Genomic DNA, 144,179 nt, shown 5'->3' with positions numbered 1-144,179 from the left:
GACAGGGAGTGAGGGGGTGACAGGGAGTGAGGGGGGTGACAGGGAGTGAGGGGGGTTGACAGGTAGTAGTGGGGGGTGACAGGGAGTGAGGGGGGGGGTTGACAGGGCCAGATCCTACCTCCATCACCGCATCCCGGCCTGGATCTCTGCAGACACACGCTCTCTCCGTCTGTGTGTGATCCTGTCACTGGGCGCGCTCCCCCTCACCTTCATATAGCAAAGCTGCAGCATCTCGCGGGAACACGCTCCGACGCTCATCTCAGCAGCTGCGAGCAGCCAGGTGGGCGGGGACACCTTCCAGCGAGAACAAGCCCTGGCGGGCGCCAACCCCACGGTACGCCCCTGCCTAGAAGCCTCAGGGCTACTCAGCACTTCTTGGGCTACACAAACTATTACACTGGACAACACATTTTCTCAAAAAAATTAGTTGGTGATTATTATAATAGTCTCTTTCAAACTGAATACAAATAAAATTTCAGAATGACTGTATCATGTAAGAAACTTGAGAAATATGAAATTAACTTTTTTTGCCTATAAAGTATTTAATTGCAAAATGTTTCTACCATGCTGCATGAGGTCAACAGAGTTAAAAGTTTTGTGTTGCTGATTTTCATTTGTAATGCCAGGGCATCTCGCTGCAGTGTCCAGTAAGCTGGAATTGATGGGTTCTATATGCCCTGATACTGGTTTTCCATTGTTGCAGTGTCTTGGTGAAAGCTTTCACATTGTTTATTCACAGACATCATCTACTTTTTCAGGAATTAACTCAAAGTGTGAATGCAGAAAATCAATCTTCAGTGACATGTTGCACTTCATGGTCTTGTATGCTGTAAGCAGTTTGTCAATCAGCTGAATGTAGTTTGGTGCTCTGCAGTTGCAAAGGAAATTCTCAACAAAATCCTTGAGGCTACCTTCACATCTTGGCGTTGCTATTACAGGCGTTTTTATGGGCGTTTTTTCAGGCATTTTTATGGGCGTTTTTGCAGGCGTTGTACAGGCGTTTTTAGATTGACTAGAGACCAATAGAAAACGCCTGTAATCTGCCCAAGAAGAAGCTCATGTACTTTTTTGAGTGTTGGGCGTTTTGCTCACAGCGTCAAAACGCTCAGATGTGAACAGGGGCCATTGAAATGAATAGGATTTGTCTTGTTGGGCGTTTTGAGAGCTGATCCTAGAGCAGAAAAACGCCCCCAAAACGCCCACATGTAAACGTAGCCTTAATGCTTTCCAGGCAATTTTCTATGGCCCCACGAACAGATCTGTGGACAAGAAAAAAAATGCCTTCCTTAAATAGTTCCCATCTAGCCTATAGACAAATGATGGCCAGGCGGGACATTCATCATTCCGGGTGGACGTCATATGACGTCCACCCGGAACATGCCGGGACACAGCCAATGACAGATTACTGTACCGGGCCGCAGCCTGATACATGACAATTGTAATCAATGGATGACTTCCATCCATGCCATTCATTGTATACAATTGTGTTGCTAGCTGTAATTGGTCACAGTGATCACATGGTACAGACAGGGCAAATCCCAGATAATAAATTACCTACATTCAGTACAAATGGCTGCTTATAACAGTGAAAGTCACTGGTATAAGCAATCATAATGAGAAAAAAAAAATCCTGATCACTTCCACAGAGTAGTACAATGTTAATATGGTAATACTGTATTGCTCTGGTCACAGTGTATTAAACAAAATTGTAAAAAAAAAAAAATGTTTTTACAAAAATGAAAAAAAAAGTTTTTTTTATTTTTGTTACATTCAGTGTTCCTGATTACTGCCACACCAGCTATATGATGACACTGTACTGCACTGGTGACAATATGTAAAAAAAAATGGTGACAAAAACACTTTTTTTTTAATTTCTTTATTTCCCAAAAAATTGTGACAAAAAATTATGTAAAACAAATAGCCATGCCTCCTTCTAAATACCTTAGACTGTCTACTTTCCAAAAAGGGGTAATTTGGGGGATATTTGTTCCTGATGGCCTAACTCATATCTTTTGGCCTCAAGAAATGAGTTAGGCCAGTCTTTTTCAACCAGGGCAACCAGGCACCCTGGGGTGCCTTGAGGTTTTGTCAGGGGTGCCTTGGCAAAATGCCTAAAGATTAATCAAAAATTAATCAAAAATTGTATGCAAGCTAGCAGGTGGATCAAGCCTGACTTTCATTTACACAAAGCCACAGGATTTCCTTATGCACCATTATTACTTTATTGCATCCTAACAAACATTACATCATCGGTTAATAAGGAGGATGTCTGTTGCCTCCACAGCATCCTTGTTTGAGTCTCCTGTGCCCCCATTAACTGACTGTTGGAGAGAAATTGAGGAAGAAGAGAAACATTGGAATACTAGTCAGTACCAGTGTGCAAAAATGTAGTTGTTTTGGAAGAATATATCACCTCTGACCTTGGGTGTCTTGCATGTGGATGTTGCTTCATTATGTAAAGCTATTAGAATAGTTTTTTACATTTTAGAATGGGGTTCCTTGAGACTTTCCATAATTTTAAAGGGTGCCTTGACTGAAAAATGGTTGAGAAACACTGAGTTAGGTTAGGCCATCAGTACATTAGGGTTGATCAGTTTTCAGACATTTATACCATAGTTTGTGCACTCTATACCTTTCCTACAGACTAAATAATAAACACTAATTTGGGTTATTTTCACCGAAGAAATGTAGCAGAATACAGTTTTGACTAAATGTATGAAGAATGATTATTTTTGTTTGCAAAATGTTATAACAAAAAACAAAGAAAAAATGTTTTTGTTTGTTAATTGAGCAAAAAAAAAACCAAAACCAAAAAAACCCAGTGTTGATTAAATACCACCTAAAGAAAGCTTTATATGTGTGAAAAAAAATGATAAAAATGGGTACAGTGTTGCATGGGTACAGTGTTGCATGACTGCACAATTGTCAGTGCAGCCTTATCAGTGTCCATCAATGCAGCATATCAGTGCCCATCAGTGGAGCCTCATCAATGCATCCTATCAGTGTCCATCAATGAAGCCTCATCAGCGCACATCAGTGAAGAAGAAAAACTTATTTGCAAAAATTTATAACAGAAACGAAGAAAGCTTTTTTTATTTTTATTTTTTCAACATTTTCAGTCTTTTTTTGTTTAGCAAAATAGTAAAAACCCAGTGGTGATTAAATACCACTAAAAGAAAGCTCTGTCTGTCTATTTAAAAATTGTAAAAATTTAATTTGGGTACAATCTTGCATGACCATGCAATTGTCAATGAAAGTGCAACAGCGCTAAAAGGTGAAAAATGTCCTGAGCAGGAAGCGGGTGAAAGTGCCTGGTATTGAAGCAGTTACATCTGTCTCAAATATCAAAAATCTTCAACTTTCTTATTAATGGCTTTCACTAAATTTTCCATCAGTCTGATTATTATAGGAAGTGGAGGCAAAAACACCTTCTGTCAGGTCAGCAAGTGGTTCACGTGCCATGTTTTTCTGTCCTGGAATGTCTGTCCTATTCACATACGTAACAACAGTACTTTGTATTTCTAAGCTGCATTCCAAGTGGCAGAGGCTCTACTTTTAGATCTCCACAAAAATTCCAGTTGCACTTGGTGTACTTTAACAACATTTCCATGTTTTCCAATGTTTCTTTCATATTTGCAGCATTGTCAACAGGTATTGCAAACTGCAAAAACAGATTTCTATAAAATGATACGTGATCGGTTAAATTACAATTTTTAGCACCCAAAAATCTAAAAGATAAACCAAAAAGTGTTCCGCAAGCAAAATCTTTGATGTCCAGTGTTATCAACAAATTATTCACAACTACTCTGTGCTTGTTGCCCCAATTACTTCTCAGAAGAATGCAGATCTCAGGAACGTGTCCCCTGAAGCAGTTGGATGTATCACACTCTAAATCAAGCCTTCCTTTCCAGTCTTGCTCTCTTGAGCCCAGACTCTACCAAGCCTTTCTCCACTGAGGTCAATGCCTCTGTCACGGTCAGGGGCAGGCTCAGAGACATAGGTGTGCCAGGTGTGCCTGGACACTCCCTAATCATTAAGCGTGGTGCCATTTCCCCCTACTGCCCAGGCCCCTCCCCCATTGTTGGCCCTCCGCCTTGCAGTGCTGCTGGCTTCCCTGCTCTCCTCTCCCCCCAGCTGCTGTGGGGGATGTTTCAGGATAGAGAGTGGGGGAAGGGGATAGTAAATATGTAATTTACCGGCCCCTTCCTTTTCTAAATGAACACAGTGAACACATTTGTTCACTGAGTCCATTCATAACTGAAGCAAAGTAAACTGTGTTTACTATGCTTCAGACTGTGAATGAACAGGAAGCCGCTCAGCACAGAACACTTCCCATTCATTCACTGTCCAGTGCAGTAGTACCAGGTCGTGGCCTTCAGCATTGCCCCACCAGGAGAGGAACAAGTTGAGGTCCGATAGCAGGTATAGCAAATAGGGATTAAGCAGAAGCATTATCAGTAAACAAGCCAAAAGTCAGTAACAAATGGTTGCAGGTTGGGATCAAGCGGTATCATAGTCGAGGAACAAGCCAAGAATGAATAGTGAATGGTAGTGAGGATGAGGACAGCTGAATGCATGCAAAGGAGCAAGATAATGGCTGGAATAATCTGGCAAACAGGAAGTGCAGAGGCATGGTTTAAATCAGGAAGTTCATAGGAGGGCATAGAGTTCAGGGTTCAGCAGAGACAAGACACAAGGCAAGATTGCCCTAAGAGTCCTGACTAGCAGAGAAGCACGTGCAGTGTTGCCAACCGCCCGTAGATTTACGGGCAGCCCGTGAATTTTAGCCCATTTTCGGGCTGCCCGTAAATGCTCGTTACGGGCAGCGGCACCCGTAATAAAGATGTCAGAACGGGCCGACACGCAACGGCGCATGCGCCATTCCGAAGCCTGTCGGGCTCGGAAAAGCTCGCCTATTTCCGGCTGGACGGGCGGATGCACAGTAAAGGACTGGCGACGGTTGGCGCCATTTTTAAAAGACAGTGACACTGTCTTGCTGGCTGCGGCTAGAGAAGAAGAAGAGGACGGGGCTCTCCGCCGTCCTGGGAGAACCCTCCGCCGCCCCCCCCCCCGGTCGGTCCCCCCTCCTCCAATGGCGGGACACGAGTGGGATGATTGGTTCCAAATCAGCGACATCAGAGTGCAGAACCTGCAAGGTACGAGCAACCCCCTCCCCATCTACTACATACCGGGGGGCAGACACGCCCCCTGCTCTGTTACTGGGGGTCTCAGCATTATGGGGATCCTAAAATCCTGGAGGTTTCATCATTATGGGGGAGTCATCATTATGGTGGAGTCATCATTATGGGGGTCATATCATCCGGGGGTGTCATCGTAATGGGGGAGTCATCAGTTTGGGGATCAAATCATCCTGGGGTTCTTATCATTCTGGGGGTCTCATTGTTCTGGGGGTCATATAATCCTGGAGGTCCCATCAATATGGGGATTATATCATGAGGGGGGTCCCATCATCCTGGGGGTCTCATCATACTGGGGATCTCATCATACTGGGGGTCTCATCATTCTGGGGGTCCCATCATCCTGGGGGAGTCATCATACTGGGGGTCTCATCATTCTGGGGTCTCATCATCTTGGGGTAGTTATCATGCTGGGGGTCCCATCATTCTGGGGTCTCATCATCTTGGGGGAGTTATCATTCTGGGGGCAGAGAAGGACACTGTGCTATGGGGGCTAAAGGCAGGGGGCAGAGAAGGACACTGTGCTATGGGGGCTAAAGGCAGGGGGCAGAGAAGGACACTGTGCTATGGGGGCTAAAGGCAGGGGGCAGAGAAGGACACTGTGCTGTGGGGGGCCAAAGGCAGGGGGCAGAGGACGACAGTAATGTGGGGGGCTAAAGGCAGGGGGCAGAGAAGGACATGTAAATGGAGAAATATGGTTTATGACTTTTGTTTAACTTAAACACATTGCTAATAGCACTATCTACATGTTTATAGTTTAATTATTCATATTTGCACGGTTTAGCACTGAAAACGGCTATTTTATGTACATTTTTGCAGTGCCAGTAAAAAATTGGCATTCTGCCAGTAAATTTTACTCCGGGGGGTTGGCAACACTGAGCACGTGCCACTTCGTTCCAAACATTCCCAGTCTTTCCTTCCTCCTTTCTTTAATTCTCTGATCAATTCAGATACATAATTGGAGGAAGGCCTCAGGATCTTTAGGAGTCTCTACTCTTGCGGGCTCATCTTTTACCTGTTCAGAAAGCCCTTGGCAGAACTGACTTTTTGCGCTGCTGGGCTCCAAGTGGTATCTGAGATCCAACGTCAGAATTCAGTTGAGTACTCAGCAACAGAGCGTCTACCCTGAAGCAAAATAAGCAACTTTGCTTTGACAGAAGCACAGTGGTTGCGATCATGAAAAACCTAATTCATCGTGGTCACAGCAGTCTCCAAAATTATTTAGAATTGCATTGTCTTATTCTAAATAAGGGGAGTCCATAGGCTGCACACAGGGTGTGCCAGGTGTCACTTGGCACACCCTAATCACCCAGAATTTTTCTTGGTAAGTAACAAAGAAGTCTTGCAGCTCTGCAATTTGCTGCCTGAAGTGAGCCACATCAGTTGCTGTAACAGCCTCCATGTTTGGGCCAGATTATTCTGTCACAGTTAGGGATCAGGCTCAGAGACCTGTAGCTATAGAAGTAGAGAGGCTTGCACCAACCAATAGGATAAGTATGTCTCCCCCAGGTGGATGGCATTCGGTCTAAGTACTAACTGGTATTCACCAGAGCTGCTGCTGATGGAGATGGATTTTTCTGCTTGTTAGTACCAGTTTGTGGCCTTAGGATTGCCCCACCAGCAAATGAGTAAGCCAGGGTCCAGTAGCAGATATAGCAGGTAGGGATCAAGCAGAAGCGTGGTCAGTAAACAAGCCAAAGGTCTCCAGAACAATTTGAACAATTTCACTTAGGGGTGCACTCACTTTTGTTGTCAGCAGTTTAGACATTAATGGCTGTGTGTTGAGTTATTTTGAGGGTACAGCAAATTTACACTGTTATACAAGCTGTACACTCACTACTTTACATTGTAGCAAAGTGTAATTTCTTCAGTGTTGTCACATGAAAAGATAGAATAAAATATTTACAAAAATGCGAGGGGTGTACTCACTTTTGTGAGATACTGTAGATGAAGAAGACTGACGCGTTTTTCGAGGACTCTTCTTCTGAGGTGCCTGTAGCAGGAAAACACTGCCTAACAAGGTTTTATATGAAGTGATTGGTATCCTTTCATATATCTGCAAAGGATAATTGCTGATGCCACCACCATGAACAATTCTACTAACAGTGGGAGCCACAGGGGCTCACCTGCTGAGATCTCCCATCAAGGCCAAAAACTAAAAGCTTAATTGATGATGGTGTAGTGTAGTGTAATACAATTGATGTTATACTTACCTGCTCTGTGCAATGGTTTTGCACAGAGCAGCCCTCATCCTCTTCTTCTGGGGTCCCCGCTAGCACTCCTGGCTGTTCTTCCATGAGGGCCCCTATTGGAAGCGGTTTCCTATGGGGATACTCATGTGGGCTCGCTCATGAGCTGCCTTGTCTGCGTCCAATGATACAGAAAGGGTGGTTTGGCCCCAACCCCCCGCTCCCTCACAGAGTTTGATTGACAGCAGCAAGCCAATGGCTCCCGCTGATCTGTCCAGTGAGGAGGGACAGAGCCAGGAGAGCCGTTGCTCTCATGCACATCACTGGATCGAGAAGGTATAAGGGGGGTGTCAGGGACGTGCTGGCCATAGCACGGCCAAAGCTCCAAGTCAAAGGCCAATGCATATTGGCGTGCCTCTGCCCCGCAAGACGGGCTCCTGCATGAATGCACTTGCACATGCGCCCTAACATTCGCAAGCCTATGCACATGTGCGCGTGTGTTAGCCATTAACACTGGCGCCAAATACCCTTGATAAGGGCAGTAGCTAAACAAGTTCTTTGCTGTCTGATCTGCAGCTTTACCCATATACCTGTTCCTGTGATCTCTGCTTAATTCCTGTGTTTGACCCGGCTTATCCTGACCACGCTTGCTCTCCAACTATCCTGACCTTGGCTTGTCTTAAGACATTGTTATATCTTTCATATGTCTGATGACCTGTTGCCAACGTCTGCCTGCACCTTGACCATTCCCTGCCAGTTGTTTACATCTGATCATCCGTTGCTGACCTGGCTTGTCTGACCCCGCAGCCAGGTATCTGTCCTGCTCTGCATAGTGCCTGGTGACGCCTGTCCTCCACAGGCTGTGGGTCTGCATCTACTGTTCCTGCTGCCATCCACTGCTTTAGCTATCCAGCTCAGCTCTGGTGATGCATCTGCCACACACCTCTGCAACCAACGGAAGATCTTGCAAGCAGAGATGCTAATGATGTAATGCTTGTTTCCAGTTCCCTTGTGTTCAGCCTCTATTTTGAGCACATTGAGATTTTGTAGCTTTTGTAGCAGAGAGTTAGTCATTCTGTGCATGCTTACACTCTTGCATAGGTCATAAATGCTCATTGTGGCAGCTGGTCCTTGGGTGCCATGCTGGGGCTGTGCATGTTCAGTGTGGCTGGGGGTCCCTTTTGTGGTTAGGGTGTGCAAGCACAGTGTGGTCGATCAGGTTCTGTGCTGGGGCCTTGCATGTGCAGTGTGGTTGCACAGTAATACATCATAATCATGGCAAAGTGTGATTCCCAAAGGGAACTTTGGGTAAAGTGCAGGGGAGTGTAACATAAAAGACGCAAATTAGGGGGAAGACCTTTATTTAGGAGTTATTTACATGGAGCTAGGGCTTAAACATTAGTTTTCACTTAGGGGTTTTTACTTCTTTAATGTACAGATGTGCAGGATAAGGAATGTGAGAGGTTAAAGTGGAAGTAAACTCTCCCTGAGTAATTTCCATTTCCATTTAAATAATTAAAATATGCTCAACAGATCGCTGTCTTTAGATCTCTTATAACCTTGTTAGTTTACTTGCAATTCTTCTCTGTTCACTTCTATGGCATCGTCGGCGCATGCACATAATGTCCTGTGTTCACATTTATCATGCCGTTAGTCTATTCAGTATTACGCAACGGCTCTGTCATGTCCTTGCTGCTGCATTGCTCTGCATTCCCGCGAGACTACAGGCCCATTCACGGTTTATACTTGCAACATCACAGGGGGTGTAAACATTGTGCATAGCACGGTACAGGTTGCTGGTGTTTTGACAGATTGCTATACCTTGTCAGAATGCTATACCCACGTCACTTCTGGTGCGGCCGCGTCATTCAACAGATGGTGCCGTGTCAGTGTGCATGCCCAGAAGATGCTCTCGGGTCCACGAAAATGTAACTGCAGATCGGAGAGCCGAGTGAGAGGAGGTGGGGCAGAGTGCTGACTGACAGGAGACGGGGCTGTATGCCAAAAATTCAGGGCTTCCAGCGGCTCCTTCTGATCACAGCAGTGTGTGCAATGGCTATACATCCCTATGCATATACAGTTATACCAATGAAGGGCTGTTCTCCTGATTAAAAAAAATAAATATATATATATATATATATATATCTGGAAGAATTTAAAATATATATATATATATATATATATATATATATATATATATATATATATTGTGACAGGTCAAGACTCTGTCATGGTGAAAGTGGTCATTTAAAGGACACAGAGTGTGCATATTGGCTCTGTGCAGGACTACAGAGTGTAGATGCGCAGTGGAGTAAACTGCTTTTGCAGCTCTCTCCAGATTTTGGTATACCCGGATGGGGCTCTGTAGTTTGGAGGTTTCCTAGTGTCTTGGGAGAGATGGAATCTCCGCTCACGTGTTCATGTTTTGTGGATGACCAGGAGGGTGTGTGCTCAGGTTCACACAGCCCTTATAATGAAGGTCTAGGAAGACCTCAGAGCTCCCAGTTGGAGACAGCTCCACCCAAGAGAGACAGGAGGTCTCTAAGAGTCAGAGGCTGCAGGTGGCAGCCAGAGCACATGTGTGTCTGCATGAGACATGTGACGGACGTAGGACTAAGGCCAGAGTGAAGTAGAAATATCCCGAACTGTTCGCCGGCGGACAGTTCCCGGCGAACATCGCTTGTTCGTGTCCGCCGCTGCGGGCGAACATATGCGATGTTCGGTCCTCCCCCTATACTTCATCATTGAGGAAAACTTTGACCCTGTATCTCACAGTCAGCAGACACATTCCAGCCAATCAGGATATACCCTCCCTCCCACACCCTATAAAAAAGCAAGGGCAGCATCCATCTTAGATCATTCTGAAGCAGTGTGTTAGTGAGAGCAGGGAGAGTGCTGCTGCTGCTGCTGTTAATAGGGACAGTTGTTAGTCTTGTTAGATAGTGTTCTCGGTCCACTCCTGCTATAAGGACAGCATCCTGACAGCACCCCAAAAAGCCCTTTTTAGGGCTGGTATTTCAGTCATTTATATATATCTCTATTGTGCACTGCAGTTGCTCCTTCAAAATGTGCCTGAAAATGGAGTCAAAAGTACTGTTTATATATACAGTATACATATATATATATATATATATATATATATATATATATATATACATATATATATATATATACACAGTATGTGTGTGTGTGTGTGTATATATATATATATATATATATATATATATATATATATATATATATTATACCCACTACTGTCAAAAAAGTTTTAGGCAGGTGTGAAAAACTTCTGTAAATTAAGGGGGCTTTCAGAAATAGAAGTGCTAATAGTTTACTTTTATCAATTAACAAAATGGAGAGAGTAAATGAACAGAAGGGAACTCAGCAGGTTGGTTGTTCTAAGCATCTTGGAGAACTAACCACAGATCTTCTGTGGATGATGGGTCCCTCAGATCATTCTGTCTCTTTGTATAATCCTAGGCAGACTTGATGATGTTGAGATCAGGGTACTGTATGTGCTAAACCATCACTTCCAGGACGCCTTGTTCTTCTTTAGGCTGAAGATAGTTCCTAATGAAATTGGCTGTATGTTATGGATTGTTTTCGGGCTGCTGAATAAATTTGGGGCCAATTACATGCCTCCCTGATGGCATAAAGAAGCCAAGGAAAGATGAAAAAATCTCCAAAAGGCATCAAATTACAGATTAGACATTCTTATAATATGTCAACAAAAGTTAGATGTTATTTCCATCATTGACACTTTCAGAATTACAGAAAACAAAAAAATGGCGTCTGCAAAAGTTTGGGCACCCTGCAGAATTTATAGCATGCACTGCCCCCTTTGCAAGGCTGAGACCTGCCAGTGTCATGGATTGTTCTCAATCATCGTCTGGGAAGAACAGGTGATGTCAATCTCAAAGGTTTTAAATGCCCAGACTCATCTGACCTTGCCCCAACAATCAGCACCATGTGATCTTCTAAGCAGTTGTCTAGAAAACTGAAAATAGTTGACGCTCACAAAGCTGGAGCAGGCTATAAGAAGATAGCAAAGCGTTTTCAGATGTCAATATCCTCTGTTCAGAATGTAATTAAGAAATTGCAGTCATCAGTAAAAGTGGAAGTTAAAGCAAGATCTGGAAGACCAAGAAAAATATCAGACAGAACAGCTCGCATGATTGTGAGAAAAACAATTCAAAACCCACATTTGACTGCACGATCCCTCCAGATAGATCTGGCAGACACTGGAGTTGTGGTATACTATTCCACTACAAAGAGATACTTGAACAAATATGGTCTTCATGGAAGAGTCATCAGAAGAAAACCTCTTCTACGTCCTCACCACAAAAATCAGCGTTTGAACTTTGCAAATGAACATATAGACAAGCCTGATGCATTTTGGAAACAAGTTCTGTGGACCGATGAGGTTAAAATTGAACTTTTTGGCCGGAATGAGCAAAGGTACGTTTGGAGAAGAAGGGGCACAGAATTTAATGAAAAGAACCTCTGTCCAACTGTTAAGCATGGGGGTGGATCAATCATGCTTTGGGGTTGTATTGCAGCCAGTGGCACAGGGAACATCTCACGAGTAGAAGGAAAAATGGATTCAATAAAATTTCAGCAAATTTTGGATGGTAACTTGATGCCATCTGTGAAAAAGCTGAAGTTAAAGAGAGGATGGCTTCTACAAATGGATAATGATCCTAAACACACCTCGAAATCCACGGGGGATTACATCAAGAGGTGTAAACTGAAGGTTTTGCCATGGCCTTCACAATCTCCTGACCTCAACATCGGAGCTGGGGAGTTGGCGAGCCGAACTCACTCGCAGCATACACAGATAGCACAACAGAGACTGGATTACAACTGCTTGTTTATACTGCCTAAGGCCCCTTTCACGCATGCTGTCCGTTTGTCCGTTTTTCATCCATCCGTTGACGGATGAAAAATGGACATCAATGTATCTCTATGTAAAAACGGATGACAACCGATGATCATCAGTTAACATCCGTTTTCATCCGCTTCCGTCAATGTCCGTCTTTTTGAACGGATGAATGCCCTATTTTTCATCCGTCAAAAAAAACGATCGGACGAAAAACGGATGACAACGGATGAAAAACAGATAACAACTGATGAAAAACGGATAACAACTGACGAAAAGTGGATGACAACTGACAAAAAACGGATGAAAAACCGATACATTTTGATGTGCCTGAACTGATGAACTAAACGGACCGTATGTGTGAAAGGGGCCTTAGGCCCTTTTCACACAGGCGGACCGTTCAGATCCACTGGTCCATTTTTTTGGCGGATCTGAACGGTCCCCCCATGCATCTCTATGGGGCATCAGATGTCAGCGGAGACATGTCCGCTGACACCTGATCCGATTCGTCAAATCTGGACGGATGGAAACCCTATTTTCCATCCGTCCAGCGGATCGGATGAGAATGGACCGACGGTCCGTTACCATCCGATTCCCCCATAGAAATCTATGTGGCTGTGACAGCTGTGTCTCCGCACACAGTGCGGAGAACAGCTTTCATTCTCCTGCTCAGCGGGGGATCGGCGGATCGATCCCCCGCTGAGAAAAGCGGAGTCCGTTTGATGGACTTACTGTGTGAAAGGAGCCTAATGCCTCGTACACACGTAACGATTATCGGCCGATCGATCGTCCGACTTTTGTCCAGAGTGGTGTTTTGTTGGTTGGAATGTGCCTAGACTGCACACGAATTTTCTCGGCCAACAAAAATCTACTTCAGAAGTGATGTCATGTGCTGGTTTACTTTCTGTGTGTTTTTTCTTCTCTGAGCATGCCCAGTCTTGCTCATCAGATTTTTGTCTGCCGAAATCTGTACTGACTGACGGAAAATCAGCCGTTGTGTTGACGGCCAACAAAAATTTTATAGCCTGCACACCAGATTTTTTTCGGCCGAAAAGTCGGAGTCGGTTGTCGGAAGCATCATACTAACAAGCCGAAAATCGTCCGATTGGACGTTGGCCGAAAATTCACGGCCAATAATCGATGCGTGTGTACGAGGCATTAGTCAGAAGAGGATTATAAAGAGAGCTGAGAAGTCCCACACGTGGACGGATTTATATCATATTGCACAAACTCTTTGTGCCTCAGGTGCTCATTGCACATAGAGATGCACAGCAGGTAAATAGATTGGGCAAAGTAAACACAATTATTTGTGGTTGAAGAAGCACTGCACAAAGAGTCACAAATCTCTCTCTTGAGATTGTAAAGAAGATGCACTGCATGTGTTGGAATTTCACAGGAAAAATTGGATTTTTGACTTACCGTAAAATTCTTTTCTCTTAAGCTCATTGACAGACGCAGACTTCTTGATTAATATCAGTAGGGATATACTGCCCTCTACAGGAGTAGGACACTAGGCAGGAAAAAAGTTCTGGCCACACCTTATGGGCAGTCCCAGGGGTATATCCTCTCTCTCCCTGCTACAGGATGTCAGTTATGTAACAAAGCAGTGTCAGAGAATTCAACCCAAACCAACTCAAAAATAGAGGGGCGGATCCTGCGTCTGTCAATGAGCTTAAGAGAAAAGGATTTTACGGTAAGTCAAAAATCCAATTTTCTCTGTCGCTCATTGACAGACGCAGACTTCTTGATTAATATCAGTAGGGACGTCCCAAAGCAGTGCCACAAATGAGGGGTGGGATAACAGAAATAAAAATCCAATCCAGAAGGCCCAACCGGAGCCAACCAGAAGCATCAAGGACTCATCGAACAAAAGGATGAGACCCAACTGAAAAAAACAAAAAACCCCCGAGGTAGACCAACGGTCCCCTCAAACAGCAGCCTGCAGAACCTTGCGGCCAAAAGAGGCATTCGCCGATGCCAGCACATCAACTTTATAAAATTTTGTAAAGGTATGAACCGACGACCAGGTAGCCGCCTTGCAAACTTGAAGCACCGACGCCTGATGGTGGAAGGCCCAGGAAGCACTAAGAGCCCGAGTGGAGTGCGCCTTAGCAGGGAAAGGAGGAACCCGACCCTTAATAGAATAAGCCTGCACCACCGTCTGTCTGATCCATCTGGAGATAGTCACGGCAGACGCAGGCAACCCCTTTCTAGGGCCATCCGTGATCACAAAAAGCGAATCAGCCTTACAAAAAGAGTCAGTAGTAGCCAAGTACACCCTGATCGCCCGAACCACATCCAAGGAGTGTAATGCAAACTCCCGAGGATGACTGGGCTTAGGACACAGGGAAGGCAATACAATATCTTCATTCAAATGAAACTCTGAAACCACCTTAGGAAGTAAGGATGGATTCGGACAGAGAACCACCTTATCCCTATGAACCACCAGATATGGGGAACGACAGGACAATGCGGCCAGTTCCGACACCCTGCGCCCTGCGTGCAGAAGTGATAGCCACCAAAAAAGCCACCTTCTGGGATAAGGTAAGCAAGGGAATCTCCCTAATATTTTCAAAGGGAGGTTTCTGGAGAACCGACAACACCAAATTAAGATCCCAGGGCGGCAAGGGCGTGCGCACCGGAGGAGCCAGGTGACGCACCCCCTGGATGAAATTCCGCACCAAAGAATGAGTAGCCAGTGGCCTCTGGAAGAAGATCGCCAATGCTGAAACCTGACCCTTGATAGTGCTCAAGGCCAGCTTCAGCTCAATCCCCTGTTGCAGGAAGGCCAATATCCGAGCCACCGAGTAAGTACGTGGAGGAACCCCGAGGGACTCACACCACGCGATATAAGACTTCCATGTGCGATAATAGATCTTTCTGGAAGTCGCTTTCCTTGCTTTAATCAGAGTAGGAATAACAGACAGACAAACCCCTGTCCTTCAGCACCTGGCTCTCAACAGCCAAGCCGTCAAAGCCAGCGATCGTAAAGCAGGATGGAAGATCGGTCCCTAAAATGGCAGATCCTGCCTGAGAGGAAGTCGCCAAGGAGCGTCTGCGACCAGCCTAACCACGACGGCATATCAGGCCCGATGAGGCCAATCTGGAGTCACAAGGATGACTGGAATTCACTCCGCCTCTATCTTGTGAAGAAGTTTCGGTGACAACTTGAGAGGAGGAAAGGCATACAGCAGCTGGTACTGCACCCACAGAGTATTCAGTGCGTCTGCGGCGTCCGCCCGAGGATCGCGGGCGCGGGCTACAACCCTCTGCACCTTTCTGTTGCGCCAAGATGCCAACAGATCCACGTCCGGGGTGCCCCAATGAAGGCACAACTGGTGAAACAGGTAAAGAAATCAGGTGCGCTGCCCTAGTGCATATGTGCAACATACAAAATGATGTAAACAAATAAACCAAAAATGCAATAATAATGCAAAAAAATGAAAACGTATGCAAATCGTGTAAAACAAAAAATGTCCAGAAGGTGACTAGTGATACACCAATGTGCAATAAACGTCCATATTATAAGTCCATAAATAAAGTGCAAAAAATGGTGACAAAAACTTCCAGCTTGGGGAAAGGTGAACTGTGATTGGAAGGTGCAAAGTCCCACCACCAGCTTGGCCTCTTACCAGAAGTTAAACGTTAAGGGCATATATGAATATGACCGCTCCAAAGGTCATGCAGCCAGGTAGAAAAGTTCCCAGAAATACAGAAGGCACTCTGACACACTCGTGCTCCCTAGACTCTTACCGGACAAAAGCCAAACAAGAAGCCTGGTTCTATGGTGATGAGTGGTCCTGCCGGGGGTTACTGGACTCTAGGATGGCTGATGTAGTTGCTTGTGTCCAAGAGGAACAGACCCAGTCAGAAAGCCTGACGAAAGAAGATCCTGCCAAAGGTGGCTAGACTCTGATTGGCTGCTGTAACTCCTTAGTCTGGTCGACCTCAATAATAGGGGACACAACAGAGGGGACCGCAATGGTGCATTACCAACAGTAGATTTTTATTAAAACAAGTGGTTGCACTTACAGTTGTGAAGACAATAATAGCGAGTTCCCTCACGGAGGAGCTGTATGGCGGGGTCCGCCTGCAGTGCAGACCGCTGCCTGGTCTAGATGTGATGACGCGGCGCCTCCTCTCTGACGCGTTTCTCCCGATAGGGCATCCACTTAGATATATCGGGAGAAACGCGTCAGAGAGGAGGCGCCGCGTCATCACATCTAGACCAGGCAGCGGTCTGCACTGCAGGCGGACCCCGCCATACAGCTCCTCCGTGAGGGAACTCGCTATTATTGTCTTCACAACTGTAAGTGCAACCACTTGTTTTAATAAAAATCTACTGTTGGTAATGCACCATTGCGGTCCCCTCTGTTGTGTCCCCTATTATTGAGGTCGACCAGACTAAGGAGTTACAGCAGCCAATCAGAGTCTAGCCACCTTTGGCAGGATCTTCTTTCGTCAGGCTTTCTGACTGGGTCTGTTCCTCTTGGACACAAGCAACTACATCAGCCATCCTAGAGTCCAGTAACCCCCGGCAGGACCACTCATCACCATAGAACCAGGCTTCTTGTTTGGCTTTTGTCCGGTAAGAGTCTAGGGAGCACGAGTGTGTCAGAGTGCCTTCTGTATTTCTGGGAACTTTTCTACCTGGCTGCATGACCTTTGGAGCGGTCATATTCATATATGCCCTTAACGTTTAACTTCTGGTAAGAGGCCAAGCTGGTGGTGGGACTTTGCACCTTCCAATCACAGTTCACCTTTCCCCAAGCTGGAAGTTTTTGTCACCATTTTTTGCACTTTATTTATGGACTTATAATATGGACGTTTATTGCACATTGGTGTATCACTAGTCACCTTCTGGACATTTTTTGTTTTACACGATTTGCATACGTTTTCATTTTTTTGCATTATTATTGCATTTTTGGTTTATTTGTTTACATCATTTTGTATGTTGCACATATGCACTAGGGCAGCGCACCTGATTTCTTTACCTATTCTACAACATACACTCTAAGGTAGCAGCACACCCTATATTGAATCAGCGCACTTTCCTACCCACCACACAACTGGTGAAACACCTCTGTCTGAAGAGGCCATTCCCCTTGATCCAGGGTCTGACGGCTGAGAAAGTCCGCCTGTTAATTTTCCACACGCAGAACGTAAACTGCAGAAAGAGCCAGAACAAACTGTTCCGCCCAAAACCTGCCGGCAACTTCCACGGCCGCCAGAACACTCTTGGTGTCCCCTTGATGATTGACATAGGCCACGGCCGTGGCATTGTCCGACTGAATCCGAACCGAGCAGCCCTGAAGATGCTCGGTCCGGTGAACCAGGCAAAACCTGATCGCTTTCAGTTCCAACACATTTATCGATAACCTGGATACTTTCGGAAAAAAGGGCTTCCCCTGACTGAGCATCGGAGACCGAGGCCCCCAAACCAGAAACGACCTGGTCCGCTCGCTCAGCCGGATCCGATTGTCCAGGGAATCGGAATTTCAGTTCCATTTGAGAAGAATCTCCTTTTGGAGAGTCCGCGTATGACACTGAGCCTGCGGAGACTCCGCACAGAAGAGGAGGTCGTCCAGGTAGCCCAGGACCGATATGCCCCGCTGCCGCAACAACGGCAGGACTAGGGCCCAAACTTTTGTGAAGACCCGGAAAGCAGAGGCGAGACCAAAGGGTAACTCCACAAACTGATAATGGTCCGCTCCCACAGCAAAGCGCAGATACCGCTGGTGTCCCAAGTAAATGGGAACGTGAAGATAGGCACCCTCTATGGGCGCCCTTTGCATCCAGTGCTGCACTGCCCCCAACAGAGCCATTAGGCGATTCGGGGACAGTCGCATATTGGAAGGGAAGAACCGCACCGGTAGAAGCGATCGCAACTCAATCTTGTGTTCCGACCGCATGACCTTGTGAACCCATTTGTCTTGAATACTGAAGAGCCACGGGTCCGGGAACCGGCGAAGACATCCCCCCACCCTTGATCTGGGTGGGGGCGCACCTTCAGTCTGAAGCGGTCTTATCCTCAGGTCTGGAAGGACCGGATTTTTGCTTACCAGACCAGGGTCTCTTGAAACCGCCCGGGGGGGCTTTGGAGGACTTTGCCTTATCGCCCGCCCCGGAGGAGCGAAAACATTTCTTGTGAGCTGTAAAGGAAGGTCCCTGTCTGCGACGAGGTTCCTTACCTTTATTAGCCTGTGGTAGAAAGGTGCTCTTGCCCCCAGTGAGATCCTTAATAATCTCATCCAAGGTAGCACCAAACAGGCGATCCCCCTGAAAGGGGAGATCAGTCAATGCTTTTTTGGAAGCCTGATCCGCCGACCAGCACTTTAACCATAGCATGCGCCAGAGGAGCATCGCCGAGATCGACACACGCCCCAGCAATGGGGCAGCGTCCAGTGCGGCGTCACAAACAAACTATAGCCCCTGCACTATTTGCTCCAGCAACTCCGGCACGGCAGGAGGGAGACTTCTCCCCTCCAGGTCATGGCGTAATAGCTTGGCCTATTCCGTCAATGTCTGTGAAACCAGAGCAATGGTAAACACTGGCCTTAGGGCCGATCCTGCCAGGGAGAATATGGAACGGGACACAGATTCCGCCCTACGGTCAACTGGATCCCGAAAGGACGGGGAATCCTCCACCGGGATAACTGTGGCTTTATTTAGTCTGGAAACCGGTGGATCCACCACAGGTGGCAGCGTTCATTTTTTAAGGAGGCACTCTTCAAACGGGTAGCGCCTAGCAATCCGTTTAGGCATCCCAGGGGGTCGTTTTGGATGAGCCCACTCGTCTTTAATAATATCATCAAAGCATTTGGGAAAGGGAAACACCTTTTCCACCTTAGAGGGCTTGCGAGTGCCAAAGGCAACTTCCGTCTGAACTGCCTCCACTGGTGCAACCTCCAGTTTTAGGGTCTCCCGGACTGACATAATCAGTGCTTCCACCAGTGCTTTGTCCTGCGCTATGGCAGAGGCAGGAAGATCATCCTCACTGTCAGAGGGACGCGGGACATCAACCCTGAAGGAGGAACCCGGGCAGCAGCGACCGGCTCAGGATCAGAGTCTGAGGTATCGGACGAGACAGGGGTGGGCGGGGGTCGTTTTTTAGCCCCCCGTCCCTGACAGGCCACCTCCACCCGGGACACAAATGACTCCAGGACCGCTGAAAGCGAATCAATGGTGAGTGGAGAATCGGAGGGCCCTGTGGCCACCTCGAGGGGATCAGATGGGGACTCATGTGCAGCAGGGTCCATGGCAATGCCAGGGAAACCTGTCAGCAAAAAATGACAAAATGAAAAAAAAAAAAAAATTTTTTTTAAAAAGAATCCCCCAGCGCTAAAGCGCCCCCAGTGGTCACGTGCTCGAGACCCCCGCAGAGAGAGAGAAGAGAGACCCCCAAAAGGCTCACCACTTGATGCACCAGAGTTCAAACTAGGACTGCTCTCAGCGCTGTCTATCTGACAGGAAGTCTTTTGTGGAGTGATTTTCCCGGGTCTAGGGAGGGGCCACACCCTTGGTGGTTACTACAGCTGCTCAGCTCTCAAGCAGGACGAGCTGGGTGTACCAAGATGGCCGCCTCCATGCAGAGCACATGTATGGTACAATAAAATGGCGGCCCCGCGCGGTCCGCGGAAAAATGGCGGCCCCGTGCGGTCCGCAGTGCCAAAAAGGGGACCCCCGTGTGCCTACCCACGGATCGATCGGTGGATGGACCTGAAGGCAGAGGTAGTAACCCCCCCGCACGATCGTTTAGGGCAACACCGGCGGCGCACCCCACCGCCCCATATGCGGTCTGTAACCCAGATTGAAGGAGGGGGCAAATAGGTGGGGGGTGCATAACAGGACAGAGGGGAACCCGGGATCATGAGGGTCCGACCATCCCAGGGAGGGGCCCGCGTCCACCCCAAAACCCATGAGGGGGAGAGGGGGAACAGTCCACTCACTATACCGGAACAGGCGGGCGCCAACTCCTGACAGAACCCCTCTCCACCGAGGTGGGGGGGGGGGCTGTCGGCCAACACGGACACCGCGACTCAGATTCAGACTGGTCGTAGGCGACCTGGTGAGACGTTTAACTCGCGGGGCCAGTCCCCGTCCAGCGCGACTATGTCGCGGCCGACCCAGCGCGGAGCTAGGGCCTGCACGCGCTCGTAGGCCGGCTGGGGTGACCACCGGATCTCAACATCCAGCCCGTCGCCCAGATCCAGCATAATTGCTTGAAGATCTCACAGGAACAAACTGGAGAAAAAAAGCTAACTAAAAAAGATTTATCTAAAAAAAGCTTGCCAGGACCAGAGATCCCAGCAAGGAACTTAGGTCCTTACTCCTGACTAGGCAGAAAAAAACGGACATCCTGTAGCAGGGAGAGAGAGAGGATATACCCCCTGGGACTGCCCATAAGGTGTGGCCAGAACTTTTTTCCTGCCTAGTGTCCTACTCCTGTAGGGGGCAGTATATCCCTACTGATATTAATCAAGAAGTCTGCGTCTGTCAATGAGCGACAGAGAAAACAATTTTATATCACATTTTTTTCCACAAAATTCCACTGTGTATTGTTTGGATATTTGTTACTGAGGTGCCGATTAGGCACTCATATATGCATAGTAGTAATATATGGTATTCCATTGATTGATTTCTGCATTACCTAATATTGTAATGAATAGCGCACCACTATCACATTCACATTAAGATAATTTACAAAATGCTTAGAGAACACTAGACAGCACACAGCTAAACTGACTAAATCTCTCTAATAGATCACAAAAATACAAAAAGAGAATTTAGAAAAATACTACATCCCTATGCACTCCTCCGAAAATTATAGAAGTTGAAAAATGTATATAATTGGTAAACATGGTTTCCAGGTCCGCTATTAGGTAATTAAACCAATTTGGGTTCCGTTACCTGTTAATAGTCTATCTACCACTAGATGGTGGTATTGTATTGAAAACAGGATACCTTTCTTTCAGTAATATAGGACTTCTTACTGACCTGCATTGTTTATGCAAGTGGTTATCAGACTATATAACATTCCAGGTAAACTGCAGATTACTCTATGTGTAATTCTCATTTTCCTTTGTTCTTTACTATATCATTATTTATGTTCTATTTGTATCAGACAGGGTTATTTAAAGTGTCAGTAAATCCAATTTTTTTTGTTTCCTTACATATTGGAGTAGAGTCTCTCCCTGGCTGCATAACCTTTCCATGACGCATGTTTGAAACACCTGGTTGATTCTGCCGTTTAAATTTGAATTCCCTATTCTGAATGGCAGTGTACTAGAAGCAGTGGCACTGGGCGGCCATGGGAAATCAAAGTAGACTTCCTCCGGCAATGTCTGCAGATGGTATCAAAGGTTTTGGGCCTGCTCCGCTCATAGATCTCACAGTGAGAAGAGTAAGTGCCAGAATGTCTCGTGAACGTGGAATAAGGCAAAAGAAATACAATATTTGGACATAATGTAGCATGGGATGAGTTTGTAGCATTTAATTCTAGTGAGCACACTTTTTGGTTAAAGAGTATAAATCTGTACTGTGACAGGTAAGGGGTTTTGTAGCTCATTGGTAGTGCAAAACAGTAAGTTTACTCCACGCCAGAGATGTCTTTTCAGGGCTTTTTCTGCCCACTTTTATTTAAAACAAAGCAGAAATTAGTACAAGAAAGTCTCTCAGTGCATCCTTGTAATCACTGACCCCCTCAGAAGGGTGGGGCCCTTAGCTCCAACTCTGGCTCTAAGATGAATGCAGAACACACCTGCATCATTAGTTTGCCTGCCCTGCTTCCTAGAAAATCTGTCCCAGACTGCCATATTAAAAACAGTGGCACGGGCTCGTCCTGCCAAAGTATAGAGAAGCCCAGAGATGGCTAGAGTATAGAGATATGGGGCTCCATTCACTAAAGCATATTGCATGCAGTATTTGGGTCACGTGACACATTTCCCCCAAATATCGCATGCAATACTGAAAATGTCAATTCCCAGTTCCTTTTTGAGGTAGTCACTATCAGTTCCCTGAAGAAAGTAGATAAATGAATGCATGCATTAAATAGAAAGTAGTCCATGCATGCATTAACCAGTTGGCGACCAACCGAATCTACGTAACTGTATGCTGGTCGTGTGGGGGGCACGCCCCTGCCATCTCCGCGATGATCTGATTCGGTTCAGAACCGATCAATCATCAGGTCCAGGCCAATGATTTATGGCCTGGAACTGGAGATTGGTTCTGACCAATGGCAGAACCGCGCGTGTGTGTGATGTAAACACAGGCACAGGAAATTATGCAATCTCCTCTCCTGGAGTCCTTTTCAGTTCCAGCGTGAGAGGAGAGAGCATCAACAAAATTCCACACTGACACCAGTACACATAGGCCCATATTTAACCCCCTGAACACCCCCCAGCTAACCCTTTCACTCCCTGTCACAGTGTCACTATATACAGTATACAGATAATTTACTGATCATTGTATTAGTGTCACTGGTAATGCCAGTTAGTGTGAGCAGCAGTTAGCGGCAGTTGGTGTCTGTCCCAGATAGGTTTAGGTACCCGCCATATATCCCCGAATAAAGATTTATCCCCCTGATCACCGCCAGTTAACCCCTTCCCTGACCTGTCCCAGTGTCACTATTATAGTGTAAAGTACCTTTTTCCTGATCACTGTTGGCGTCAATCTAGGATAGCGTCAGATTGCCCACCACATATTTAGTAATAAATTTTAACCCTTTGATTGTGACACACACACACACACCTCCATTATAGTGTCTGAATGGATCAATATCTTTGATCATATCAGAACTATACTAGTGTCCTCAATAGTATTTTATAGTTTTCCCAAAAGGCAGCGTTAGCAGGATCAGCCCCGACACCTGCCAGCACCTGCGTTTAGCCCCTCCGCCCAGCCCCCAAGAAGTGCAGTATCAGCAGATTACTGTTACTTCCGATACACAGCACACAAAACCGCAGTGTTAGCAGAGTCAGATCTGATCTCTGCTAGCGCTAGCAGTTTCATTTTTTGGTAGTGTTTCAAACAGTACTTGACAACCGGATGCTTTTTTACCTGTGAGTCACCTAGTGTCACCTTAACATTTATTGGCCAAAATGTCCAAACAGAGGTACACTAGTGAAGAGGACTACAAGGACTACACGATGCTGAGCATGACAGATTCGAGCGATGGCAAAGCCTCACTGTCAGAACCAGGCTCAGTATTCAAACCTGTAGAGAGCAGTGGCACCCTGACAGATGGCTCTGACAACGGAGTAGTGGTCCCTGCTAAGGTCAGGTGTACCCGACCCTGTTCTTCTGTTACTAAGGTGCAACAATCACATGGTTCTCGTATGCAACAGAGTGTCAGTACTAGTGCTGCTCAACCTTCTGGTGAACTGGCAAGCACCAGCGGCCTAGTACTTCCTGGTCGTAGACAAACCAGCACTGCAGTATCACTTGCGACGTGGCGAGTCCCATAAGTGCAGCTGGTGCAGTGGTTAGCATAACTAGTGTCCCCCAGCCACCAATAATTCAAACACTGGCCCGTAGAGCCCATAGTGTCCTTCCTGATGAGGTTGCAGATCCTGATTGGGAGTCCACCACTTCTGCAGCGCCCCTACTTCCCCCATTCACTGGCCAAACTGGAATTCAGGTGGAAACAGACGTTTTTACTCCCTTTGGTTTTTATGAGCCGTTTTTCACAAAATATCTGTACAGATCTATTGTGGACCAGAGCAATTTATCACCACAAATACAAATGTGACCCTTGTCAGAGAATTTGCAGGGAAACGTATCACTGTTTCTGAATTTATAACCTTTCTGGGCCTATTGCTCATCTTGGGCATCACTATAAAGAGTGAGCTGCGGTCATATTGATCCACTGCCCCAATTCATCATATGCCCGTGTTCTCTGCTGTTCCCCCGGCCAGGACTAGATATGAGTAAATATTGCGGTTCATGCATTTCAATGACAGTCAACTCTTGTCATCCTCAGGGTGACCCTGGATATAACCGGATCCACAAAATTCAGCCCCTCATAAATCACTTCAACCAAAAATTTGCAGCCTTGTGTATGTCCCAACAAGCTGTCTGGGTTGATGAGTCCCTGATTACATTTTTTGGCCTCCTTGTTTTCAAACAGTTTCTCTCCAGCAAGCGTACCAGATTTGGAGTCAAAATGTATAAGCTCTGTGACCGGGCAACAGGCTATACATCTAGTTTCCGGAGGGAATAGCAGCAAAATTGTTTGGGACTTGGTGTCATCCTTATTTGGAAAGGGGTACCATTTATATGTGGACAATTATTACATAAGCGTGCCACTTTTTAGTCACCTTTTTGATTCTGAAATTGGCGCATATGGCAACGTGCGACCTAATCGTTGCGACTTCCTCTCAATGGCTTGTAGATTACCGACTTAGACGTGGAGAGAGCCTGCCTGAGGTGTAATAATTTGCTTGCAGTGAAGTGGAGGGATACACGGATTGTTTTTGTTCTGTCCTCCATTCACGCAGATACGACAGTCCAAATTGCAACAGCGACTAGTGTTGTTGAGAAGCTCTTCTGTGTCCACAAATACAACCTTAACATGGGAGGGGTGGACTTTAATGACCAGATGATCGGGCCGTACTTAATTGCCCATAAGGCCAGACACTGGTACAAGAAAGTGTCTGTATACTTATTCCAATTGACTCTGCTGAACGCTTCTGTGCTATACAAAGCGTTAGGAACAAGTGGATCCTTACTAAAATTTCAGGAAGAGATCATCACAGCCCTTCTGTATCCAGAAGGTGCTGTGGCCCAAATGTATTCAATCCAGATGCAGTGAGCCGGCCGCATGAGTCATTTTCCGGATTTCCTCCCAGGTACCTCTACCCAAAGAGCACCCCCAAAGAAGATGTTGTGTCTATAGAAAACGCAGATATAGGCATGACACACACTTTTTTGTCCCTCCTGTCCTGGCTAACCTGGTCTCTGCATCGGGGACTGTTTCCGTCACTACCACACACTAGTGGAGTATTAGTATAGGGTACAGTATGGCACAGTCTAGGGCACACTTTCACACAGGGTCTCGAAAGATGTTAGATGGCTATTGTATTTTGAGAGACTCTAGCGTGGAACGTTTAAAGTTTTATTACAATTACAAAAAAAAAATGGAAAAAAAAAGTTACAAAAAAAATAAATAAAATAGCCAGAAATAGTTGTCATTTTATTGAGTTAATTTTCTGTTCTTACTGTTTTAATGTACTTTATAATATACGGTTGTACTGTAATGTTTTATTGTTACTGTTTTTCATTGTTAACCATAGTTTGCTTTGCAGATACTGCCATTCTACTGTTTTACTGTACTGTATGCTATTATAATGTAATGTTTTATTGTTGCTGTGTTTTTCATTGTTAACCATAGTTTGCTTTGCAGATACCGCCATTCTACTGTTTTACTACACTGTATTCTATTATATTGTAATGTATTATTGTTTCTGTGTTTTATGGTTAACTATTGTTTGCTTTGCAGGTATGCCCATCAGCTGCAGCACTGATTTGTTTATCCTGACAGCAACAGCGTTTTCTCTCAGTATATACGTAAATCAATGATTGCAGCACTGTAGGAAGTGATTTCACCACCGAAGAGCATATATGGCGAAGCATAGGGGATGGGGTGGACACAGAGGGAAGATCTCAGCTATGCTTCACCATATATTTTTTTAACACTTTTCTTGGCAGAGATTTCTTCATCCACAATTGATCAATGTGAATGGAGGAATTTGTCATGTTCTTTTTTTTTTTTTTTTTTTCAGCCCATGGGCTGAATGGAAAAAAAAAAAAAAGGAACATTGCATGTATGTCCATCACTAGAAGTGGGTGGATGGTGGGGAGGTCTAATAATGTTTATTTACAGCCAGCAGTCAGCTTTCATGTAAAAGCAATCCTATCAGCTAATTATCCACTAGACTCCCCCCCCCCTCCCGCCGCCTTTTACGGTTTTCTCAGGCTCTCTCTTGTCCCACCAGGTAACCCGAGACTGCAGCCAGGGGTTCCCTCAGCTGACCATATAGCTGATTGGAGACCAGAACGGCTCCAATCATCTCTATGGCCTAAGATACAGGAAACTACGAGCATTTCATGACTTTGTTTTGCCAGATATAAACAGCGCAATTGGGAAATTGGGAAAACATCTTATCACACCAATCTTGGTGTGTTCAGATGCTTTAGGGCAGAGGAGAGATCTAGAGTCTAATAGACCCCGTTTTTTAAAAAAAGAATACCTGTCACTATTTGCTATCATAGTGGATATTTGCATTCTCTGTGATAACAATAAAAATGATTAAAAAAAACAAGAAAAAAAAAAACAAATGAAAGGGAAGATGTCAAAATAAAATAAAAAAGCAAAATAAATAATAAAAAAAAAATTCAAGCACCCCTGTCCCCCCGTGTTTACACACAAAGGCGAACGCAAGCATCGGTCTTGGGTCATATGTAAATGCAATTGCACCATGCATGTGAGGTATTGAGGGCAGTAAATCTATGTACTCAGCATAAGATCATCTTTTATATTTTACCAAACAATTGGGCAATATATAGTGTATTTGTGCATTACATTAAAAAAAAAAGTGTTTATTTCCCAAAAAATTCAGTTTGGAAAATCTCTGCGCAAATACCGTGTGAGGAAAAAAATTGCAACACTCACCATTTTATTTTGGAGGGCCAATTGCATTCTATGCATGAAGGTAAAAAAACCTGTGTGCAGCAGCTTCCCCAGCCCCCTCTAATACTTACCTGAGCCCCCTTCTTAATCCAGCGATGTGCATGAGAGCATCCGCTTTCCGAGTACTCTCCCTCCTCATTGGCTGAGACAGTAGTAAGAGCCAATGCCTACAGCTGTTGTCAATCACAGCCAATGAAGAGAGAGGGGGGCAGGGCCGAGCCGTGGCTCCATGTCTGAATGGACATGCAGAGCAGCGGCTCAGGAGCATGCCTGCTTGGGTCTCCCCACTGCGATCTGCTTGCTCTGGTGGCACTTGACAGGAAGGAGGGGCCAGGAGCGCCGGCGGGGGACCCGGGAAGAGGACGGGGGCTGCTCTGTGCAAAACTACAGCACAGAGCAAGTATAACATGTTGGTTATTTAAAAAAAAAAAACATTGGCCTTTAATTTTTATTTAAAAAAATGCTGGAGTATTTGAGACCTGGGTATACATGTAACTCCAAATGACCATGCTCTTACAGGGCACTTGAAGCTTACTGGAAATATTGACATTTAGTGCCCATGCATTCCATATACAGCCATATTGGTGTAGCGTCATACTGCAAGGAGAGAGATTATTTTTTTCTCTGGACAACAGTTCTGAAACCTTTAAGGCTTCAGCACACATGATTACAGGATGTTTTTTTTCAGCAACACCAAAATGAACCACAAGTTATCCTTGGGTTCTCTGCACTAGACGCATGAAACAGTTTCACACAACAGTGTATACAAAGATTTATTTAATTCCAGTAAATAAAAGCAGACACATAGTACTACGTCTTTTAAAACCAGGTCTACTATTACCTTCAATTAGTGGAAAAATCTGTGTAAAAAAATCATCAAATCAGTAAAATGCAGGCTGACTGCAGGTGTCCTTTAACAAACATTGGGGAGGTTCTTGTCATGCTTAGCAGATAAAACATTTTAACTTGAGTGTAAAAAAAACAGACACCTAAAGGGACAATAGTTAGGAGAAAGTCAAAGGCTTTCATTGCTGACATCTCCCTTAAAAAATACACCATTTTACCAAAAGTATTGGGACACCTGCTTTTACACACACATGAACTTTAATGGCATCCCAGTCTTAGTTGGTAAGGTTCAATTTTGAGTTGGTCCACCCTTTGCAGCTATAACAGCTTAAACTCTGCTGGGAAGCAGTGTTAATTTCGTCGACTAAAACCGACTAAAACGTTTTCGTCGACTAACATAATTCAGATGACTAAAATACGACTAAAACTAAAAGGGCATTTTAGTCTTAAGACTAAAATATGACTAAAACTAAAATGGCATTTTAGTCAAAAGACTTAACTAAAACTAAACTATTTTTCACTCCAGGACCAGCAGTAGTATATAATAAGTTTGGAAATTGTAGAGAAATGCTTAAATAATGCATTACAAATTACAATTGAACTACACCCATTAGATTATAGATGACTAAAATGAGCTTTAGTCGACTAAAATGTAAGACATTTAGTCGACTAAAATATATTGGAGTTTGAGTCGACTAAATAGGACTAAAACTAAAACACTTGCAGAAGACTAAAATGGGACTAAAACTAAAATGCCATTTTAGTCCTAAGACTAAGACTAAAACTAAATTGAAATTTGCTGCCAAAATTAACACTGCTGGGAAGCCTGTCAATAAGGTTTAGGAGCGGGTTTATGGGAATGTTTGGCCATTCTTCCAGAAGCGCTTTTGTGAGGTCAGGCAGCAATGTTGGACAAGAAGGCCTGGCTCGCAGTCTCCGTTCTAATTCAACCTAAAGGTGTCCTATTGGGTTGAGGTCAGGACTCTGTGCAGGCCAGTCAAGTTCCTCCACCCCAATCTTGCTCATTCATGTCTTTATGCACCTTGCTTTGTGTACTGAAAACATTCCCATAGACACACTCCTAAACCTTGTGGACAGCCTTCCCAGAAGAGTTGAAGCTGTTATAGCTGCAAAGGGTGGGCCAACGCAATATTGAACCCTATGGACTAGGCGTCCCAATACTTTTGGTATTATCTTTTAATACTTTGGATCGGTGACTGATTGATACTTGTTGAGGAACAGTAATGAATATACTGTTAAAGCCAGTGAGTCTGCATAATAGCCAGATAATTATTTTTAGAAGGAGGTAATCAATGGGAGCCTGTTTATTGCTCACAAGGCAGCAGTCACATTGGTATAACATGTGCCATCATGCAATTTTTTTAAAAATGCATGCTGTGCTTGTGGAGCCAGTAATTTTTAATGGCACCCTAAAAACAGTAAAAACATTGAAAGCTCAAAAAAGTGCATTAGCTTCTTTGGCGCACTTGTCACACATAAGTTAGGCCATTGAGATGAAAAAACCTGCACATGTGCAACGCCTGACATCCCGCAACACATAGTATTGTAAATGGGAGGGTTAGACAGATTCACTTTTAAGGTGAATGTAGACAAATACAAAGCTCTGATCTCGGAGGTAGTTATTTGCACCCTATAGTTGAGGGACAGTGCCTGGGGTAACACAGTAGGCAAGACAAACCGTCAGATTTCAGGTAACCTCTCACCCTGACACTTACAGAAAAAAACAAAACCACTGATTTAACAGTCATTTTTGCTACATTTCTATTTCAAGTCTGCCAAGTAGTGCATGCGCAGTGTATGCTACCTTCAGGGCATGCCTGTGGGGGATAACAGTCACAGCTGCCAGAGTGCCTTAATCATCTTTAAACTGATCTTTCAAGCCCTCAAATAGCCAGTGTCAAAAATGATCACATGTGCAGCACCATGACAATTGCATATCTACACAGGGGCCAAGATGGCACCATCCATGGCATTAACCTTGCTCTACTTTAAGGTAAACGGTCAAGCTGAGACAAAAAAAGGTCTTGTACACATAGGTTTCAGCTTGTACAAGAGCAGTCTGTACAGCAAAAGTCTAAAAAGATTTCAGCAAGCTTCCAGTCGCTTTCTTGAAGTTTTCAAAGCAACCTTTAAATTTAGTAATGTGAAGCACAAAACCTAATGGAACTGCTGGCTGTTACAAACAAAAAGGCTGTTAGCAGTCGTTCAGGAAGATTAAAGTAAGTGCTGATTCTTCTATCAGCTTGTCTGGGTAGTTAAGGACTCAAAAATACCCAATACATTTGATTATTCCTTGCCTGCTGAGTACAAAATTTATGGACCCAGCTGCAGGGACCTTCCATCAGTTGGACAGCTGCGCTCCTGATCTGTGGTAGCAGAGCTCTCTTTAGCAGCCTACTAGCATTGCAAGGAGCTCAGTGCTTTGTCAGAATGTAAACAGATCTTGATATTCTGAATTCTGCTGCACCTCTTCAGAGCAACAAACTACATACAATTTATTTATTTTTTAACACAGAAATTGCTGTAGAGACTCTAAAAATGGTTTTTATTTTTAATTAAAAAACAAAACTTTTGTATTTTACCCTTTATTGAACCCTTAATATCCCAACCAGCCATAATACCCATCTTCTTTCCCCACTTACATTAGTATTTTTTCCCATAGTGTTGGTTTTAGTAGCAAAAGTATTAAAAAAAAAAAAAAAAAAAGGTAAAAAGGATAAAGTTCACCTTTGGAACATGTCTTTACATGTTCCACTCATTTTTAAAGGGGGAACATGTAACATGTTTTAGCATCTGCACCCTCATCCCCCATCCCCCTCCTCCTACGACAGCAGGCAAGCTTTCTGCACCCATTGTCACAATATAAAAAACAGCGTGGCCGTGCAACTCTGTACACACACCCATGTCACTCATTTACAGTTTCCTGTGAATGAATAGACCATAAGTACCATCAGCCATTGCGGGCGACGGCTATTAGTTCTCAATGAACTGCGAGGGCATTGGTGAGAGCTCTCATAGTTCTTGATCTTTCTGCTCTCAAGTAACTGCCCGTATGTATTGGAGGTACGGGCAGGCAGCTATTCTGAGAGTCTGCAGGATCCATAAGTTGCACCTGCAATCTACTGATCACGGGTGCAATTCTCTGCAGGCTCCTTAGAAAAATTAAATGCACATTTTCTACCTGAGAAAAATTTGCATTCATTATTATTTTTTCAAAAGGTGATGTTCGTCTTAAATGTAGTTTTTAATAATGTTGACACATACTTTTGGTGACATGATACTGGTTATAAAATGACCACTAGTCAAACCGCAACAACATTTTGTACTGCTTTTATAGAAAATTCAACTACACGTGGATGACAATGCCACCAAAAGAAAGATGAATTTGTCCCTCCCCCCAAAAATAATATACGGAAATGAAGCATATTTTAAGTAAAAATGATTGCCAAATTTATAAGCCCATAGCCAAAACATGAATAAAGCTCTGAAGCTTATGTAATTAAACTCTGAAGCTTATGTAATTAAACTAACAGTCAGCACATTTACTATGTTTGTATTTAACATCCACAAACAGGAACTGAAGCCCGTGTCAAGGAGGAAAATAATTTTTGCATAAATATGCCCACATATTTATAATAATTTAAGAATGAATGACCAATTTTTAGTAATTTATTTAAATACCCTTTACACTCAGCTGTGCATCACAAGCTTTCCATTGCACTCCATAATTGGTCTATTTTTCACAATGTCCTCTGCTGTTTGAGAAATTGGTGCAGGGAATCTGCAAGTCATTTGCAATATGACGCAAACAGCTCAAGTCATATGCTATTTGTGTACACCATTTGACTATTATCATTTGTAAAAAAAAAAAAAAAAAAAAGCTACATGATGTAATATGGGTTATAAGTATGGTATGGTAGTATGGTATCCCTTGCATCAATTACAATCAGCCAAATGTTTTTTCTCATCTATTGTAATAATGAGTGACAGGGGTGAGGAATAATGTCCTAGAACACACTATATGACCCATCCACAAATTACAGCAGTAGTCACAAATTGCCATCTGTCTTGGGACTTGTGCAATTCTGTAGCGGACTTGTGAGGGGTCATATCTTTTTATCAATGGTTTAGCAATGAGACCCTTGCGATATACCAGACCAGGGTTTAAAAGAAAGGCAGCACTGATTACACTTTCATTCCATCTGCAGAAACAGCCCTTACCCCATTGTCACCATCATACATCCCCAATGCCTGGTTCCTGCAGGTAGAAGAGCTATCTCACTGCAGTTTTGAGATAAATAAGAGTGAGTGGTAAAGAGGACCATGAACAACAACGTTCAGGCACTTTTCAACACGCTTTCAATCTAATATAAAAACAAATAGATCAACAAAACCTATCACCAACAGTTTCAATCTTTTTATAATAGGGGTAGAAATGTTTGGTGGTGGGTTTTGTTGATTTTGCAGTCTAAACCTAATTAGAAATATTGTGTTTATACCCAGCCTCATATTGCATCTTGAACACCATTTCTATTTATTAGGTCCATAATTTGTTGTAGGCGTTCAATAAATTTGTAATTGGGGATTCAGGCAGCACATGGGGTAAAGAACCACATAAGGCTGTATGCAAGGAATGTCAGCAAGTGGTATTTAGCATTGCGTGTCCTTGTTTTCTACAAAGGTATAGGATGTGCAGCCTTCACTTATTGCTTATATTCCCATGATTATTGGTGCCTTTATATTTACTTTGCCTGGTTAATAGTATAAAAGTTGTTTTGTACCAAAAAAGTGTAGAAAAGCCACCTGCAGAAATATTCCATCCAATTTACTGACAGGCACTTACACCAGAAACTAAATTGGTGCTAACAGCACGCAAAGTTTCCACTACTTATTCTATCTAAGATTACTGTAAATGAGACAAGTATAGCGGTGTAATACAGTGCAAAGTAAAATAGCATTAAATTGGCAGTTTTTGCATAAATAGATCCCTACATTTGAAACACAAGTAGTCCAATTAAGGAAAAACATGTAAAGAAAAATGTACAGGTTGCCATAGTGTGAAAGGATTCATACACTGTGGTAACTTTCATTTGTGGAGCCAAATCCCAATAATATATAGCTGGACATTCCACCACAAGGCCTCTTGCACACTGCAGCTTGAAAAAGCTTAGTACAGATTTTTTTTCTTTACTAAGCTAAAATACAGCTTATTCATTCTAATGTGCCTATGCACACAGGCGCGTAAACAAGCGCCACGCATTCTTCAGTAAAAACAAAATAGAAAAATCTGCATTTTTGGTCAGTAATTTACGCCTCATGCGCACAAATGTGTGCAAATGGGCAATTACATAATGCACTAAACAAGAACATGAGAATAAGTTTCCGCGCATTTGCGCAAAAATGCATGCATGCGTGCGAAAATACACGCAAATACATAAAAAAAACAAACACAGATGAAAGTGGATGCTCAAACAGGAGTATCGTGTGCAAGAGGCCTAACAATGCTATCTGCCATCTGATACCAGACAAGGCAGAGCACCAGAGATCTTTCCACACACTCCCAGAGTACAGGTCAAATGGGCCTGGTTCAGACTGATAAATACTTTGTAGAAATATTGAACTACATGATCCCAACGAGGGTGAGAAGATCAATATATTTCACATCTTCGGTATACAAATGATTTAATGCTAACAGTAAAAATATTTTATTTTAAATGTGTTTGTGTTCACACTTGTGAATAAGAGATCTATATAAACATACATCACTCTCACACTGCTGACATACAAACCAGTCCTCACTGTTACTTTGTTCAGAAATATTCAGTTTTGACCTGAACAATACTCTGTGCTTACATGTGAGGAATAAAACTGCTTTCATCAAAAATAACACCACTCCCCAGCAGTTTATTATATGTCTGTACAGGGCCTCTCTCTAGCCAGTCATTTTATCAATGACCTCTCAGTATACAATTGGTTTTCACTCATTAAATTACTGCCATTGTTTACATTCCAAACATTCAGTGCACTCACATCTGCACAGCTCAGCTCCACCCAGTGCTTTACTATGTCTTCCCACAATTGCTCCCAGTGCATTTATGTCACTTACATGTCCACATATACAGTTGGTCTTTAAAAGCAAACATTTACATTCTGCCATACGTAACAGTAAAATATACTAAAATATCCCAAAACTGGTGTTGCAGATTTTGGGCTATATGACCTTGTGCTACTGTCTTAAGACACGTGGAAGAGGATCTTCGTTTAATAATAAAAATAATAAACTGTATAAAATCCTGTGATTCACATATAAAATGATGCAGTTTTGTGGCGCAGCCAGAGATGCAGTGATGTCACAGAGTCTGCATATACATGATATCCGTATCTCCATGAAAAGAGGCATCTAAATAACCTGTGAATTAAATAAGAATAAAGTGTCAGGACAGAGTATAATTTGGAATATTCTACTGTACACCCTACTTTCAGTTACACAAAGCCAGCATATTATGTTACCCAGGCTGATATTAAGTATAAACTATTCTTACCGCTATTCTCCTACACTGTTCCGTAGTGCAGCCTTTTCACGCAGCGCTGCCATGGCGAGCCGCAAATGTTCCTTTAGCTGGTCAATCTCACGCTCTGACCGGGACTTGATATTATTGAGCTCCACATAAATGTCTTTGTATTTCTCCGATGCATACCTTTTGTCCTTGAAAAAGATGGAATAAAAGCACAATATAAGTATATGTTTTTATTAATTTATTTAGAGTAAGCTGCCCCTACAATAGCTATTGGAGAACATGAATGTCTTGAGTTTTAAAATGAACATTAATACTCAGGAAAGGAAAATCTTTAAAATTCTCACTGGATTTGGCATGGGGACACATTGGACCTTGGCTCCCTCCAGGCATACCAGCCCTTAATTTATCTACTGTTATATATGCTCTAATTTGGAGACTCTCGAGTTAAAGAGTTAGGACCACACTTTACAGAGGAGCCTTGGCAAGGCAGTGCGGCTTCCACATATATTTGCATATGTGTGCAACTAAAACCTCTGTTTTTAACATTAAATTGTTAGACAGTTCTCATTTGTTTTTGGCAGGCTAGCAGGTAAGTGTGCTGGGAAATTTTCTGTTTGTTTATACTGTGCAATGCCTTTTTATGTGCACCTTATTTCAAAAGCTAGATATAAATTGAAGAGGTTGCCTTTTTTGTATAGCTTGCTCGCTGGATTTGGCATGGGGACATATTCGACACCTTGAGCTGCTATTGTGCTCTTACTGGGCTTCTAATGTATCCCTGTGCCTTTAGGGAGAAATAGACTCCCTCCAGGCAAGCCTTCACTTAATTTATGCACTGCTATATATGCTCCAGTTTGGAAACTCTCACAATTAAGAGTTAGGACCACGGAGGAGCCTTGGCGAGGCAGTGTGGTCTCCACATATAATGCTCTGGAATCAACACCACAAAGCTTATACACAGTTTGGACTTTTGGCTTAGTTGCAGCAGGGAAGCGTGAAAAAGGTGAGTATCATAGATGGTTGTTCTTACAAGGGAACATGTCACTATGCCTTGAATAGCAACAGTCTCTTTAAAGTTGAACACCAGCCAAATTTGTGGAAAACACTTTGAGTAGGTAAAAGGTTAAGGATTCTCTGAGGAGAATTTTCCTCTCACATGAAGGGAGATTTTATCTTACTTTATAGCATGCCATTTTGGGTAAGGGAGGGGAAACTGACAGCAGATAATAAGGGATATAAGGGATAGTGATAACCTGACCGGTTATTACTATCTAACAAAACATGAACTTTTGGCTCAAGTTTAAAGTGTGAGCTAGTTCTCATTTACAGTTGTAGTTTGAACCCTTATCATCTCATTCGATATCATCCATTCGAAATACCTAGAGTAGTCTCATGGACCCCTAATTTACACATTGATTGACAAGGGGGTGATTCCTGTTTTTTTGCACTCTGTAGTTGTAATTTAGTGTCATGTAGAAATTACATTTCTTGTCAAATCATGTCACTGCTATATAAAACTTTAAAGTCTGAACGAGAGAATTGTTTTCCATGGTGAATGGGATCGGTTTTCAAAATCTTAAGTAAAGAAATTGAAATGGAATATAAATAGGTGTCACATATATGTGGTACTGAGAATGGGTAGAGTGACAAGGGGGGGTGGGATGCTGTGCACAGTATCTCTGTCTGTTGAACATCCCAGAATTTGACCAGCATGCTAGCAAATCATTGCAAGAGCCCCAAGTTCCCCAATCAGGGCACAAGTAACAACTGTAAACTTAACATGCACACTAATATCTAGGCTGCCACCACCCACATTCTACTACAGGCTCGTGGGAAACATTGTAAGACAGTTATCACAGCCTGAAATACTACTGGTCTCCACCGGAGGGCAAATCTCAAATACAATCCGGTGTATTATAATGGTTGTGTGGCAGTCTAAATGTAAATGAAATTTACCAAGCTAATCCTGTGAGCCAGAATCCTATGTGGTCACCTTTCCCACTGTTCCCCTTCCCATTTTAGTCAAGTATTTTAATATTTACTGTATGAAGTATTGAATTGTGAATGTTTAACTCAGAAAAAAAGTGCCATCTATTGCTCTCAGTCTTCTCCAAGTTCTTTTTTTTTTTGCTTTGAACTGGCTCTGTGTTCTTGAGGGTGGCTGTGTTCCTGCAATATGATGTCACTCTAAGTAGGAATATAGCCACCCTCTCTTGCTTGCTTCCAGGATGGACTAGGGACTGAATATGGATTATGGGATGTGTAGTGTGCATAGAGTAGTGCACATGACCGCAAGGAGAGATTGGGGAGCTCCCAGAGGACTTTACAAGGTGGCAGAAAAATACAGAATACAGAAATGATTTAATAAAAATAGATTACAGAGCTCTTAAGTAGTTGATATGTAAGGATTTTTGCAGAATTGGGATATGGTTTAGTGTCACTTGAGCGATGCTTCATTGTTGAGTACATACAGATTGGACATTTAGCTGCTCTTTCATACTGTAAAAATTAAAATGCTTTTAACTATTGGACATGACTCCTGAATCACCCGTAGTTCTGTATCTGTAGTTAAAGTATAGCTAAAAGGCAAAACATTTTTTTTTTTTTTTTAGTTTTGGATGGAGTGGAGAGGGATTAGAATACCGGTCAGGTTTTTATCCAAGAGATTTATACTCTCTAGTTGTCCTGTTAATTGTTATCGAATGTAAAAGTAAGGAAAGTCACAAATTTTGGGTTGTCACCAGAACAAAAATAGAGGGAAATCTTCCTATCGGGACACTAGTGACCCTGGTGACAACCAGAAATTCCCTCATTTTGAAGAGATTTCCTCTCACTTCCCATTCTGGCAGTGGGAAAGGAAGTGAAAAGAAATCTTCATAATGGTAGGCAGATGGCAAGAAAAAAAAAAACCTGAGATGAGTATAGCCTTCACTTACTCTATCCAAAATTTAAAAAAGTTTTTTTTTTATAAACTTTTGCCTTGCTAAATTGGGGAAAACATGATTTATGACAATAAGCAAACATTATTAGACACAATGGTGAGGACAGCAGATGGGAAAGAAAGAGTAACATATAAAAAGCATCAGTTAGGGTTCCCTGGAGCTCCAGGATGTAGCAGGTCATTATGGAATTTATAAGCATGGTTTTAATACTCATCTAATTCATCTACTGATTTTCTGTAGTTCACTTGGTTTGTAGTCAATTTTCAAAAAGTTCTTTGAAAACACCACCACTACAACAGAAAAGTGGAATACACTTCAAAGAATAGATTACCTTCTGCATGTTCTGGAGATCCTCACGTAAACAGGAGACCTCTTTTCGTAAATACTGCAGCTCGTTTTCTTTAACTCGTAGTAAAACCTGAGCAGAATAGATTATTACCACCAAAGTAAAATGTGCACAAAAATATATAATAAAAATTACTATAATAAATTCAGTTTTTAGGTATCCTTTAATTTAACATTTTAAATTATGTTATGTTGCATTTAAATGTGCTCACATAAGAGACATTTTCTCAGGCACTATACCTATATTGTAATAGTTCTTGTTTGTACAGCTGCCAATCCTGATTGCCTGGTTTCAGTAACCTGAAAACATCCTTTCATTATAAGTATGACTGTATGAAAAAGGGCACTAGCAAAAAAAACAAAAATTGGGATGCACCCCTATAGCACAGTCCTAGTGCCAAAATATATATTTTTTTCTTTTTCGCCTTTACCTAGCTACTCACAACAGTCTAATACTGGCCACAGGTGTATAGATTTTCTTTCGGACATTTTTTGTTTTAAGAAAAATTAGTTTGATTTTCGAATCATTAGTGGGGTCAAATCAATGTCCATTTTTGACTGCAGTGACGGGAAAATTTGAAGGGGCAGGAAGGAAAACTTTTCTCGATCAAATGGATTTTCAGGCAGTGTATGTGGTTATTGCTCAGAAATTACATTAATTTTAAAATTGAATGTTAAAAGCAAAAAAGAATTTTCGAACAACATTTGTCTATTCATTGAATGATCAAAGAATTTTCGTACAAATGTTCCTAGGAACATTCTCATCCAAAAATATACGTGTATGGCCAGCATAACTTTTTATGCCAGCACAAACACCAAAGAGAAGAACATTATTAGATAAAGGAAGTTGATGAAGTTTTTTTAAAAAGCATGTTATTTTGTGAAGCTAGATAGAAGAAATCCAGATTGCATAAATCTCCCAAGACATACAGTGTTTGGAATATATATCGCCTGCTTGTAAACAGAAATCTATGATCTTCACAAAGTAAATATTTTCTGCACAATATGCTGTTTTTTTTGTACTTGTTTAATGAATACATTTTGGGTCCATGAACATATATTGTGTTGTGCAGCCATTTATGTTGAAGGGCACACAGCTGGAGATCAAGCCAGTAACTTGCTATGGGGGCTCTCTGCAGGAGACAGAAGAGAGGAGCGCTGGCAGGGGACTCCAGAAGGGAAGGATCTGGGCGGCTCTGTGCAAAACCATTGCACAAAGCAGGCAAGCATAGCCTGTTTATTATTTTAAAAAATAAATTAAAAAATGTATTGTTTACAATCGTTTTCACTGGGTTTGGAGGAGAAAATGTATTGCAGTTTATGTGATATTTATTGAGTTGTATGTGGTCATTTGATGCTAAACTATTTTAAACTATCATCTAGAGAAGGATTTTTGATCTTCACTTGCATTGTTTTTTTAAAAAATATGGGTGATGTATATGATTTGCTTCATGAAAGTGGAACTTTAGTCAGAAAAGGAAGTCTTGCTAGACCACTTCAGGCTGGCCCATTATGCAGGGATGGTTATGTAAAACATTACAAAAATGTCTATATTGTTTAACCACTTCAGCCCCAGAAGATTTTACCCCATTCCTGACCAGGCCCTATTTTGCTATTCGGCACTGCATTAATTTAACTGACAATTGCACGTCGTGCGACACTTTACCCAAACAAAATTTACGTTCTTTTTTTACCACAAATAGAGTTTTCTTTTGGTGGTATTTGATCACCTGTGCGATTTTTATTTTTTGCGCTATAAATTTTTTATTTTTAAAAAAAAAAAAAAAAAACAATATTTTTCACATTCTGCTATAGGACATTCCCAAAAAAAAAATTTAAAAATCAAATTTTTTTTAACATTTTAGGCCAATTTGTTTTCTGCTACATTTTTTTTTTTAACCAAAAATATCGCAATAAGCGTATTTTGATTGGCTTGCACAAAAGTTATTGCGTCTACTAACTACAGGAAAGATTTAGGTCTTCTGCGATTTTTTGTGGGACTGCGACATTGCAGCGGACAGATCGGACCCTTAACTGACATTTTTGACACTTTTGGGGGTACCAGTGCACTGTTACTGTAATAATGCCATTGGCAGGGAAGGGGTTAACCCTGTGGGCGATCAAGGGGTTAAATGTGAGTATAGGGGAGTGATTCTAACATGTGGGGGGGGGGGGGGGGTGGCTTCTGGCTTCTATATAGAAGGATCACATGGGCTCTATGATCATCCCGGGGAGAAGGACGGTCGGCTGTGTTTACAAGAGCCGACCGTCCTTCTCTCTCAGTGGGGAACGATCGCGGGTGTCAGGCGGCAATCGGAGCTGCCTGCCCGCTGCATCGGCTTCCCCGCTGAGAAACGGGGGTGGGAGTGTGCCGCCGACTCCCGAGAGCGAGTGCCGTACAGGTACGGCGATTTGCCTGGGAGTGGCTGCCTGCGGCTGGGGGTCGTAAACCGGTTAAAGAACATACTGTGTAAAATGCAGTAATACAAACCGGAGTAGTGTCATGCCAAGCTGAACAAGCTGTGTCCTTACTCGCGAGTGTACTTAAAGTGAGTGTACTTAAGCGGGGTATGCCTGTACACGGTTTCACCCTGCTTTGCAAATTGTCAGTTGCTCTCTATTTCAGGCATTTTTAGGTACTGCTGAGTTTGTAGAGGCCCATCTGCTGACAGCCTTAATGCAGAATTAAACCCATCTTTTACAGCCAAGGACGCTGCTTCTGTTTAAACTGCAATTGCCATGGTGTTGCAAATGTAAACAGTTATGACACCAGCCATTTGATGGTTTGACAGATTGGTTAAGGACACAAGCAAATGTGACCCGCTAGCAATCCAAACACAAGCAAATGCAACAGCTAGCAATAACTGTTTTGAATCAATGGTTTTAGTTCCACGTTAAGATTTTCTGTTTGGAGGCTCTGGGCTTTAGCAAAATGGCAGCCTTGAGGAAGAAGCAAGTTTTTATGGGATGTTCCACTTTAAATACCTCTAGCTCAGGACTGCTTTTCTCTCCCGCTTGTAATCGTCCATCGCTTGGGCCATTACCAGACATGAACGTTCGCAATTTTGAAATCTCTTCTGATAAACGACTATTCAATTCCTGGAAAAAGCAAGCCTCATACAGTTAGGATATGTTAAACAAATGAAACGCTAGCAAGCAGTGACTACACAGAAGTGGCATAAACTGCAGGTATAAATAACCTGTATAATACTCCATTGTATGCTCAGCCTTGTTTTTACCTACCTTGATAGGACGGGACATGCTTTATAGCACCCAAAAGATGTAAAATGTTAATACAACCAATTTGAGAATCTGCAGTTTGGCTTTGACATAACCTCTGAAAGGAAACAACTTAAACAAAATATTTGTGCAAATTTTAATCACAGTTACTATTCATTTTCTGAAATTAAAAAGAGGTTTTAAAAGGCAGAAGGTTTTTTTTTTTTACCTTAATGCATTTCTCACCCCTTGTTCCCTCCCCCCAGTCATTCTTATACTTACCGGAGCCAGATCTCGATGCAGGAATATGCACAAGAGCAGAGGCTTTCTTTGGTCTCTCCCCTCCTTATTGGCTCAGAGACAGCAACGGGAGCCATTTGTTCCTGCTGCTGTCAATAACAGCCAGTGAGGGAGTGGGCGGAGCCGAGCTGTGTGTGTCAATAACACACGGAGCAGAGCATGAGAGCGTGCAGTGTGCTATGGGGGAACTCGGCGCGGGGGAGCTAGGAGTACCAATGGGGACCTGAGAAGAGGAGAATCAGGGCTGCGCTGTGCTTAACCATTGTAAAGAGTGGATAAATAGAACATGTTTGTTATTTTAATTTATATATAAAAAAAATGAAGCATTTACAATCACTTTAACAGACTGAAAAAAAAAATGTTATAAAGGTGTAAAAGTCTGGTAACCCTGTCAGTAACACCCCTTTTCAGAAATCACAGCTTGTTTATTACAGCCAGCTAATAGTCTTACAGTTTCGACATTAGGGATTTAATATTCCAAACAGAACAATAGCTGAATCTTTCGCAGGATTGTCCTTGATGCACTGCATGTTTTCATCCACCCACAGATTTTCATTAATTTTTAAGTACTAACATAACCGATACATAGTAATTTCACGCCAAAGTGTGAAGAAACCTGTAGCACAACATTAACGTTTGAGAAAATCAACGAAATAGGTTACTGGAAGCTGGACACCTAAACTTTAGAATAAGATTACTCTATTCCTGATCACCTGGCTTCAGAGTTTTTATTGTATTTTTTTAATTTTTTTTGCAATGTCAAACTACTGCCACAAATCATTTGTGACATGACATTACTCAAATCTTCCCCAAGCTATCGGTCTGCCTGAAAAACACTTATCTTAAATTTCCATCGATTTCATGTCTTTCAACCACTAGTAGGTATATAAAATATGTAAACTTATGTTTCCGGCATGTCAAAGCAACAGAATGTGAAATGAATAACCAAATAAGTGGAGAAACTGCAATATTATGAAGGTGTAGTGGAAAACTAGACTTAAAAAAAAATACAAGAAAAAAAGTGCAATTCAGGACAACACACATTCCGTTTAACAAATGTCTTAGCAGCCAATCAGTGTTCATCATGAGTTAAATGTAAATACTGTACAATACAAGGTGAATGAAGTCATTTCCATTACAAACTAAACCAAAAATCAATATAGTTGCATAGTAACTATGATTCCTTTGTTCCACTTGCCTGATTCTGCCTCAGCAATTGCTGTGCTTCCTGCTGGCACCTCTGTAGCTCTCTCTCCCGCTCTGCCGCAGCTTGATTCAGTGCTCCAATCTCCAGACACTTCTGTGAGTAACGTTCAGACAGGGTCTGCAGCTCCCGTCTTAGAGCTTCCGTATCAGATCTAGCAACAGAAGGTGCAACCCAAACATTTAATAACAAAATACAGCCAATATACAAGTCAATAAGCAGCATGAATAACACATGTACAGATGATCTGTCCTTAAAGCTCAACTGAAGTCACAGAAAGAGATGTTTAGCTACTGTATAACATACATCACTGCCACTTTTCTGTTATGGCATTTTCTCAGTGTGTCGAAATAGGGCTGAAATGTCCAACAGGCACCAGCGATAGACTGCTCTGACCAGAACATGTTTCAGTCTAACAAGCGTGGTCAGACATGCCCACACCCAACAGTTTAACAAAATGCACCTCAAGGAATGAAAACACATGCATTGTGACAATGTGAACAGCGTGAACAAGTCCTAACAACTCAATTTTTATATTTCTTTTAATAAATTTAATTTAAAAAGTATTGAGTTTGAGTTAAATGCACCAAAAGCTGTATCTAATGCAGTGTACAGTGTTAGACTAGAGTTGTCCTCTTTTGGATAGCAGAAGGGAGGGCAGTGAACTGGTTGCTCGGTTGGTAAAAGAGCTTTGACAAGTGAAGGCTATAAGACTCCTGTTATGCAGTCAGGGAGTCAGCTATGGACAGACTGTAAGGCAAAAGGACAGTGTGAGATGGTTAAAAAAAAACAAAAAAACAAAATTAGAGCTTTAAAAAGTGATACTATAAAAGGCAACATTTTTGTTTAACCACCTGAAGACTGGGCATTTTCTGGCACTTTGTTTCCATGTGAAAAACTAGATTTTTGTTTTTCCGTAAAATCCCTCTCTCTGATGTTCATTGACGGACACGGCTTCATATCATCTTTGACAGATGGGTTATGCTGCTCTTCCTAGGAGTAGGACACTAGGCAGAAAAGGGATAACAAAGCTTAACTACACCTATAGGGCAGTCTCAGGTGGTATACTTCCACTTCCTGCTCTAGGATCTCAGTTTTGTAATAAACAGTGTCAGAAGAATACACAATCCAACTCCACAGCGGAGTGTGTGCTGTGTCCGACAATGAACATCAGATCAGAGAAAAGGATTTTATGGTAGGACAAAAATCCAATTTTCCCTTTCGTTCATAGGACGAAGCAGCTCCGTATCTTCTTTGACAGATGGGCCGTCTCAAAGCAGTATCAGCATGAGGGGTGGGAAAAAAAAAAGCAATAAACAAAATTCCCAAAAAGGGCTAAACCTTACCAACCAGGTAAACCAGGAGCTCAACCAGGAACAACTGGAGCTCACCTACTAGAAAAAAAAACACCCTCAGGAGGCAAAAGTCTCTGCCACAGCGGCCTGCAAAACTTTGCGGCCCAAGGCAGCATCTGCAGATGCGAAAATATCCACCTTGTAGAACTTGGTGAATGTGTGTACAGACGCCCAGGTGGCCGCTTTGCAAACCTGGACCACTGACGCCTGATGACGGAAGGCCCAGGAGGCACTAAGCACCCCGTGGAAGGTGCCTTATCAGGGAAAGGAAGAACCTGACCCTTAATTGAATAGGCCTGCACAACCGTCTGCCTGATCCATTTGGAAATGGTCGCAGCAGATGCAGCCTGCCCCTTACGTGGACCATCCATAAGAATAAACAAGGAATCCAATTTTCGAATAGGCTCAGTCACCATCAAGTACACCCTGATGGCCCGGACCACATCCAAAGAATGCAAAGCAACTTCTTTTGGATGGTTTGGCTTAGGCAACACAATGTCTTCATTTAAGTGGAACCCCGAAACGACCTTAGGAAGGAATGACTGACAGGGACGGAGCACCACTTTGTCCCTGTAAACCACCAGGTAAGGCGACCAACAGGACAACACAGCCAGCTTCGAGACCCTGCCTGCAGAAGTGATGCCACCAAGAAAGCCACTTTCTGTGACAAGGTAAGCAGAGAAATTTCACGAATATTCTCAAAAGGTGGTCTTTGAAGAACCGACAGTACCAGATTAAGATCAAACGCACCAGGGACCATACCGGAGGAGAGCCCGGTGGCGAACTCCCTGCACGAAGGTGTGAACCAAGGAATTTGTGGCCAACGGTCTTTGGAAGAAAATTGCCAAGGCTGAAATCCGGCCCTTAATGGCCCACAGATTCAAAATGCTGATCTACACGCCTTTGTAGAAACACCAGCAGACTTGATACCAAAAAGGAATGGGGGAAACCAACGAGACTCACAATAATAATATACGACTTCCAAACTTGATTGTACATCTTCCGAGAAGTAGATTTCCTAGCTTTTAACAGAGTAGGAATCACCGAATCTGACAACCCCTTATCCTTCCGTATCTGGCTTTCATTAGCCATGCCATTAAAGCCAGTGACCGTAAAGCAGGATGGAAGATCGGTCCTTGAGACAGAAGATCTTCTATGATAGGACGCCGCCAAGGGGCATCAGCTACCAGTCTTACCAGGCCCATGTACCAGGGCCGACAAGGCCAGTCTAGGGCCTCCACAATTGCTGCAATCCCTTCTGCCTCAATTCTGCGCAGAAGTCTCAGAAAAAGTTGCAGTGGAGGAAAGGCATAAATCAGACGATAACGGCCCCAAGGGGCAACCAGAGCGTCTGCCAGAGGATCCCAAGACCTTGCAACAAACCTTGAAACCTTCCGGTTGAGACAAGAGGCCAACAGGTCCACATCGGGGGTCCCCTACCAGAGAGAGACAATTGTTTCAACACTTCCGGGTGAAGGGACCAATCGCCCGGACACAGTGCCTGTCGACTTGGCGACGCTCCTGATGACGCCGTCCTGACTAAACGTACGTAGGGCGGGATCTCCAGCGTCGTTGCGTCACTTCCGCTAGAGGTGGTTGAGGGCCGTGGAACGCACAGACCCGGATATCTGCTGCTATACCATAATACTGCTGCTAAACTGTGAATGGACATTAGTTTTAGTTAATAAATGCTTTTACATACTACACTATGGGCGTATTTTACTACTTTCTCAATACATGTGTGCGATTGTACCGTAGGAAGCCGGTAGAAGAGCTGGGATGACCAGGAAAACATCCTTACTGGAGTTAAGGCTACACACCCCTGCAGGGGTAAGGATTTGTGGTGAGTGCACAACCATAAGGGGAACAGCACCTGCACGAGCCTTGATGCACTAAGGAAGAAAGAAGCACTGTCACTTTAGGCTTTGGGTGTTTTTTTACAGCACAGGATCACAGGGAAGGCTCCCCATTGGTTTGAGCATGTATTTAAGGATAAAGGAAGCACAGGCACTTTGAGCTATTTGGAGATAGCTGCAAGCAACACAGGAAAAGAATTCATGGACTGTGGATTGCTACAATACTATCACGAACTTTGACCCAGAACGATTTTTACAATATTTATTTTTATCACTATTAGTGTTTTAAATATTGTCTTATTTATATAAGGCACGTTGTGATGTACTTGTTGGAAAGTTGGATATAGAGCACTTTAATTCAATATAATCACTTGTATAAGATCACCTATTAGTCACCTTATTTACATCATCCCTATAGAATTTATTTAATTATTTATTTTTCTGCATGTCACTGCCTCCAGTGGTTGGGAAGGGTATCACAACCCCAGCACTTGGTTGTAATCACAATAAGCACAACAGCACTTTATCATTATACGATTCATTATTTATATTGCTTATTGCATCTTATCTTGCTTCAGCACTTTATACATCATTTCATACACTCTTAGAGAAGCGCCTACCTCACATCTCTTTTTACACATTATTTAGATTTCCCTATTGGGAAATTCAGAGGTGGCAGCAAACTCCCAAGTTCCTCTTTTTAAACATCGGCACAATATAATTTTGCACATCTTAACACATTTACAGATTATTTCCAGCGCGTTTGTTTAAATAAGCCACAGCAGTGGCGTTGTCTGATAAAATCTGCACATGGGACCCCTGGAGATTTGGAAAGAAGGCAGCCAAAGCGACTGCTTTTAACTCTCTCCAGGACTTCATTGCCTCAGCTTGGGACCAAACTCCTTGTACCAGATTCTGATCCCAGTGGGCCCCCCCATCCCCACATGCTGGCATCTGTTGTCACTCTTACTTCGTTCGGAAAGGTCCATAGTAAGCCCTTTGACAAAGTTGATTGATTTCTCCACCACCAGAGGGTCCTTTTTGCCCTGGTGGGAATCTTTACTTTTGCTTCTAGGGTTTTTGGACTGTGATCCCAAACCTTCAGCAGGAAACTTTGGAGTGGCCTGAAATGGAGCCTTGCCCATTGAATGGCTGGCATAGTTGAGGTTAGGGTTCCTAGGGCTGACATAACCCCCCTGACTGACATCTCTGATTTTTCTGTAGCAAAGCTACTACATTCTGGATTTTAATGTTCTCTTCTGGAAGGAAGATTCTTTGTTCTATTGGATTTATCTGGTAACCCAGAAACTGTGCTAGCTGTGCTAGAGTAAAGTTTGACTTTTGAAGGTTTACAATCCAACCCAGGGTTTCCAAACAACTGCTGGCTTTGCCCAGGTCTTCTTGCAATCTTTCCCTGGAAGGAGCAAAGAAAAGGAGGTCATCCAGATATGGGATTACGGAGACTCCTTGAAGGCGGAAAGGAGCAAGACCTTCTGCCATTACCTTCGTAAAGATCCGAGGGGCAGATGAAAGGCCGAAATGGAGGGCTTTGAATTGCAGATTCAGGACTTCCTTCCCCATATCCACAGCCAACTTCAGGAACTTTTGGGACTGAGGGGCTATGGGAATATGTAGATGAGCATCTCTTAAACCGATCTATGCCATGAAGCATCCTTTGGTCAACAGCTAACAGACAGTGAAGATTGAATTCATACGAAATCTTTTGAACAGGACTGACCTGTTCAACAGTTTTAGGTTGAGAATGAGAAGAAAACTCCCGGATGGCTTCCTTACCAGAAAGATATGGGAATAGAATCCCTGATGTTATTCTTCTGGGGATACTTGACTCACAACCCCCTGTCACATCAGGTCATTTAACAGGTCTTTCATAGCCAGGGCTTTTGTTGTGTCCTTTGGAAGGTTTGCAAAAAAAAAAATATCTTTCTGGAGGAGGATCTGAAAACTATATTTGGTAACCCTGGGACAGTATGGCTAGAATATATTGATTTTCTGTCATAGCTGCCCAGTGGGGGAGGAATTTTTGCAGTCTTCCTCCCACAGACAACAAATCATCATTGTGAGTTGTTGGCTGACATAGGAGGATGGAAAAGGTCGCTACCTCTTCCGCTGGACCTTTGTGCCGACCAATTCTTCCTTTTCCCCTGGGGCTTGCCATCTTGGTCCTGAGCCCTTTGAGGTCGAAAAAGACGTTTAGCTGGCTGTTTTCTATTTTAATAGGGAAGGATCTCTTATTGTCGACCGTCCTATCTAAAACGGAGTCTAAATCAGGACCGAACAGCAGATCCCCCATAAACGGGATACCACAAAGCTTGCTTTTGGATGCCGCATCACGCGGCCAGGTCTTAAAACACAGGCCTCTTCTTGCTGAGTTAGCTAGGGCTGCAGATCTTTCCGTCATCCTTACAGATTCTGCTGATGCATCCACAATGTAGGCTACGGCTGTTGACAGGGTGGAAAAAGAATCAAGGATGTCTTGTTTGGGCGAATCTGAGATATGTGCTTTGAGTTGATTTATCCAGTAATTCAGATTTCTAATCGTCGCCATAGCTGGTTTGAGATTGCCCATGATGGATTGCCAAGCTTTAAGTTGCTGATCCATTCTTTTATCCATGGGATCTTTTAGAATTTCCATGTCCTCAAATGCCAAGTCAGTTGACCTGGAAACTTGGGAAAAGGCTGCATCGAGCTTGGGTACTTTATTTCAAAGCGCCTCTGGGTCTTCATCAAAAGGAAAAAGCCTTTTATGTGCCCTTGGGATAAAAGTTCTCTCTCTGGTTCTGCCCATTCTTTTTTAATGGCCTCAGAAATTACTGAATGTACAGGAAAGGTGCAACCTTTAGGCTTACCCAGACCTGCATACATCCTATCATGCAAAGATAATAATTTTTTTCTCTTCTCCCAAGCCCAAAGTAACAAGCTGCCTTTAACAAACCATCAACTTGATCTAAAGACAGCTTGTATTTTGAGTGTATATTTTTCTACCCCTTCCTCCTCTTCTTCCTCTGAATCTTCTTTACAATGAGAGGGAGAAATTCCCTCTTGGGTAAGAGGACCTATTTCCACCCCCACCGTAGGGATTAACTGTGAGCCCTGAGGGGATAGCGAGGTAGATGGCTGACTTAAGAATGGATTTGTTAGCGAAGAGCGAAAGAATTGTATGGTAGCATCCAGCTCCTTTCAAACCGATGCAATTAAATCGCTGCATGCCATAGAAGCTTCCTCTTTAAGCAGGGAGTTTACGCATGTCTGACATAGTGTTTTCTTCCAACATTCAGGTAACTGCTTTGTATGAAGGGCATTTATTTTTAACCGTCAGGTCAGAGCTCTTAGCCTGCAATAACAAGAAAAAACAAAACAAAAAACAGACAAACCATCCCAGTGAGTCAACCTATTACTCATCAGGGTCAACCAGGTGCACAGGAAGCATACATAAAACTCCATGAGCCCAGAAAGGCCCCCAACCACCAGGGGGAGGGGGGGGGGGGGAGACCCCACAGTAATCAGGGCAAGATGCACAATACACCCTCTTACCTGGGCCTTGCTGCTGCCTGTGCCTATCCCACTTACTGCGGCGACCACATCCATAGTGGTGTTGCAGCGTCTATAGATGGCTAGGGAATGCCGGTTCCACACTCTAATAGTGCCGCTGCGCCAGACCGGAATCGTATATATGCACCAGCTCGGTTCCTCCACTCTCCCCTGCACTTCTGGCGGAAGGGACGTTGCGCGCCTGCTCCACGAGTGCCGCCCCTCGCTGGATACCTCACTTCCATCCGGGCGAGTCACTACTCACAACCAAAAAGATGGTGACAGCCTTTAGACAGACCGGCGGGCGGGACTAAGAAAAAAAGGAAGAAGTACGGCGCCGGTGTCTGCCGCCGCCAAGGGGCTGCGCTTACCTGAGCAGTACAGGCTCTCCCTGAGCACAGAAGAGGGAGAGGGAGCCCATCCAAAACACTAGGTCGCGAGGTATGGGAGGAACAGACACTGCAATGAAAAGGAAGGTATGGTGGAGCAGAAAACTTAAAGAAAATAATATTGCTGCGCCAAGTCTTTCATTGGAGATAAATAAATAAATATGTTTGGTGTACAAAATGTTATCACAATAACTCTAAATCAGTCCATCAACTGTGATACTAAAGTGATAAATCAATTTCTGAGCCGCGATTATAAAATCAATAATATTAATAGTCCCAATCCTCAGTGAAAATAGTGACTGAAAGAAAATCAAAAAATCTTCATCCACAAACGTGATCAAAAGTGCTGCATGCTTCACTCCAGGTGCTCCTAGTGACTAGTGACAGATTAGCAGCTCACCTTAGGAACAGACTGCTGAGAGTCAATACACACTCTGGGATAATCACTGCAGTGTGGTTTGCCTTCCCATCACCGCCTCCTGATAGTCCCTCCAGGTTTATATGGCATTGGTGTGGAAAAAATAAAAGCAAGATCTAGTGCTCTCTGATTTTAAGGCTATTTATTAAATCATAAATGGTGAAATCGCACTTACATTTCAAAGCACTTCAGCAGTGCGGACTTATCATAGCATCAAACGCTGCCTGTGGTCTCCGGGAATCGACGGGATGACGTGCAGGCTCCTCCCCCGTACGCGTTGAGTCATAGACTTCGTCAGCGGGGTGGAGCCAATCGTCTTATATATCGCTAATGCTGCCGCAGTCACGCCCCACTCCTGGTGGGGAGACTCTACAGCGCGGCACCATATCAGGACCTTGCCCATATTCCTTTCCGATAATATACAAGAGTCCTGCCTATATCTCAAATGATCCAAAATGGCCTGCATAGACCGTCCAATCCCCTAATCGTAAATTTGCATTTTTGAAATTACTTTCAATAGGAGCCTGCTCGCATCCTGTTCCCGGAGGCATGACGTTAGCATATGCACATTCCACATCTATGCAGTGTTCAAATACTTTATACATATATGTTCTGCTGCAGAAAAAAACAACAACTTTCAAAAAAATGTATGATTAATTCCTCACCGTGAGTCTGTAGACCTCCACCAATGTGGCAATCAATCATAAATTATAAGTGGTTCAATAACCTAATATATTTAAAATAATGAACTTTAATGATTGCATAGTTAAACAAAAACAATAAAAACTTTAAATAGATGAAAACCCTGCAAAGCCCAGGGTTATGGAGGTAAATAACTTACATAACTCCAATCCAGTTATATCCCAATACTGGAAATGTACCATCCCAATGATACCTAATGCTAAATTCTATGTAAAACTAATAATCATAAATATATTGATATGTATATTATTTTACAGGATAACATTAAAATTATTTTAAAATTTTAAAATGTTAAAATATTAAGATGTTAGATATTAAAATATTCCAATCACTAAAATATAATTTTTTACATTTAATTCCAATTTAAAATTTAAAATATATAAAAAAATTATTAAAATTTATCAATCAGGGAATAAGACAGAAGGAAATCTATTTATCACTAATAAAACAATTTAAGTCGAACTCAACGTTCAAACCCCTGGGGACAAGGACCTTGGTCTCATAGATCCAGTAGGATTCTCGTTTGCTCAATTGTCTAATGAAATTCCCACCTCTCCAGTGTTTTACCACCCGTTCAATCCCCTAAAATTTGAGGGATTTAGGGTCATGGTTATGGACCATTCGGAAATGTTTGGATACATTATGGTTAACGGAACCTTTTTTGATATTTTTGACATTTTCTCCCATCCTAACACTTAAACTTCTGGAGGTACGCCCTATGTATTGAAGACCGCATCCACATTCCAGCACGTAGAATAACGAAAGCACAGTGTTTTTAGATTTAGAAATTTTTAAACATCAAGGACGTCTTTTTACTAAAAATTATTTTAAACCTACTGATAGGAACTCCTATCTTCCTATGGACAGCTGTCATCACAAAATGTGGCTCTGCAATATACCCAAGGGACAATTCGTAAGACTACGGAGGAATTGCACTAAAGGAACTGACTTCGTACTCCAGTCAGAAACGCTGGGTAAAAGATTTGTTGAAAAAGGCTATCGAACTGAAGATATAAAAATAGCCAGAACACAAGTCCAACAAATGGACAGAGATGCCTTAATAGGAAGAAATAATGTTCAAAGAAGAGAAAATCGGACCAATGGGGAATTCAGGATTATACTTGATTTCAATGTGCAATATAAGCAAGTAGAGAAGATCGTGAGGAAACATTGGAACATTTTGAGAAAGGATAGGATACTAGGACCAGTACTACCAGAAAGACCAATATTTGTGTACAAAAAAGCTCCAATTCTCAAGGATATGATTGCCTCAGGGGCCACCCATTCAGAAGAAGGGAATGTTCTCATTTATTACAGGCTTTCACGCATGTGGAAAATGTCCCACATGCAGACATGCGGTATCTAACCAGAAAAAGAAAAAAGAGTTTAGGTCAAACAGTACGAACAAAACGTACCCCATAAAAGATCTCATTACGCGTGGTACCATAGGAGTGGTCTACATGCTAGAATGTGGATGCGGTCTTCAATACATAGGGCGTACCTCCAGAAGTTTAAGTGTTAGGATGGGAGAAAATGTCAAAAATATCAAAAAAGGTTCCGTTAACCATAATGTATCCAAACATTTCCGAATGGTCCATAACCGTGACCCTAAATCCATCAAATTTTGGGGGATTGAACGAGTGGTAAAACACTGGAGAGGTGGGAATTTCATTAGACAATTGAGCAAACGAGAATCCTACTGGATCTATGAAACTAAGGTCCTTGTCCCCAGGGGTTTGAATGTTGAGTGCGAGCTAAATTGTTTTATTAGTGATAAATAGATTCCCTTCTGTCTTATTCCCTGATTGATAAAGTTTAATTAATTTTTTATACATTTTAAATTGGAATTAAATGTAAAAAATGATATTTTAGTGATTGGAATATTTTAATATCTAACATCTTAATATTTTAACATTTTAAAATAATTTTAATGTTATCCTGTAAAATAATATACATATCAATATATTTATGATCATTAGTTTTACATAGAATTTAGCATTGGGTATCATTGGGATGGTACATTTCCAGTATTGGGATAGAACTGGATTGGAGTTATGCAAGTTATTTACCTCCATAACCCTGGGCTTTGCAGGGTTTTCATCTATTTAAAGTTTTTATTGTTTTTGTTTAACTATGCAATCATTAAAGTTCATTATTTTAAATATATTAGGTTATTGAACCACTTATAGTTTATGATTGATTGCCACATTGGTGGAGGTCTACAAACTCACGGTGAGGAATTAATCATACATTTTTTTGAAAGTTGTTGTTTTTTTCTGCAGCAGAACATATATGTATAAAGTATTTGAACACTGCATAGATGTGGAATGTGCATATGCTAACGCCATGCCTCCGGGAACAGGATGCGAGCAGGCTCCTATTGAAAGTAACTTCAAAAATGCAAATTTACGATTAGGGGATTGGACGGTATATGCAGGCCGTTTTGGATCATTTGAGATATAGGCTGGGCTCTTGTATATTATTGGAAACTAATATGGGCAAGGTCCGGATATGGGGCCGCGCTGTAGAGTCTCCCCGCCAGGAGTGGGGCGTGACCGCGGCAGCATTAGCGATATATAAGACGATTGGCTCCACCCCGCTGACGAAGTCTATGACGCAACGCGTACGGGGGAGGAGCCTGCACGTCATCACGTCGATTCCCGGAGACCACAGGCAGCGTTTGATGCTATAAGTCCGCAATGCTGAAGTGCTTTGAAATGTAAGTGCGATTTCACCATTTATGATTTAATAAATAGCCTTACAATCAGAGAGCACTAGATCTTGCTTTTATTTTTTCCACACCGATGCCATATAAACCTGGAGGGACTATCAGGAGGCGGTGATGGGAAGGCAAACCAGACTGCAGTGATTATCCCAGAGTGTGTATTGACTCTCAGGAGTCTGTTCCTAAGGTGAGCTGCTAATCTGTCACTAGTCACTAGGAGCACCTGGAGTGAAGCATGCAGCACTTTTGATCACGTTTGTGGATGAAGATTTTTTTGATTTTCTTTCAGTCACTATTTTCACTGAGGATTGGGACTATTAATTTTATTGATTTTATAATCACGGCTCAGAAATTGATTTATCACTTTAGTATCACAGTTGATGGACTGATTTAGAGTTATTGTGATAACATTTTGTACACCAAACATATTTATTTATTTATCTCCAATGAAAGACTTGGCGCAGCAATATTATTTTCTTTAAGTTTTCACAGGTGTTTTTGTGTTTGGCACTGATTGTTTGCAGCCTTGTGCACAAGAATTTTGATTGATTCTTTTTTCTGTTTAATGTGGGCTTGCGCTGATTATTTTTGATTTACATATGGTGGAGCAGAAAGCCTGGTCTTTCAGGACAGCACCTAAGAGTTCCTGAATCCCCACTAGGTGATCCTCGGGCAGAGGAAACACAAAAACTGATGAGCTGTGGGGAGAAGCCTCCTTTTTAAAGTTTGGTAGAACTGGTGTCCTGTTGGCAAGTGGGAGGAGCCATCTCTCAAAGTGCTGCCCTGAAAGACTTAAAGGAAAAAAGGGATTCATTTATGTCCATAGAACGATTTATCTATCAAAATTAGTTCATTACATGATGACACGATCGTCTGCTCTCACGGCCGAGTGTTTGTTTTTTGAAAAGGAGTTTGAACAATTTTTTGTATAGTGTATTGACAGGATAATTTACGTAAACTGGAGTGTGCAAACTCTGGTGCAGCTCTGCATATAAACCAATCAGCTTCAAGGTTTTTGGGGTTTTTTTTTCAAAGCCTAATTAAACAAGCGAAAGTTAGAAGCTTATTAGTCACCATGCAAAGCTGCACCAGATTTTGCACTTTCCAGTTTTAGCAAATCAACCCCAAGAAGTCCATATTGCTGCTTTAAGGACTACCTGCCTTCATACTGCTGTAGATGCTGTGGGTGGTCCTATCGGCTCAGGGAAAAATACATTTTTTAAATAGACTTTTTAGAACAAGGTGGAAAATTGTCTGCTGAACAGTGACTGTATCCATTTATGCCCTACATCAGACCTACCAATTAAGTGAGCTAAAGTGAGAGACTAGGAGTGGGCTTACAACCCAAATAACGGTGATCCATGTACTTCCACAAACACATGCCTCTCCTATGGTGTAATGATGCATTTGTTAGCTCTGCAATCCATTAACTACCTACTGAACATGTAATGCATTCCTGTATTCATGGTTACTTTATCTGAGAAAACCAATAAAAAGATTGAAATATAAAAGTTAGTTCTAAATCATTTTAAAAATTCATCCTTCAAGACTTTCAAGAAAAAAACAGCAGGTAAATCTGTCATGAAAGACCTTCCTTGTTCAGACAACTTTTGTTATAGCTTAACAACTGTGTCACAATTGCGCTCATAAGTGTCACCCTGTCACATGAACCCTTGATGGGAGACAGGTGGTTATGCTGACACACTGCACAGACATGGCCCACCAATGTTACCATTAGGATGTCAATCCAGAAATGAATCAAAAAAGAAAAAAAAAAAAAAAACACACAAAAAACAAACAAACAGCGACTAGTTGTGACAATAAGTGCTTTCATAAACCAAAAGTCATCCAGTTAGAGCTTACAGTAGGTCAACTTTAAAGCAAACACTATCTACCACATAAATTATAAGGCTGGGAATATACATACTGGTGTTGCCGCCAAAGCATTTCATTTCCAGTAGATCCTCCATGTTGGAATGTACGAGCCTTCTCCACTTCTCTTTGCAGCTCTTCCTTGTGGGCAGCTCTGATTGCCTCAATTACTAGAGAAAAAAAAATACAACATAAAAAAAAAACATAAAAAAAAACATAACTTTAGGCATACATAAGGTGTTGAAAATACAATTAGTTATATTTTGACCCCCAGAAAGCCATAACCTTAATGAGAAACAAAAAAAAAAAAAAAAACCTGACTTCTCTAGGATGCAAGGTTTGCCCAACCCTTCCCCCATCTCATATGCCTCACTATTGGTTAAGAATGTCCATCACATTATTAATCCAATAGTAAAACACAGAATTGTGCACCAAATTCCTAGCTGGGGTTGACATTTGCATATTCGACCACCTCAGGTTTTGGGATCTGTGGGCACTCTATAAGAAAATACACAGAGCCTGCACCAAGATGTTAGTTTATAATCCTTTTTTCAAAAGTGTCAATCAACGCTAGGAAAAAAAAAAAAAAAAAAAAAAAAGACTTGAGCAATAGGCTGTTCACTTTGCCAGGGAATTTTCCCTTAGATTAATGAATTACAAAGAATACCACATGCATGGAAAGTTTGTTTACAGATGACTGGATAATGGAAATCGGCAGAGCTTCATCTCATTCACTAAGCCACAGGAAAAATCTGCCTGCAAATTGAACAGTCTATTTTCCTTTAGCAAATCAATCCCTTTGTCACCACAAAATGTGCAATTTAACCTTAAAAAGATCACCATTTAGGTTAAATACTTCAGTTGAGCCTAAAACAGTATGTAAACCAAAAATACAGCGAGTAAAATAGGTATTGAACGTTTCAGCATTTTTCTAGGGAAATAGATTTCTAAGTGCCAGTTCACACTATAGCGTTTGCGGCGATCGCATGTAATATCGGAGCGCACTGCTCCTTCATTACATGTGATCGGATGTGCAGTGCGAATTCAGCCATACACTTTGTATGGCTAAATTCGCACTGCACCTGCACAAAAGTCGCACATCACCCTTTTTTTCAGCCGCATCAGAATCGGATCGCACAGTGGTTCACTGCGATATGCGATCAAACTGGGGGTGTCGTTAACATTTAATTGACACCCCCTGCATATCGCATATGGCAGTGTGAACTGCCAGATGTGCGTTTGCGATGCGGGAACAGGCTGTGAATTTGCAGCCTTCCCGCATCGCACAAGTGTGACCCGGCACTAAAGGTGCTTTTCCACCACGTTGGTGACAACCAATGTAATCCATACATACAATAAAACCAAAACAAATAAGTTCAGAAATTAAGTTATGTGTAATAAAATAGAATGTCACAGGAAAAAGGTATTGAACACACGAACTGAAATGTATTTAATACTTCATACAAAATCCTTCGTTGGTAACGATGGCTTCAAGGCGCCTCTTGTATGAAGGAACTAGTCGCATGCATTGCTCAGGTGGGATTTTGGCCCATTCTTGCACACAGTCTTCAAATCTTGAAGGTTCCGTGGGCCTCCTCTATGAACTCTGATCTTTAGTTCTTTCCATAGATTTTCAAATTGTATTCAAGTCAGGTGATTGGCTGGGTCATTCTGGCAGTTTTATTTTCTTTCTTTGAAACCAATTGAGAGTTCCCTTGGCTTTGTGTTTGGGATTCATGTCTTGCTTAAATGTCCACCCTCGTTTCATCTTCATCACCCTGGTAGATGGCAGCAGATTTTTATCAAGAATGTATTGGTACATTTTTCCATTCATCCTTCCTTCAACAAAATGAAGTTTGCCAGTACCGTATGCTGGAAAAACGGTCCCACACCAAAATTTTCCCACCTCCAAACTTCACTGTTGGTATGGTGTTTTTGGGGTGAGGTGCAGTGCAATTTGACCTCCAACCATGGTGTGTATTATGGCATCCATAGAGTTCAATTTTGGTCTCATCTGACCAAACTATATTCTCCCAGTATTTCACAGGCTTGGCTGTTGTGCAGCAAACTTTAAAACCAGCTTCAACATGCTTTTTCCTCAGCAATGGAGCCTTGCATGGTGAGCATGCACACAGGCCATGGTGGTTGAGGGCATTACTTATTGTCTTTGAAACAACTGTACCAGCTAATTCCAGGTCTTTTTGAATCACTCCACAAGTGGTCCTTGGCTCTTGGACAACTCTTCTGATAAATATTTTAACTCCTCTGTCAGATATGTTGCGAGGAGCACCTGGTCATGGCAGATTTATAGTGAAATGATGTTCTTTCCAGTCATAGGTGTGCGCAGCCTATTGCAATAGGGTGTGCACCCCAAAGCTCAAACACACATGCCTTTCTCTGCTGCTTCAGCTGCACTGGACAGTGAATGAATGGGAAGTGCTCTGTGCTGAGCGGCTTCCTGTTCATTCACAAACTGAAGCATAGTAAACCTAGTTGTGTTCACAATGTTCATTTGGAAAAGGAAGGCACCAGTAAATTACATATTTACTAGCCCCTTTGCCCACTCTCCATCCTGCAGGGTAGTGATTAGGGTATGCCCACCTGGCACACCCCCTGCGCACACCTATGTTTCCAGTTCAGGATTATGACCCCACCAGTGCTCACTGGAACATTCAGAAGTTTAAAAATCCTTATGTAGCCAATGGCATCAGTACGTTTTGCAACAATAAACTTGCAAAGGTCTTGAGAGAGCTCTTTGCTTTTACCCAGCATGAAATGTTTCTTGTGACTTCTTAGTAATGAGACACCTTTTTATAGGCGATCAGCTGATATTAATTTGCTCTGACAAGGGGCAGGATTGCTTTCTAATTACGGATAGATTTCAGCTGGTGTCTTGGCTTTCCATGCCTTTTTGCATCCCCCTCTTCATGCGTTCAATTTTTTTTTCCTGTGCCATTCTATTTTAATCATGCATAACCTAATTTCTGAACGTATTTGTTTTGGTTTATTTGTAGGTTTCGATTGCATGGGTATTTAACTATGTAACTATGGGTTGTTCCCGACAAGAGGTAAAAATCCCTGTGCCATTCTATTTTAATCATGCATAACCTAATTATTGAACGTATTTGTTTTGGTTTATTTGTATGTATCGATTGCATGGGTATGCAACTATGTAACTATGGGTTGTTCCCGACAAGAGGTAAAAATTTCATGTCAGTAGCACCTTTAGAAATATATTTACCTAGAAAAATGCTGACATGTTTATTACCTATTTTACCTGCTGTATATTTTCAGTATGTTGGCATCATGCCTCACTCTATACATTTTTTTTTTTTTTTTGCCTGGGGATCCTACTCTTCCTGCTTCATCCTGACAACATTGAGCTACTGCTTTGCAATTAGCCACAACGTTGTCTGCTTGCAATGCACTGCTTCAGTTGGTTGTTGGGCTGTCTATTGTTTGCAAGAGGCAGACCTAATAGTCTTACCCTGAGCTATTTTCTACACCAGTCTTTTTCAACCTGGGTGCCTTGAGGTTTCTTCAGGGGTGCCTTGGCAAAATGCCTATAAATTGTATACAAGCCGGCGTGTGGATGAAGGCTGCCTTTTATTTACACCAAGTCAACAGGTTTTCATTGAGCACCGCTACAACCTTCTAGCTGTCGACATCATAACGACCAATGGCATTTTCTGTTTATAAGGAGGATGTCAAGCATCTACATAGCATCCTTGTTTGACCACCCCCCACAGTTATTGCCTTTTGTTTCACTTGACCCTCCCTTCAAGATTGTAAGCTCTAACGAGCAGGGCCCTCAAATTCCTCCTGTATTGAAACTGTATAATAATAATAATAATAATAAGAAGAAGAAAAAAAATTATATATATATATATATATATATTTATATTTATATTTATATTATACACACGCCCTCTGTACTCTCTCCTGTAGCCTCGCCCAGTTGGGCGGAGCGTCGGATGGCCGTATCGATCATTGGCCTGCAGAGATGAGGCTTGGAGTGCTCTGCACACTTCCTGGAGTGGCAGTATGCGTTCCACAGGAGTTGGCACACATACACCAGGCTGCAATGGGGGCTGTCATCTATGAATCACATTGTGGTGTGCACACAGGACCCACCTATCGCATGGCAGTATATAAAGAGAGCAGATTGTACATAGTTCACCGTGTGAAGGAACAGCTGGGGATATCTCTAGGACTGCCTAGGTGAGCCCTGTAACCATTACAACAATATATATGGCCCCCAGTGTTTATGCGGACTATTGCTCTTCCCTGCAGACTATTGCTCTTCCCTGCAGACTATTGCTGTGGTGATGTACAGGCTGGTGAGACAGGGGTCTCTACTAATAATATGATTAATCCTACTCCTGTTGGTACTGCTTGGCAGTAATATATGCACTGTGCTGATCTGGACCTAAGTGTTTTCTGCTTTGGCTTGTCACATCTTGCGGTGTGGTGCCTCCATCTCCGATTTTGTTTTCTGCCGATTTTGTTTTCTGCTGCCTTTTGCTAATTTATGTTCTGACAGTAATACTACCACTACTTCATGTTTATATCATTTTATTGAGTAACATATCATCACTTCCTTCTTGGGGGTGATATTCCATCACAATTGATGGATATTTTGTGGGCGGGGACCTCATGCACACGCCCTGGAGAGGGAGGGTCCTTATCCAATTGTATCTGGTTCTTTGAGTCATTGTCTAGTATATAAAGCATAGGCTTAGACATGCTTTTCAGGCTCTGAAGAAGAGGCGATGCCTCGAAACGCGTAAGCCTATACAGCTGTGGGGGACGATCCAATCTTGATCTCGATGCTGAGGACTCTATATTTTGTTTGCCTTTATCAAGAACTCGTTTGTGAGCATTTATATTCCATTTTTTTAATAAACCTTTTAAGGATAATGCACTAGGCCGGTGCACCCTTGTGTTTGTTTGTCATATATATATATATATATATATATATATATATATATATATTCCAATTACAACACAGATATAATTTTGCATGTGCCCCTTAAAAGGAAGATATATCAAAATATAAATAAATGCTACACAGCCTTTAATTCTACTAAAATGGCCCGCTGTACAAAGACTTACCAGATGCTGTGGCTGCCGCTTCCTCAGTTAACAGCTGGTCCTTCTCCTGTCGCAGTCTCTGAATCTCCCACTCATGATGTCTCTGAAGCTCAGACAGGAGCTGTTTGTGCGAAGACTCCATCTGAGACAGACTGTGCTCACAGGCTTCCTGTAAAACAGACAGAAGGACAGTCTAAGTCAGTAATGCAGGTCAAATGAGCTAGTATCTTCACCATTTAGAAAAGGGCATGCAATTATCTATTCTACAATACAGTTAAAGTACATTAGAGAAACTGGCATCTTATATACAGAGGAGTTTCACATTGCAGTGGTCCAAAACAATACAGCATGCTGAGATTTTAACCAGTTTTACATAGCTGAAGGACACCTGCCCTGGGAACATAAGTCAAAGTCACAGGTCAGTTACAGTGCACAGATATGAAGGAGTGTACATACTTTAAAGTTTACATATTTTCATACATGCTGTAAGAGAGATTTACAAGTCCAGTGTGACTCACTTGAGAAATAAAGCCTGCAGGAACCATGCCTTCATATCCTCCTCTCTGAGATTCTATTTCTTTCCTTGCCTTCTCAAGTTGCATCTTTAAACTCTGTATCTAAAGAAGTGTAATAAAAGTTTCACAATTTATGCTTTTAAAAAATCAATGTGAAAACAACAAAGGCCCATATAAAAACATATGTACACTGCTTAAAGAGATTAAAGGAACACTTTAAAAACACATCAGATCTCAATTGGGAAAAATATCATGCTGGATATCTACACTGATATGGACTGGGTAATGTGTTTGGAACGAAAGGATGCCACATAGTTTGATGGAAATGAAAATTATCAACCTACAGAGGGCTGAATTCAAAGCCACCCCGAAAATCAAAGTGATGGCCCTCATGTGCTTGTATGCATACCTGACAACGTCAGGGCATGCTTCTAATGAGATGACGGATGGTGTCCTGGAGTATTTCCTCCAAGATCTGGACCAGGGCATCACGGAGCTCCTGAGCAGACTGTAGTGTAATCTGGCGGCATCAAATGGACCGTAACATAATGTCCCAGAGGTGTTCTATTGGATTTAAAGCGGAGTTCCAGCCTCAAAAAATTTTTTTCGATAAAAATACCCCCGGGATCACTTACCTTTTAGAAGAAATACTTACTTTGAAATGTCTTGTCCATCGCTGCCATCTCAGGTGTGGGCAGCTGAAGCCAGAACTTCCTCTTCGGGGTCGTCGGAGTCCCAGAATGCCCTGCTCGTCACTTCCGGTGCAGGCGCATCATCCCTGCACAGCTTCTGGGCATGCCCAGAAGCTGTTCAGTAGGGAATAACGCGCCTGAATCGGAAGGGACGAGCAGGGCCGGTGCAGGCGCATTGACTTTTGGGAGCGATGACATTCGGCTCCCAGGAGACAATGCAAGCAGGAAGAGAAGGCCATGAGTTCATAAATTAAGATAAAATAAAGTCCCAGTATAAACCAAAAAGCAGCGGCAGCCGTCCCGAGATTGTGTCCAACTCTGTGTGTTACATGGTACAGTGTCCAACTCTGAAAAGACATGAAGGAAAAGAGGGGGGAGGCGCCTACACTCAGCTGGCGCCTCCCCCTCTCTTCTCCTTCACACCAGTGGAATGCTGGAGGTCATTTTGTAGGACTCTGGTAGTGCTCCTCCTGTTCCTCCTTGCACAAAGGAGCAGATACCGGTCCTGCTGATGGGTTAAGGACCTTCTACAGCTCTGTCCAGCTCTCCTAGAGTACCTGCATTTCTCCTGGAATCTTCTCCATGCTCTTCTAACTGTGCTGAGAGACACAGCAAACCTTCTGGCAATGACATGTATTGATGTGCCATCCTGGAGGAGTTGGACTGCCTGTGCAACCTCTATAGGATCCAGGTATCGCCTCATGCTACCAGTAGTGACACTGACCCTAGCCAAATGCAAAACTAGTGAAAAACATTCAGAGGTTGTCTCATTGTTGCCCATCTAGTGCACCTGGTTATTTCATTAACACCAACTGAAATTGATTAACAACCCCCTCTGCTACTTAACTGACCAGATCAATATCCCAGGAGTTTAATTGACTTAATGCTATACAATGATTAAAAAGTGTTCCTTTAATTTTTTTTGAGCAGGGTAGGTGACATTTATTCAAAGAGTAACTACAGGCAAAACAACTTTTTTTTACATTTGGGATAGAGTTAAGTAGGGTTTTAACCTGTCAGTTTTTTTTTTTTTTTTCCATCTGTGGTCAAGCCAACAAACCTACTAGTCTTACAATTACAAGGGAGAACATATATTTTCAGTTACATGTCCAAATTGTTCCAGTGTATGCATAAATGCTTTTTAGCGCAACGCGCAGCATATACTCACATTGGTTTGTTAGAACACTCCCAATTCGCTGCCTATTTACCACCTCTGTCCTGCCCAGGACATTTTTCAGTTTTCAGAGCTGTCACACTTTGAAGGACAACTAGTCATGCAACACTGTACCCAAATTAAACGGTTTTAATTTTTTTTTTTTTTTTTTTTTTTTTTTTTTTTAAGACTTAAAGAGCTTTCTTTTGGTGGTATTTTATCACCACTGATTTTTGCTATATAAATTAAAAAATACAGAAAATTATACATTTTTTTTTTAGTTTATTACATTTTGCAAATAGTCTTTCTTCAGAAATGTAGGCCAAAATGTATTCTGCTACATTTCTTTGGTACAATTAACCCATATCAGTGTATATTATGTAGTCTGTGTGAATGTTATTGAGTCTACAAACTTATGGTATATAAAGAATATTTTGAAACTGATCAATCCTGTTATACTGACTGTGTATCTCATTTCTTGAGACCCTAAAATACCAGGGTAGTACAAATACCCCCTCATTTTAGAAAGCAGTCAGTAGAAGGTATTTAGCAAGTGGCATTGTGAGTTTTTTGAAGTTGTCACAAATTTTGGAAAAACTAAGAAATTAAATAAAATTAGTTTTTGTTCCACAAAGTTGTCATTTTAACAAGTTATTTCCCACACATAGCATAAGCATAGTTTGATTCCCCCCTAAAACACATTCTGCTATGTCTCCCATATATGGGGATACCACATGTGTAAGATTTGTTTTTTGTTTATTTACAGCCTGGATGGATAGAGGGACCCAAAATCCAAGGAGCACCTTTGATCTCCCAAGGAGCATAAATTACATGTAAATTACACATCACATTTTTTTGAGGCCATGGAACACCAGGACAGTGGAAACCCATAAAATTACCACATTTTGAAAAGTAAACACACCAAGGTATGGTGAGTCAATTAAAAACTTAACTTTTCTTTGCCACAAGATTTTGGAGATGCAGAATGAAAACAGTTTTTTTTTTTTTTTATTACATAAAGTTGTCAATTTAATAAAAAAGTTCTCACATACAGCATGGGCAAACTAAGAAAACTAGAATTTACAGGCCAAAACACATTCTGCTACTCCTGAGTATGGTGATATCACATGCAAGACTTTTTCAGTGCCTGGACTGATTATGTAAGAGATATTATATCCTGTGTATCACACAAATCAACCAATTTTAATATAAATCCAATGTACTGTAATAGTTGTCTGTATGCGAGTGATCAGGGAATATTGCTTAGTGTATCGTCCCCTAAAAAACAAAAGGGTTCCTGTGGTTACAGGAGTGCAGTTGTCTGCAGGGGATGGCTGTGACTGGTGTTATGCAGGAACATAGTCAGTTGGACATGCAGAAGGGTCAGTTCATACGCAAGCCGAAACATGGTCAGCATACCATGGACAGCGGCCAGGGGTGTACACCTGCCGTGGCTGCGATGATTTGCTTTGCAGCTGTAGCAAGAATTATACCCCCTGTTCGCCCACCGATCAATCATAACCCGTTCAAGTTAATGGGATTGCTTGTGCTGGGTCTAAGAGGTTAAAGCAGGTGGGGAGAAGGCAATACTATGTCTCATTTCTGTCAAATGCTTTATCTGAAAAAGTCCTTATGGTGACACAATGACTGGTGTGGCTATGATCAGGGTCACTAACTGGTGTTGCGGTGAATGTGATTAGTGACAATATGACCGAGTATGGCGATGATTAGGGACACTACGACTGGTGCGGCAGTGATTAGGGACCTGTCCCCAGAGTAGTGCATTGTCACCATAGTGACACTGTACTACTCTGGAATAGTGATAAAGATTTTTTTATTTTTATTTTGTGATTGCTTGTTACAGTGTTTTAACTGCCATGCATGGCTTCCATTCATGATACATTCCACTATTGTGATTTCTGCGATTAGCTACAGCTGTCACATGGTGCAGGGCTACCGTGATTGGCCCTGTACCATGTGATCACTATGCCCATTTACAGAGATCACAATAGTAAGCAATGCTGTCATTATTGAAAAGCCATTCCAAACAGCTGTTTACTTGTGATCATGTGATCTCTGATTTTTCACATAAATCACATGGTACCTGGGCCAATTACAGCAGCCCAGTAATCGGTGATCTGCTGTGCCTGGTGGACACAGTGGATCACACATTGCTCCACTGAGCGTCCCAGGCAGCGAGCAGGTGGGAGGACATCACATGACGTCCTCCTTGAACTGGAGAGCACCTAACTGGCAGTATACAGGTCCTTCTCAAAAAATTAGCATATTGTGATAAAGTTCATTATTTTCTGTAATGTACTGATAAACATTAGACTTTCATATATTTTAGATTCATTACACACAACTGAAGTAGTGCAAGCCTTTTATTGTTTTAATATTGATGATTTTTGGCATACAACTCATGAAAAACCAAAATTCCCATCTCAAAAAATTAGCATATCATGAAAAGGTTCTCTAAACGAGCTATTAACCTAATCATCTGAATCAACTAATTAACTCTAAACACCTGCAAAAGATTCCTGAGGCTTTTAAAAACTCCCAGCCTGGTTCAATACTCAAAACCGCAATCATGGGTAAGACTGCCGACCTGACTGCTATCCAGAAGGCCATCATTGACACCCTCAAGCAAGAAGGTAAGACACAGAAAGAAATTTCTGAACGAATAGGCTGTTCCCAGAGTGCTGTATCAAGGCACCTCAGTGGGAAGTCTGTGGGAAGGAAAAAGTGTGGCAGAAAACGCTGCACAACGAGAAGAGGTGACCGGACCCTGAGGAAGATTGTGGAGAAGGACCGATTCTAGACCTTGGGGGACCTGCGGAAGCAGTGGGCTGAGTCTGGAGTAGAAACATCTAGAGCCACCGTGTACAGGCGTGTGCAGGAAATGGGCTACAGGTGCCGCATTCCCCAGGTCAAGCCACTTTTGAACCAGAAACAGCGGCAGAAGCGCCTGACCTGGGCTACAGAGAAGCAGCACTGGACTGTTGCTCAGTGGTCCAAAGTACTTTTTTCGGATGAAAGCAAATTTTGCATGTCATTCGGAAATCAAGGTGCCAGAGTCTGGAGGAAGACTGGGGAAAGGGAAATGCCAAAATGCCTGAAGTCCAGTGTCAAGTACCCACAGTCAGTGATGGTCTGGGGTGCCATGTCAGCTGCTGGTGTTGGTCCACTGTGTTTTATCAAGGGCAGGGTCAATGCAGCTAGCTATTAGGAGATTTTGGAGCACTTCATGCTTCCATCTGCTGAAAAGCTTTATGGAGATGAAGATTTCATTTTTCAGCATGACCTGGCACCTGCTCACAGTGCCAAAACCACTGGTAAATGGTTTACTGACCATGGTATTACTGTGCTCAATTGGCCTGCCAACTCTCCTGACCTGAACCCCATAGAGAATCTGTGGGATGTTGTGAAGAGAAAGTTGAGAGACGCAAGACCCAACACTCTGGATGAGCTCAAGGCCGCTATCGAAGCATCCTGGGCCTCCATAACACCTCAGCAGTGCCACAGGCTGATTGCCTCCATGCCACGCCGCATTGAAGCAGTCATTTCTGCAAAAGGATTCCCGACCAAGTATTGAGTGCATAACTGAACATAATTATTTGAAGGTTGACTTTTTTTGTATTAAAAACACTTTTTTTTTTTTTTGGTCGGATGAAATATGCTAATTTTTTTAGATAGGAATTTTGTTTTTTCATGAGCTGTATGCCAACAATCATCAATATTAAAACAATAAAATGCTTGCACTACTTCAGTTGTGTGTAATGAATCTAAAATATATGAAAGTCCAATGTTTATCAGTACATTACAGAAAATAATGAGCTTTATCACAATATGCTAATTTTTTGAGAAGGACCTGTATATACATTGGTCGAGCAGGAAGTGGTTAAAGAGTAAGACGTGATTCTTCATCTCAATACACTGAGGAACTTGTATCTAAGGCCAAAACTTTTTTTAGTTTTAGATCAATCAGGGATAGAGCCACGGTCATTTTTTATTGCTATCCAAGTTTGTCTTGGTGAGGTCTTCTGTGAGCTGCAGCAAAAAAAAAATAAAAAATCCCCGATGGGGACACCTTTCATTGAGAAAAGCCTGTGCCTTGATTTCACTGCATGTAACAAGAACCTGATAAATTACAACTTATTCTCTTTCCCATCTTTTTCACTGCAGTTCACAGAAGACTCAGAACAATTAAAGTATTGCTAAAGGCAATTTTTTTTAGTCTTGGATAGAGTGGAGAGGGATTAGAACACCTGCCAGTTTTTATTGTGCTATGTGTCCCCATTAGGCAGATTCACCCTCTCTATTGGTCCTGTTTACCATTTGTCATTGAAAGTGAAAATAAGAGAAATTACCCAAATCTTGGGTTGTCCCCAGAAAAGCAATAGAGGGGAAATCTTCAAATCTTCCTGTTTGGCTATGGGACAAGAAGTGAAGGAAAATCTCCGCAATGAGACACAGATGGCGAAAAATCTGGCAATGGCAATAAGACAGGGGTTATAACCCTTCCTTGCTCTATCCAAAATAAAAAAAAGGATTGCCTATAGTTCTACTTTAACTGCTGCAGCACCAGAATTTCTGCAGCACGAAGATGACAGACTTGATGGGACAAAAAGTGTGTACCCTTTTAAATAACAGATTTTAAAGAGAGATCTGGGACATCTTCGATCAAAAAGTGACACAAACACCAATAGACTTCCCCTCACTCTGAAGAGAGGACTTCTGGGAAGGCTTGGTGCGCCAGGGCTTGTGTCAAAGGTAGTACCTTGGTTTAGAGGTTTACAGCTGCATAGGACAAAATCTCTCTCTTTCTTTTTTTGAGTAGAGGAAGAAGCAGTAGGAGTAGGGGGACTTAGACTTTTCCCTAAGAGGTAGGTATACCTTTCTTCAAGTTATTTCCTTGATGGACTTTTTCAAGGGATTCCCCAAAGAGGTGCTCACCATCAAATTGCATGTGTAGAAGACGTTTCTCATAAGTATCCCGCGCATATGCACAGAGATAAGAGAAACTCCCGAAAATTGGTGAACTACATTCTCAAGGGCATCAACACAAATCAATGGGGCTGAAGGCATTAGCTGTATTTGTTCTAAGATAAAAGAACAGTATAGGTTTATTACAAATGGAAGCACAGAATATAGTAACTCACATAAGGTAAAGTATCACAGGCTTGTAGTTGCTCCGGTGGTCGGTGGAAGTAATCTGTAGAGTCCTTCCACGGACCACCGGAGCAACTACAAGCCTGTGATACTTTACCTTATGTGAGTTACTATATTCTGTGCTTCCATTTGTAATAAACCTTTACTGCACTTAGAGGCGCTCCGTTTGTCCTTTTATCTGCTCTCATCCACAGAATTGACTTCCCTGTGTCTCGGAGCCAGTCCTTATTGCAGTTTTCATGCATCTACCCTAACAGCACATTAACTTAATTTGGGACTCTATGCTCCATATTATGGACTAAAATATCTTTTACTGTTTTACGTATATGTTTAATTCCCATGTTTCATCTTCATGATTTGTATCAGCTTTTTACTATCCTTTCATTAGCGGATTATATACTGATATTGATCCCACTAGATCCCTGGATAGAGTTGTCTCTGAGCGCGTGCTTTCTCCTCTCAGTATTTGTTCTAAGAGGGAAGGGTCTTCAAAGACACTTTCCTGGTCTCTGTTCATGTATCTCAACCAGTAAGCGATATTCTAGCAAACAGAAATGGCAGCAAATTGTTGGCTTTTTAGCCAGTCCACACAATCTGGAAGTGTATTGGAAAAGTCTTTATATACATAGCCAACTTTTTAGTATCCCATATGGGTCTGTTTTGGCTGTTTAAAATCAGGTGCTGTTAAGCAAGCCAAATGCACACAGCATCAAATAGTGTGTACCTATAATCTGCAGGGGGGGAAAAAAAAAAAATCAATGTTCCCAATAGTTTTCTCCATATTTTCAAGTCAGGATCAGTTCACACTAGAACGTGGTGCAGGAAGCCTGCGTTCTGTGCACATTTCATGCACCGCATTCAAAATGCACTGCAGATGCAATCTCCATCATGTGTCAATAATAAGTTGCTGACACCGAACCTAGGTTGCAAACAGTGTTTTGTCCTGGCAGGTGGAAACAAGTCCTCTAGGAAGTGTGACACAGTTACCTCAACTTTTTGAGACCAAGTCCAAATAGGAGGGAAAACAGTTTTAAAATGTGTCTGTGCTGTTCAAAACAAAATAGCAGGCATTGCACAGTTAACTGTAGTTAACTTCACATGTTGCACATCATGACAGTGTGCAATTGTGCGCCTAACATAGGATTCATTGTCCGAAGCAAAAATTACAGGCTGGTCCTACACAATGGGGTCAGGGGAAGGTCCCCGAGGTATACTCAGAGGGTAACTGACATGGAAACTGCTAGGTAGCACAAGGTAATAAGCAGTCAGATGTTGATATGAGTTACAGAAGAACATTTTTTTTTAAAAGATTAAAAAAAAAAAAACGTCTCTCGAGAAGAACATGTTCATCACCTAAGGTCACTATCAAGAAAAATGGAGCCTTTACAGAGTTGGCAAGGTTACAGTACATGTGCACGCTCTAGGGGTAGCCTTAGCAAAAGTTTAGGCTCACAAGTGGTTGTAGTTTGTAGTGTCATAGTGGATCGACTTCCATACGCCCATATATTAATTCAGGTTGTTTGTCCCTATTTGCTCTCCCTTTGCTTTGCTCGGGTTAGATTGGCTTACATTTGGGATTGTTAAACAAAGTGAAATTAGACTAAGTGGAGAGTTTATTTTTTATTTTTTTAAAGAAGAGGCGTTTTCTAACCTGTAGGTAACATCTTACATTTCCTGTAAGTATTATTATAGCTGGGATAATGAGTGCTAGTAAGGTTGAAGGTTTGGTTCAGTGCACAATGTGCCACATGTATACAATAATGGAGCTGGAGCAGATGTGAGCAGGTTGCCATTCTGGAAGCTCACAGAGAACTGGAGGAGCAAAATCACTACACTGAGTGAAAGGGACAACATCAAAAAGGTTGCCCACTGAGCAAGTGGTTAATGGGGTTGATGTGGAGGGTGGAGGGGTAAGTCAAGATGTTCAGGTAGGAAGATGGGTTAGTGAAGTTAGAGTAAGTGGTAGGGGCTCACAGAAAATGAAGGCCAGTCCTGTGTTTGAGCACCCAAAAAAAATTGCCATGTGCCATACTGACACATTATGGCATAAATCTTGCAGGGGACACTTTTTTTTGGTGGTTTACTACCTCTTGAACTTACTGCATTGAGCATCATGTGAAATGCTAACTTACTGGAACAACATCTTCACTAGAATTTGCTGATTGCACATTGTTGGACACATATGTAAAATGCGCCTGGGACTCAGAATACAATATTTGGATTTTTTTTAAAGCACATTTATAACTACAGATATTGACATTTATTATACAGCACTTAGTCACAAGGTTATCTAATTTTTATATCGCATGCATTTTGGTACACACGTTCAGTACTGATTTTGTTTATATATATATATATATATATATATATATATATATATATATATATATATATATATATAGTGTCTTGTTTATTTATTCACTACTTAATTTATTCCCCACTTTATTACCAATTATTTGTATGCATATGACATTATACGGTTTGCACAGGTTTGATAATTGTAATATGTATACACATTTATTATGAGAATTAGCACAGTCCTCATAACTGGCTCAGTATATTGTTCTAAAAAAAGCTGGATGCATTCCTAAAAGCAGAAAATTTAACTGGATACTAACATAAGGGGTAGTTGATCCAAGGAATATTCAATTGCCTCCTGAGGGATCAGGAGGGAATTCTTTCTTCCCGCTATAGCAAATTGCATCATGCTTTATAGGGGGTTTTTTTTTTTGCCTTCATCTGGATCAACTGTGGGTATTGTGAATATGGAGGTTTTCGATTTGTTTTGTTTTTTCTCTATTGGTTGAACTACATAGTCTTCTTTTAACCCAATTATGTAACTATTCACAAAAGGAACACGACTCTTTTTCTGGGGTCACACAGGGAGATTTACTAAAACTGGTGCCCTCAGAATCTGGGGCAGCTGTGCATAGTAACCAATCAGCTTCCAGGTTTTATTGTCAAAGCTTAATTGAACAAGATGAAGTTAGAAGCGGGCTGGCTACCATACAGCTGCATCAGATTCTGTGCACTAGTTTTAGTAAAGCTCCCCACAGTTTCCAATCCATGCCTTGGCATGTCTTTGTGTGGCATCACAAATGTGAGAGTGCTAATGTGATAAACGCTGCACGGTGAGCTGTCTGTTAACTGCTCTGCCTGTTTAATTCTATTTCAGTTCCAATTACGGTTTAGCGCTAAGCTGCAGAGAACTAGACAAACACCCAGGGATTGTGGGATGTGAAGTTTTTTTCACAGGAAATGTTAGTTTTCACACCACAAACAGGGGTCATGCATTAACCAGCGCAGTGCCATGTCACCTGCCTTGTGTTTGAACGCAAACTGAAACTTCTGACACATGAATGTTGAGATCTGCTATACAATAGGCTGTGTGTCCAGGCCAGCAACTGACACCATGATCGTAAGAAAACTTTACAATGTCTTTATTGTTTTTTCATTTTGGATAGAGTAAGGATGTGTTCTAACCCTGCCAGCTTTTTGGCCATCTATGTCCCATTGGTAAAATATCCTTTCACTTCCTATCCCATAGCCAAAACAACAAGTGGGAGGAATTCCTTTAAAAGTAAGGGAAATTTGTGGTAGTCACCCAGTCATTAGAGCTAGTGTTCCCATTGGATGATTTCCCCTCACAATTTGGGATTTTTTTAAGACCCCTTTCACATGGGACGGACTCTGCCTGCTTAGTGGAGACTCGGTCCGCTGTTCCCCACTAATCAGACGGATGGCTTGTCCCTGTCCGCTCCACTGATGCAAAGCAGGACACAGACATGGCCCACTGTCCTCTATGACACCCGCTGCTCCACAGAGAGAAATGGATGGTCCAATCGGGTCCTCCTAAAAAACTAACCGGCAGACCCCATCGGTCTGTCCGTGTGAAAGGGGCCTTACTTTAAAATCCACTGAAAATGGTCACTGAGACAAAAAGAGTGGGTAATGTTCTTTAGCAGGGACGCAAACAGCAAGAGAAAAACACAATATACAACTTTCTACAATGCCCATAGATACAGAGGTGAATAGAATGTTTTAAAGTACTTTTACTTATCAGAATATGTAAATACTTTGGTGTACATAGTTTACTTTAAGAATAATCACATTAAAACAATTTACCTGTTTTTCAAGTGCTGATGTGTTCTCCCCTATAGCTTTGCTTTTGTTTCCTGCAAGCAAACAAGTAAGTGAAGTCTGTTTAGTCTCCCGCAACGGCAACCGCTCCAGCTCTTTCCATTTAGCTTCAATGTCTTCATTGAGCCGCTGCTTCTGCTCTTCAGTCAGTGCAGCAGCGGGAGCTCGACGAGTGTTCAGTGTGTCACCTCCTGGAGTAGCTTCAAACCAGCGTTTCCTCTCCTCCAATCTTTGATCCCGCTCTTCCCCAGGGGAGAGTGGTGATAGCTCTACATAGTCAAATGAACCCTGTCGTGATCCTACCAACTCTATTTTCCTTTGCCTAACTTCTGAACTCAGACGCAGCTCATCTGGCCTTGGTGTAGCACGAGGAGCCACAAATGTATTTTCTTTATTACTTTCAGACAGTCTAAAATGTAAAGATAAAAGAAACATTTTATGTTCATTGCAAGTCCTCTACTGCACAGAGACTACCAGTACATTTCAATGCCGAAATTTACATTTAAAAAGTACAAACAAGTGTATTTTGCATTTAATAAACCTCTAATAACACCACGCTGTAAAAAATGATTCTAAATCATAGAACTCAAACAATAATAGTGATAAATATGTTTTAACAAATAATCTAACAGTGAAAACAATCCTGCTGCCTCCTTTATAAGAAATATGTATATCTCTTCCATGAATTCCAAAATGGTTATAACCATTTGGTGAGTGAGACTCACACAGGGTGAGCATTTGAGATGATTGCTTGCAAAGTGAGATAATCACATCATCTTTCCTGCACAATTGGAATATGGCTATTTGCAGTTATATTACAGTATGTGTGGAACTTCTGCACTGACTTTTTAATGAATTTTTACACTTCATGCTTTGAATTTCTAGCATTGTTCTAGCACCTTCTTGATTCTATTAACATTGATTTGATTTCATGGGAGAGATGTATTTTGCATTTCCATAGACTAATGCCTCGTACACACGCAACGATTATCGGCCGACCGATCGGCCGTCTTTTGTCCAGAGTTTATGTTTTGTTGGTTGGAATGTGCCTAGACTGCACACAAATTTTTTCGGCCAACAAAAATCTACTTCAGAAGTGATGTCATATGCCGGCTTACTTTGTGTGTTTTTTCTTCTCTGAGCATGCCCAGTCTTGCTCATCAGATTTTTGTCTGCCGAAATCTGTACTGACTGACGAAAAATCGTCCGTTGTGTTGTCGGCCAACAAAAATTTTATAGCCTGCACACCAGATTTTATTAGGCCGAAAAGTCGGAGTCGGTTGTCGAAAGCATCATACTAACAAGCCGAAAATCGGCCGATCGGACGTTGGCTGAAAATTCACGGCCAACTATCGTCGCGTGAGTACGAGGCATTAGGGTACAATGTGCACATGCTAAGGGTCCTTTCACACGGGCGGTCCGATCAGATCCACCGGTCAGGTTTTTAGGCGGATCTGATCGGATGCCCCATGCATCATTATGGAGCAGCGGATGTCAGCGGAGACATGTCCGCTGACAACCGCTGCCATCTGCATCCGATCCGGTCCGTGAAATCCGGAAGGATGGAAACCCTATTTTCCATCCGTCCAGCGGATCGGATGAGAAAGGACAGGCGGTCCGCTCTCATCTGATTCCCCATAGAGAGCAGCGGGGCTCTGACACCTCCCTCTCCGCACACAGAGCAGAGACGGAGCTGTCATCTGCCGGCTCAGCAGGGATCGGCGGATCGGTCCCCGCTGAGCAGAGCACGGTCCGCGACGGAATGCGGACCATGTGAAAGGACCCTAAAAGAGTTTTTGATCCTGGCACTTATCTTAGCTAAAATGTTCTAGATGTCAGTATCCATATCTTGTGAATGGCCATAAATCTAAACAGTGAGAATGCTGAACCACCCTATCTACTGTATAACCTCCACTGCAGCCTCATTCACATATTACAGCATGAGAGAAAGGCTGCAAAGCACCGCTTAGATCTCCTCCAGAAACAGCTAAATCTACTTAAAACAATTATATTAACATTACATTAAAGAAATGTATATTATAACTGCACTACCCTCAGTACAGTATTATTAAGGTAATATACGCCCATTTATTGGCCTTTAATATATTTTCCATTAAACGGTTTCCTAATGTATGTTTCTGCTTCCTTGTAATGTCCTTCATAAGCTCCTGCCCCTCTCCTTTTCCCCCTCACTTCCTGTTTGGCTATGCACACTGCACAGTCCATAGTACAGAGCTGTCCGTTTATGAAACCAAGATGAGCTGCAATCCTGATGATGGCAGCTCATCTCAGATCATTATTGGTTTATGAAACAGAGATGATCTGGGGAGAACATGTTCTCCCCGGATCATCTCCACACACAGAGAATCTGTCATTGACTGGCACAGAAACGGCCAGTTTATAAAGCTGCAATCTCCGCACTTCACTAACAACCTGTGCAAGAACTGGGGAGAGAAGACAGAATCCTGAGGGGGAAGAAGGAAGATTATAGACTTCCTTCTTCCTCGACCAGAGATAGATAGATAGATAGATAGATAGATAGATAGATAGATAGATAGATAGATAGATGTATTTAGATTTATGTAGGGGGACTGATTATCTTATTGACATGAGGTGGGGGTCTTCTCTGAGATTGTCTATGTACTCAGCAGCAGATGGTAATTTACCGCTGCCTAATAAACAGGCACCAGAGTGTTTCAGTGATTTTCTGGTACTGTAATCTCGCTATGTCTCATGAGATTACAGACAGCCCACTCACTTTTATACTGAAATTGGCCGTTTTCAGTGGAAAATCTTCTCCATTCTCCCTCTGTGAACTGAAGTTCTCCGCTTCATAAACAGGGTGCCAGAGGAGATGATTTTCCTCTGAGAACTGCCGAGAAGTGAACCGAGAGAAAACTTCTCAGTTTCATAAACGTACATCATAGTCCCAAATCCATCTTCAGTGTGAGCAAGAGAGTGTGGTAACGTTCAGACATACAATGGGACCAGGGTAAATAAAGTCAGCCATCCTTTAACAGGAAATCAGATCACAGCATCAAAAAAAATTTGGAAGAGAATGAGGGCAACAGAAAGTAGTGCCTGGCCCACTTGCTCATCCATGTCTTTATGGACCTTGTTCGTGCACTGATTGCGCAGTTATATTGGAACAGGACAGGCAATAACCAAACTGTTTCGGCAAAGTTGGGAGCATGAAATTGTCCAAAATGTCTTTGTATGCTGATGCCTTAAGAGTTCCCTTCACTGGAACTATGGGGCCAAACCCATTTCCTAAAAAAAAAAAAAAAAAAAAAAAAAAAACACAACCCCACCATAATTCCCCCTCCACCAAATGATCCAGTGCACTAAGCAAGGTCCATAAAGACATGGATGAGTGAGTTTGGGGTGGCGGAACTTGACTGGCCTGCAGAGTCCTGACCTAAACCCCAAGTAACTAAGTCTCCATTGACGAAAAACTATGCGCAAGCCTGAGACGCCTGCAAAGCGCTCAAAAAAGCCTGTAAAAAAGACGCTCATTTGGGAAAAGCCTGTAAAATGACCTCAGTTCAACCATGAGTGTAGCCTCATTGTTACAGACCTAGAACAAGCAAATAAAGTCAGATTTATTTGAAAGGTCAGCAGTAGCAACCTTCCTAGTCCCTCTATACTAGTTTGTTTGCAATGATATGTGCATGACTAATGCTGGGCTTTTATGATGCAATGTTTACAGTTTATATTCTTGACCCAATCATCTGCTCTGCTGCACCTACAACTTCCTATCTGCTAAAAAAATTCTTAGCAAAAGACATCTTTCAAGACTAAATGCAACCGAAAATAAATAAAATAATAAAAAAAAAAGTGATATATGTAAAGTGATGTGGATGCAGGAATCTTCCCCCAGTCAAAATGCATTGGATCAGTGCTGCATCCTACCTAAAACACATGATGTTGACACGGATACTAATAAAAAAAAAAAAAAAATACGTCACGCGCCACTCCAGCAGCATCATGTGATCGCAGGTGAGCCTGAGGGGTCTGCACTGGGAGGGGGGCTTACTAAGTGGTCTGTACTAGGTGGTAGGGCTTACTGAGGGGTCTGTACTAGGTGGGAGGGCTTACTGAGGGGTCTGTACTGGGAGGGGGCTTACTGAGGGGTCTGTACTAGGTGGGAGGGCTTACTGAGGGGTCTGTACTGGGAGGGGGGAATTACTGAGGGGTCTGTACTGGGAGGGGGGGCTTACTTAGGGGTCTGTACTAGGTGGGAGGGCTTACTGAGGGGTCTGTACTGGGAGGGGGCCTACTGAGGGGTCTGTACTAGGTGGGGGGGCTTACTGAGGGTCTGTACTGGGAGGGGGCCTACTGAGGGGTCTGTACTAGGTGGGAGGGCTTACTGAGGGGTCTGTACTGGGAGGGGGCTTACTGAGGGGTCTGTACTTTTTGTTATTCAAAGGATTAAATTAGCTAATCAAAAAAAGAACACTCAATTAACCACTTTAGCCCCGCTCACATTGCTGCTACTGCGGCAATGTGGCTCGTTATCCCCTTGTGGGCGGCGTGCGCGCGCCGCCGGTGGCTTGCTCCCGCTGTTTTCAGTCGGGGAATCGAGTGTGGAGATCCGCCCGCTTGTGTAAACAAAGCGGGCGGATCTCCTAAGTGACCGGCATGGTCAGATTGCAGGGTTCAGCATAGCTGAACCTGCGATCTGTCCCTGTGTCACTCAGTCACCTCCCCCCACACGTCAGTAAGCACCAGGCAGACATTAACCCCTCCCTCTCCAATAAAATTAACCCCTTCCCTGCCAGTGTCATTTTTACAGTAACAGTGCATATTTATAGCACTGATTACTGTAGTAATGTCACTGGTACCCGCAAAAGTGTAAAAATGTCAGTCAAGAGTCTGATCTGTCTGCCGCAATGTCGCAGTCCCGCAAAAAAAAAAAAAAAAAAAATTCGCAGATCGCCGCCATTACTCGTTAAAAAAAAGAAAACACCAAAAATGACAGAAATCTTTCCCTTAGTTAGTAAACGCAATAACTTTTGCGCAAACCAATCAAAATATGCTTATTGCGATTTTTTGTACCAAAAATATGTAGTAGAAAACAAATTGGCCAAAAATGATAATAAATTTTGATTTTTTACATTTTTTGGGGGGAATTTTATATAAAAAATGTGAAAAATATTGTTATTTTTTCAAAATTTTCGCTCTTTTTTTGTTTATAGCGCAAAAAGTAAAAAAATCGCACAGGTGATCAAATACCACCAAAAGAAAGCTCTGTTTGTGGGGGAAAAAAAAAATGTAAATTTCGTTTGGGTGCGGCGTTGCATGACCACGCAATTGTCAGTTAAAATCGCAAAAAGTGGCCTGGACGTAAGACAGCAAAATCCTCCGGTGGTAAAGTGGTTAAGCAAAAAAAATAAAATAAAAATAATTGTTAGATTAGTCGACAGACAAAATAATCGTTAGTTGCAGCCCTAATATATATATATAGACACACATATATACATACATACATACATACATACACACACACACACACACAATCACACATATGTGATCATTTTAAACCAACTAAATACATTACAGGTGCATCAAAACCAAAAAAGTGTGCAAAGTCCTGGCTCACCACACCCATTACAATCTGACTGCCTAATTGTTGTACAATCTCCTTTAGATTTACCCAAAAAAAAAAAAAAAAACGAATATCAATTTCTATATAAACTGTGCATTTAGCCAGGCTCTTGTACTACAACTTTCTCTGCAAGATACTTCTGGTTTCTCTACAAAGGCACGGACCTCTTCTAGGTCAGAGCAGGGGCTTTCCATTCAGCAAAGCTTGTGCTCCCGACTGATTAGAGAGCCATAGCTCTGACTCAGCAGGGGGTGTGTCGGACCTTTCCGGACAGACCACAAAAAGTCAGGCTCATTCTCTGCAGTATGCTGTTAAAAGAAGGGCTTTTCCAGTTAAGGCTGTGTCTGCTTCCTAAAGAAAACCAACTGTAAGACTTTCCACACCTTTTGAACCTAGAAAGCATTTAAAGTTATTGTAAAGCTTTAAATATTTTTTTTCGTTGAAATAGGCATTTCATACTTACCTACTCTGTGCAATGTTTTTGCACAGAGCAGCACCAATCCACATCTTCTGCGGTCCCCCCGCAGATGCTCCTGGCCCTTACCCCTTGACAACTGCCCCCCCTAGGAGGTCGCTTTCTAGAGGTGCTGTCACGCTCGCTCAATACTGAGCCAGGCTGCTTGCATCTATTCATACACACAGCGGAGCGAAACCTCGCACCCCGCTTACAGGTTTTGACTGACAGCAGTAGGAGCCAATAGCTCTCGCTGCCTGCTACATAGTAACATAGTTAGTCAGGTTGAAAAAAGACACAAGTCCATCTGGTTCAACCAAAAAAAAAACAGTATTGAAAAACCCATCCATACAATCCCATATGCACAATCCTATACCCACAGTTGATCCAGAGGAAGGCGAAAAAAAACCCAGCAAAGCATAATCCAATTTGCTACAGCAGGGGAAAAAACTTCCTTCCTGATTCCTCGAGAGGCAATCGGATATTACCTGGATCAACTTTACCTAACAAAATTTTAGAACCCACATTAAGTACACCCAGGAAAGAATCCAGGCCTTTTTTTAAGCAATCTAGTGAGTTAGCCAGAACCACGTATTTGGAGACAAAATCTGTTCTCCTCTAGACGTAAAGAGTGCCCCCTTGTCCTCTGTGTTGACCTTAAAGTGACCAACTCAACACCAAGTTCACTATATGGACCCCTTATGTATTTATACATGTTAATCATATCCCCCCTCAATCTCCTCTTCTCAAGAGAGAATAAATTCAGTTCCTCTAATCTTTTCTCATAGCTGAGCTCCTCCATGCCTCTTATCAGTTTGGTTGCCCTTCTTTGCACTTTCTCCAGTTCCCCGATATCTTTTTTAAGAACTGGTGCCCAAAACTGAACTGCATATCTACAAACCTGTAAGAAAAGGGAGAGAGGGAGAAGGGCTGCTGCAGACAGTGCTGTGTCAAGATTGGGGGCAGGGGAGTATTTTTTTGGGGGGGGGGGGGTGTGCTACCATTAATATTTTTTTTACCTTAATAGGGAGATTGCATTAAAGTGGCTGTAAACCCTTACATACTGTGAAAGGACTAGGTGATACGCAGAGATCAAATAAATCCTCCTACAAAAGTTGTATCTGTCTATTTGCAGCCCTCTCTTATTTACATCCATTCAAAGTACAGCATTTAAAAGCTTGCCTGAGAGTTTAGAAAAAGGGGATGGAGAGCTGAAGTTACACCCCCCCCCCCCCACCCCACCCCCCATCTTCACACAGCTCACAGGAACAGAGCTGAGGCTGTCAATCTGCTGGACATCCCTCCAGTGCCACCATTTTTCTCCTGGGGTCAGGAAAAATTGTCAGAAGTGATTCATTCTGATAGCAGAGGAACAAAGCAGCAGACTGAGATTACAATTTTAATTGAGACAAATACACACTAGAAATTATATGCTTTGTTCAGATGTCATGTCTGAGGTTTATAACCACTTTAAGGTTAAGAAAATTTTTTTTTACCTTTATAACCACTTCATTTAAAATTCAAAGTTATTTGGGCTCTAAAATGCTTACAACTTACTTTGTCACATCAGGTATGCTAACTGGGTGCACATTTTTTCTTAGAGCCTCAATCCAATTCCTGCGTATGCCAGAAGTCATAGCGGAAAGTGTGAACACACCTTCATTTGTCTGAAAGGAACAGGCAAAAAGAAAAAAAATTATGAAGATCTCACAAAGTCACCACACCTTTAAAACATATTATAAACAAATAACCTGATTTCTTTTTTTTTTTTTTTTTTACTTACCTGTAAAATTCAATTCTTAGAGTTTAAAGTGTTGCTAAGCCCAGGACCCTGTATTCACTATATCTGGTCTCACACAGTACACAGAACATGCAAATATTTTGGTAAATATAAACTGCTACATACTTTTTCTCATCAGCGGTTAGAGCAGTCTTGTGACTTTTCAGTGTCCTGCCAAGCACTGGTTAAAGCTTGTAGGAGTTTTCTCAATGTCCTATGAGACTGAAAGACCCCTGGCCCTCTGTCTGGACAGTGCTGATTGGCCCTGTGTTGATCACATGCACTCTCCCAAGAAAAAGAAAAAAAACTTCTCTAGCAATACACACCAAACTGAGCATGTGCAGCCGACTCCATAGACTCTTGTTTGATCAGAAAATTATCAGGGGACAGTGGAATGAGGCTCATCCTCCATCTTTAAATTTTCACACACTGACACAATTAGTGCATCCACCAGCGCCTTTTTATGCGCGGCTAGAGGAGCAGAGGAATCATCCTCACGATCTGAGCACACAGGGTGCGTGGACGCAGACCCAGAAGGGTAACTCACATCAGTGGAGGCCGAATCAGATTCAGGATCTGAGGTGACAGGTGAGGCTGGTGAGGGCGGTGGGACACTTTTTGCTAGCCTGTTTGCCCAGGACCAAATCCACTGTGGACACTAAGGACTCCAGGACTGCCGTCAGTGCTTGTTGGGAGCCGGTGGGCCCCGCAGCCTCTGAGAGGGGAAATGTGCTTCAGCGACTTCATTAATGAACAGGGGGACCCACAAAGTGTTTAACACTTCTATGGCTGGTGGCACTACAAGGCCCAGCACAGATGCACTATTACTGCTATAGCAGAGAGAGGGAGGGAGAGAGAACCCCACAAAAGCTCACCACCACCGATCAGGCACTCACAGCACCAAACGAACTGCACACCATGCGACGATCAGGAAGAGAAAGATCCAGGAGTCAGCACTAGGGGATGAGGAGGGGCTCCCACTGCCGAATCACCACCCATACAGCTCCAAAAACATGGACGCCACTATTTCCAATGAGGAAACCACAAGAAAAGGCTGCCGAGGCTACACAAACATGGCCGCTGGGTCATAGCACAAAAAGGCTACAAAAAAATGGCGGCGACACATTGCTCCTGGGGTGACCCCAGGAGCACTGAACACGATCCAAGCAGGAAGGGGGGCCCTGGCAGGAGCCCCCACCAGGCACAGCTCCCTCCTAAAAATTGATCGTCCGGTCGCCGGCAGCGCACCCCCCCCCATCACAGCTTGACACACCAGACTAACCTAAAAAGGTATAGCCACGCCATGGGTGGGGAGGGGGGGGGGGGGGTAACAAGTCTGCAGAGGACCACCAAAAAATCTGGGGGGGGGGGGTGAGGAGAGAATGGGAGGGAGCGGAGACCGGGGATCTGACCATCCCAGGGAGGGGGTCCACGTCCACCCCAAAACCCTCCAGGGGTAGCGGGGGACAGCTACTTCCCATACCAGGAAAAGGGTGGGCACTGCTTCTGACAGACCACCGCTCTATCAAAATGTGGGTGGCTATTGGCCAGGAGGAATGCTTTGACTCTGGCCAAGGCTAGGTCGTATTCGCCCCTCTGGGCCGACCTAGCATGGAGCTGAGGCCTGCGTGTGCTCGCTGGCCAGACTGGGGGGGACCCTCTGGATCTAAATTATCCAGTCCGCTGCCCAGTCCGGCAGTTGACTGTAGCTTCTCACAGGAAACAAAAACAACAAAAGATAGAAAAAAAAATCCATGTAAAAAAGGAAAAAAATTGCCAGGACCAGAGATCCCAGCAAGGATCAAGGCAGTATACCCCAGGGACTGCCCCATAGGCGTAGTCAATTTTCTTTTTCCTGCCTAGTGTCCTACTCCTGTAAGAGGAAGCATAACCTAACAGTGAAGATAAGGAGCTGTGTCCGTCAATGAATGAAAGAGAAAGGAAGACAACACAATGTCATGATACAAATGAAAATCTGAGACCGCCTTAGACAGGAAGGAATGTGGTCTAAAAACAACCTGGTCATTGTGAAGAACAAGAAAAGGTCCCTAACAGGACAAAGTCTCAAGTTCATTTGCGTGATAAGAAGGGGAACTATCACAAATAGGTTTGAACGTTGGCTTCTGAAGGCCCAACAATACTGTGTTGGGGTTCCATGAAGTTAGTAGAAAGCTACTGGTGGAACAGCGTGAGCCATTCTTTATACAAAGGCTCTGACCAAGGAGTAAGAAACCTGACCTTTTATATAGTCTTCAGGACATAACTAGTCCTGATTAAAGGAAGGATAAAACCTCTGCTATTCCTGGAATGAAGCTTTTTTTCTTTTTTTTACACCAAGTATGCATGCTTTCCACATGCAGTGGTAAACCCTACAAGAAGAGGGCTTCCTGGCCTTCAGAAAGGTGGGAACTACAAAGTCAACGACAACCCTGCCCCTTAGAACTAGGGCTTCAACTGAAAAAGCATCAAAGCCAGCGACCGTGAAGCAGGATGGAACACAATATTGTTATGCAACATTATTATTATTGATTTTTCTCAGCCATCTTCTCTGAGCTTCCCTATGTAATGGAGGGAAGGAGGGGTTTGTAGTCCAAAAATCAGGAAAACAGCCATTCTAGGTTAAAGGATAAGTCCAGGCAAAAACTAACACTAAACCTGCTCTGTGCCACATTCTAAACCTAATCTATTTAACCCTGTAAAGCAAAAATCACTTACCTATTCTGCATCAAAACCAGTCCGACGCTGCCAGCGTCAGCTTCAGCGTGGAGGTGGGTGCAGGAGAGGCAATCGACAACGGAAGCCCCATAGTAAGTCTTTGGGTGACATCACTTGCCATTAACTTCACAGTCATTGTTGGGACTCCTCCTGCACAGAGCTTCTGTCGCTGGAGACTGGACTTGATAGAGTGCAGAAAAGGTAAGTACAGCGATTTTTGCTTTACAGGGTTAGATAGATTAGGTTTAGAATGTGACACAGAGCAGGTTTAGCGTTCGTTATGTTTGGCCTGGACTTATCCTTTAATGCTGCTGCTACCTTCTTAGATACAGTGAGTAAGCATCTTCATCCTAGGGCAGGAAGTATGTTATTTACGTAACTGCCCGGTGTAAAAGGAAAGTCTGAAAAAAGAAAAATGAATTAAGCCATCATACTTGGGGACTGATAAGTTGCAACCCATTACATTTTTGGGTTTAGATATGCTTTATAATAAAAACTTTCTGTACCGGCAAAAATGCCCTTAGCCTAAAAAATAACATTACAAAATCAAGTTCAATCTGGTTCTTGGTGGCCGCCTACAGTGCATGTTTTCCCAGACTTTCAGGTAAAACACATTTTATCTATTACTAAATTATTATTCAAGGGTACTTTCTTAAACGGATTCTATCATCTAGCACTGTTAGAAGTCTATCACTATTGCAATTCAGCACCACGAGGTCAGTCTTACAATTTTAGAATTATAAGCTAACCTGCTTGAATTTAGTAAAGATGAGTTGCAAAGACCCTGCAGTCTTAACCCTGAAGCTCTCAATGAAAATAGGTTTTCACAGTTCACCCACCCAAAAGAAAGTACTGATTATAAATGGATATCTACTGTACCTAAAATACAAGCAGACATACAAATTTTCAAAACTACTAGTCCTTCAAAATCTTCCCAGAACAAAAAAAAGTGTTCAAACCTAAACGTTACTAGACGACACAAAGTACCCATTGTCATTTCCTTTAAGAGGATTGCTAGAAATCAGTGATTTATTTGATACTGTGACAGACTCACCCAGGACAGACTTTTGGAGAGGACTAGGAGAAAGCCTCTTACCCATTGACTATGAGCCTGACTTAAGGGAACACTACTCTTAGGGAGGTGGGTGCCTGGGGGACCCTTGGAGGTGCAATATAAAAGAATAGAGAAAATTATTTAGCAGAATTGGTCTATATTGAAGCAAGACAGAATTTTGGGCCCTGTTACCTTCACGGCCCCAATTTATTTATAAAAAAGCACCCACTTTATGAGATCAACTGGCTCTAGTAGTTTTTTGGTCCACCTATACAAATCAGAAAATAGGCTTTTTTCTTTTTTTGACTGGCTTTTATGCCTGTGGGCGGTGTACCGCCTGCTGGCATTCTAAAGTTAATATCAAGAAACGTAAAGAATTCCTAGCCGTAGCGACTAACAAACAACATAAAATCCGAGATTTGATCACATGGCCACATTTAGCCATGGCCGGCTGGAGGCTGGATGTAGTGGAATCCCAAGCCTTTTTAAGGAGAGAATCTGCCCTTTTATCCATGGCGTCTTTTAATATCCCCATATCTTCAAACGCCAAGAAGTCCGTGCGGCGAGACACCTGGGAAAAAGCCGCATCCACTCTGGGCTTTTTGTTCTACAGATGTGCCTCATCCTCTTCAAAAGAGGAACCTCCTTTTTAGAGATTTAGAAAAAAATGGGGCCCTCTCAGGGTCCTTCCACTCTCTCAATGGACTCTGTAAGGACCTTATGAACAGGAAAAAAACCTTACGTTTTGTCTGCTCCAGGCCTTGGTACATCTTGTCATGGATTGACATTTGAACCTTTTCCTCTGCAATCCCTAACGTGGTATAGATTGCTCCGAATAGCTCCTCTACTTCTTCCAATGACAGTTTGTACCTAGAAGATCTAGCAGCCTCTTTTTTCCTCATCTTCTGAATCTTTGAGGGACAAGAGAGCACTTGCCCTTTCATCCTCTGAGTCACTGGTTACTGCAGACTTAGAGGTGGATGGCTGAGAGGATGCTCCTCCAGTTTGCTGGGAATCTGTGGGAGGTGGTGGTTTCCTGGACAACAGGGAACGAACCGACGACAAAGTGTCTGTAAGTTCCTTAAGTGAAGAGATGAAATCGCTATTCTGCTGAACAGTTTCTTCTTTGACCAGATCCGCAATACAAGTTTTGCAGAGAGGTTTAGGCCAAGAATCTTTGAGCGGGTTTTTACACGAAGGGCATCTCCTTCCTGATGCTGAGGCCCTGGTTTTCACTGTGGCTTTAACCTAATAAAAGAAAAAGCCACCGTGACTTAACAAGGGAGGAGCAGTGACCCACAGAAGCAAACAGTGAATAGATTCCCAGAAAACACACAGCCTGCAAGACCAAGGAAAAAACACTCAGTAACTGCAGGGGAGGCTCCCATGGGGGCAAACAAATGAAACCCCAATAAAGCCCAATAGTAAGGAATAGAGGCATCTCTGTACCTCTCCTACCTGAGCCTGGCCGGTGCTGACGGTGCCTGCTTCCACCGATGCTGCAATCCTCTCCTCCATCTGTGCAGAGAGCACAGCGCAACTGGCAGATCTCTCCCCGCACCGACTGATGCAAGTTTAAATGCTGCTTCCACCGTCCCCCACTGCGGACCGGAAGCAGAAGCACCGACCTCTGACCTGCCCCTGACTCCTGCGTTCCATACGGCCGGAAGTACGGCCGCCACGCCCCCACCGGAAGTCCTGCCTACCAGACCTGACGCCACGCGTCGCCGGGACCAGGGACCGATATGCGGGGAGTCTGGAAAACACAGGCTCCCCGCCTGACTGCCAGCCAGCCCAAGCCGCGGACCCCTGACACACGGACCGGACCCTCCGGTGAGTCTCTGCTCCCCTGAGCGAGCAAAGTCAGTTGCTCCGGAGCATCCCCTTTGCACCCAGGGAGGGGAGCTGGGATGGTCTTCTACTAAACACATCACAAAGAAGGTAGGCTCACCCTTCCTCCCCCTGGAGAGAGTGCAGCCCTTCCCAAAAGTTCCTGCAATGCTTCCACCATGGCGGAGGAAACACAATAACTGAAGCATGGTGGAAGAGGAGGAGTTTTATCTTGGCAGTGTTTCCTGTAATTTGGGTGGAGCTGCGCTCTCTCCAGGTGCTGTCCTGAAAGGCGATTTAAGAAAAAGGTCATATGGGTACAGTGTTGCATGACTGAGCAATTGTCAAAGTAAAACAGCACTAAAAGCTGAAAATTGGCCTGGGCAGGAAGGGGTTGAAAGTGCTTAGGAATTAAAATGGTACTATAAATGCAAAAAAATATATAAAAGGGATAGACCTATGCGCTACAAGTAGGTATAAGACGTAAGAAAATGAAGGAAATGGGTAAAGATGTAGTGGAACACCTAGGATCAAGCAGCTAATTCAGTAGTGTCACCACGTACCACAATATTTTGTAAGAGAGAAAATCAGCGCTCTAATCCTTAAAAGCGATGGACCACCCAATGATAAAAAAACTTAAAAAGTTGAAGTTCAAAATATGAAAAGTTAATCATGAGGTGATGTAGTAAAAACAATGTCCATAATGTGATATAAATATAAAAGAAGTGTGGATATAATCTCCAACATGTGATAAAAACACATACATACAAATAATCAATCAAATAGTCTCACACAAAATATGAAAATTCATAAAAAACAAGGCATTAATATGTGAATAAAGTGATGAGTGCAGGAGTGGTGATATGGTAAAAACACCAATAGCTAAAAGATGTGACAGTGATCCGACTACTTAAAATATTTGCCAAAATCCAAAAATAAAAAGTATGGCGAAAATGATGATATAAAAGTGAGTAATATAAGTCCAATAAAATATTTAAAACCCTGATGACAAATCCAGTATCTATATGGGTTAAGAACATATCAGTGTACTAAATCCTGATCAGCAACATAGATACAAAAAGGAGACATCTATCCGAAGATGATATATCTCCATATACATAAAAATATACATGGACAATATATTTCTTTAATCAACCAGTAATTTTTATGTATATGGAGATAGATCTTCGGATAGATGTCTCCTTTTTGTATCTATCTATGTTGCTGATCTTTTAAATCACTTGATCTATTTAATGGACAACTGAGCACTTTATTCAATGTATGGATTGTTTCAGCACTTGATTTATTCACATATAATATTTATTGAATATTTTTTGGACTTATATTACTCACTTTTATATCATCATTTTCGCCATACTTTTTTTTTGGGATTTTGGCAAATATTTTAAGTAGTCGGATCACTGTCACATCTTTTAGCTATTGGTGTTTTTACCATATCACCACTCCTGCACTCATCACTTTATTCACATATTAATGCATTGTTTTTTATGAATTTTAATATTTTGTGTGAGACTATTTGATTGATTATTTGTATGTGTTTTTATCACATGTTGGAGATTTACCGCAATTTATAAGTATTTTTATATCCACACTTCTTTTATATTTATATCACATTATAGACATTGTTTTTACTACATCACCTCATGATTAACTTTTCAGATTTTGAACTTCAGCTTAAGTTTTTTATCATTGGGTGGTCCATCGCTTTAAGGATTAGAGCGCCGATTCTCTCTATCTTGCAATATAAATGCAAAAACACCACCCCTAGACAAAGTCCTGTTGTGACCAAACGTTGTGTCGGGAGGTGTGGCTGAGGCACATACTAGTATTGACATTCTGACAGCACATTCTGGGGCACTCTAGAGCCAAGCAAAGGTGCAGCGGTACAGTGTGGGTGAAGAGACGCTAGAAACAACTATAATATATTTGTTGCTGCGGCATATAGTTTAAATCAAATTAAGCATATCTGTGAAGATTGCTGCACTTATTAAATGCGAGTAAATGTACCAGTGATGTTTTTGTGTCCGATTTCAAATAAAAAGTGTTTTCTCTATCGTTCATTGACGGACGCAGCCTCTGATCTTCATATCCGTAGGGTTATACTGCCCCCTAAAGTAGTAGGGCACTAGGCAGAAAAAAGTTCTGGCTATGCCTATGGGCAGTCCCAGGGGGTATACCCCCTCTCACTGCTATAGGATGTCAGTTTTAATCTGCCTAGTCAGGAGTAAGGACCTAGTTCCTTGCTGGGATCTCTGGTCCTGGCAAAAGTTTTTTTCTAGATAGCTTTTTCTCCGGATTTTTTTCCTGTGAGATCTACAAGCAACTAAGCCGGATCTGGGTGATGGGCTGGATATATAGATCCAGTGGTCACCCCAGCCAGCCAGGGAGCGCGCAGACCCCAGCTCCGCGCTGGGTTGGCCACCGGACAGGGACTGGCCCTGCGAGTTAAACGTCTCGCCAGGTCACATATGACCAGGTCTAGGCCTGAGTCGTATCGTTCCTATTGGCTGACAGTTCCCCCACTTCGGCGGAGAGGGGTTCTGTCAGGAGATGGCGCCTGCCTGTTCCTGGTATGGCGAGTAAATGCTCCCCCCTCTTCCGCCCTAGGATGGTCGGACCTACACAATCCCGGGTTCTCCTCTGTCCTGTCACGCACCCCCCAACCTACCTGTCCCCCTCCCCCCCCCTACTACTTTCTTTGGGACGTTTGTAACTACTCCCAGGGGTTGGAACCGAGCTTCAGGCCGATGGTGGGGGCGGGGGGGGGGGGGGGAGTGTGCTGCAGGCGACGGACGAACGATCGTGCGGGGGGTGGGGGGGTTTACCTGTCACTCCAGGGCCCCTTTCCGGTCAATCCCATTCAGGAGGCTGGGGGGGGGGGGGAGGAGGGGGGGGGGTCGCCTCGAGGGTCCTTAGTAGCTCCGCAATACGTGCGGGTCGCCATTTTCCTGTAGCCCATGTGCTCTGCATGATTCGGCGGCCATATTGGTACACCCGTGGCCATTTTGTGGTGGATTTCACTGGCGGCCATGTTCTGGGAGTTCCTAGAGGCATTTTTTCTGGTGGTGGAGCCACTCCCTATACCCTAGTGCTGTTACTCAGATATTTCTCTGTGGATCGAGATCGCTGCAGACATGCTGTGCAGACGTTCTGGGCCTCCTGGTGCATCTTTGGTGAGGGTGGTGAGCCTGGGGGGGTCCCTCTCTCTCTCTCTCTCTCTCTGCTGGGGGGTCTTCAGTGCGCTCTGCCTGAACTCTTGGGGGGTGATGTAGCGCATGGGACATTCTCAAATAAAAAAAAATAAAAGAAATAATTTTTTGTTTCCCTCAACTTTTGCTGACGGGTTCCCCTGGTGCAACATGGACCATGCAGAACAAGTGTCCCCACCTGACCCCCTTAAGGAGGCCGCAGGGCCCTCCAGATCCCAGCTATCCATAAATGCACTTTTGGCAGTCCTGGAATCCTTTGTGTCCCAGGTAGAGGTGGCCTTTTAAGGGCAAGGTGCCAAAAAACGTCATCCGCCTACCCCTGCCTCATCTGATGTCTCAGATTCTGAATCTGATTCAGCCACCGCAGACGTGGGTCTCCCTGCTGGGTTTACTACCTCCCGCCCTGTCTCCCCTGATAGGGAGGAGGACATTTCTACTTCTGCCACCATGCAAGAAAAGACACCGGTGGACTCACTGGTTGTATCTGTGCGCGAGACCCTAAAAATGGAGGACACAGCTGCGACTGCAAATGAGGCGCACGTTACATTTGGCACTCACAAGCCATCCAGAGCGGCAAAGGTTTTTCCCCTTTTCTCACGTATTTTGACAATATGCTCAAAAAAGAATGGGACCACCCAAAGCGTTCCCCTAGGGTGCCTGAGCGGATTGCTAGACGTTACTCCTTTGAGGAGTCCATTATGAAGAAGTGGACTGTGCCACCTACGGTGGATCCTCCGGTCTCAAGACTGAATAAAAGCTACCATGATCCCAGTTCGAGGATTCCCCATCCTTTAAGGATCCAGCGGATAGAAAGGCGGAGTCTGTGGCCCGCAATATGTACTCCCTGGTGGGGTCTGCACTAAGACCGGTGTTTACGGTTGCCCTTATCCCACAAACCTTGACCGAATGGGCTAAATTGCTTCGCCGTGACCTGGAGGGGAAACAACTTCCCCCTGCCTTTGCGGAGCTGTTGGGACTAGTTGGTGCAGGAGCTGCAATTTGTTTGTGATGCCGCACTGGATGCTTCTCCCATTTTGGGTCAACTGTCGGTTTTGGCAGTGGTCCCCGGCGTATACTTTGGCTAAAGTGCTGGTCTGTGGATCAGACCTCAAAGAATGCCTTGACTGATCTGCCTTTTCAAGGAGATCGCCTGTTGGGGGCTACCCTTGATGACATTATGACATTATCAAAGGTCTCGTAGGGGGTAAGAGTACCTTTCTCCCACAAGCTAACAAGGGTAAGGAACCACGACGCAAACGGGCCCCCTACTTTTCAGCACACAACGTTTTTTCGTCCCTCAGTGTCAGTTGATAAGGCAAAGTCCTTCAAGGCCCCCTCGGGTGGTTCCAAAAATTGAGTTTCTCCAAACCTGAGGACAAGGCCCCTTTGGCCTGATGGTGCGCCCTCACCCGTATCTGGGGTGGGGGGGGGGACATCTTTGCCGGTTCCCGGACCTGTGGCTATCCCGGATAGAAGACAAATGGGTTCACGAGGTCATATGGTCCGGGTACAAGATCGAGTTTCGATCCGTCCCACTGGTAAGGTTCTTCCATTCCAATGTGAGACTGTCCCCGGATCGCTTACAGGCTCTCTTTGGGGCAGTACAGGACCTGGTACAACAGGGAGTAATATTTCCGGTTCCGTCTTCAGAACGTTTTCAGGGCTTTTATTCAAACCGGTTTATGATCCCCAGGAAGGAAGGAAAGGTGTGTCCAATCCTGGACCTGAAGGCACTGAATTGCTTCGTGCGAATTCAAAAATTCAAAAAAGAATCCATTCACACGGTGGTGGCTTCCCTACATCAGGGGGATTTCCTGGCCTCTATAGACATCAAAGATGCCTACCTTCACATCCCAATATGTGCAGGACATCAACGGGTTCTGAGTTTTTCTGTGAGAGAGGATCATTATCAGTTTTTGGCATTACCCTTTTGCCTCGCCTCTGCTCCTCGGGTCTTCAGAAAGATGTTGGTTCCGGTCCTGGCGCTGTTACAACAGCGGGGGATATCGGTCCTGGGTTACCTGGACGATCTTCTTCTCCGTGCGGAGTCTTCCACGGTGCTGGTGACAAATTTGGAGATCACCATGAGAACTCTGGAGGAGTTTGGGTGGATTCTGAACCTTCAGAAGTTGTCCCTGGTCCCTTCCATGAGACTGGACTATCTGGGCCTGACTTTGGACTCGTCCTTAGTCAGGGTGTTTCTTTCTCTGGAAAAACTACAGACAGCGATTCAGCTGTTGCTGTCCAGCAGATGGTCATGCCTTCGGACCTGTATGAGAGTTCTGGGCTTGATGGGTGTCGTCCTTCGAGGCGGTCCCCTTCGCTCAATTCCACACGAGAACCCTCCAGAAGGAAATCCTTCTCAAATTAAACAAAAGTCCAACTTCCCTGGACAATCAGATCCAGCTGAGCCAGGTGACCAGGGAGTCCCTGATCTGGTGGCTTTGGTCCCCGATGCTCAAACAAGGGAAATCCTTCCTTTCTATATATTGGAAAATTGGCATCATGGATGCCAGTCTGTCCGGGTGGGGAGGGGTTTTTTGCAGGTTTTCTGCTCAAGGAGTCTGGTCCCTGGAAGAATCCAGGTTACCGATCAATGTTCTGTAGGTGAGAGCGATCAGGCTTTGCCTAGTCCACTGGACGGAGAACCTTAAGGGCTGTCCAGTGCGCATTCAATTCGGACAATGCCACGGCTGTGGCTTATGTCAATCACCAAAAGGGGCACCAAAAGTGTCCTTGCGGCCTTGGAAGTGGCCAGCATCCTCCGATGGGCGGAACACTTTGTTCCAGCTCTCGCGGCCGTTCACACTCCAGGAGTGGAAAATTGGCAGGCGAATTTCGACAGACCTTGGATCAAGAGGAATGGTCTCTCCACCCAGAGGTGTTCCAGCAGTTTTGCCTTCGTTAGGGCATTACAGATGTAGTTCTGTTGGCGTCTCAGATCAACAGAAAAGTGCAAGGATTTGTGGCCCGCTCCAGGGACCCTCTGGCAGATGGTGGCCCCATGGGGTCAGTATCAGCTGATGTATGCCTTTCCTCCTCTCAAGTTGCTGCCAAGACTTCTTCGCAGGATCGAGGCAGAAGGGATTCCGGTCATTCTTGTGACTCCGGACTGGCCTCCAAGAGCTTGGTACGCCGACCTGGTCAGGCTAGTCACAGACGCTCCTTAGAGACTTCCTCTCAGGGAGGATCTACTGTCTCAAGGGCCAATCTTCCATCCTTCTGGCCTTACGGTCGCTGGCTTTGACGGCTTGGCTGTTGAAAGCCAGGTGCTGAAGTACAGGGGTTTGTCTGCTTCAGTGATTCCTACTCTGCTTAAAGCAAGGAAAGTGACTTCTAGGAAAATCTATCATCGTACATGGAAGTCGTATATTGCATGGTGTGAGTCTCTTAGGGTTCTCCCTCGCTCTTACTCGGCGGCTCGGATCTTGGCTTCAACGGGGAGTTGATCAAAAGTTAGCCTTGGAGTACTATCAAGGGTTAGGTAGGTTTCGGCCTTGGCAATTTTCTTCCAAAGGCCACTAGCCGCCCATTCCCTGGTGTGTAGCTTTATCCAGGGGGTGTGAAACTTGGCATCTCCGGTGCGACCTCCGTTGCCACCTTGGGACCTTAAAGCGGAGTTCCAGCCTTTTCTGTGTTTATAAAAAGTCAGCAGCTACAAAAAGTGTAGCTGCTGACTTTTAATAAACACACACTCACCTGTCCCACGGTCCAGCGATGCGGCCGCCCGAAGCCTCGATCCTCTTCCTCTGGTCTTGGCGGCGCTGGCATCACTGGTGTGGGCACCCGGCTGTGACGGCTTGCGGCTTCACAACCGGGTACGCACTGCGCATGCGCGAGTTGCGCTGCGCGTCTTGATTGGCCAGCAATCTTCTGGGACCTCTGACATGTCTCAGAAGATTGCAGGGAGGGAGGTGGAGAGGAAAACTTCCACTCAGGGTGCCGCGGTGCTCTGAGCGGAAGTGGGAGCGGGTACCTGTCAAAACTAGGTACCCGCCCCCCCCCCCCCCCCCAAAAAATGACATGCCAAATTTGGCATGTTAGGGGGTTAGGGCTACCTAAAGCGGAAGTTCCACTTTTGGGTGGAATGCCGCTTTAATTTGGTGCTGTCGGTTCTCCAGAAACCTCCTTTTGAAAGTATTCAGGAGATTCCTCTGCCTACCTTATCCCAGAAGGTGGCCTTCTTGGTGGCACTTACTTCTGGGCGCAGGGTGTTGGAACTGGCGGCGTTGTCCTATCGTTCTCCATAACTGGTGGTTCACAGGGATAAAGTGGTACTTCGTCCGGATCCGCCCTTCCTTCCGAAGTTGGTTTCCACTTAAATGAGGACATCGTGTTACCCTCTTTGTGTCCTAAGCCTCAACATCCTAAGGAATTTGCACTATATACTTTGGATGTGGTTTCGGCACTTGACGACTACAGAGTCTTTTCGGAAGTCAGGTTCGCCCTTTGTACTCATGGATGGCCCAAGGAAAGGGCTGCCTGCATCTGCTGCGACTATTTCCAGATGGATCAGACAGACAATTGTGCAGGTTTATTCAATTAAGGGTCAGGTTCCACCTTTCAATGTTAAGGAGCATTCTACTCAGGCACTTAGTGCTTCCTGGGCTTTTTGCCATCAGGCATCTGTGCTTCAGGTTTGCAAGGCAGCTACCTGGTCATCTGTTCACAATTTCACAAAGTATTACAAGGTGGATGTGCTAGCAGATGCCTCTTTTGGCCGCAAAGTTTTGCAGGCTGCCGTTTGAGGGTGTTTATATGTTTTTTCAGGTGGATCTCATCTTGTTGTTCTGATGAGTCCTATGTTGCCTGATTGGTTATGGTTTAGCCTTCGGGAATTATTTTTCTGCTGTTCCCACCCCTCACTTTTACGGCACTGCTTTGGGACGTCCCTACTGATATGAAGATCAGAGACTGCGTCCGTCAATGAACGATAGAGAAAATTGAATTTTGTCTTTTACCGTAAAATCCTTTTCTCAGATGTTCATTGACGGACGCAGTACCTGCCCCTCTATTTGAGTTGGGTTGGTATTGTTTTCTCTGACACTGCTTTGATACAAAACGGACATCCTATAGCAGGGAGAAGGGGTATACCCATAGGGACTGCCCATAGGCGTAGCCAGAACTTTTTTCTGCCTAGTGTCCTACTCCTGTAGGGGGCAGTATAACTCTACCCATATGAAGATCAGGGACTGCGTCCGTCAATGAACATCAGCGAAAAGGGTTTTACGGTAAGACAAAAATCCAATTTTTAACAGTACTGTATAACACTATTTGGGCCTTTTGGGTACAATGTGATGTGGACGTTACAGCGGTGAATTGGAGGAAGAATCTAATAGTGGGTTGATATCCCACTAAAAGTGCATGAGACCTGACATACAGTAATAGTAAGATCACATAGTTTTGGTGAGTTGTGGACACACAAGTCTGGCACCTTTTCAAGATGTTGAATATAAAAGGATACTTTATGGGCACTGCTTATTTTAGGAGACTTTTCACAGATATAATGTTTTACTTTAGAAGTTTTTAACTGTGTGGAGAGTTTATTTGTTATTAGTATAATTATTATTGATTGAGTTAGGCTCTGTTCTCATTAGTGCAACTCCAAAGTCGTGCTATTTCCAGTGCAACTTACATGCACCTTTTACACTCTATGGCACTCAAGTCACATCAGAGTAGTACAGGAACCTTTTTTTAAAGTCAAATAGATTGAAATGGGTGCCAATGAAATAAATGGGTTGGGACTTGTCATGCGACTTTGTGTGTCCATGACAAGTCACACTAGTGAGAATGGAGTCTTCGAATCCTGAAAGTGCACAATACAAAGCAGGACAATATCACAAACAAACATTCTACTCGAATATAAATCATAGAGCCACACACTCTAGCTCTAGGTGCACAAAAAACAAAATTATCAGATCTAATAAGCCAGCTAAGTAATCACCCAACACAAAAAGTAAAACTTGTTGAGGTTATTAACTGAGACCCTTAGGAGCTACATGTAAAAATACAAGTTTGAAGTTGAGCTAATTGATAAGGTCTATGTAAGCACTAAAAAACAAGTTCCACTCACATGAATCTGGAAGCCATAATTCCTTTGTACAGGGAATTCAGGCACGTCAGTGCAAGTTCTAAGATCAATCTCCCCATCTAGCTCATCAGCCTGAGGAAAAAAAAAAAAAAAAGGTCATGGTAAATTCTGTGCATTCTCTCTCTCTGCACTGCAAGGCAGCATTTTTTATTAAATCTGTTTAGTCTTCAAGGCTGAGATCAAGTTGTTACTATAACAAAGATAAAAAAAATATTATACACTCTTCCACCAACACAGAGGTGTCTATTTGTGAAATAGAGGTCACAATGAGAGTTTGCATCATGAAGTGTAAGTAGATGTCCTAAGAAACTATACAAAAAAAAAAAAAAAAGAAAGATCTATGGAACATTTAGAGAGAATTTGACAATGCACACGGTTGCTGCTTGCTAGTACAGGCTTCAAGTGGTTAAAACACAGTGTAGAGGTGAAAATGCAGTGCCTTGCAGAGTAGCCACATCATTTGACAGGGAAAGGGGGATAGAATTCCTGCTATAGCCGCAAAGTATTGCAGCCATGGCATGTGTACACTCTCAGCTGCTGCTTCGGCAGCCAAAGAGGGTAGCAGTTGCAGGTGTGGTAAAAAAACATGGCTCAACTGTGGGGTTTTAACACCCCACAACTGCTAATGTAAACAAGCCGTTATCGGTAAAAGAAAATTCTATGTGTTGTCAGTGTCCTTAATATAAACTGCGGCCGGAAGCGGTACTTGCATTTAGTGCTGTATGTGGTCAGGGGCATATCCCAGGAATGTAGGTATTCTGCATAACAAGCTTTTGTCCCTGAATGTATAGGACCCTAAATGCTCAGTGTCACTCAGTACAGCACCCATCTGCAGAGTATTTCAGCCTGTCAGACTTTGACAGACTGCAGGCAGGAGGTCTGGATCCTGCACCTGTGCCCCTCCGGTGCATAAAATTGCTTGGTTTGGTAGCACAGGATTAAACGCCCAGTGTGCATGTGGTGCAAGACACTCCACCCACGTTCACATTGGGCTGATTTGACATGGGGCTGATTTGACATGTCAAATCAGAGTCTATTGCTGGCAACGACACTGCCTGAATTGGTGCAACACCGACTCTGCGGCACCGCACCAATTCCCAAAAGAAGGTTCTGCACTACTTTTGGCGACTTCAGGGTGGCGATTTCAATAGACATCTGTGCAAGAACCAACACAAATGTCTGTCAAATCGCCCCCAAAGTCAGGCTGAAAATGCTGGTTTGAAATCAGTTCAGCTAAACTCACACAATTTTAAACCCACCCTCAGTATGAACATAGACTCCAGGCTAAATAATCTGGTTTAAGGTCATTTCAGGGTAACTCCAGTTAAACTGCCCCTCCTGAACATGCAGTTCACCTGGAGAATTGAAATATTAACAATATCTCAGGACTCAGAAGTCTCCTGATTCTCCAAAAAAGATTACTTGCTCAATCCACTGATTCACTTAAATTCAGATGTAATTTTTAACCTCCAAAAATTCTGAAGTGTCAACAAAGCAAATATACAAACTGATGAAAGATTCCTGTGCCAATTCTTCCTTTGAAGGTTAGGAAATAATGTACCTCACTGTCTGCAAAGGGAGGCACCTTCACTTCTCCTTTTCTTATAACAGCCTCCCACTTGACGCTCCTAAAGCAACCATCCTTTTGGTCAATTACACCAGTTAGTCTGGTCTGTTTCCACAGTAAAGATTGTAGGGAATGTAGAAAGTGATATGCGTGCAGTGCATTCTACTTTTAATATCAATGTAATTTCTTCTTGACACCACCCAAAAAAACAGTTTTCTTACCTCTTCAGCGTTCGAGTCCCTGTAATATTTGAGGCTGGAGTCAGTGAGAACAAACCAGTGCTTCTTCCACTAAGAAAGCAAGAATATATGTTAGGGTGCAAGGCATCATTTTCACCTTTTGTCCTCAAATACCATGCTTTACAGCAGTGTTAATTTTGGCAGCAAATTTCAATTTACTTTTAGTCTTAGTACTAAAATGGCATTTTAGTTTTAGTCCCATTTTAGTCTTCTGCAAGTGTTTTAGTCGTATTTAGTCGACGAAAACTCCAGAACATTTTAGTAGACTAAAATATCTTACATTTTAGTCGACTAAAACTCAATTTAGTCATCTATAATCAAAAGGATGTAGTTCAATTGTAATTTGTAATGCATTATTTAAGCATTTCTCTACAATTTCCAAACTCATTATATACTACTGCTGGTCCTGGAGTGAAAAATCTAATATGTTATTATTTATGGTATTAAGCTTTGAGCATGCACTAGCACAGCACTACACCAGTGTTAATTTTGGCAGCAAATTTCAATTTAGTTTTAGTTATAGTCTTATGACTAAAATGCCATTTTAGTTTTAGTCGTATTTTAGTCATCTGAATTGTTTTAGTTTTAGTCGTATTTTAGTCGACTAAAATTGTGTTCATTTAGTCGACGGAAACGTTTTAGTCGGTTTTAGTCGACGAAATTAACACTGCTTTACAGCAACAGTCATCACTCCTATATTATTAGATATACTGTAGCTCATCCTGACTTTATTACAGGAGTAAACCAAATCAACAAAAAATGTTACTGTATATTCAACTGTATTGTTTAAACCAGCCTTTCTCATCCGGGGTGCCACGGCTTTCTGGTAGAGAAAAGCTGTCAGGACAGACCGAGCTCCTGTTACAGTACATCTGCACTGGGAACTCGGTCAGACTGTTGTATACACTCAGCAAAGTGAAAGGGGAGTGTGTGCTCTCTGCCTCCCCCTACAGTGCAGTGCCCGGCTGTGTGAGGGAAGGTATTGTACTGCAACTATTTAAAGAGCTGTATACATGTGTTTGTGTGTACATGTGTCTGTATGTGTGTGTGTGTCTGTATGTGTACACTAGATGAACTTGTGTCTTTTTTTCAACCAGACTAACTACGTAACAATGTGTCTGTCTATGTATATGTGTGCGCAAGTTCATCTGTCTGTATGCGAACATGTGTCTGTATGTGTGTGTGTGTGTATATATCTGTAAGTAAGCGTGCACATGTATTTGTGTGTGTACATACGCGTTTGTGTGTAAAATATTAAAAAATTATATATATATATATATATATATATATATATATATATATATATATATATATATATATACATACATATATATACACACACACATATACACAGTGGGTACGGAAAGTATTCAGACCCCCTTAAATTTTTCACTCTTTGTTATATTGCAGCCATTTGCTAAAATCATTTAAGTTCATTCTTCTTCCTCATGAATGTACACACAGCACCCCGTACTGACAGAAAAACACAGAATTGTTGACATTGTTGCAGATTTATTAAAAAAGAAAAACTGAAATATCACATGGTCCTAAGTATTCAGACCCTTTGCTGTGACACTCATATATTTAACTCAGGTGCTTTCCATTTCTTCTGATCATCCTTGAGATGGTTCTACACCTTCATTTGAGTCCAGCTGTGTTTGATTATACTGATTGGACTTGATTAGGAAAGCCACACACCTGTCTATATAAGACCTTCCAGATCACAATGCAAGACCTTCCAGATCACAATGCATGTCAGAGCAAATGAGAATCATGAGGTCAAAGGAACTGCCTGAAGAGCTCAGAGACAGAATTGTGGCAAGGCACAGATTTGGCCAAGGTTACAAAAAGATTTCTGCTGCACTTAAGGTTCCTAAGAGCACAGTGGCCTCCATAATCCTCAAATGGAAGACGTTTGGGACGACCAGAACCCTTCCTAGAGCTGGCCGTCCGGCCAAACTGAGCTATCGGGGGAGAAGAGCCTTGGTGAGAGAGGTAAAGAAGAACCCAAAGATCACTGTGGCTGAGCTCCAGAGATGCAGTCAGGAGATGGGAGAAAGTTGTAGAAAGTCAACCATCACTGCAGCCCTCCACCAGTCGGGGCTTTATGGCAGAGTGGCCCGACGGAAGCCTCTCCTCAGTGTAAGACACATGAAAGCCCGCATGGAGTTTGCTAAAAAACACCTGAAGGACTCCAAGATGGTGAGAAATAAGATTCTCTGGTCTGATGAGACCAAAATAGAACTTTTTGGCCTTAATTCTAAGCGGTATGTGTGGAGAAAACCAGGCACTGCTCATCACCTGTCCAATACAGTCCCAACAGTGAAGCATGGTGGTGGCAGCATCATGCTGTGGGGGTGTTTTTCAGCTGCAGGGACAGGACGACTGGTTGCAATCGAGGGAAAGATGAATGCGGCCAAGTACAGGGATATCCTGGACAAAAACCTTCTCCAGAGTGCTCTGGACCTCAGACTGGGCCGAAGGTTTACCTTCCAACAAGACAATGACCCTAAGCGCACAGCTAAAATAACAAAGGAGTGGCTTCACAACAACTCCGTGACTGTTCTTGAATGGCCCAGCCAGAGCCCTGACTTAAACCCAATTGAGCATCTCTGGAGAGACCTAAAAATGGCTGTCCACCAACGTTTACCATCCAACCTGACAGAACTGGAGAGGATCTGCAAGGAGGAATGGCAGAGGATCCCCAAATCCAGGTGTGAAAGACTTGTTGCATCTTTCCCAAAAAGACTCCTGGCTGTATTAGATCAAAAGGGGGCTTCTACTAAATACTGAGCAAAGGGTCTGAATACTTAGGACCATGTGATATTTCAGTTTTTCTTTTTTAATAAAATCTGCAACAATGTCAACAATTCTGTGTTTTTCTGTCAGTATGGGGTGCTATGTGTACATTCATGAGGAAGAAGAATGAACTTAACCACTTGCCGACCGCCGCACGACTATCTACGTCGGCGGTCAGCCCCTCACAGGCAAACTAACGTAGGGCTACGTTGCTTGCTTGTGAGGGTCTAGGGAGCGAGCGCGCGCCCCCGGAGGCGCGCTCCCGCTCCCGCGTGGTCACGGACCCCCCCGCGCGTGTGACCAGCGGACCCGATGTCCGCCGGCCACTCGGCGATCGGCGGGGGAGAGGGAGAATGTCAGGCAGCTTGTGTAAACAAACTGCCTGTCATTCTCCTCGCTGCAAAGACACTGATCACTCGGATCTAGTATGTAGATCCGTTGATCAGTGTCCTTACAGCTAGAGCCACAGCCAATCACAGTAGAAACCACGCCCCTAGGGACACACACAGCCCCTCCCTTCCAAATAAAGTTAACCCCTTCACTACCAGTGTATTTTTACAGTAACAGTGCATATGTATAGCACTGATTACTGTAGAAATGTCACTGGTAACCCCAAAAGTGTAAAAAATGTCAGTCAAGGGTCCGATCTGTCCGCCGCAATGTCGCAGTACCGCAAAAAAAAAAAAAAAAAAAAAAAAAAAAAAATCGCAGATCGCCGCCATTACGCGTTAAAAAAAAAAACAACAAAAATGACAAAAATCTTTCCCTTTGTTAGTAAACGCGATAACTTTTGCGCAAACCAATCAAAATACGCTTTTCGCGATTTTTTTTACCAAACATAGGTAGCATAAAACAAATTGGCCGAAAATTTTTAAAAATTTTGATTTTTACATTTTTTTTTGGGGGAATTTCATATAAAAAAAATTGCAAAATTGACGCTCTTTTTTTGTTTATAGCGCGTGATCAAAAAAATCGCACAGGTGATCAAATACCACCAAAAGAAAGCTCTGTTTGTGGGAAAAAAAGGACGTCAAATTCGTTTAGGTACAGCGTCGCACGACCGCGCAATTGTCCGTTAAAGTCACGCAGTGCCGAATCGCAAAATACCCCCTGGTCGGAATGGGGGTAAAATCTTCCGGGGCTTAAGTGGTTAAATGATTTTAGCAAATGGCTGCAATATAACAAAGAGTGAAAAATTTAAGGGGGTCTGAATACTTTCCGTACCCACTGTGTATATATACATATACATATACATACACACACACATACATACATACAGTGCCTTGCGAAAGTATTCGGCCCCCTTGAACTTTGCGACCTTTTGCCACATTTCAGGCTTCAAACATAAAGATATAAAACTGTAATTTTTTTGTGAAGAATCAACAACAAGTGGGACACAATCATGAAGTGGAACAAAACTTATTGGATATTTCAAACTTTGTTAACAAATAAAAAACTGAAAAATTGGGCGTACAAAATTATTCAGCCCCTTTACTTTCAGTGCAGCAAACTCTCTCCAGAAGTTCAGTGAGGATCTCTGAATGATCCAATGTTGACCTAAATGACTAATGATGATAAATAGAATCCACCTGTGTGTAATCAAGTCTCCGTATAAATGCACCGGCACTGTGATAGTCTCAGAGGTCCGTTTAAATCGCAGGGAGCATCGTGAATAACAAGGAACACACCAGGCAGGTCCGAGATACTGTTGTGGAGAAGTTTAAAGCCGGATTTGGATACAAAAAGATTTCCTAAGCTTTAAACATCCCAAGGAGCACTGTGCAAGCAATAATATTGAAATGGAAGGAGTATCAGACCACTGCAAACCTACGAAGACCTGGCCGTCCCTCTAAACTTTCAGCTCATACAAGGAGAAGATTGATCAGAGAGATGCAGCCAAGAGGCCCATGATCACTCTGGATGAACTGCAGAGATCTACAGCTGAGGTGGGAGACTCTGTCCATAGGACAACAATCAGTCATATACTGCACAAATCTGGCCTTTATGGAAGAGTGGCAAGAAGAAAGCCATTTCTTAAAGATATCCATAAAAAGTGTCCTTTAAAGTTTGCCACAAGTCACCTAGGAGACACCGTAAACATGTGGAAGAAGGTGCTCTGGTCAGATGAAACCAAAATCAAACTTTTTGGCAACAATGCAAAACGTTCTGTTTGGCGTAAAAGCAACACAGCTCATCACCCTGATCACACCATCCCCACTGTCAAACATGGTGGTGGCAGCATCCTGGTTTGGGCCTGCTTTTCTTCAGCAGGGACAGGGAAGATGGTTAAAATTGATGGGAAGATGGATGGAGCCAAATACAGGACCGTTCTGGAAGAAAACCTGATGGAGTCTGCAAAAGACCTGAGACTGGGACAGAGATTTGTCTTCCAACAAGACTAGGGATGCACCGAAATTTTCGGCCACCGAAATTATCGGCCGAAAATGAGCCTCTCTCATTTCGGCCGATAATGGGTTAACAGTGCCGAAAATAAAATATGGCCGCCGTGGGGAAGGAGGAGGGCGCAGCGCAGGGCAGGTTTTAAAAGTCCCGCCTCTGGCCGGCCGTCCGCCTCTCAGTTATGTCCCTACTACAATCTGTGCATTATGAATGGACATACCAGGTCGGGGGGCGGGGCGAGCGGCCGCTATAGAGAGAACTAATGTGATCCTTCCTGTCAGCTCAGCACGTCTATGTGTGAATGAGAACAGAACTGAGCTGACACCGGGGGCAGGCGGAGCGGCCGCTATTAGCTGTAACTATGTGAGAGCTTCACGTCACTGACTGACAAGGAAGAGAAGCTCTCACATAGTTACAGCTAATAGCGGCCGCTCCGCCCGCCCCCCCCCGCCCCCGGTGTCAGCTCAGTTCTGTTCTCATTCACACATAGACGTGCTGAGCTGACAGGAAGGATCACATTAGTTCTCTCTATAGCGGCCGCTCGCCCCGCCCCCCGACCTGGTATGTCCATTCATAATGCACAGTTCGTAGTAGGGACGTCATTGAGAGGCGGTGCCGCCGGCCAGAGGCGGGACTTTTGAATGCAGGACACCCGAGGAGGAGGACGCTGAGGCAGTGGGAGTGGGGGGAGATGGGGGGGAGCTGAGGCAGCTTACCAATGATATTAGTATTATGCAGCATGAGGGGTTAATGTATTGTCACTGCAGGTCACTCATCTATTAGTGACCTACCAGGCAGGTAATTAACCCCTTTGTGCTGCATTAGTGCAACCAGTATCAGTGTTAATTAACACTGGTTGCACTAATGCAGCACAAAGGGGTTAATTACCTGCCACTGGTCGATCACTAATAGATGAGTGACCAGCAGTAACAATACATTAACCCCCTCATGCTGCATAATACAAATACCATTGGTAATTAAATTAACCTCTTACCTCTGTGACAGGGTGGCAGCGAAAGGGGTACGTCGCTGCCTGTTTTTGGTGTATGCCCCTGTTCTATCCATTTTAAAAAAAATTTTGGGGGAAAAAGTCATTTTCGGTTTCGGTTTTCGGCCAAGGGCATCCTGCATTTTCGGTTTCGGTCCAAAATTTTCATTTCGGTGCATCCCTAAACAAGACAATGATCCAAAACATAAAGCAAAATCTACAATGGAATGGTTCACAAATAAACATATCCAGGTGTTAGAATGGCCAAGTCAAAGTCCAGACCTGAATCCAATCAAGAATCTGTAGAAAGAACTGAAAACTGCTGTTCACAAACGCTCTCCATCCAACCTCACTGAGCTCGAGCTGTTTCGCAAGGAGGAATGGGCAAAAATTTCAGTCTCTCGATCTGCAAAACTGATAGAGACATACCCCAAGCGACTTACAGCTGTAATCGCAGCAAAAGGTGGCGCTACAAAATATTAAACTTAAGGGGGCTGAATAATTTTGCACGCCCAATTTTTCAGTTTTTTTATTTGTTAACAAAGTTTGAAATATCCAATAAATTTCGTTCCACTTCATGATTGTGTCCCACTTGTTGATTCTTTACAAAAAATTACAGTTTTATATCTTTATGTTTGAAGCCTGAAATGTGGCAAAAGGTCACAAAGTTCAAGGTGGCCGAATACTTTCGCAAGGCACTGTACATATACACACACAGCAAATAATGATTATTTTCATAATCGTTTAGTTGGCCGATTATTGTTTCGATTAAACAGATAAAATTATAAAGCAAAAACTCAATATGCCATTTTTCCCCCCGGCAACACCAATGATGGGGCACTATTCCTCCCACTGACACCAATGATGGGGCACTATTCCTCCCACTGACACCAATGATGGGGCACTATTCCTCCCACTGACACCAATGATGGGGCACTATTCCTTCCACTGACACCAATGATGGGGCACTATTCCTCCCACTGACACCAATGATGGGGCACTATTCCTCCCACTGACACCAATGATGGGGCACTATTCCTCCCACTGACACCAATAATGGGGCACTATTCCTCCCACTGACACCAATAATGGGGCACTATTCCTCCCACTGACACCAATGATGGGGCACTATTCCTCCCACTGACACCAATGATGGGGCACTATTCCTCCCACTGACACCAATGATGGGGCACTATTCCTCCCACTGACACCAATAATGGGGCACTATTCCTCCCACTGACACCAATGATGGGACACTAGGTTTCACTTCTGTTATTCCAATTGCTGAATTTTTTTTTTTTTTTTCCTTTGCGGACTCTTGCAAACACTTTTTAGCTAATAAGCTGTACAGCCACCCCAATCCCCATTTCCATAGTCTTTGGAATAATCCTTGTGCAAGTTTGGGAATACAATCAATAAAAGTAACATTTGCAGGGCACATAATGCTCCCAGTTCTTTTATACCTTTACTGCTTTTTTTTTTTTTTTAATTAAGCTGCTAATACTGTATAATATGATAATAAACCATAAATTGGCGCAATCAGCAATAAACAATATATTGCATGGAATTGTGCAAATCCTAATGGTAGCTTACATAAAGTGCCTTTCACTAAACACAAACAAAAATTAAACAAAGAATCAATGCAGCGCCAAAAGCCTAAGAAATATATGCTTATCCGGATAAATTAATATTCCTTATAAAAAGGTACATAATTATAATAGAAAAATAAGTGAATAAAAACATCAGAGATATGAAAAGGATGTGAAAAATTATAATAGTGCAATTTCACAAAAAAATGGGACTTCACTCCATAAGAATAGGGAGCATAGAAAGACTCACTATATGTGCTATAAGGATGTTTTTATTCACTTCTTTTTCTATTATAATATTCCTTATAAGGTGCAATATTATAATAGAAAAATAAGTGAATACAAACGTCCTTATAGCACATATAGGTGGTATTTCTATGCTCCCTATTATTATGGAGTGAAGTCCCATTTTATTAGTGGAATTGCACTATTATAATTTTTCACATCCTTTTCATATCTCTGGCTGACGTTTTTATTCACTTATTTTTCTATTATAATATTTCACCTTAAAAAGGAATATTAACTATTTTATCCAGGTAAGCATAGATTTCTTAGGCTTTTTGGCACTCTATATTTAATACTGTATATTAGAGCGCAGCTCAGCACTCACGTGATCGGCTGCTGCTTCTCTCCTCGCTCTCCTCCCTCGATCAGGTTGACTGCGAGGCTGAGAATCCCTCACTGACATCAGCAAGAAGGCGGAGAGGAAAGGAGAAGAGAGGGGGCGGTCATGCGAGCAGCGCTCTGAGACACAGTAACTGTATGCACACAGCGGCTTGTACAGAGGGGACGGCGCTGACAGGCAGGGAGGAAAGTCCTGTACGCAGACCAACTATTCGATAATGAAAATCATTGACAACAATTTTCATTATCGATTTAGACGATTCGTTATTTTAGCCCTAATAAATGTGTGTGTGTGTGTGTGCCTTTTAATCTTGACCCCCTATTCCTGTACTATCAGAACAGATTTTTTAGGGCTTGTTCATCAGTGGCCGTTCACATCTACGTGACTTTGACAGCTGACATCCTGCGAGACTTAATGAAGTCGCAAGCAAGCTGCAATGAACAGAAGTCAATGCAAGTCACCCCAAAGTAGTGCAGGAACCTTTAAGTCACAATGATTGGAATGGTTCCATTGCCATTAATGGGGTGTGACTTGTCATGCGTCCTTCAACTCAAGTCACATGACATGTTGCAGGCGTGTAAACCGAGCCTAGTAGCAGCAAGGACGCTCCTCTAAAAATTGAACCATGCTAAGATCGCTTTTCAGAGACATTTGAAAGTTGGTAAAGAAGCAATATGTTGCCTCCCAACCACCTGTTTTAACCACCTAAATGCAGCAATGCACACAGTTGTGGGGTGGTTGCAGTGCAGCCCCATTCACCTGGGGGTATACTTACAGCTGCGACCACAGCATGTGTAGTTGCTGCCTCTGCAACTGAAGGGGGAGTAGTTTGGGGTGGTAAAAACTCATAAGCTCAACCACATGGTTTTACAGCCCCCCAACCTGTCGTGTGAACAAGCCCTTGGTTCACATCTGTGTGGCTGCATGTAGGGCAGCCTATCCACTTAAATGGGCTGCCCTACTCACAGAAAGGCAGCGAAATTGCGCAGCACCAAAAACACCCTACACCAATGCCAATGCATGAGTAAACCATTAGGAATCAATGGCACCCCTAAAGAGCAGAGCATTTGCCTGCATGGCGGGAACGGGTGCGATTTTGCGTGCGTTCCATGACACACAGTAATGTGAACCAAGCCTTGGACAGGGGTGCCTCCAGACCGAAAATACTTTTCAAGGGTGCCCCAAAAGGGCACCGGTTTAAACAGATGTATAGCAATGGTACAAAATGATTCACAGCTGGCTAAAAAATCTCAAGGTCCCAACATGCAAAAGAGGCCGGTCCCTGAGCATCTGTTATTTTTATTAGTCACATGAATACTAAGCAGACTGCTAGCAAAAATGATAGCAACAGCAAGTGACTTGTTTTATACTTTAATACATTTGTATGTTTTCCATTATTTGCCATCTCCATCAAGGCAAAATGGTAAATATATTGCTTTGGTTCATCTCTACTGTCACATTAGTCTATGGGTGCAATGGTGTTTCCTGGCATAAAAGATCTTTAGGTGAAGTGCACACACAAGCATGAAAATTAAGCATTGCAAGGGATCCTGCAGTTTTCTCAGTGCTTCCTCGTATATTTGCTGCAGGAAACACAACAACCAAAGACTCATAAGTACAGGTTGTGCGGTTTGCAGTCCCCAGGGTTAGTACCCAGCACTGGTGTGTACAAGCTGGTAATTAGGTGGACTGTTTTTATAACAAGTAACTTCTGACAAATGTTATTTGTAATAACACTCATTTCCACTTCCTGAAGCCGTATCAAATACTAAAATGCAGCATAAAAAAATAGACGTTTAAACGTAAGAGTACCTGACTGTCCTATCTGGGTACCACTGCAATTGTCCTCTGTAAACAAAGGCTCAATGAGAACATACAATCCATACTAAATGTGTTCTGTAAACAAATGTCCTCTGTAAACAAAGGCTCAATGATAACATACAATCCATACTAAATGTGATAATCTAATGAGATTTAGATACATTAAAACTATTTTGTCAGTTTCAATCAAAACCATTACTGAATGGATTACTGTATGTATACTGAATGCAACACAACAATGAAATGTGACAGTTTACCATAATGTTAAGCATTAATAGAACACCACTGGTTACAGCAAACATAAACCATGATACACTGACCAACTTTATTCTACTAGTGATGACAAAGTACAAAGGAGCAAAGCCGAATACATGTTATGGTGTTCTAGAACAAAAGATGATGTTCTCACCTCTCTGTTGCCATCGAGTAAGGACATCCATCCTTTCTTGAAATTCAGCAGGTCTGGCTGTAGGGAAGAAACAACAAGTGCAACTAAATAGCTGTATGGAGATGAAAAAGGAGGGTATGAACAGAGGATCTGTAGTAGAGAATAAACTTCAAGAGGTAAAAATTAACCTACAAAAAGGATAAAATATTTAATACTAAGCAGTTAAGCTTTTCCAAGACACTTCATACCTCCGGGTCTGTGCTGTCACCTCTTTCTGCAGATGTTTTACTGGACAACATAGAGATATCTTACTTCCTGATCCCTCTACCTGTCTTGTTTACACCTCCATACTGGATTACCTCTTCCTACTATACTTGATGGTTCATATTCGGGAAAAATAGGTCTTTTGCTCCATGTTTCTTATCAGCTTTAAAAAGCACTTGATTCTGTGACCTTCCCCTAGATTATGTCACTTGCCCCTTTGCTTTCATCTCAGAGTTCCTGCAGTAATTCTACGATACAAAGCCAAAAATAAACTGCTGAAGAAAAAGGCCTAATGTTTACATTTCTAAAGTATAACTTGCTAGAATGTATATAGCATTGACTTATCTGACATTTATCTGCGTCCCTCTCTCCAGCCCTTTCCTTCTCCTGTTACAGTTGGGTGTATGAGAGGGACACAAGTTACTCCCACCCCTTGGCCACAATCCTGGCAGGGCAGAGAGGGGCAGAGAAACATCTGAGGTATAGGAGCAGATTCAGTTTCAGGTTGTGAATGCCATATAAGAGACTAGCGAAAAGTGAGACTACCCTTTAACAGAGTATGACCAAGGCTTTCAGACATTCAATACCACAGATACAAGTAACAGTCATTCAATGAAGAGACACACACAGCTGGTTAATGAAAAGAGGCAGAGACTGTAATGAATATCAACACAGAGCGTTTTAGAGGAGGGACACAGTGATGACAACTCTGCTTACAGAGTGACAAGTACCAGATGACTGCAGCCTAAAATACAAGAAATATGCTATCAGACCATCAAGGAAAGGATAGAAGCAACAATCACAAAGATCTGTAGAGAGGGAGAGAAAGAAAGAGAAAAAAAATAAGTCTTGGTAAAGGAATAGACTGCAACAGTAGGGTGACGGATTATCACCCAGAGTGACAACATAACACAACAAAGAATCCCAAACTGAGACAAGGAAAAGTCAAACTGATGCTGGCCATACACTAGTAGGTTTTCGGTTCAGAATATTGATAGAAAACATTCGTCTGAAAATTCTTCGTACATTCATGGACAAATGCGGATTAAAAATCTCACTTGCTTTTCACATTCGATTGTAAAATGAATGCAATTCCCCAATGAAAACATAATACACTGACCAAAATCATTTGAGAAAAACTCTCCATCCTACTAATTTTATTGTGACTATGGCAAAAAAATGAACATTGATTTGACCCCACTAACGATCAGAAAATCAAACACACCTAAGGACCGGAAGGTTTTACCAACTTAATGACCAGGCCATTTTTTACGATATGGCACTGCGTTCATTTAACTGACAACTGCATGATCGTGCGACGTTGTACCCAAATTGAGGTCTTTTTTTTCCCCCAGAAATCTTTATTTTTTGCGCTATAAAAAATAAAAAAAACTAAAATTCGGAAAAAAATATATACATTTTTTTACTTTCTGCTTTAAACAATTCCACTAAAAAGAAAAAATCTAAATTTTTTCATAATTTTAGGCCAATAGGTATTCTGCTACATATTTTTGGTAAAAAAAATCCCAATAAGTGTATATTAATTGGTTTGCACAAAAGTTATCGTGTCACAAACTAGGGGAAAAATTTAGGTCATTGCCCGGCAGACATCGCGTCCGCCGAACCCGCTGATTGGCTCCCCCTCTAACTGCTACATGAAACGACGCACATGTAAGGCATTTCACGTAACTGAGCCCAACTGCCGCAGTATACCTACGGAGGCTGGGCGGCAAGTGGTTAAAGTGATAGTAAAGTCTTTTCAGCCACTATTACCTACAGGTAAGCTTACCTGTAGGTAAAATGAATATCACCTAAACGTGCACCGTTTAGGATATATTTGACAGAGCAACAGCTGGTGACGCAACCAGTGCATGCACTCCTTCTTTCCTTCCTTCAGTGGTCTGTACCGCAAACCATGGCTCCCGTGCACATGTGTAACATGTGCACGGGAGCCATGGTTTGCGGTACAGACCACTGAAGGAAGGAAAGAGCTGTGAGCTGTGTAACATCACAGCTCGGCCAGTTAGACAGCTGGAGATCGTAAACACGGAAGAAGACCGTTGCAGATGTCAGTGGTGATTGCTATGGGCCATTCTTCTTCCATCTATAGACACCTTATAGCGGAACTTTACTCGCTCAATCAACATTCATTTTAATCCTTATACTGCTAGCACTAGTAAATAGATAGGAAGGTATATTTTTACTTGTTTTAAACACTTTTTTTTTTTTTTTGTACATTTCTTCAGTAGCTTTCTGGTTTCTAGCCTAGGCCAAAATTATATCACCCATTCCAGGAGTTTCATAGGCATTTTTTTTTTTTTTTTAACAAGATTAATGAAAATCGATAAAATTCATGTACAAATGAGTCCAAGTTTACCATCATACACAATATTTTCCTAGTCAGGTATTTTTTTTCCCATTAATCTAAAGAAAAGCAGGAGGGGCTTTTTCAGCCAAGCATACCCTCATGCATGCATGCCTTAGCTAATGACAGATGGATTCTAGAAACTAATTGCTACATGAATAATCTGCCCTTACTAAAGCTAGAAATGTTTGGGAGGTGTTTCCCAAAGCGATTTCTCAACTAAAAAAGCAACAGAGACAAAGATGGGTGGAGGAGTCTGCTTTTAAATTTAATTAAATAGTGGTTTTGGTTTGTGGTATTCAGACACTAAATACTGAATTCAAAGCAGAAAAAAAAAAAAAAAGTCTAAAATGAGATGGGCGACTCTGCCGCAAGCAAGAAATTGTAAAGTTGGTTGTTGGCCCAAACACTGCTGAATCTTGGTCGCTAGCAATGGGAGTGACATCTCACTGCTTCAGCTAAATGATCATGCCCCTGGCCTTAGTGATCTTGCTATATATTCTGACATTTGAAGGGATTTGTTGGGTAGGTGATGGACGCAGGTGACAATAAGTACCACTATCAGGGTAAACCCGTTACTTTGTCCTCAGTAAGCAAAAGTCCAGGTTTGCTATGTACTGACCAGCTTTATTTGTAAAACAACTGCATTTCCTAACACATTGTCATTATGTAGACATCGGTTATGCTGCTCCAAGTGTGTATGTGATGGCAATGACTCAGTTACCCAGTCTGTATACCTTGTATTGCCCCACAGCACTGGTTCCTGGTCCTTTTTGGCACTACAGCCCTGTCATTTTGACTGGTGCACCCCCAATCAACAACATGTAGTTGTTAGGGGAGACACAGGCTGAAAAGGCACTGCCTGGGCTTTCAAAGCAGCATGTATGACCCCCCAAAGAATAACTACTTTTGTTAAAAATGACAGTACAGTGATTGGTAGGCAATACAAAAGCATAGCGGTTTCCAGCAGAAATCCTCCGTGCCTAAGCAGGGCCCACTCAGTGTTTACATCCCTCAGCACTCTGAATAATGTCACAAGGGGAGGACAATGTATTCTAGAGGATGGAAGGGTCAGTCAGACTGGACATTATTCCCTGTGAACCAGCCTGACACAGATATCACCCGCTGTCAGCCTTTTAGAGAACACATCTATCTGCCCCGGGAGACAGTCATATGTTCCAGAGGATGTAAACACTGTGCTCATTTCCATAAAGGCCAGGCAGTTGAGAGAAGAAAGTCTACTGCAAACAGATAACCATTCATATTTACAGCTTAACACTACGTCTGATGCTCATTGCTGCCCTGCAATTTTATTTGATTTTTTTAATGCAGTTATTTAAAGGAGGCCTGCGTTGAGAGAAATTACAGAAGCTGTCACTACTGATCTCCTACTGAAGATGTTAGTTGCCTGTCATGGCAATCTATTTCCTGTAATATTCCAGGTCACTGAACTGGAAAAACTATGCAGCGAGTGAAGTCACAACACCTGATATGCATACCTTTTTCAAGGAAAGCGATAAACACTCTATTAAAGCCGCTGAATTGCATAAAAGTAACTACTTTTGACATAAATGTTATACTTGGCCAGGATTTATGCAATTGATGCAACAGATCTTAGCATTCCATAGAATTTATCACTCCTGTACAGAGATGTATAGTAACTAAGTAGAACTACTTCACTACTGTACTTAAGTACCGAAAGGCGGTATCTGTACTTTCCTAGAGTAGAATTTTTTTCTCCTACTTCCACTTTTACTTCACTACATTTTTTCAATGATTTCAATACTTCTACTCCGATATTTTTTTTGTGCTGCATAGTTACTCGTTACTATTATAAAAATTACCACTGCCAGAACAGTAGATGGCAGGTTTCATGAAGCTCAAAACATGTGTATTATCAGCGCATACGAAAATAAATGCTACTGTATGTATAAATAAAAGCTGCATTTGAAATCATAAAAAAACAATATGATGTTCAAACTTTTGACTTCTTTCTTTAATAACTACATAACACAGTACTTGTACTTTTACTTTCAGTACTTGAGTAGCAAAATTTTTTAGAAAACTACTTGCAATACTCAAGTACAAAAAATGTTGAATACTTTAGTAGTTCTACTCAAGTCACTTTTCGATCGAGCACTTCCACTTCTACTCAAGTCACTTTTTGATCGAGCACTTGTACTTTTACTCAAGTATGGGTTTCGAGTACTTTATACAACTCTGCTCCTGTACCACCTAACCATCACAAGTGATGCTGAATAAGCCCTACTGGCAGAATAAAAATTAGATTATGGATAGTGGGATCATTTTACACAAAAAAAGTTATCCCAATTTGTTAATTCTAAGATGATGTCTCCCTGAGTACAGGGTCACAAGTGCCATTATGGGTTTAGTTAAGTGAAGGGTACTGCTGGCAATATGAAGGAGGTCACATGACCCATTTTTGGGGAAATATTGCATGAGATAAAAAGAGAGTCGGTTCATTAAAGTAAATTATCGAATGTGAGAAATATGGCAAAAAAAAAAAAAAAAGAGATAAATCATTAATGTCAATTCACTAAAGAACATACACATTTGTTATTTATTATCACCTGCCAGTAGGCAGTCAGTATTTTAGCGAAGTACAAAATAACTCTAGGGAACCCTGCACTGGCCAGTAAATTAGAAGTATACAATTTATCAGTGTGGAAATGTTTTGCCCTGACTTTAGGAATAAAAAAAATTGTAGAAACTGTAACATTTCACCAGAGGAAAACCCTTCTGTAAAGGAAAGCACACGAGAATACTTGAATAGGAGTTTCATAGTATTTTTGTGTGCATTCATTGCTTCCTCTTCCTCTGCAAAAAAAATAAATAAAAAAATAATATGTGTATATATATATATATATATATATATGTGTATGTGTATGTATGTATGCATGTATGTATGTATGTATGTATGTATATAAAATGTAATCTAAATGAACAAACGCCAAAAATAACAAAGTTTAATTGCTAAATATGGCAAAACATAAATGAATGCATTCAGTAAATAATGCATGTTTAGTGAATTTGCTACTTTTGAGATAAATACCATATGAGTTTTTTTCATTCAAAAAAATAATGCAGTATTTATCTTAGTTTATTGACCCCTTAGGGCTCTTTCACACGGGCATTCAGTTTTTTTATGCCCGATCAGTTCCTTTTTTTTTTTTTGAAACGGACACGGATGACACTTGTGTCATCCGGTCCGTATGTCCATTTTTCATCCCATCCGTTTGCAGATGAAAAATGGACATAATGTATCTCTATGTAAATACGGATGTCAGCGGATGACACCACTGACATCCGTTTTTGCGTCCATTCCGTTTTTTGAACGGAAGAAAAAATAGGGTTCTCCTCAGTTCAAAAAAAAAAAACTGAACTGAACGGAAAGGACAAAAAACGGATGTCAGCGGATGGTCATCCGCTGACATCCGTATTTACATTGAGATACATTATGTCCGTTTTTCATCCGCAAACGGATGGGATGAAAAACGGACATACGGACCGCCCGTGTGAAAGAGCCCTTAGTCTGCTAAATCCAGCCCTGCTATCTGAATGTTTATAGAACACAAGGGGCTCATCAAGTATATAAAACTTTTTAAGGCTTTAAACATTGGGCCATTTTTAGTTTTACTTTTTTATTCAGCCTGTAAAAGCATCTCTGTTAACCTCTGTATCCATGCACACATAGGCATTTACAGGTGTATTAGAAGGGGAGCATTTACAGACTGGGAAAAAAACAAAAACCAACACCAGAGCATTCAAGAGAAGCTTTTGGGCATAAAAAAACAGCATAAATGCTAGATGCGTTAAGGCGTATTTGTGCGTTAATGCCTTGTAATGGGTGGAATATTATTCTGGGCAATAGAACGCATGAACACCAAAGATGCAAATGGAATAAACAAGCCTAAAACGCAAAAAACGCAGCTTTAGTTGCATATTTTAGGCTGTCCGGTGAAGAAAAAAAAAAAAAAAAAAAAAAAACACCCCATGGGCACGAGTCCGAAAAAACAAATTGATCCAAAACAATTAATTCAGCTATTTTATTTCATAAATATCACTTTTATTTTCCAGCCTAGCTCAGTCTAGAGTCTCTAGATAAATATGTAGAGTGTGCTAATCCCTAGTCCTAGATCAGGTCACTCTCCTAAATTGAATGTAAAGTCAGAAGGTTTTTTCATCTTAATGCATTCTATGCATTAAAATAAAAAACATTTAGTGTGCAGCAGCCCCCCCAGCACCCCATCTCTATCCAGCGATGTGCATGACTGCCTCTGCCATCTGGGACTCTCCCTCCTGATTGGCTGAGACACATACTGTCTCAGGCTTTGATGCAGTCGATCAAAGTCAGTTAGTCAATCAGGAGAGAGAGAGGGGGCAGGGCCGGGGCGCAGCTCAGTTTCTGAATGGATACAGGAAGATGCGGCTCGGCTCATGTGCCCCCATAGCAAGCTGCTAGCTGTGTGGGTACTCGAAAGGAGTGAGGGGCCAGGAGCATCAAAGAGGGACCCGAGAAGAGAAGGATTGGGGCTGCTCTGTGCAAAACCACTGCACAGAGCAGGTAAGTATAACATGTTTGTTATTTTCAACAAACAGAAAATCTGAGAGCCGGTTCACACTACTTCACCCTACTTCGACTTGTCGCTGCATGGGCGACTTCAAAGTCGCCCGAAGTCGGGGCGACTGAGTCGGATTAGCGTGAACCGGCTCTGAGATTTTACAATCACTTTAAGGGGTCTCTCACACAGAGTCCCTCTTTTCCATTCAGCAGGGGATCGGTAAGTGGATGCCCTGCTGAATCAGAGCTGAAGAACAGACGTTATTTTTTTTTTTCTATATCTATAAGGCCCCATGCACACAGGGCGTTTTTGCTTTTAGGAGCATCAGACTTTTTTTTGCAGCTTAAAAACACCCCTTCATGTTATTCTATGGCCTCATGCACACACAGGCTTTTAGGAGCTCCAAGTGGCATAGGCGTTTTTAAGCTGCAAAAAAAAAACTGAGGGCCTGTGCATTCTGATGACCAGCGTCAGAGCTGTAAAAACATCGGACGCTGCTAAAGGCTGCTTAACGTTGCTTATACAGCGTTAAGCCACGTTATCCTTTTTTCTTTTTTTTTTTTTATGTGAAAATCAATGGTTCCCTATGGGAGCCATTGATTTGAATGGAAGTTGCATCACAAGTCGGAATGATCCGACTTGTGGTGTGACTTGCGCTGAGGATCTTGAGGGGGGAACTCCACGCGAAAAAAAAAAAAAAAAACCTGATGTGGGGTTCCCCCCCAGGTTCCAAACAAGGCCCTTCGGGTCTGGTATGGATTTTAAGGGGAGCTCCACGCCGAATAAACGGCATGGGCCCCCCCCCCCCAAAATCCATACAAGACCCTTATCCGAGCATGCAGCCCGGCAGGTCAGGAAAGGGGAGGGGACGAGCGAGCGGCCCCACCCCCTCCTGGACCATACCAGGCCACAGGCCCTCAACATGGAGAGGTGGGTGCTTTGGGGCAGGGGGGGGGCTCTGCACCCCCCCCCCAAAGCACCTTGTCCCCATATTGATGAGGACAAGGGCCTCTTCCCAACAACTCTGCTCGGATAAGGGTAGAAAACTACATAATCTTTCAGTTTTTTTTTCCCCTGTCCTGGGCAGACTTGGAAATAGCCTGGTGTGAACGGACACAAGTCTGTTTACACCAGCCTGACCTTGAAGTTGAATGGAGCATTCGATAAGATCCACCTGAAAAAAGTGACCAGATTGGAAAGGTGGCTTGAAAGAGCCCTAAGGATCAAGGTGCTAAAAGTTTTTGGGGGCTCATCCTATGCCCTCCATATGACATGAGATCAGGAAGGAGAAAAGGCTGGCTGCGCTCAAGTACATGAGGAAGGCAGCACATGAACCACACCGGGATGCAATGGATAAGGAAGTCAGGTGAACATCCAGTATAGAAAGGGTTAACAGATTATTGGTATTGATAACCGAAAAACAAAGTACATAAATTTTATGCTTACATCCCCCTGGGCTGGGGACAAGGGCTCCTGGCAGCAAGCAAAACGAGTGCGAGGAGGTCAGTCTCCCAGGACTGCTGAGCAGTGTGTGCACTAAGCCGGAAACCAGCCGGCGCGAGGATCTGACCTCCTCGCACTCGTGTTGCTTGCTGCCATGTGCCCTTGTCCACTCCAGCCCAGGCGGATGCAAGCATAAAATGTATGTACTTTGTTTTTCGGTTATCAATACCAATAAACTGTTAACCCTTTCTATACTGGATGTTCACTTCCTTATCCATTGCATCCCGGTGTGGTTCACGCGCTGCCTTCCTCATGTACTTTTGTCCATATCAGCACCCTTCCTATGCTTGTTGACTTCTGGACTGGATTTTTTCCTATGGCTGCCCTGGGTGCGAATCTCTTTACTGAGCCATTAGTTGGCTAACAGCAAAACAACCGCTGGGGAGCCTCACAGGCTTACTTCTATCCCTCCACCCTACAGGCATCCCAGGAGCGCCTGGTTTCTGATTATTGCACTCAAGGAAAGTTAAAATTGTGGCAACTTTAAAAAATAAGTTCACCTTTCTGAACATGGTACACCCATATTCTGGGTGCAACATGTTCAGCATCAGACCCCTCTCTCCCTGATCTCACCCCTCTTTGTGGCAGCGAGCCAGGGATCTTCTTCCCATACTCTCTGCCAAAATTCAAAGAGCGCAGCCATGAGGAGCTTCATCTACTTGGCCACGTCATTGATTCACAGATCTCTGTGAATGGATGAACTACAGCTACCGACATCCTTTGCGGCTGTCAGTTTTTAATGAAGCTCCTTTTTGATAAGAGGAAATTCTCCTTTAATGCAATCTACAGTTGAGCTCAGCTTTGCGGTAGAATTGCATCCACTGAAGTACAGCCAAGGTTTTTCTCATTCTTATCTCATTCTTGCAAATTAAGTTCTTCCTAAACATCTGTTTTGAGATTTTGTTTTCTTTAACAATAATTTTGTTTCCCTCTTCTGGTTACCTCTGGACATTTGTTGTCATATTCAACAACAGACCTCCAATCAGGTGTGAAGCACCACAGGCTGCATGGTAAGTGACAGCAGCCCCCATGGGCTTTAGTGCTGGAACCAGCAGCTGTCAGTGACCGCTATTGGTTTAGCACTAGGCCAGGAATGGAACTGATCATCCCCTTGGCTTTTGGTTCTGCCAGCAAGTGCTCCATAGGACTATTATCAGAAGGCAATGAAACACAATAAAGAACAATGCTTCTTCACTGTGTTTACAATGAAAGTGAAATGACATCACAGCACTTCCTGACAGAATGGAAGTTTGGGCAGAGCTGTAGCTGTGCATTGTCTCCCTGCAGCAGTAGTACACTATTTCAAGTGATCTGTTGCTGCACGATTCTGGATAAAACAAGAATCACAATTTTTTGCTTAGAATAAAGATCTTTTACATTATACAAAAAATGGGATAACTTTACAGTTTAGTTTTTTTTTTAAATTCAGTGAAAAAAAAAAAAAAAAAAAACTGCAATTGAAAGACTTTTGTACAAAAACAGTGTGACACTAGGTCTCTGCTAAAATATATATTATATATATATAAAATATTTAGGGGTTCCAAGTCCTTTTCTAGCAAAAAAATTACTGATTTTAACTTGTAAGCAACAAGTGTTAAAAAAAGGCTCAGTCTTTAAGTGGTTAAACTGCCCTCACTTACAGATGGAAGTTCATTCCTTTGATCTAAAAGAACGAAAAGATACATTGTAAAGCATTGTGTTTATAATTATCTGGCAGCCTTAGGCCCCTTTCACACAAGGGAGTCTGTCGTCGGACTCCGTTTATCTAAGTTTATGGAGCAGGCGGGTGGCAGCTCTGTCTCCACTCTGAGTGCGGAGACAGAGCTGTCAGGTCCCCGCTCTTATCTATGGGGGAATCGGATGAGAACGGACCGTCTGTCCATTCTCATCCGATGGACGGATGGAAAATAGGGTTTCCATCCATCCAGATTTGACGGACTGGATCGGATGTCATCGGACATGTCTCCGCTGACATCCGATGCCCCATAGAGATACATGGGCATCCATTCAGATCCGCCAAAAAACTGACAGGCGGATCTGAACGGTCCGCTAGTGTGAAAGGGGCCTTAAATGTTGATAAACATTTGCCAGGCTCTTTTTTTTTTTGTAACTGTAAGAAATCAAGGACATGCCGTTTTAAGATCGTTAGGGGGGTGAATCGAGATTTTTTTAGCAATTAATCGTGCAGCTCTAATGCAGAGCTAAACGAGGGGGCTGGATAAGGTTCCCACTTAGAAGATTCAGCAGCCACATTAAAAGAAGAAAAATGTAAAAAACAAACCCCCCCCCCCCCCCCCCCCAAAAAAAAAAGAAAAAAACCTTCCGTTTCATGCTAGAATGAAGCGAAATATGCCAGATATTCTGGATGGCCTTTTTTTTTTACTGTATAAGCAAGCACAAATGTCATACAGAGTTTTCATTTTAGCACATCTTAAGGGCTCATTTAGGTTTGCATTAGCAATCTGAAGAGCGATCTGTTGAGAATCACTTTTCAGAGGGCATTTGACAGGCAGCAAGAAGGCATTCTGTCACCTCCTCAGAAGGCATTCTGTCACCTCCTCACCTGTTCTAACCCCAAAAAACATGCATGTTCAGCAAGCAGCACCTCTAGGGACGTGCCCAATAAAAAGTACAGTCATAGGTTTACCCCTATATGGCAGTTTATGGGGGAATGGAAGTAACATGCGCTGCTGTGTGTGTGTGTGCTGCGTGACAAATGTCTACTACGGTTGGCTTAAAGCGTAACTCCAGTTTTGTTGAGAAAAAAAAAAAAAACCTTCCCCTCTGGGTGATCTATTTACATTACAAGGATTAGAACAACCTTTGTTGCAGGTTCCTCTGTGCTAAATGGGTCTAACGGGAGTGGTTTCATAAATATCAACTAGCTGCTGCACCTGCAGAGCACTAATGAGGAAATCTGCTGGGCCTGCATCCCTTTAGATGTGTTCCTATTGGAAGTATCTCACCAAAAATTACATTTTTGTTGCAGGGGATGCCAGAAATTTGACTTGCATCTTAGTGCAGACTTCTGGGAAAAATTTGGTGAGCCAATCACACAAGCAGGAAATGATGTTTCTGGGAGACATTCTGTGTACAGAACACCTCAAGGTAGTCATATTGCATTTTCCGAAAATTACAGCGGCTGCAGGTTGAAAAGGAAAGGTAATTTTTTAAGAACATTTAACTACAATATGACTTGTGTTGCAATTGTATACTCTAGATCACCGGTGTCAAACACAAGGCCCGCGGGCCGAATGCGGCCCCTCAGGCCATTACATGTGGCCCTTGCACCTCTCCTACAGCTGTGGCACCCCCCTTATCTCTGTAGTCGACAGTCACAGCAGAGAGGACAGAACTCCTTTGCCAGATCCTGCACTCCTCTGTTCAGCTGCAGGAAGGCTCATCTTTGCCCTCCCCCTTCTTCTCAGCAGGCCATAGCAGAGAGGAGGGCAAAACTCCTCCTGCAGATTCTGCACATCTCTGTGCAGCCGCAAAACCACCTTGCCTTTGCCTCCCCTGGTCTCCGCATTCAGCAGACTCTGGAAGCTGACTCCAGCCCTCCTCTGGTTCTCCACCAGACCCTACACTTTTTCCCAGATCCACCCGCATCTTCTTTCTTGCAGCAGCACAAAGTAAGGGGGTGCATTGTGATGTAAGGAAGGGTGGGCGACTCTTGACTTCTGATGGTGGGGGGGTTCTTGACATCTCATGTAGGGTGTATGGGGGCGTGGGTTGCTCTGGACATCTAATCCTACAGATATAACTGGCCCTTTGAGAGCAACCATAATGCTGATGCGGCCCGCGATGAAATTGAGTTTGACACCCCTGCTCTAGATCATTGGGTGTCCAACCTTTTGGCTTCTCTGGGCAACATTGAGTGTAGAGAAATTTTCTCGGGCCGCATATAAAATATATACTATAGTTAAAGGTATAGAAGTAATAAAACGCGGCCGCGCCCTTCCCACACCGTCGCCCCCCCCCCCCCCCTCCCCGCACTAATTTAACACAACTAGAGGATGATCAAATGAAATGGAAACAGTATACAGAGGTTTACTTCTTCTGAGAGATAATAAAGAAACACTCAAACCACCATGACCACTTCAGTGATTTGAAGTGGTCATGGTGGTAGGAGACAGAAACACTGCGCATGCTCCCCTCCCCTCTGAGGCAGCCTCTGCCTACCGTTAGTTGGAAGCGGCTGTAGTCGTACCCCCGACCCGACTTCCTTCCTCCCCAGCAAAATAAAAAATGGTCAGGGGGCAGTGGGCCGCATTGCCTGCGGTTCCGGGCCGCATTGCCTGTGGTTCCGGGCCGCAGGTTGGACATGCCTGCTCTTGATTATTTTTTCTTTATTTGCCATTTTTTTCACTAGGAAAGCGGAGTTGCCCTTTAAAGGATAACTGTACCTTTCTCACATTATTCCTTAAAAAGTTTCTCCTCCCCCATGGTTATACTTACCTGACATCAGTCCACTGAGATCTTTACTATGCCCCTGCTGGGAGACGCAGAGCTGTTGCTTCAGTATCTTGTTTAAAGTTAGGGATGCCGCAATCTCTATTTATTTCTACAGAAAGGCCCTGTTCCTCCCAGCAGGTCATTCAGCAAAGATTTGGGTAAAAAATGTAATTGGCCAGAGAGATCTTGTAAAGGATATCTGCACTTTAAGTGATACTAAAGTCTCTTTTTTTTTTTTTTTTTTTGCTTAAAAATAACAAACTTGTTATACTTACCTGCTCTGTGCAATGGTTTTGCATAGAGCAGCCCAGATCCTCCTATTCTTGGGTCCCTCTTTGCTGCTTCTGGCCCCTACCTCCTGTTGAGTTCCCTTCACAGCAAACAGCTAGCTATGGGGGCACCCGAGCCGAGCTGCAGCTCCATGTGTCCATTCAGACAAGCAGCCCAAGCTAGGCCCCGCCCCCTCAATCCTCATTGGCTCACTGGCTTTGATTGACAGCAGCGGGAGCCAATGGCACTCCACTGCTGTCTCAGTTAATAAGGAGGAGAGTACCAGGCAGCCGAGTCTCTCCTATAATATCGCTGGATAGTAATGGTCTCAGATAAGTACTAGGGGGGTTAATGCATGCAGGTTTTTATCTCATGCATAGAAAGCAATAAGTAAAAAAACAAAACCTTCTGCCTTTACAATCACTTTAAAGTTGTTATCCCTTAAATTGTCTGTAGTGTTGAAAAGTAGCTGTGAAGCAGATAGAATGCATCCTTTCAGTAAGTTTTACCCTAAAGCATATATCGAAGGCCAAAACTTTTTTAGGGGAGGTCATGAGATTGGCATCCTTTTGTGCCATGTGTGCCTCATTAGGGAGATTTCCCTTCACTTCCTGTCATGTAAAAGCAACCAGAAACAAGAGGATATTTTTTAAATGTGAGTTAATCCCCTCTTAGTTGTCACAGGAGCAAGTTTCCCTGCTAAAAACTCAATTTGTGATTTAAAGTGGTATTAAAGCAAAAAGCAAACAAACATTCATTAAATTGCAGCTGACCAATTCTTGGAGGTGATGATTGCATTTGTTTTCTTTTATTAGGCTTCCATTTTTCTAATATTATAAATATTAATCGGACGATCGAGCCAGTAAAGCCCCGTACACACGCACAGATTGTTGGCCGTAAATTGTCGTCCAACGTCCGATCTGCCAATTGTCGGCTTGTTAGTATGATGCTTCCGACAACCAACTGCAAATTTTCGGCCGAAAAAAATCTGGTGTGCATGCTATAAAATTTTTGTTGGCCAACAAAGAACGGCCGATTGTTCCTCAGTCAGTACAGATTTCGGCAGACAAAAATCAGATGAGCAAGACTGGGCATGCTCAGAGAAGAAAAAACACAGGGAAAGTCAACCATCACATGACATCACTTCTGAAGTTGGTTTTTGTTGTCCAACAAAAGTCCAGTGCAAGTCTAGAGCACATTTCAACCAACAAACAGCACTGGACAAAAGACGGCCGATCGGTTGGCCAACAATCAGTACATGTGTACGGGGCTTAAGTGTGTTTTTTTTTAAAGAACAAGCTCTCTTGAAGATGTATCACTTAGTCCCCGTTCACACTAGGGCGACCTGTGAGGCAACCTGGTCGCCTCACAGGTCGCCTCCCATAGGGAAGCTGCGGACCCGTTCTAATAGGAGCGACACAAGTCGCTCCGACTTAGAAAAAGGGTCTGGAGCTTCTTTGGGGCGACCAGGAGACGACCACCATAGACTTCAATGTTATGAAGTCCGTGGCGGCCGCTCCTAGGTCGCGGCGCGAAGTAGCGTCGCCCTTATGTGAACTGGGCCTTACAAATATGAGAGAACCTCTTTAACACTCACCAGGTACTTTTAATGAGCAGCTTTTGTATATGTAAAACATCTTTATCCCAAAAGGAAAAAACAGTTTGCTGGAACGGTTTTATAAACTGTGAGCTGGAGTTCAGTTTCAATTTGTTTGGGTATCTAAATCTGCAAGTCCATTTAGTACCCCCCTCCCCCCAGGCTGATAATTCTGCTGTCCAAAAGGTGCCCCCCTATCCAGAGAGGGGGCACTCTAATGCTCGGTTCACACATATGCGATGCGGGAACCCTGCAAATCCACTACGGGTTCCCGCATCGCATTCAAATCGCAGGCAATTCACACTGCCATATGCGAATCGCGGAGGGTGTCAATACAAAGTCAACGACACCCCCACATCAGTTTGCATATCGCAGTGCAAACTGCCAGTTCGGACATGAATCAGATCGCACTGGTGTGAACCACCATGCGATCCGATTCTGCTGCGGACCCAAAAAAGGGTCCTGTGTGTGTTCAGTCCGATTCAGATGCAAATTCAGCCATACAATCTGTATGGCTGAATTTGCATTACACAGACATCGCATGTGATTTTTAGAGCAGTGCGCTCCAAATCACATGCAATGTCTTTCATTGCTGTAGTGTAAACCGGGGCTAATACAGGGGGTGTGTTACTGGCCAGATCACCAGGTGAAATCAGATGGAAAAAAAAAAAAAACAAATGCAGCCACCCCATCTAATGATTGATAAGCTGCAATATACAGGTGCATTTAAAAAAAATGTGAATGTTATTTAAAAAGTTTATTTCAGTAATTCAATTCAAAAAGTGAAACTCATTATATAGATTCATTACACACAGAGTGATATATTTCAAGCTTATCTTTTTTTTTTTTTTCCTTTTAATTTTGATTATGGCTTACAGCTGATGAAAACACAAAATTCAGTATCTCTGAATAGTACACAAGACCAAAAAAAAAAAAAAAAAAATGTATTTTTAAGACCCGGTTCACACTGATGCGAGTGCCGGGTTCGCATGTAATGTCGGAGCGCACTGCTCCGACATTACATGCGATCAGCTGTGCGGTGCGAGTTTAGCCATACAGTTTGTATGGCTAAATTCGCATCGCACCCGGTGCAAACACGCACAGGAGGCATTTTTGCAGCCGCATCAGGATCGGATCGCACAGCGGTTCACACTTGTGCGATCCCATCCTGTGCGAACTGCACGATCGCACTGCGATATGCGATCAAACTGGGGGTGTCTTTAAGATTACATTGACACCCCCAGCGGATCGCATATGGCAGTGTGAACTGCCGGGGGTGCGTGTGCGATGCGGGAAAAGGCTGCGAATTCGCAGCCTTCCCGCATCGCAATAGTGTGACCCGAGCCTAAAACAGAAACACAGATAAGAATAGAGGGTTGCGCTGCATGGCTGATGTAGTATAGTGAATAATTATCAATGATATAAAAATCAAAAAAGTGATCAATATACATCAAGTGAAGAAATTACAAACTACTAATTGATAATATAAAGTGTCCTTCGCCAAGTGGTAAAAACTGAGTGGAAGGTACATTGATTATTTCATCATTTGAGATTGTTTAGTCATAAGCCCCGTACACACGTACCGAATGTCGGCCGTAAATATTCGGCCAACCATATGATGCTTCCGACAACCGACTGTGACTTTTCGGCCGAACAGAATCTGGTGTGCAGGCTTTAAAATTTTTGTTGGCCAACACCAGAACGGCCGATTGTTCGCCAGTCAGTACAGAATTTGGCCGACAAACAGCAGATGAGCAAGACTGGGCATGCTCAGAAAAGAAAAAACACACGGAAAGTTAACCATCACATGACATCACTTCTGCAGTCGGCTGTTGTTGGCCGACAAAATTCATGTGCAGTCTTTAGCACTTTTCAACCGACAGGACAGCACCGGACAAAAGACGGCCGATCGTTCGGCCGACAATCGCTACGTGTGTACGGGGCTTTAGTCTTTAGTGTCTGCACATCTCTTCCGGTATCGCAAGGTATGGTAGGGCCTCGCGATAGTGGAAGAGATGTGCAGACGAGCTCGGCGCTCGTGGATGTAACATATTTGATTGCTTGAAAAAGTGAGTACTTTTTATCTTTTAATAAACCGTTTAAAAGTTATTACACTATGGAGTCTCTTTATCCTTCCACCCATATAGAACATGGAGTGAATCGGACACCAAAGGGAAACGCATTTAGAAGGAACAACATTAACCCTGAATGCATTGAAAACAACAGAGAAAGTTCCCTAACGCTGTCACCTTACAGCAGTAAGGTGAGCGGCCTGTACACCTATAAGTGTCATTTACACTGAAGACCTGCACATTTTATGTTGGATTCACTATGTGTTGACAATAAAGACTGATTATTTCATTATTTGAGATTGTTTATGCAATGTACCTTCCACTCACAGTTTTTACCACTTGGTGAAGGACACTTTATATTATCAATTAGTAGTTTGCAATTTCTTCACTTGATGTATATTTATCACTTTTTTTGATTTTTATATCATTGATTATTATTCACTATACTACATCAGCTCTGCAGCGCAACCCTCTATTCTTATCTGTGTTTCACCTAATAGCTTGGGTTTTGCTATCTCTGCGTTTGCCAGCTGCTTGGGTTATCACTGAATTTTCCTTTGAAGATAGCGCGAGAGTTCCATATTATCTATTTATTTTATTAGAGAAATGTTGGCTTACTGAAAAGTATGTCCATGTACAGTATAGTATGCACTCAAGATTTGGTCGGGGCTCCTTTTGCATGAATTACTGCATCAATGCAGCGTGGCATGGAGGTTATCAGCCTGTGGCACTGCTGAGGTGTTATGGAAGCCCAGCTTGCTTTGATAGCGGCCTTTAGCTCGTCTGCATTGTTGGGTCTGGTGTCTCCTCTTGACAATACCCCACAGATTCTCTATGGGGTTTAGGTCAGGCGAGTTGGCTGGCCAATCAAGCACAGTAATACCATGATCATTAAACCAGGTATTGGTACTTTTGGCAGGTGCCAAGTCCTGCTAGAAAAATGAAATTAGCATCTCCATGAAGCCTATCAGCAGAGGGAAGCATGAAGTGCTATAGAAATTCCTGCTAGAGGGTTGCGCTGACTTTGGACTTGATAAAACACATTGGACCAACACCAGCAGATTACATGGCTCCCCAAATCATCACTGACCATGGAAACTTCACACTGGACTTCATGCAATTTGGATTTTGTGACTCTCCACTCTTCTTCCAGACTCTGGGACCTTGATATCTAAATGAAATGCAAAATTGACTTTTATCCGAAAAGATGTCTTTGGACCACTAAGCGAACAGTCCAGTCCTTTTTCTCCTTAGCCCAAGTAAGACGCTTCTGACGCTGTCTCGGGTTCAGGAGTGGCTTGACACAAGGAATGTGAATGTTGTAGCCCGTGTCCTGTATTCGCCTGTGATGGCTCTTGAATCGCTGGCACAGCTGTAGTCTACTCCTTGTGCATGTCCCCAAATTATTTAATGGCTTTTGCTTCACAGTCCTCTCAAGACTGCAGTAATACCTATTTGTGCACCTTTTTCTACCAAACTTTTTACTTCCACTCAACTTTCCATTATTATGCTTGGATACAACAGCCACAACATACAACATGCTTGGCTCTGAACAGCCAGCTTCTTTAGAAATTACCTTTTGTGACTTACCCTCCTTCTGGAGGGTGTCAATCAGGGTCATCTTTAACACAGGGCAAGGTGGCCAGCTGCCTCAGACCCAGTCATTGTTGTGGGCCCTAAAGCAGCTGCCCCTTGAGCCCACGCTGCCTGCAAATAGTTGATAAATGAATTCAGGTGGGCCCTATCAATATTAAAGATGACCCTTGTGTCAATGACTGTCTTCTGGACAACTGTCAAGTCAGCAGTTTCCCCCATGATTGTGTAACCTATTGAACCAGACAGAGACCATTTAAAAGGATCAGGAAACCTTTACAGGTTTTTGAGTAAATCAGCTGATTACAGTGTGACACCATGAGTCTACGAAATTTAACTTTTTTTTTTTCACAATTTTCTGAGACACTGAATTTTGGGTTTTAACTAGCTGTAAGCCATAATCATCAACATTAAAAGAAATGCTTGAAATATATCACTGTGTGCGTAATGAATCTATACCAGTTTTGAATTTGCATTACTGAAAAAATAGTATAACTAAAAAGGCAAAAATGTTTTTTCTTTTAGTTTGGATTAGGGAGATTCACCATCTCTATTTGTCCTGTTTACCATTATTATTGAAAGTATATAAAAAAAAAAAAAAAAAAGCCAGATTTTGGTTGCCTCCAGAAAAGTAATAGAGGGGGAATCTTCAAATTGGGACAATAGTTCTGGTGACCTGTGGGTCCCCAAGGAATCCCCTTAATTTCCTCTTACTTCCTGTTTGGCTATGGGATAGAAAGTGAAGGGAAATCACCAAAACGGGACACAAATGGTGACAAAAAAAAAAAAAAATCTGACAGGGGTTATAACCCTCCCTTGCTCCATCCAAAATGAAAAACAACGTTTTGCCTATAGTTTTACGTTAACTTTTTGACGATATTCTGATTTTTTGACATTTTTAGTTTGGGGTTTAATACCGCTTTAATCTCTCTTTCCTTTTCCTGGACATTGGTGATCAGATCAGTTAGAGAGAGCGCAAATCATAACAGAAGCAAAGACGGCAATAAAACCCTGACAGCCTTACACTATACCAAAAGCTATGAAAAAAATGTTGCCTTTAGTTATTCTTCAAAGTATATGTCAAGGTAAAATGAAAAAACAAATGCAATATCTGCACATCTCCCTGCGTTTTATCCCTGTACCCACTTGATTATCCAGCTATATATACCCCTTCATTATCAGGCCATTTTCAGTATTCAGTGCTGTAAAATTTGACTGAAAATTACTTGGTTGGGTAACAATTTATACAAAACAATTTTATCTCAATTTTGAGACAGATAAAACCTTCTTTTAGTGGTATTAACCACTGGAGTTTTTATGTTTTACTATGCAAGGGAATAAAAGACAACAATTTTACCTTGGTCATTTTCTATAACAAAATTACGTTAGATTCAACCTGTATATGTGCCATTGCTGTGACACATCATATAAATATTCAGTTCGTGCATATCAAAAACACACGATTTTCTGACTATTGCATTTCACTGGGCCCTAAAATGCCTCCAATTTTTTTTAGTTTAGGATATAGCATATGCAGTGCAGCAGCCAAAGTGCAGGGGTCAGGATTATGTAATACACAGAACAATCTGCAGATTTCATTGGTCATAAGTTGTGTGCTTATTGTGAGGATTGATGGTGAGTGCCCCTTAAAATGTTGGTGATCAGTAGTGCATGCCCTATAACACTAATGGTCAGTGTGCTTATGATCAATATGCCCTATGTACCCCTTTGCTGCCAAATGTGCCCCCTTTTGTTGGTAGTCCGTGAGAGTAGTATTACTTTCATTACAAATAATGAGGAGCTAAAGTTCGGGTCAAACTTGTGAGAAGCTGTGACATATTAGTAAGCTGCTGCCCCAATCATGTGATCATAATAGGTCAATGCTGTAACTAGGACCCCGCCCCCTTGTTACATGCAGCTGTGGGGCAGGGAACTCCCTGGTCAGTAGCCTGCTGTCATGCGACAGCATCCCATGGATTCAGCCCCAACCTTAGCTCATCACTAATTAGAAGAACCAGCAGCAGAGAAGGAGGGGGCAGGCTCTCAAAAAGTAAAACCAAGCAATGTTAACATTTTGTCCATTCTGCCTGTTACCTGCATTGTCAACAGCAGCTCAATCACAGGTATCTAATGGGCCTATGGCTGCCCATGACAGTTTTCTTAAGCACATTCATCTCTCCAATGGATCTTATTATATGGCAAGTATAGAAAACAGAGTTAGGTACCTGGTAACTCTTTTTCAAAGAAGTCTTCCAGGGCAGCATCTGAGAGGTAGTCTCCTCCCACCTGAAGCAGGAAACACAATAGTCCACCATTATAAAAATATCAGTCATACCTTCTGCCTCAGTAACATTAAAAGCACTGAAGGAACCCTCAATAAGCTCATGATTCCGGAAACCCTAATTTTGTCTTGTTCTTTAGGGTGGGAAGAGTGCTGCCGTGGAAGACTTCTTAGAAAAAGAGTTACGAGGTACCTAACTGTTTTCTCTAATCGTCTTCCAGGGCAGCATCTGAGAGGATGTACCAAGCAATACTTACTAGAGAGGGGATAAAGTCCGGAGCAACTTGCGACCAAATGTCTGGTCCTGACTGGACAGCTGGTTGATGCGGTAATGCCTTGCCAAGGTGCTGAAGCTCAACCAGGTCGCTGCCCTGCAGATCTGCTCTGGTGTTGCCCCGGCTCTTTCTGCGCTTGACGATGCCCAAGCTCTGGTAGAGAGGGCCGTGACTCCACTCGGCGTGGCAAGGTTTAATGCTTGGTAGTCTGTCTGAAGAGCAAGCTTTATCCATCTGGCTATCGTACTTTTGGAGGTCGGCTTCCCCTTGTTGACTCCTGCATGGAGAATGAATAGTGTGGTCCGAGGTAAGCTATCAGGATCTTTCTTACATCTAGCTTGTTGTAGGTGGCTCTTTTCTAGCTATCCATTGGATTTGGAAGGGAGGGAATAACCACATCCTGAGTTCTGTGGAAAGTTGAGGAGGCTTTTGGTATGAAGGCTGGGTCTGGGGTGGGGATAATTTTATCTGTTTTAATCTGAATTAAACAATATGGTTCTATCATGGATAGAGCCTGTATTTCACGGACTCTTCTTGCTGACACAAGAGCCACCAGGAGTACTGTTTTTAGTGTAAGGTATTTATCCGAACATTTCTCCAACGGTTCAAAGGGTGTGGAGAGGAATCCTTTAAGTACCGTGGAGAGGTCCCATGTCAGAGTTCTGCTGAACGTCATGGGTCTGGCTTTTTCAATGAGAGAAGGAAATCTTCTTAGGAGCGGGTCTTCTAGCCTGTCTAGGTGGGAAGATTTTGTAGAGGTCTCATGTGAAGCTGGGCCCAGGTGATGGCCAGGATTGAGGACATCATTAGTCCCAACACTGAAAAAGGAAGAAGGGGGGAATCGGCGCTTGTTTTGCTAAATGATGGCCCAAGAGATAGGTTCCTAAAGCTAAATAGAACACAAAAACCTGGTTGCACTGTGATATATGCTCCAATCAGGAAAATCTTGGTTACTTTAGCATCTAGTATGTAGCCCAAGTATAGGAGTCTCTGGCTTGGGGTTAATTGCGATTTTTCTTCGTCCACCCTAAGCCTTGAGATGTAAGAGTAAGAGATGCTCTTGTGTAGATTGGCATCCTGTCTGTCTGCTGATTCAGCAAAGAATAGTAGATCATCTAGATTTGGCACCACGCCTATGCCTTGCTGTCTGTTTTTTTTTTTTTTTTTTTTTAAGCCTTCTGCCATTACTTTTGAGAAAATCCTGGGTGTGGAAGAGATGCTGAAAAAGTAGAGCTGTATATTGGAAATGTAGAGTGGTAGCCGGACCCTGGACCCCAAATCTTAGGTACCTTTGTTGGCTCTTTATCGGTACATGTAGATATGCATCTTGCAGATCTACTGTGGCCATAAATACTCCTGCCAGGAAGATATTTCTGACCGAGTAGATGGATTCCATCCCGAATCTTTTGTACCTTATCTTTTTGTTGAGAGGTTTTAAGTTCAATATGAGCCTTAGCTTGCCTGATGGCTTTTTCCTCGCAAATATGTGCGAAAAGACTCCTGTCTTTTCTTCCTCCGGCGGTACATGACATATCACTTTTTGTTTTATTCGATTCTCCAAAGCATATAAAAAGGCTTCTGCTTGGTCTGTGGAATTCGGGAGTGTCGTCACCAGATACTTGGTTGGGGGGGGCGAGTGAAAGACTATCGAGGAGCCTTCTGCTACCGTACGAAGAACAAATTTGTTTTTCCCGATTTTCTTCCACTGATGAGCAAACGACAATCTGCCCCCTACCTGGAGATCGTCATTACTTTTTGTTTTTTGGAATGAAGGCTTGAGGATAAAACCTCCCTTGCCTTTTTTGTTTTGTTGCGTCCAGCGCTTCTTTGGTTCTGCTTTATTAAATCTCCTGGACTGACGAAATGGCGTTTTCCCCTGCTTCTTTTTGCTTTGAGGAAACTGCTTATTTTTGGCTACGGTTCTGTCTAGAACTGTTGCTAAGTTGGGTCCAAACAGTAAATCGCCTGTGAAAGGGAAGCCGCATAATCTATTTTTAGAAGCGATATCCCCTCCCCATGACTTCAGCCACAGGGCTCTCCTAGCCAAATTAATTAGGGCAGTGGTGCTGGCCGATATCCTCACTGATTTAGCCAACACTTCCACGAGGAATGCTGCGGCTCTGGTTAGTGTGGGTATGGTTTTCACCAGCTCTTCTCTAGGGGTATCGCCTTCTATTACCTCTTGCAACTGCGTCAGCCAGACTATTAAGGTCCTGGCTTTGCAGGTGGAAGCTATGGCTGAATTCAGATTCGCTGATGCAGCTTCCCAAGCTCTTCTCAGAAGTGCCTCTATCTTTAGGTCCATGGGATTACTGAGAGTTCCAAAGTCGTCGAAAGCTAAGTCAGACTTGTTTGCAAATCTGGCGAGGGAGGCATCTACTTTAGGGCATTTTGCCCAGGATTTAGTATCCTCTTTGTGAAAGGATATCTGCGTTTAATCACAGCTGGGGTGCAGAGCTTCTTTTCTAGTTCTCCCCATTCTTTCTTGACTAAGTTTTTCAGAGTCTCATGTACCAGAAATGTTCTTTTTTTTTTTTTCGGTTGTAAGCCTTTTAAACATCTTATCGTGTAATGAAAGCTCTGCGACTTTTTGCTCTTTGATACCCAGCGTATCTGCTATGGCTCTCAGTAAATTATCCGCGTCTTCCGAGGGAAAAAGCGCACCCTCTGAAGCTGGATCTTCGTCACCTGGGTCCGAGCATAGACCATCTTCGGATTCTAATTCTGGACGATCTGAATCAGTTCCCTGCTCCACTGGGTCGACCTTATCCCCGCTGCACACGAGGGGATGGGTGTCCTACTGGTAGATGGAGTGCTGGCCTGACTGGAGCTTGCTGGCGTTTCTAGTTTTTCTATGGCTGTACGAAGTGGCCCAATTGTGCTTTTAATGTCCTTTTTAAAAGGAGTCAAGCATGTCCTTAAGGAACCCCTGTGACTCTTTGACCACCATTTTGTTGATGCATTTCTGGCATAGGGTTTTTTTCCCCATTCTGGAGGAAACCTGTGACCCCAAGAGATGCATGCCTTGCTACTGGTTTTTGCCTTTTTCTATTTTAGAGTCTTTACCTGTAAACAAGCACAAAGGACCCAGTGAGGCAGGCAGTTGCCATACACAAACATGAATGATCGTTTGTAGTGAGGTACAGACAGAGGGAACTCCAGAGTTATCTTGGAGCTGTCCTGACAGGCAGGATCCACAGGGCAGGGAAGCATCCAACATGGTCAGCCTCAGAAAAGAAACCCCTGCATATAGGGGCCATTTGACTGCTTCCTGCTAGACTCCAGCCCCGCTCCCATGTGCCCCCATGCAGGTTGGTGGACATACCTGAACTGTCATCTGCTTTCCTGGTATCCTATGGTCTGCTTCTTCCTTGGGGAGGAGAGTCCATCTATCCTTCTGCTTGTGTTTATCTTTTTGTTTTAATTCTGTGAATTTTGCTTTTTAAAAATTGCGCTGCCACTTGAAAGTGACTTCAGCAGACTTTCCCCGCTCTATCATCCGACTTCAGCCTTCCCCAAGATGGCTGCAGACCGAAAGCACGTCACCGGAAGTGTCGCAAGGCTCCGGTCTCACCGCCATTTTGCTCCTCCAACAGCGTTGGACACTAAGGTATGCTGGGAGGATAGCTGTGGCTAGCAGGAACTAGCCCAGAAGATCTGCTGCAGGATTGCTGGCTCGTCCAGGTGCAGTTTTTGGAAGATGCCACAGACATCCTGACAGCTGGGGTGTTGGTTGCATACCCCTCAGTTTGCCCCAATGTGCTGCCCCTGACCTGCACTGCCCAAAGCTCGCTGAGCTGGATGTGAGGCTGGCAAGGTAGCCTCCTGCAAGTTAGCACAGAGACTGAAAAATAATAAATAGTTTCAGCTCCTTTGGATACAAAGGAAACACTATAAAAACCGAGGCAGAAGATATGACTGACATTTTTATAATGGTGGACTATTGTGTTTTCTGTTTCAGGAGGGAGGAGCCCATCTCTCAGATGCTGCCCTGGAAGACTATTATAGAAAAATAGGGTGACCTAAATGCACTCAGCTCCAAAGCCTTACTGTAGGCGGACAACACCACATTTTTGTGGAATGAGTGGTGTCAGCTCTGCCCAATAGCCTTTTTCTAATCTACTTAATTTCCACTCCAAAATTTCTACAACAAAGTCTGATCATTCTATAGTCCAAGATCAGAACTAGAAGGGCTTATGCAGGCCATACATGGAGCAAATTTCTTTCTTGCAACCATGGGACCTCAATTCCTCCCAGACAGTGTTGACAGGGGAATCCCTCCCGCCAAGACGAGAAGACAGTAATTATTGCTAGCGGCTATACCAGTCGCTAGCGATAATCGCATGTAAAATCCAGCAGGCTGGTTGTACCCAAGTTGATCGCTCAATCAACTTGGTACAATCAGCCTGTCAGTACATGGTTCGAATCTCCATCAGTTCAGCAGGTACTGTCTTTGGCCAACCTTAGGCTAGGTTCACAGCTTTAGCAGACGTGCAGTGGTGTCATTAACTGCAGTTCGGTGCAGGATGTTTTTGGAAGAGTCAGAGACTTCTTTCCTGCATTTCCCATGCATAGAACAGCCCACTAAAATTAATGATTTGCCATACATGCAACACAGGAAAAAATGCATGCCTGTGCTTGGTCACACCTGTCAGTGTGAACCAAATCTTAAAGGTTTACTACAAATATTGTCTAAATACAAGAGACGTGTATTTTTCCTGCAATCTTGGTGTGATTTGTGTATTTCTTCCAGATCTGTGCAGTAGGAAATGTTGCCTCTCGGCAGGACTTTCCCGCAATATAGACCAATCACTGCTGCTTTCTCCATGTGCAGGGTGACTGGTCTTGTCCCCACCCCCCTGCCCCCTGTAGTTTTCTCAAGTTAGCCTCTATTGGGTGGAGCCTTCTGGGCCCCCTCCCACAGCCCAGCTCTCCGTACATCCTATGTACATCACAGTGATTATAGCATTCCTACTGTTACAAAAAATATCTTGGTTTGTAAAGGCATCTGGTGCTCACAAAACTGGATGTATATCCTGTGTTGCTATTGAGAAATATACTGTATGTTTATGAAAGATTTTGAGCTTGTTGAGCTCTGATATAACACAGGAAGTAGGCAGAGGACACATGACGGCACTGAACTGACAAGATCAGCAGGTGTTGGCTGCAACACATATAAACAAAATGCTTCTATTAAAGAAGTTTAGGGTTGTTAAAAATAAACCTTAATACTCCCTGCCATACTGCAGAGTGATTACATGAGCATTGATGGCACAGTTCTCAGTCAGCTCTGAGCAGAGAGCAGTGACTGTCAGTCACCACTCTCTGCTCCTCCAGCACTCCCAGGAGTGCTGGGCTGAAGGGGGGGGGGGGGGCAGCTGGCTCTAGAAAGATCCCAACCATATTGTCAGGATTCACCCAGATGCCAGATTGACAGTTGGCTCCGCCTAGCTGTTAATCAGGCATCTAGGTGGATCCTGACAATATGGTTTGGATTCTTCTGGAGTGGCTCTGTGAAGTCAGCTGATAGTGGTCTTTAGTCTGCTGTTCGCTATTTCTGGGTCAGAGGAGAGCACAAGTACACTCCTGTGACCTACAGGAGAAGTATGGCCAAGAAAGCTTTGGCCATATTTCCCTTTTAAAGGATAACTAAACCCAAGAAAAAAAGAATACAAAATAGTGCAGCTTGCAAACCTTAGATTTGGTGGCTACACTGTTTTTGTTCTTTTAGGCTAAGAACATTTTCAGCAAAAACAGAAAATACCTGGTGATCTTATAAGAAATGCAGAGCCCTGTGAGCTACAATGAAGACTATCTTCACTCCTAGCTATCTTCTTTAAAGTGATTGTATAGGAAACACTTTTATTTAAACAAAATAACAAACAGGTCATACTTACCTGCTCTGTGCAGTGGTTTTGCACAGAGCAGCCCTTAGCCTCATCTTCTCAGGTCCCCAACCTGGCAATCTAGGTCCCTCCCTCTTGCCTAGTTCCCCCGTAGCAAGCTGTTTGCTGCTGGGGCACTTGTGTGTGCTCGCTCTCGAGCCGGCTCTCTGCGTCTATATAACACAGAGAGCGAGGTTCAGCCCCATGCCCGCCTCACTGGGTGTAATTAACAGCAGCGGGAGCCAATAGGTCCTGCTGCTCCATATCAGCCACTCAGGAGGAAGAGACTCTGGGAAGCCTCGGGTCTCGTGCACATCACTGGATTGGAATCAGGCTTAGGCAAGTATGGGGGGACTGCATACTGAAGGCTTTTCTACTTTATTTCTGGACCCTGCAAGGTAATGTCATAATGTGCTAGTATACATTGCATACTAGCACATTATGTTAAACTTACCTTAAAACAAAGCCCTTCCAGAGCGGAGATGTCTTGCTTCTGGGTTCGTGGACTCCGACTCTGTGACTGGCCAGAGCCATGCTGATATCACTCCCACACGTGCATGGGAGTCTCCACTTAGGACACAGGGCTCTGAAGGAATGGCACGGGGGTGGCCGTTTCTTCAGAGCGCATGCGCCAGTGATGTCACTTGCTGCATGTACAGTAAATATCTCCTAAACGGTGCATGTTTTGCAACACCTATAGGTAAGCCTATAATAAAAATAAAATCCGGAGGGGAAAGTTTACTTCCACTTTAATGCATGAAGGTAAAAAAACCCTTAGCCTTTACAATCACTTTAAACTACTGATTACCCTGCCCCCAATGTAATGGAGATGAAGAGATACAGACATGTTTGTAGTCCACATCAGCGGAGCAGCCAGGGGTAACAATCAGGGTCCCCTCCATACATACAGCAGAGGTGAGGTAGCCACCCAGGGACAGGAAGTGAGTAAAGCCCCGTACACACGCACCGATTGTTGGCCGTAAATTTTCAGCCAACGTCCGATCGACCGATTGTCGGCTTGTTAGTATGATGCTTTCGACAACAGACTGCGACTTTTCGGCCGAACAAAATCTGGTGTGCATGCTATAAAATTTTTGTTGGCTGTCAACAGAACGGCCGATTGTTCGTCAGTCAGTACAGATTTCAGCCAACAAAAATCAGATGAGCAAGACTGGGCATGCTCAGAGAAGAAAAACACACGGAAAGTAAACCAGCATGTGACATCACTTCTGAAGTCGGTTGTTGTTGGCCGAGAAAATTTGTGTGCAGTCTAGAGCACATTTCAACCAACACAACAACACTGGACAAAAGACGGCCGATCGGTTGGCCAACAATCGGTACGTGTGTACGAGGCTTTAGGCTACATTTACTGGGGAGAATGACAGCGGCAGGAATCTTCGGACACCTGTAGCGGTTTCTGCCACCTGTGAGTGGCTCGCCGTGGCCTCTGAGCTCTGTTCACTTCAATGACAGGTCGGCGGTGACCACAACTATCTGTGGCTGTCCGCCCGGCCAGTGATTACCAGTGGTGATTGGTGCTGGACGTGGTCAGTGTGCACCCAACAAAGGTAAATCCCTGGTGCCGACCTAGCATTGGTGGTTATAGGACTCGGCGGCCACAGCAGCCACCCACAGGTGTCATTCACGCCGGGCCAAATCACCTGTATGAATGGAACCTTATTGGTTGGGTTACCGGGTGAAAATAAAACAGAGGACTACAAATCTGTAACAGATTCAATGCTGGTTTGGAGCAAAGAGGAAATAGGAGGGGTTTATGGTGAGGGATCACACATAAGACATGGCTCTGTACAGATGGGGGTGACATCTTAGTGTGCCTAGGACACCTGTGATGACGTCAAATCCGAGATCTATGACATCACCCCTCCCCCTATGTACCTGCCATGCGATCCCCGGACACACACCATACAATCACATCGCTGTCATGCTCACCGTCATGTTGGTGCCCAGCCCTCCGGACACAGACAGATGATCCAGCCTGAGGTGTACACAGACAAGGCTTCGGATTCCGGACCCCCTCCCAGCCCCCTTCTCCCACTCCTCTAACCTTTTTCCCTCTGTGTGTTTCCTATAATTTTTTCTACAAACTTCCTGGGAGGGGACAGGAAAAACTAACAGGGCGAGGAAGGAGGAACCAGCCGGGGGGAGGAGGAGGGGGGCAGAAAAGTCAGTGAGGAAGTTTAGTGTGTGCGGGACCTCCCCCTCCCTCCTCCTCCCTCTGCCTGTGTGCCGCCATGTGGAGGAAGTCCGCAACTGCCCGACTAGTTCTATCATGTCTACTCTCCTCTGATAAGGAACTTCATTCACAACCGCCGCCCTCCTCCCACTCTGCCAGGCTGAGACATGGAGGTATATTGCCGCCTCTCACCTGAGTGACACCATCCTATCCCACAACCCCTGCACTGTACTCAGCACTGTACTCAGCACATTAGAGTGCGGACATTGTATTTTTCCATTTCTCTGCGCGTCACCGCTGCTCCCCTCACTGCGCGCGCTCCCGACCACTGCCCCTGTCTGATGAGACAAAGTTCATAGATAAAAACCGACCCCTAACTCCGGCCACAATGTATCTAATGTAATCTATGTAATGTAATGTATCTAATGTTATATAAAGCGGACTTTACAGTTCCTCACAGCTCTGCCTGTGACCCCATTAACCACTTCATGACCAGGCCTATTTCTGACATGTGTTGTTTACCAATTAGAGTCAGTATTTTTTGCTAGAAAATTACTTAGAGCCCAAACATTATATATTTTTTTTATCAGAGACCATAGTCGTTGCAATATTTTATGTCACACTGTATTTGTGCAGCGGTCTTTTAACCGGGTTGCCGACCGCTGCACGACTATATACTGCGGCGGTCAGCCCCGGCCAGGCAGAGTGACGTACCGGTACGTCACTTGCCTGTCACTTCCTTGTGAGCCAATAGCGGGCGAGCGCGCGCCCGCCGCGGCTTGTTCACAGGGAAGTTAGTGCGGGTGACCGGCGGACCCGATGTCCGCCGGTCACTCACCGATCGTCGGTACAGAGGGAGAAAGTCAGGCGGCTGATGTAAACAAAGCCGCCTGTCATTCTCCCCTGTGTAGAAACAGTGATCAGACGGTTCTACTATGTAGGACTGTTGATCACTGCTCCTACACTAGTAGCCACAGCCAATCACAGTAGAAAGCACGCCCCTAGGGATTCACACAGCCCCTCCCTCTCAAATAAAGTTAACCCCTTCACTGCCAATGTAATTTTACAGTAACAGTGCATATATATATATATATATATATAGCACTGATTACTGTAGTAATGTCACTGGTAACCCCAAAAATGTCAGTTAAGGGTCCGATCTGTCCGCCCCAATGTCACAGTACTGCAAAAAAAATCGCAGATCGCCGCCATTACGCGTTAAAAAAAAACAACAAAAATGACGAAAATCTTTCCCTTTGTTAGTAAACGCGATAACTTTTGCGCAAACCAATCAAAATACGTTTTTTGCGATTTTTTTTTTTTTACCAAACATATGTAGCATAAAACAAATTGGCTGAAAATGTTAAAAAATGTTGATTTTTACATTTTTTTTTGGGGGGGGGGGAATTTCATATAAAAAAGTTTGAAAAATATTGTTATTTTTGCAAAATTGAGGCTCTTTTTTTGTTTATAGCGCATGATCAAAAAATCGCACAGGTGATCAAATACCACCAAAAGAAAGCTCTGTTTGTGGGGAAAAAAGGACGTCAAATTCGTTTAGGTACAGCGTCGCACAACCGCGCAATGGTCCGTTAAAGTCACGCAGTGCCGAATAGCGAAATACCCCCTGGTCTTTTAGCAGTCAAATCCTCCGGGGCTTAAGTGGTTAAATGCAATTTAAACAAAAAAAAAAAATGCACTTCAATTAATTAAAAAAAAACGAAACAGTAAAGTTAGCGCAATTTTTTGTATAATGTGAAAGATGATGTTATGTTGAGTAAATAGGTACCTAACATGTCACGCTTTTGTAGCACCCTCCTAGACAGGTGCTAGGTAAAAGCATCTATTTTGCTCCTGCTGCTTATCAGGGGAGCTGATCTGTTAGTTTTGCCTGTCACATGTTTTCAGGTGCGATTCACTGGGTCTGAGGGAGTGTCCCCACTGTATCCAATGGGAGAGTTTGTTGGACAGTGGAGGAAACCCAGCCAGTGATACATCCTGTTTTATGGCGGTCCCAGTGGGAGGGCATGTGGCAATGCATCCTGGGATTGACCATAAATAGGGCGGGAGCATGTGACAGGGTGTCGAAAACACCCCAAACCCATCCTCTGCACTTTAAAGTATTCAATACGCCAAGATCGGCGTTTATGAATACTTCAGATTTTTTAAAACTGGCGGCGTTGGCTGGCAAGTAAACCGAAAGTGTCGTTGTGACGTCGCTTACGGGTTCTACATCGGAGACCCGACCAAAGCTGATTCCGGCTTTGTTTGGGTCTCCAGCCAGCCAGCCAGCGGACATGTCGGCTGCTCGCTAGGGTCTTCTGGTGGGACGGTGGGTTTTCAGCACTGTCACATTTTCAATGACAATCATTCAGTCATGCAACAATGTACCCTAAAAAAATTGATACCATTTTTTTTTTTTTTTTTTGGTTGATATTATTTCTATAATTTCAAATATACCTATGATTAAAAAAATAAATATATATATGTATATATATATATATATATATATATATAGACCATTCATTTCTTTGCAAGTGGGCAAACTTACAAAATCTGCAGGGGATCAAATATTTATTTCCACACTGTACATGCTCTGCTAGAAATATCTTATAAATGGACAACTGTTTTAATTTTCTTTCCACATTTTCCAAAAACTTGTGAAAAAAATGTTCGCGTTCCCAAATGGGGTCATTTTGTGGGTAATTCCACTGTCCTGGTCCAGGGCCTTCCAAAATGTGATAGGTAGTTAGGAAATTAGATGTGTAATAATTTATGTCCCTAAAACGCCCGAAGGTAGTACTTGGATGTTGGGCCTCTGTATGTGGCCAGGCTGTGAAAAATCCTCACACGTGGTATTGCCATATTCAGACAAGTAGCAGAATGTATTTTGGGGTGCGATTCTTGTTACATACATTTTTGTTTGTTTGTTTTTTTCCACACTTTCCAAAAACTTGTGGAAAATATGACAAGTTCAAAAGACTTATTATGCCTTATAGAATATACCTTGGGGTGTTTGCTTTCCAAAATAGGGTCATTTTGTGGGTGTTTCCACTGTCCTGATGCTCCAGGGCCTTCAAAAATGTGATAGGTGTTCAGCAAATTAGATGTGTAATGTATGCCACTAGAATCACGTCAACCAAATATTATTGCGCTTGTATTCAAAAAATAAATGGTGATTGGAAAGCTGCACCACTAAAGTGAGCTATTCATCACAATAAAAACAATGGTCATAAAAAGTGTTGCCCTATCCAAACAATACAGTGCATCAAAACATCACATTCACATGCAGGGCTGATGCAAGTATTTTTGTCTACACAGGCGAAGTTGCATTTTGGTGCCGTCCCCACTGTCTACAGCCTAGCTGGTACCTCCTTTATGTTGTGCCCGTAATGTGATGGAGTGGAGCGTGAATGACATTACACAGCATTAAAAATTTGAGCTGTGCTGAACTGCCACTAAACAGCAGTGTGTAATAAGGGGGCAGAGTTATACATTCCCTGCTTCTCCTCTGGTTATGGGGAAGCTGGCAGTTGACGCAAACTAAAACTTCCAAGCTGAGCCCAATAGGGCCAACTTTAGGTAATGCATACCTCCCAACACAGAATGCAGGGGACAGGAATGTTACGCACAGAATGCAGGGGGCGGGAGTGTTTTGCCCAGAATGCAGGGGGCAGGAGTGCAATGCCCAGAATGCAGGGGACAGGGGTGTAATGCACAGAAAGCAGAGGGCAGGAGTGTAATGCACAGAATGCAGGGGGCAGGAGTGCAATGCCCAGAATGCAGGGGACAGGGGTGTAATGCACAGAAAGCAGAGGGCAGGAGTGTAATGCACAGAATGCAGGTGGCAGGAGTGCCATGCCCAGAAAGCAGGGGGCAGGAGTGCCATGCCCAGAAAGCAGGGGGCAGGAGTGCCATGCCCAGAAAGCAGGGACAGGAGTGCCATGCCCAGAAAGCAGGGGACAGGAGTGCCATGCCCAGAAAGCAGGGGACAGGAGTGCCATGCCCAGAAAGCAGGGGGCAGGAGTGCCATGCCCAGAAAGCAGGGGGCAGGAGTGCCATGCCCAGAAAGCAGGGGAAAGGAGTGCCATGCCCAGAAAACAGGGGACAGGAGTGCCATGCCCAGAAAACAGGGGACAGGAGTGTGTAATGCACAGAATGCAGGGAACAGGAGTGTAATGCACAGAATGCAGGGGACAGGAGTGTAATGCACAGAATTCATGGGACAGTGTAGTGGTAAGGAGAGTAAAAAATCTCCCCCACCCAAAAAAAAACTTCACCTTTTCAGCAAAAATCCCCCCCCCCCTTCAAAAATAAAATCCAGCACTAATTTGTACACTTCCCCCCTCCTCCAGCCTACCCAAATCCCTAGTCCCAGGCCAATCCCCCCTTCTTCTAATTTCTTATATTTCTTCTTAGCACTCATCCCCACACCCTTCCCAGGACCAATCCTCTTCCCCTTCCAGCACAAACCCTCCTTCCCCCCTGTACCCCTCTCAGAATAAACCCTCTCCCACCCCAAATGCTCTCCCCCCCAGCACAACCCCCCATTCCAGTACAAATTCTCTCCCACCCAACCCCCCTTCCCAGCACAACAATTCCCCTCAAATTTCTACTCCCAGCAAAACAATCCCCTAATACTTCTTCTAGCACAGATCTTCCTCCCAGTGTAAACCTTTTCCCCATTTCAAGCACAAATTCGCTCCCCTATATCCCCTTTCCCAAAACAAATTTTTTTCCACCCCCTAAATACCCCCTCCCAACACAAATCCACATCCCAGCACAAATACACCACCCCCAAATCCCCTCCAAGCACAAATCTGCTTTCCCTCCCAATTCCCCACGTCAGCACAACTGCATTGCTTAGTTCCATCATAAATCCTACCCAAAACCCTGTCCCAGTACAAAACCTCCCCCCAAACACAACCCCCCCCCCCCCTTTCTAATGCAAATCAATCAACAATACTTCCCAAATGTCCTGCTTTTTGTGGGACCTTCCGGAGATGAGGACAAAATCTTGCAAGTCCAGGGCTAGTTCACACCAACATGCAGTGTGGAAAACTTGCATTCCGTGTGTGTTTCCTGCACTACATTTAAAATGCACTGCAGTTGCAATTAACAGTGGGTGTCAGTGGTAACTTAATGACACCCCAAACTTAGGTTGCAAATGTAATGCATTTGCCTGCATCAGATTGTATGGTACAGTAGTACCATGTGATCCGCATCCTGTGCGTTTTATAACTCTTGGTGAAATCTGACAATTCTTAAGCCCATTCAAACGAATGAGCTGAAATTGCATGGCACCTGGAATGTAAATCACACAGGAACGCACAGTGTGTTCCTGTGCGATTCGTGGTGTGAACTGGCCCTGAATCCTGGAGTGAGCCCAATGCCGCAAAAACTTCTGCTACCTGTCTCCACTAAACTTGCCTGGCAGGGGAGTACTAATGTGGGTTCATGGGGCGATTGCCATGCATCTCTAGTGGGGTGCCCATTGTCCTAAATGCCAATATGTTTCCCGTGTAGAAGTCAGCGTCTCTTTGATTTTGGGGGGAGGGGGGGGGAATAAGAGAATACTGTATGTCCTAGGGGCGTTTTGAGAGTAGACAGGACTTGTGCCGGGGGTTGGTCAGATTTCATATCCATTCTCCCCTCCTAGTTCTCTCTCTCCTTCTGAAACACTCCCTAGGACATACAGTATTCTCTTAGCACCCCCCCCCCTCCTTATCACTCTTTTCCAGCTTTTCTCCTTCACCCTCCCTCCTATACTTCCCTCTCCCAATTCCTCCCCGCAAGTGTCATCTACATTGCAATAATCACAGACCTCAGATCAGCCGGGAGCATGCACAGCAGCACAGTGATGTCTCTCCTCCTCCCTAGCTCCTCCTGTCAATGTACAGGAATACATCACAGCCGAGGAGGAAGGGGCGGTTCAGTTCACGCTGTGAAAGGTGGCTGGTGGGCAGGGACTCGGGGAGAGATGCCGGGTGCCGTGCAGAGTGGACAGTGTGCCGTGTGGGACACCAAGCACCCTGCACAAGCTGAGGGGTAGATAACACTGGTGTCCACACGTGCCCCTGCCGGGCAAGGGACTGACAGCAAGTTCCAACACTTGCCTCTGCTCCTGGATTTGCTGGAACTCCTCTCCAGGACTAATACAGGGAAGGGAATTTACCGCCCCCCCCCCCCCCCAACCTAGTGCCCTCAGGCAGCTGCCTGTGCTGCCTTATGGGTGGCACTGGCCCTGCTCACATGACACACAAAAAGTCCAAAAATAGTGATGATGTAGGGAAATGGTCCTCCTTTCCAAAGTGAAATCCCTCCACCTGGTGAATTCACCACCACCACATATATGGATGTCCTCTTACCAGAGTGTGGACCTCCTATAACGGGAGATTAACTAGGCTAGTGTGTTTCCACTGATGTTCCAACATGAAAACAACTGAGACCATCTAAGATTTCCTACAAACGTGACAGTACTCCAAACGCCTCAGATCATCATAGCCATTGGTGTGAACCCAATAAAGAGATAAGTGCTGATAGTGTAAAACCTCTTACGAGTATTCTTTATTAAAGATAAACATTGCACTTACATGGTTCACGCTTCAACCAGGCATATAAACAAATCCACTAGATATGGCAACCGCTATCACTTTTGGGTAGTTGGAATGACAAGGATTATGTAACATCAGGACTTCTTCCAAGGCATGAGCATCACATGCTGTCATCGATTTTATATATCCGTTTTAAATGACCAAGCCTCACTTTCGCCTCACAGGTCGTGTGGCTCAGCAAGGCGATTCACACCCCTTTTCTAATAGGTACCAAGCCTCATGTTCAACCCGTACATGTTTAACACATCCATTCCCTTGGGAGACAACGGAAATAAGATGTCCCCAGCAGGATAAAATATAGAGTTCCGGAGACACTTGAAATCTCACACATATAATCTGAGGCTTTCATTTCGTGCTCAAGCCCACCACTGCGTCAAAGTACCCCATTATCAGTGGGTCCTACACTATCCATGAAAAAGAGATGAATCCAGCCTTTCTAACCCTTGGAGATAATACTCCTTGCTGGGAAGGATGTGCAAATGCACTACAGGGGACTCCTCCTATATCCACTTGATGGTGGACACTGATTGAGTACAGGTGTGTGTGGGGGGGTGGGGAGGGTTGCTCAACCTCGATAGTCTGGTCAGACGGAATACATAATAAACAGGCAAAAAATTTGGGGGAGCATACCCATGTATTTCTAAAGCTGCTGCAGCTATGAACCAAAAGACATGTATATTAAAAAAGAATAGCGCGCAAATGCAAAATAAATAACTACCAAATCTGAAGACAATCCATAAATAAAAATGGGGGTTTGGTCCCACCATATGGCCACATTCATAGCTGCAGCAGCTTTAGAAATACATGGGTATGCTCCCCTAAATTTTTTGCCTGTTTTTTATGTATTCGGTCTGACCAGACTATGGAGGTTGAGCAACCCTCCCCACCCCCCCACACACACCTGTACTCAATCAGTGTCCACCATCAAGTGGATATAGGAGGAGTCCCCTGTAGTGCATTTACACATCCTTCCCAGAAAGGAGTATTATCTCCAAGGGTTAGAAAGGCTGGATTCATCTCTTTTTCATGGATAGTGTAGGACCCACTGATAATGGGGTACTTTGACGC

General features: G+C 43.3%; 1 protein-coding gene across 3 annotated transcripts; it reads right to left on the bottom strand.

Moving 5' to 3' along the window:
• Window positions 1-33,324: 33,324 nt before the first annotated feature.
• Window positions 33,325-136,350, bottom strand: TRIOBP (TRIO and F-actin binding protein). 3 transcript variants are annotated; one of them, XM_082265420.1, is made up of 14 exons: window positions 136,254-136,350; window positions 107,182-107,238; window positions 96,533-96,601; window positions 94,727-94,816; window positions 79,602-79,711; window positions 71,968-72,391; window positions 60,829-60,927; window positions 60,332-60,479; window positions 55,272-55,386; window positions 42,345-42,504; window positions 40,613-40,726; window positions 37,614-37,700; window positions 34,365-34,528; window positions 33,325-34,231 (listed from the first exon to the last, which is right to left on the bottom strand). In XM_082265420.1, exons 1-13 carry the CDS (start codon window positions 136,257-136,259, stop codon window positions 34,367-34,369), a joined length of 1,641 nt encoding a protein of 546 aa, XP_082121546.1. In that variant the 5' UTR covers window positions 136,260-136,350; the 3' UTR covers window positions 33,325-34,231; window positions 34,365-34,366. The 3 variants fall into 3 exon arrangements, with proteins under 3 accessions (XP_082121546.1, XP_082121545.1, XP_082121547.1); XM_082265419.1 differs by lacking the exon at window positions 136,254-136,350 and adding an exon at window positions 107,409-107,548; XM_082265421.1 differs by lacking the exons at window positions 60,829-60,927; window positions 136,254-136,350 and adding an exon at window positions 107,409-107,550.
• Window positions 136,351-144,179: the final 7,829 nt, after the last annotated feature.

The sequence above is a fragment of the Pelophylax lessonae genome, assembly GCF_965119305.1.
Source record: "Pelophylax lessonae genome assembly, chromosome: 8".
In the NCBI taxonomy this organism is placed as follows: Eukaryota; Metazoa; Chordata; class Amphibia; order Anura; family Ranidae; genus Pelophylax; species Pelophylax lessonae.
This window is presented reverse-complemented; position numbering and strand designations above follow the sequence as displayed.

Bases quoted from the DNA above. Each gene is read 5' to 3' on its own strand.
- TRIOBP (XM_082265419.1), bottom strand. From the start codon at position 107,459: ATGTTGTCCAGTAAAACATCTGCAGAAAGAGGTGACAGCACAGACCCG. The intron at 94,817-96,532 runs GTAAGAAAACTG...TTTTTTCCTCAG, and splicing joins GGGACTCGAACGCTGAAGAG to GCTGATGAGCTAGATGGGGA. The intron at 55,387-60,331 runs GTAAGTCTTTGT...TTTTTTCTCTAG, and splicing joins AGCGGCAGCCACAGCATCTG to TAATTGAGGCAATCAGAGCT.